Here is a 135,746-nt window from a genome sequence, read left to right as displayed (position 1 = left end):
TGAACATACGTTTAGAGGAGCGCTCGACGCAAGAAGGTACCGCAGCCGATTACGTGTAAATACAAACGTTGGCTGCTTTTAACCGAGCAGTTCGTGTATCTCTGTCGAGCATTCTCTGTCGACACGCTTCCACCGAGAGCGTGCGCTTATCGATCCAGCTCTTGCGCTTCTTCAACGATCGCTGATTCGATCTCGTGGAACTTTCGTCTGTGGAACTGTTTTTTTTTTTTTTTTTTTTTTTTTTTTTTAATAAAAAAATTGCGACAATGTTGTTTCAGAGTTGATTCTACTGTACCGATTCGACTGTACGGCTTCACATTAGAAGAGAATATTTCGACGATAGCAGTATGCATCCGCTCGTCGATTGATGGCTTATTTAACAACGTCGGAATAGAAATTCAATATACCACGGACACGCCGCGAAGCGCATCCAACCAAAATTTAAATATTATCTCATGTCCCACATATATCGGAACGATACATTAGGAACTTTATACACTTGCTTTTTCCCCTCATTTTCTCAGTTTTTATTTTCCATTTCTCGTCAATTTTTTTTTTTTTTTTTTCGCGAGAATTATTCGTATCATGTCGTTCAAAATATTGTAAATTTATCGTCGCAATTATGGCACGTCTCACGCATAGCATTATGATAATCATCCGCGGCATTATCATAATCAATTATCATGAATGGAATATCAAAATTCGTGGAAGCAACAAACATTGTTTATGCAAGTAGTCCTGTTTATTCTCAACGATAACAGAACGATTATATATCATTGATTTTCGTGCCGTATTTCCGGCAAACTTCTGCCTCTAATCCATAAAACAACCTCGAGGAGAGAAAACGTTTTCTCAAACGTTGCGAGCTCTGTATTTTAACCCCTTGCGCTGGCAACTGGTTCGCGGACCGTAACGAGTGACCGAACCGTATACGATAATTTGTCGCTTTTTTTTCCTTTTGAACTCGTGTCCGTTCGACGTCACTGGATAAAAAATTATTAAGAAGTAACAAACTCATCGTCTGTTTTGCCTGGGCTACGTTTGAATATACTTGAAACTGAGAAAACGCTGCAATTCGGGACAAAGAAATTGTCGACGTGCGTGGCACGTTATTCCAGAGGTTGAAAGCAGAGTATCCCTTTAAATATTTCGTATCTTTGGTAATTTTAATTTTCCACAACGGAAAGGGGGAAAAGATAGAAAGAAATATATTGTCGTGGAGATATTTTTAGCCGGCTATCCCAAACAATCGCGAGTATGGTTGTAGTCGTGCCTTCGGCTCCCTCCCCCAACGAAGTCCTTCCTAGCACGGAACGCGGCACGACGTGCTTTCGTCATGCACCGAGACACAAAGTGCAGCTCGCCAACCAGAATTAATTCGCTTGACCCATTTACCCGATGCACTTGGACCACCTTGTACTACCGGTATCGATGTGTGTTAAAAGTGTGGCCACGAGCATGGCGCGACGCGTGCGCGCACGTCTTCTCGTTTACGTTTACGATCCGACCGAACGCTCCCTGTGTTAATGTTACTGTCACAGCAACGTTACGTCGAAAAGCATCGAGAACTTCGTCACGAAATTTATATCTGTACATGAATCGCTGTGAAATTTACACGTGCATAACATTTCCCAATGCAGCACGTACGATTCGTATGATTTTACGACAACGGTAATCGCACATGTAGGAAGATACGTACGCGATCAACGTATTCGTCCGCGCGACGTAATTAACGACAGAGACATTCATTCTATGACTCAATCGCAGGAAAAGTGGAATCACAAAACCTAGCCTGCACCGCGAACAATAAACACCGCGTGCGTTTACGTAACGCACTACGAGCGTTAAATAAACGCTCTTTCCTCCGGATATAAAAAGCAACGACGCGTCTAGAACGTTTTTTTGACTTTGGCGCGCGCGATCCACCGAGAGGAGAACGGATCGATCGATAACAGCGGTCCCTACCCGCCCTCCAATTCGCAGAAACGTGTTCGTGGGCGCGAATAATGTCGAGAAACCGGCGTGTCTGAACGGTGTCTACGTCGAAAGGAGATTACGAGAGGGAATTTGTTCGAAGCTCCTTAGGCTGCGTGCTCGTCCACCCTTTCGCGCCTACGTGTGCGAAACAGTTCAAGTGAATCAACAACGACGGACTGTTTAATGAACGGCGAGCGAGGGACGGGTACATAGAGACGCGTCGAACGAACGAACGAGCGCAGCGCAGCGCATTCCGCCGCATCGTGGAACGTTCGACGGCGATGGCTGGAGGGACAAAGACAGACGTACATTCACGAGAAGAGAATAGAGAAGATGTATATATAGATAGATAGATAGATAGATAGATAGATGGATAGATAGAAGAAGAGAGAGGGGGAGAGAGAGAGAGAGAGAGAATTCTCGCAGCGGCGCGCTCATGCTCCCGCAACAACGTCGCTCTCTCGGTTCTCTCATTGACCTAGTTACCCAGTACACTTGACCGCACTCTCCGCGTCCCTCCCTCGCCACACGCCACATCCCTTCTTCCACACCGCCGCCCTGCCCCTACTCTCTCTACCCTTCGCGCAGTGGCGCGCCGCCTCTGCTCGCGGAGCAACCAAGACCTCTCTTCTCCCCTCTCGCCTAATGCTGTTCGCCACAACTCGTCGCTGCTGCCGCCGTCGTCGTCGTCGTCGTCACCATCGTCACTGACGCCGTCACCACCGCCGCGCGTCGTCGTTATCGTCGCGCTCACCCTTGCCCCCACTCGACACTTGCAGCCGGTCACTTTGCTGCCGCGAGTGTGCTCCCTCTGGATCGCGCTGGATCCTTTCACTCCCATTTCTTTTTTACAACACCCTTCTCACCTCGCTCGCTACACGCACGCATATCATCATGCTTTTTTACCAGCGTAAGTTTTAGTTAGCAAGTTTTTCTACACGAGGCGAATTTTACATTGAAATTTAATGGATTCGAATGGAATTTCTTCCTTCTACCGAAGTTTCGTTGCTCGCTCTTTGGAGACCACAGCGATCGTTCTGACAAGTGAAATATTTGGAAAATGGAGTATATATAGAGTATATTATATTAATGGAGTATATATAGAGTATATTATATTAATGGAGTATGTATAGAGTATATTATATTATATTAATGAAGTATATATAGAGTATTAGTATATATATTAATGGAGTATATATAAAGTATTATTATTATATTAATGGTATATATAAAGTATTATTATTATATTAATGGAGTATATATAAAGTATTAGTATATATATTAATGGAGTATATATAGAGTATTATTATTATATTAATGGAGTATATATGGAGTATATTATATGCTCGTACTTTCCTCTAGGTATTTGAGGAGATGGGCAATTGAAAGCTAGGTAACTGAAAAATTTAAACTTGTATAAAAGTTTGTTCCCCTTCATTAAATATTATAGCGAGTACAATTCTACAATTTACAAAAAAAAAAAAAAAAAAAAAAAAAAAGAAAAATCCATCTACTCATAAAAATCTATACATTTGATATCGTTCTTTATACGTTTCATTCGCCGAGAGTAACCTAACAATGGTTAAGGTGGAGAGTGGTGAAATAATGGAGAGGGCGGTAGTTACATACGTTGGTGGTTGCTCGTCAATAGACGAGTCGGAACAGTTCTATGAAACGTCGATTACAGGCATTCCGAGAAAATTGCCTGCTATAAATATCGGGGCAACGCAACAACCAGTCAGACTCGGGGAGGAAAGCTTGCGGATTGTATATATAGTAACAAATTAATTCTTGATTTCTGGACGGCTCTTCGAAACAATGTAGAAATACAGAGAGGAAAGAAGAAAGTGGCACGGAAACAGCAACGCGGTTCGCGGACCGGTCTCGTTCTCGTTGAAGAGTCGATCGTGTATTACACTTGGGCTGGGAAACATTTTAAAAGCTCGTGGCGAGCAACTGTATGCTTACTAGACTGGAATTCCGCTCGCGCGGGGAACGCGGCCCGTTCTTACCGTCCAATTAATGCACGTCGAATGGTAAGAAGTACGTGCTGCCGTCGCACTTACTTGCACTCCCATGGAAAATACGCGCAAGGAAGGAAGGAAGAAAGAGCGAGAAATAAAATTGAAAAGGGTAAAAGGAGAGACGAGAGAAATTGTAGTAAGAATCGCGACAAATCGATCGGAGATTGCATCAATTTTTATATACGTACGGATCGACAATATATCAGCCATTGACTCGCTGTAAATTCACAGAAATTCATAACGAAACGACTTTGTTGGAGTAGAAGAAGGGATTACAACGTGAACCCCGCGCGTTCAAGGAAAGTTGTCGATTTTCGATCGCATTGGACGTTTTACGTAACCCGGGCGGAACTTGACGAAGGAAGGAATTTACAATAACCAATTGTGTTTCACTGTGATTCATGGAAGAATCGTGGAAGAAGCTCGTAACGAAATGAATTTACATAACTCGTGGACGAGAAAAGGCGATTATCAACGGTGTATCGTTTTCGTGGAAGATGATCGTCGATTTCGAATTCTACACAACTCGTGTAGAATTTAACGAAAGAAGAAATCACAGCGTCTGTTTTGTATCGTTCTCTCGCGAGGCTCCACTTTCAAGGAGCAAACCTAGCGAAGAAAGAAAACATCTCGATTTCCAGTTCGAAATCGCGTCTGAATTTACGTAACTCGAGCGGAACTTAACGACAGGTGGAATTACAATATCCACGGCGTGGAAACTTATGGCTCGCCACGCGAAGGTAACTTGTAATTAAAATCCCCCATCTCCAATTAGAAATCGCGTTTCAATTTCAACGAGGAAAGGAAGTCAACGAGAGGAAGAATCGCAGGGTCTCGTTTTCACGGAGCCGCCTTGCAGCGAAAGTTGCCGAATTTTTCTTTTCTTTTCTTTTCTTTTTCGGCTCGCAACTCCATTTACATAACTCGAGCGGAAATTAAACGAAAGAAGGAATTACAATATCAGCCGCGGGGAGGGGGAAACCTCAAGCAAGCGAGCATTGCTTAAATTTTCGATTTTCAATTTGCGCAACTCGAGCAGAGAGAAAAAAAAAGAAAAGTTACCCAACTACGAAGGGCGTTTGAATTTGCGCGAATCGGAAAGGAATATTCGAATGTTTTACAATTGTAATTGCAATAAATGTTACAACAGTATCTATGATAGTGTATGTAGCAACACAGTAATCGATCGGCAATCACATTTAAATTTACACGAGTTACTTCACCTACGGTGAACGGTACCGTTTAACGACATAAATTAGATACTTGTCGATCCTTCGCACATTTACATAACGCTTAACGATCGACGAGAATCATCGATCGCGCCGCAGACCAATCGTCAATGATTCATTTGTCCGATCGCGTTACAGCCGGAGGGATAAAAAGCTCGTTGAAAATCCTGCAAAATACAAACTGATTCCGCGCGATATATCAGATAAGCCGATAGCCTATTCTCACTGCAAAAGAGTTTTCGTTGCCGTTTCGAGCTTGTTCTTATTAATCAGGCTTCTGGGTTACTCGTAACACTCCGAACTTAATCGTATCGATTCAATTCGGAGAGAGAGAGAGAGAGAGAGAGAGAGAGAGAGAGAGGGAGAGGGAGAGATTGTGTCGTTACGTAACTGAATATGCATAACGACGAATGATAAGATGTCTTTAAAGAAGAAAGATACAACGAGATACGAAAGATTTTCTAGATCGATTTGCGTTTAGCGAAACAAACAGTCGAGCAACACTATGGCAATTTTTATTCGTCTATGCCCCCCTTGTTGCGCTACTTTATATCTCTCAATTTCGATTTGGAACACTTTGTCAGAACTGCGGATTTTTATGCGAATTTCTATGTAGATTTCATTTCTAAAATAATTATTCTCGAAAATTACCATTATCGAACTGACATTGCCAGTAATATTTATATTTACTAGCTTTGTTATTATTATTAGCATAGTTATTTCTTGTTGTTATACGTATACTGTTTAGTATTGATATTTAAACGTATACTGTTTAGTATTGATATTTAAACAGAAACGATTCAGTTCGATCTCTATTTAACGCACGCAATAAATATCAGCACTTTGGTGACGAAGTTTCGATGTTCACAGTACCAAAGTATTAACCTTCAACCTGTTTGCTTCAGATCAGAAGTTCACTCTTTCAGGAGTTGGCCTTTCGATGAGTAGCTTCTATTAAAACAGAGAGAGATAAAAATGAACAGCGGCGAAGTAATTTTAATTAGGTCGGGCATCGTCTCTTTGTCTGTATAAACATGATATAATGAAAGTATATTTTAACACTTCATTGACCGGACAAGCCAATTGATCTAATTAAAACTTGCGTTATCTACCAGGAACGTCAATTGGCGCCCAACATGATACAATCACCGTTGCAACGCGCAAACATCGAAAACGCTTTTGCTTTATCGCGGCGACGTGCAATCTTTTACACGTAGCATCATGTGTATGCAATGTAATCACTGTATCATTTAAGTGATTAACTTCAAACGGTTGATAATTTAAAGATTGTGAAGCGCCGTGTCGATTTGTTGGTCGGAAATGAAACGAATATATACGTACAAATAAAGATTAATTGCTTTGTCAAAATAGGTATGTGTTTTCTATTCACGTAACTCGCAAAGAGATATAAAAAGTTCCTCAATATATCATATTTTTCATTATTAAAAATGAACTTTTCTTTTCCTTTTACTCAACTACCAATCACGCAACCTTTAATTATGCAAATTTATTGAAGTGAAATTGACCAGTGCTCCAAATTTTGGACGCTAGTTTCTTACATGGCAAATGCAACAAAGACGAAACAAGTATTTCACATTCAGTCAATATTGCAACATTATATATCGAGCCTGACAATTAAATATTGAAAAACTGCGCGTATGATTCTTAATAATATCTATTGAATCGTCGTATCTGTTTCGAGGAGAACGAAAACTCTGGAATCAACGAGAGATAAATATCGATTCGACACCCTAAATAAACGAAGTGAATCGTGACGTAGGAAATATCGGAGTTGAAAGGTTAACAGTTTGAGAAGGAGGCTCTCGAAGCAGCCTCTCGGAGAGAATCTCAAAGAGATGCATCTCTCTTCTCGCCGGATACTGGTCGTTCTACGTCAGCGCCTCTCCGCAGCAAGTTCTCTCGGATTCTATCAGATCCGATTGATCGATCACCGATCGAGAGAGCAGGTAGCAAGCGGGAGTGAGCAGCAACAGCAGCGGCCAGTAGTACACCGCGAGTAGTTAGCTGCTCGACGTTGCACCGGTGCAGCCTTGAGCCTATTCCACGCACGAAAGCCCCCGCCGCACGCCTGGCTGCACGCTGCACTTCGCGTACAGACCCCCAGACTGACTAAGCCGACTCGAAAAAACCGCGCCAATCCGCGCGGCACGTTTGTCCGACCGATGGTAAATTTAGTTTTCGCGCGTCCACCTCGATGTCCCGCCGCTAATAAACGCCTCTCGCCTCTTCCTCTTTCTTTCCCTTTCTTCGTCGACGAGATTTAGATTCGGTTCAGATTTATTAGGTTAGGTTATTTATTTTCGTTTCTGTCGGTTGTTTATATATATATATTATATATATTTTTATTATATATACTATTATTATTATTATAGTATAGTATTTTTATTGTATATACTATTATTATTATAGTATAGTATTTTTATTATATATACTATTATTATTATAGTATAGTATTTTCATTATATATACTATTATTATTATAGTATAGTATTTTCATTATATATACTATTATTATTATAGTATAGTATTTTCATTATATATACTATTATTATTATAGTATAGTATTTTCATTATATATACTATTATTATTATAGTATAGTATTTTCATTATATATACTATTATTATTATAGTATAGTATTTTCATTATATATACTATTATTATTATAGCATAGTATTTTTATTATATATATGCTATTATTATTTATACTATATTTTATTGTTATTATTTTTATTATATATACTATTATTATTATATATAGTATTTTTATTATATATTATTATTATTATATATATTACAATATCATTATTATATTATATTATATATAAAATATTATTATATTATATATTTTTATTATATATTATTTTTACTATTATTTTCAGTGGTGGTTTTCAATGGTGATTTGTCGTTCGAGTTGCGCGCGAATTAGATGACATTTTTCGAAGAGGGGTTTTTTCGAAAGCTCGAATGTAACATTGGTCAAAGGTTTGAATGTGTTTTTACTGTATATATTTTGTATTTCGTGTTGACTTAACGTTTCGACGCGTATTAGGGAAATGGGATATTTGTTTCGTATGTTATTTTAGACATTGACATCGAGAATTATTACACTGATTGCTGCTTATGGTATTTAAATATTAATTTATTACTGAATTATTGTTCATTAATGTTAGACCAAACAACTGTTGATGAAACTAGAGACAAATTTTTCATCGCGTGTAATAGTCACTGTTAATCAAATAACTTTCAATCATCTATAATGACTGTTGGTAGCCATTAAACCAAGTTGCGAATTCTCACAGCGTAACTTTTTTAATTTAGGTCACAACCGGTCAGGATTAATCGTAAAACTGATACACCACTGCGCTATTGAAGATAATAACAATTTTAATATGCACTTGCAACTGGCTTCCATCATGAAGGATACACAAGGTGCGAAACTGAAATGAGATGTCGTGGAATTTGATAAAATTTTGCACGAAGATAAATGTTGAAGTATCTTTTTCGCTAAAATGAATCAATCGGCAAACAAATCAAAGAAAAGTGCAATTTATGAAGCAGATGGAAATCTAACTGTCATCGTCACGAAAAATTCACAACAAATTAAACCGAAACGAAATTAACTTGAGCCTAATACCGAAAAAACCCTAGCAAATCGGGGGAAAAATGCCATCTTCTTTGACCCATATTGTTATGCGAAGAGAGATACAGTTTCGCACTATCCGAGTTGATCGACGAAAATCGAAACGATCGTTCCTTCGTTCTCCTCTTCTTGTTCGTTTTTTTCTTTTTCTTTTTTCTTTTTTTTTTTCGGGCGAGGAAACGATTTGGAACGGGGGCGTGCAGGCGTCATTATTGGTGGATGGTCGATAAAGTTAGAGCGAGAGATGGGCAGTGTAAACTTGCTCCCGATTTAGAGCCGAGCCCTTTTTACACGAAGCCAAGTAGGCCATGCGCGAAGGATGATGACGGCGTGTGGAAAAAATATAACATTTTACGAACATGCAAGCGCCGTTGCCGGTATATATCGTCGCTTGCATCGGGTTTTTTGCGTATACAACAACAGTCGGCGGAATCAATACTAGAAAATCGCAGAGTGTGTGGCATCTAAAAGGAGATGGCGATCGTGCGACCGCCGGCGCTTGCGAATCGAGCGAACGCAAATAGCCGACGAGAATAGACTTTTCTCGCGCGGTCCAACTTGGAAATAATTTCGCCACGCTTATTTATTCGTCGTTTAATCGTTAACCTTCGTCCAGCTACCTGCGAACCTCGCTCGGGGTTGACGAACCAACCAGACAATACACACGCACGACATACACCACCGGACACTTGCTTATTCTGATCTGAACACTTACTGGAACACAGATATACTTTCCCGGATTAATTCTATTGCATGTGAACGTATTTTATAATAATACTTGCAAACAAAACTGATATTTTACGTGTAAAATTATTTCAGAAAATATCAAATATATATATATATACATAAAAAAATTCGATCGAAGAATTGTGATAGATATAAGATACATTATATACGATTTGGTAAGATTTTTGGCATATAAACTGTATGACATACACTCCCGACCATAACTATGGACACTTGCTTATTTTGATCTAAATAGTTACTGGAACGCAGATATACTTTCCCGGATTAATTTTATTGTATGTGAACATATTTTATAATAATACTTGCAAACAAAACTGATATTTTACGTGTAAAATTATTTCAGAAAATATCAAATATATATACATAAAAAATTCGATCGAAGAATTGTGATAGATATAAGATACATTATATACGATTTGGTAAGATTTTGGGCATATAAACTGTATGACATACACTCCCGATCATAACTATGGACACTTACTTATTTTGATCTAAATAATTATCTGGAACACAGATACTTTTCCGGATTAATTTTATTGTATGTGAACATATTTTATAATAATACTTGCAAACAAAACTGATATTTTACGTGTAAAATTATTTCAGAAAATATCAAATATATATACATAAAAAATTCGATCGAAGAATTGTGATAGATATAAGATACATTATATACGATTTGGTAAGATTTTGGGCATATAAACTGTATGACATACACTCCTAATCATAACTATGGACACTTGCTTATTTTGATCTAAATAATTATCTGGAACACAGATACTTTTCCGGATTAATTTTATTATACAATCTCGTTATATGTACTCTATTTACTCTATTTTATAATAATACTTGTAAACAAAACTGATATATAACGTATATGGTTTGAACAAATATTTCAAAGTATATCAAAAATATGTTATATATATATTTACATAAAATATGTTATATATATTATAATATGTTATATATATATTTACAAAATCGAATCGATGTATTTTGGGACGAATTGGAGACAGAAGCCTTCAGAAACGTGTTCAAAATCAAAAGAAAGACTTGTGGAAGAAATTAGAAGAAGCGTGGGAAAGAAATTCATTTCGAAATATTGTTAAAATTAAAAGTCATATTCTATGTGTTAAACTATTTATATGTCAAAAATCTTACCAAGTTGTATATAATGTATCTTACATCTTTGTGCAAATATGACGGCCAGAAATAACTGTGGCATACTTGCGTTTAATTTTAACAATATTTCGGAATGAATTTCTTTCGCACGCTTCTTCCAATTTCTTCCACAAGTTTCTTTCTTTTGATTTTGGACACATTTCTAAAGGCTTCTGTCCAATTCGTCCCAAAATGCATCGATTCGACTTTTTAAATATATGTACATATTTTTGATACACTTTGAAATATTTATTCAGGCCATATACGTTAAATATCAGTTTTGTTTTCAAGTGTTATTATAAAATAGAGTAAATAGAGTACATGTAACGAGATTGTATAATAAAATTAATCCGGAAAAGTATATCTGTGCTCCAGTAACTGTTTAGATCAAAAATAAGCAAGTGATCCGGTGACTTGTGGAGCGTCCATAGGTCTCGTCATCTCCCGAGATTCCTTTTTTATCCGATACGCGTGACGTACGAAAAAAATGTGCGAAACTACGCGAAATTTAGAGATTGAAAGCGCCGTTGAATATTAATTTTCCAGATGAGCATAAGCATTCCGTCGTGAAAAAAGAAATTGTCCTTTTTTTCTTCTTGATCTAATCGAGTAAAAGGCTACCGAATTAGTTTCCGAGAATAGAGATCATCGTAAAGATCTATCCGAGTCCCGGATAATTCTGCGTGTTAGACGTAATATCTGGGAAACACCTACGAGACGACGATCGATCACCAGGCAACCTTCGATTTTAGAAATCTTCGAATCAACACAACTGAGCATGATTGGTTCTCATTAGTTCCTCCCGTGTAATCTCCTCGATAACATTCATCAAACGTAATCTTCCCCCTTGGGAAGAAAAGAAGCAAGGAAAAAGAAAACTGTTCATCGAACATTAATCATTAACAACCACGCGTTAATCGTAAATTTCCCTTCGCTGCCAACTCGAAAATATCGTGTACCAAAGATTGTCTGGTAGAACCAACGAGTTCCACGAATCGGAGATTTCTAAAACCTTGACGGATTATTCTCCGTCAGCAGGGTTCAGCGTGGCTGAACGTGCGTTTCACGGGCGTGAAACGATCGAGCGTGGAGAAGCTGGTATAAGTGGAATGATCCAGAGCGCGCAACTCGGTCAGACGCGAGGAGGTGCATGTAACAAAGCCATACAGGCGCACACCACACAGGCCGGTAGCGGACGCGGGGCAGCGACCGATTTCGCAAAAATTAATCGCTGCCATAAATTTATCACGTTCCTATCGTGAGAATCGCGGCGTTCCTCGGGGCGCGTACCTGTGGCTTGCGATGTAAAAGCGGAATCTAGGCCGATATAAATAGGCTGACACACCACGGAATAACAGGTAGCCTTAAACGCCGCATTACCAGCCGTGGATACAGCTGCCTCGCGTGTTTTTTTACAACCGTGGATCCTCTTCTCTGGCCAGGCTAACGAAACGTTCGTTTTAACCCTCACACGGCTTGCGAATTTTCATGCAGAGATACGTCACAACACAGGGTGTGTCCCGTAACAAACGTAAGTAGGAGGGCAAAAAAAATATGAGTCGAAACGAAAGAATAAGATCTTCGTTTTCGAGGAAATCCGAGTCAATCGATAGGATCGATCTGGTTCAATTGTGCCATCAGTTACGGGACACCCTTTATATATGTGAAATATCGATGGTTGTTGTAATGCCTAGCAGAGGAATACATTTTTCTAACTGTGATCGTGAAAAAATATGAAACTGCATAAATGCCTGGTAATCGCTAGATTATAGATTAGCGATCACTAGACTGTGCGGGTAGTCCGAAGCTTCCCAGGTAAAAATCAGCGCATTATGCGGCCATTTTACAGACCACATCATGTGTCCGGTATTTTTACGTACAGCCTTACACGACCGTCACTAGACTGTGCGATTATTTTTATGAGATTTCATATTTTTACGAACAGGGGGAGGGAAAATGAAACAGGGATTTGTTCCATTCGATAAATGTCACAATTGAGCTGTTCACGTTGAATATTTCACATATATCGTGCATAGAATCTAGTCTGAAGGAGCTACCGGATGAAATACAATTTACAAGTCGATGATCGAATAAGCAAAGGAAAATTTGGAAAATTCTTGCTGATTTTGCACGTTGCATCTTTGTCCGATGCTTTTGACGAACATTATCGCGGATTACGTGCAAATCGAAGTGAAATAGCTTCATCTAAATCCTCGAATGAGTCACCTACGATCCAACGAAATGAAACGGTCGCAGGTTTTCTCGTTTTGAGAGACTTGAGAGTTATTCAAAAGTCGAAAAATCAAATACGCGAGTTCTATTGCCAATTCAACACGACTCCTACCATCGAGCGCAAAAATTATACCAAGATGAGGTAAGCTAACCTAAATCCCTACGTGAGTCATCAACGATCTAATCTAACGAAACGGAGCAAGGGTTCATACACACACGTAGAAAACAAAACGCGCTCGCAACGCGCTCTCTAACGAACTCGTGACTCGTCGCGATTTGTATGAAAACGCATCGTAAGAATATGATACAAACTCCGATCTTGCCTTTTCTTTTTTTTTTCCCTACCATTCGCCTTCCCATTCTGTATGCACGCACAACGAGCACACGTACCGAGAGTTTGCCGAAGCAATGCGTCTCGCTTCGTTGCGCGTATCCACGGTAGCGTATACGCGTTGCAAGGCGAAGAAAAAAGAAAAGAGAAAAGAAAAAGAAGCCTGCCGGCATAAAACTCCCGCTGGTTATGGGTCCGCGCTGTCCTAATTCTGCTCGTACGCTCTCAAAGAGCCTCCCTTTTCAACGGAGGAATGAAAAGAAAGGAAGAGAAAATTACGGTACGCTCGCGCGTAAATAGTAGTCGATCACCGGCCGAAACTTCCCGCGCGTGGTTCTTAATTAATTCTGTGGCTTGAACGCGTCGTTGATTGGCGAGACGCGAATCGCGAGCGTTTCCTAACGTTTCTGGGTGGTAGAGAGAGAGAGAGAGAGATTGTTAAGTTTAACAATTGGTAATAGTGATTTTTTGTGCGTGTCACGTATTAGGAAATACGGACGTATCGAGATGGATTCTTAAGAGATGTAAAAATCGATATGGAAGTATCCTAAAACAGTCTGTGTCAAATGAGGCTCCGACTTGAAAGAAAAGGCTCCGTACATCTTGCGCTGGAATGACATCGTTTTTTGTCCCAAAATTGCAATATTTCTTCAGTTTCAAGCGTATTGAAGTATAACCCAGGCAAAACAAATAATAAATTTATTGTTACTGCTCAATAATTTCTATCTAGTGATATCATACCGACACGAGTTCAAAAGAAAAAGAAAGCGAGGAATTATCGTATACGGTTCGATATCGTCACTCGTTATGGTCCGCAAATCAGTTGCCAGCGCAAGTGGTTAATAATGCTCCTGGCTACGGCGAGATTTTTCCTGACGCTGCAGAAAAAAAAGGAATGAAACATCAATGTCCATATCGGGTACTTTGCATTGTATGCAATTACGTTCGAATGAAACAACAAATTAAAATTTTGAAACTGAAAAGAACGAAATAAATTTTTCCACGTGAAGAATTTGAGAAATCGTAGCAACATTAACGACTGAGAAACAAGTGAGCCACTATAGCAACTAATTGTAAGGGGTTAAGGTCAATGGAAAAACCCAACTTTTAACATCAGAGAAGTCATGGAAGTCAAAGAAATAGAGAAACTTTATAATACAATGGAAAATTATTTAAATCGTTTAAAATACGCCGTTTTTTACCTCTATAAGATGTCAAACAAAAATTATAAATTGGTCATTTCGAAAACTTTGGCAGTTCTAGCGTTGATACTATGTACAAACTTTTGACGCACCTCGATCGTAGAAATTTGCAAACCTCCCAAAAGGAAAAGCAAAGTAGAATGAAATAAAACAAGAAAAAAAAAAAAAAAAAGAACGAGTCTTGGATTCCGTGTAAGACAAAAGGAGAGAATCGGTTTGCGAGGATGATGGACGGTTTATCGCACGTGCACGATACTTCTCACTGGGTACCGGAGTCACGGCACACAACGTGGCTGTGAGACAACGCGTTTTGCTTCGGTGCACTTAGCTACCTTTGTGTCCGTTTTTCTCTTCCTCTGTCCCCCGCCGCCGCGTAGGGACAAAAAGGCGGACAGGCATAAAACCCCTAGCACAACGGCGTGGCGGCTTGCCTGCCTATCGGTATATATCGACTCTGTCCCAATTCCACGAGTATTGTGTCACTCGATTTTACTTTACTGCACGACGGTGACGACGACGACGGCGACGACGACGACGTTGGTCGCGTTTGTGTATTTTACGCGAGGCATTAATGCACCGGGAGCCGATGATGCATTCACAAACGACGATGTGTTCGCACACTCCGCCGTACCGCTGTGCATTTTGAGCAAAGTGATTGTTACAATTAACCTCTTGCCACGCACGTCGTGAGAACGTTTTTGCCCCAAACTGCAACGTTCTCTCAGTTTTCAGTATATTGAAATGTAACCCAGGCTAAACAAACGATAAGTTTATTACTTCGTAATCATTCCTGTCCAATGACATCGTGCCGACGAGTTCAAAAAGGAAAAGAAAGCGACGAATTATTGTGTATATCGGTTCGGTCACTCGTTATGGTCCGCGAACCAGCTGCCTGATCTTGCCGCCTAATCCTAACATATTTTGTCCAGCTTGCAGCTGACAAACTAACAACGCGTTAATTTAAAACGAACCGTTTGACAAAGTCGAAAGTCATCGACAGAGTTTACGTACGAAGGGAAACGAACGTCTGATGAAAAATCAATAAGATAAAAAGAACTTTGTAGTTGCGTAGGGCAAAGATCCAACGACCAGATTGTTTAGTTGAAAATCAAGTGGCATAGTGTCTTTGTGATCGCGAATGATTAGTCTAAATCGTAACCACGTTTCAATTTTGTTCGGTGATTTATGGAGCATTGTGGAGCGTACCGGATCTTTATAGTCTCCCTTTGTCGTCGTTAACGTCTCTCTCCGTGCTCGCCAAACCATCAGCGTATAGCTGTCTAGCACTAGATAGGCTAATCTTCTAGCCAGTCTGTTTCACTGTGTGGCTCACCTATCTCAACTGACCCATAACCGATGTAATTCCAGCGCGTGTAACGCATTACATGAACTGTGTAACTGTGCGTTACGCCGTTGCACTCGTGCGTCCTTTAATAACCACTGTGCGTTAGAGGTGAATAACGAGCGCTCGTTAGACGAAAACTTTAAAAGAAATATCGAGAAATCTTCGTCTGAAACGAAGGAGCATGAAATTTCAGAGAATCTAATTAACTCTTAATGAAAGGGTATCCAAAGTTAAATTACGATATTATAAAAATTACAATTATAAAAATTTTTACGCTTTTAACAGCACCAGAGATAATATTTTATAGTAATATCATCATTAATTATACCTGTATTTCAACTGAAAAGTTGACTTTATCTTAATATCTATATAGTTAAATATTATCTTTATAATATTTTATTATTATCTATTAATATAATTTAGTTCCCATAATTAACTCTTTCTACAATTTGCCAAATTGAAAAATTCAGAGAGTTTGATCTTTCTCATAAAGAATTTGAAATATTACTTAATAATTTTCGTCTTTCAACATAGAGAGATTTATACTATAAAAAAAAGATTACGATATAATCCGTTTTTACAATTGATGTCTTGAGCATAACAATGAACAATTATACAGTTTTCATTGGCACTAATATTAAATTTCAAAGTTTGTCCACCGTCACTGTACGAAGGGGAAACGTAATCTACGAACAATTTGTCTCCTCCATGATTTCTTCGACGACGTACCGATGGAGAATGGAAGACACTGAACCACTTGCTCTGGTAACTGATTGCGGACCATAACGAGTGACCAAACCGTATATACAAATCGTCGCTTTCTTTTTGAACTCGTCGGTATGATGACATCACTCGATAGAAATTACTGAGAGGTGATTTTACAACAAATTTATTATTATAACTATACTTAGATCTGAGAAAGTATTGCAATTTTGGAACAAAAAATTCTCGTTCCAGCGCAAGAGGTTAATCACGGTAAACCGTAATTTCGCAAGATCGTCGATTGAGAAAAGGGGGCACGCATCCGATATAGGATACGATATAGACCTGAGAGAGAGACGTGTGGGTGTTGTCGGCCCATATAGCTTATTGATCGTTTAACCGCGCTTATATACGACGAACGAATTATCCAAAAGGTTGGAGAAGCTCGCGGAGGTTCAGTTGGAAGACCGTCCGCGACGGATGGGTAAAAAGCTAGACAGGGCAGAGCCAAACGCGACGAGCAAAACCACTCTCTCTCTCTCTCTCTCCCTGTTGGCCGTCGCTGGCGCGTAATCTCTGCGGTGTATCTCGAGTTTCTCGCGAGGCGTACGTACGTGTACGTACATACGTACGCGGGCGTAGGTCGTTCCGTGTGTAAGCTCCATAAAGGCGTCACGCTCCGTAAGCAGAGCCCTCCTTGATCCAAATTCCAACCTGGGGTTGGAGGTTGAGGCGATTCAATCTGACTTTAATGTGTTCACACTGGACACAAAGCTGCTTGTTCGCCGGGTTGTTTCGCTCTTGGCGCGGTGTGTTGTTCGCTCGGTAAGCGTTGAACTGTGAACCGCTTTCACCCGTTTTATTTTTCTCCATTCCCGAATCGATTAACAAAGGGAATTTTTCACGTGGCCGCTTGGCGGTGCCCGCGAACGAACGTGGGAGAAGTGGTGGGGAGAGGAGGAGACGTGGTGGGGAGAGACGGCGTGTCGCAAGCACCGCTCACGAATCACTCTCCGTGAAATATATTTCACGTAGGTATATAGACACATCGTGGGGCCACGTGTTACCGAAGAAAGCGCCGTCCTGGATCGAATCGATTCGAAAACCGAGGGCTTTCAATCCCGGGGAAAACTTCGTTTCTATTCGGAACCGGTCTAATAACCGAGCTGTGAATTCTCCTACGGTTACGTCACACCCGAAAATAACCGAAAGATTCTCCCCCGTTTCTTACAATCTCGTGTACACACAGCTCGCTCGGCTCGATCGTGACTTCGATCTGTAGAGCTAGAAAGAGGTAGACACGTACAAGTGAGAGAAAAGAGGGGGTGGAAGGGATTGGCGAAAAGGGATGTATATAGTCGGGCGCGAAGTTTGATCACGAGAAAGAAAGAAAGAGAGAGAGAGAGAGAGAGAGGAGGCGTGGAGAAACTGGGGGAGGTAGGCACGGCCAGGTAAAACTCGGCTCTCTCGTTTCGTTTCGGCTCGTCACGGACCGGTGCCCTGCTAGCTCTCTGCCCTTGACACAGTTCCCCTCGCGAGAGAGGAGCGCTCTTGCCGCGTTACAAACTCACGACTCTCTCAGCTCCGTGTGGTGGACGGACGCCTCCTCTGTCTCTCTGCGCCCGACGCGACGACGCCCGTCGTATCACGTATATTAAGCTCGGTTTCCATTAGCCCTCGTGGGACCAATCCCTCCCCCAGCCAGCGAATACACATTTCGTCAATTTCTCTTGGCGAGAAACTAACATTCATCGACAACGTGCAGAGCGTGGCCAGCGATTCTACAAAACGGATCGACGGCAAGTGGAAAATCGCTGGAATTTCGTAAAAATTGTTGCGTAACGATTTTTTGTAAAAGTCTCGCGAAACGCTCGTCGGATATAACTTTCGTAATAACGCCGATGTGGTATGTCGATGTACACTACGTGTACAAGGTGAGGTTGAAAATTGTTTGCTGAATGAAAAAAAAAAAAAAAAAAAAAAGACTCATTCAAACTCATGGCCTGCGTGGTAAATTATTTTGGAGGGCCGAACCTCAAGTATATTAAGAAAATATTTAAAAGCGTTCGAAATACTTTCGCGAGCCACTGTTCAGAGGGCTGAAAGAAGAAATGTTCAGTTTGAACTTAGGATTGAAAAAAAATACATCGAATTTTTCAAACATCATCCCTATGGAAAACTAAATCAGTATTAAAAATCAAACTTTCTTATTTTCTTATATTGTAACACTCGATATTCCAGAGCTTGCACGTTTGCACGCGGAGCGGAATGGATCAACGCTTGATCACTCGACGAGCTCGTGTAAGTTCATGTTCGCGCGTTGCCATGCGCGCGAGAATGAACATCGCTGGACTCCGCGCCGGTATTTCGAAACAAGCGTAACTAAATGTTTACCCGTCTCTCTGCACCCGTTTGCCATCTTACGTCCCTCCGCCCGAGAAACTCTTCGTGGAGTATGATTTCGGACGAACTTTATCCTCGAGAGAAAGAAGCCGATGTTCGTTCGAAGCCCCGAACATTATCCCGATCGCGTCCTGTTCATCATTCAAACGAACTCGCTGGTCAACACTCTTCTTACGAAATTTTCATTGTCCAATCCTTCCGGACTTTCCTTCTTTCTCTCTTTTCGTCGATTACGACGAGTACAATACAGATGGTACGCGTGTGATTTATCGACACGGAGTAATTGTTGGCTGACTGTGAGATTTAATTGCAGAGAACAGAGAAAGAGAAGTAATTCTAAGGTAATCCGAATTTTAGAGTTTCTTTTTTTTGGTGAACTAACTCTCAAGTAGTGTCATTGTAATCATTTCGAGTTAAATTACTTACTTTTTGAATTTAATTTCTATTATGTGCAATTATAATAATATTATAATAATGTTTACAATATTTAGTATTTATCAATCTGTTTGTATTCTTTATTAAAAATTACGTAAACTATAACCTACTAGAATAATCATTATATATTTATTATATAATATTTATTTATATCATAATTATATATTTATTACATAATATTTATTTATATCATAATTTATATCATATATTTATTTATACATTTATTATAATTATAACTTATTGAATTTTCAATTTCATTAAATTTCAGTCGTAGATAAAATATCACAGTTATCGATGATCCAACGATACTACTCGACGATTAAGAACGATCTGGTCTTCTTTGCATCGTTTAGCATGGCTACAGTTTTAGAAACGTTTATATCCGTATCTCTCTATATGTCACGCGGACACGCGTTGCGTGGAATCTTTCTTTCTTTTGTCTCGTTCACGTGATTCGTCTTAAGTTTATACGCATGTCATTTTATTATCCGCTTTAGAATGCGCGTACTTACATTTGGCTCGCAAATAGAAGCCTGTTCGCGAAGCATACACGTTCTGCATGGTTATCTCGGTTTCTTTGATCTACCTACTTTCGTTGACGCAGTACCCCCTGAAGCGGTCGCGTGGACGACGACAGTTGTCAACTATATTTTTAATCATTGTGTATACAATTTCTTTGCAAGAAACAAAAAGAAAAAAATGTGAACTTGTGTGTTTAATTGCAAAGATCATAATGTCCCAGAGAGTTGGACGCGACTCCGCTTTGGGGTAAGAATATAATGTCGGTTAATTAATTTCAAAACAAAATTGAAAGTAAATCAAGATAAATGAAATAATGGACAGAAGTAAATCGAATTAAAGACTGACGAAAAAGAAATATTAACGTTCGTTTGTACATCGGAGAAATAACAATTCAACCAAGCCGAATATAGTATCAGACAATATAAAATATCGCGAAACTTCACGTCACGACAGTAGTCGAATGGTGAACATTCCTTTTTTTAAACTTTTACAGACGACTTTTGCCAAACAAACAACCAAAAGAAAGATATGTTCGACGTATAAAAAAGTACGTGCATATCGTAGAAAACGACAGAAAAGGGGCGCGTTGACGCGCTTCACGCGTGAACACCTGCATGAAGAGACGGATATGCAAGAACGGCATGTGGAAAAAAGGGACGGGGATCCTACAATTACCCACGTTCTTCCTGCTCGTTATTTCACTCTTAATTCCATAATTATTCTACCTTCAATTCACTCGCCACGGAAATTAACCCATAAAGGATCAACGTTGCGTTAACGCAACACTTCATTTGCAATTCTTTTCGATCAATTTATATTTTCAAATTGTATCGTTTTAACACTGAGCGTTTTTGAAATTTTGAAAATTCTTTTATAATATTTCACCAATGCGTTTATATATATATATATATATATATATTATATCATAAAAATATTAAATGAATTATTTAGAACGACCATTAATTCTCAAACGTGACAAATGCAAATAGCTACAGTTTAACTGGGTAAGTGATCAGATACTGGGGTTAATTTTCAAGTGATACGTAATAGCAGAGGGTCAACGGAGGACAAGATTGAAAAGCTGTCGCATAGATCGGACTGCATAGGTCCTAAATTTAATAAACGTCGTTGCGCGGCTGCGGTTTCCACCCCTACGCGAGGAGGGTCGGTTCGTTCCGGTTGGCACGGTATTTGAGCGCGTTTGATACACACGTACGTAAACACGTGAGCATGTTGTATCGCGTGTTGACCGATTATTGACTTAAAACAGTCGATAAAGAACCACCGGCGGGGAAAGCGTGTAACGTTGAAACGGTCTGCTGCACTGCGGCTGACCTTGAATGTACTTATCTACTGATGGGAAATACTGCTCACGACGCAGCCATTACACGTTACTCTACCTGTACTGAATAATTTCGCGACTTGTTGTTCCACACATGTGCCGTCGCCGTCAGTTGCTTCAACTACCTGAATCGTATCGTCCCCCAAGTCCACCGTACACAGTCATAGTTATTTCACTGTTGGAACTCGCAATTAACCAGCGCGGTTACTCGATGCTGGATACCGTATTTCACCCTATTGCAGTTTTTGGGAATTTAATGCAACCGTCGTCAATTTAACACGTTTCTCTTGTAAAATGTTACAGATGCAAGCACACAGACGAGTTCTACTTTCTTTTTTTTTAATCTGAAGCGTATATCCTCGTTTTTTTTTTCTTAATCCGAAGCGTATATCCTCGATGTTTTTGATATTAACCTCTTGCACACAATATTTCCTCAGTTTTACGTACACTGAAGTAGAAACAAAATAGGCAAGACAAACAGTAAATTTATTACTTCTCTAGTAATTTCTATCCCCCAAAAGAAAGCGACGAATTACTGTATATATATATATATATACGGTGTTGGTCGCTCGTTATGGTCCGCAATTCAGTTGCCAACGCAACTGTTGTTCCGCTGGATAACAATCGGGCTCGCATAATAACACTTAACAATTGTTACACACACAATTATGTTTATTCGACCGAATGTGTATCGATTGCGCGTGTTGTTGCGTTAGCAAAAACAAATAATCTCAACGTTAGGCGAAACTAACGTTAGGCGAAACTACTGAACTAAGGTGTGAAAAGAGTAGATTCTGCTCGAATGGACACACGTCGATACAACGGTGACATCGCGCGACGCGGTTTCCATCGGACATTAGACAACTAGAGAACTAGGTGGTTATTCTTCTCCTTGCAACAAAGCCGTTCGAGCGAAAATCTAACATAGTTACGAAACAATGGCGTTGTTACAGTATCACGCTATAACGCTATACGGGATCGCAGTTTTCACAGCGTGCCGAGTCGTATCACGGGGAAGAGAGAAAGGGTCGGCTGCTGTCGTTTCGAGGCGTCGAATCGTTGCGATCCGTCGACTCGCGAAGAGAATGGAGCGCACACGATTTGCTCAATGGCTCGGCGATAAGCCGTCCGATCAACGCTGGGCTATTTACACGTGCTATCGCCCCGCGAATCAACTTATTCATAACGTTCAACGTTGATTCGTTAATTCGCGTTAGACACAATAGTGATTTGTTGTTTTTTTTTTTCGCTGTCGCAGCAGTATCTAAACATGTACTCGGGGGCTTTCATTCTCGCGATACCAAATTTTTGCACTCGTGCGTGCTTAGAGGATTGTCGATAATTCTACTGACCACTGTCATTCTACACTCTGATTTTCTACACCTGCCGAAAGAATGTAAATATCTTGCTAAAGATGGACGCATTCGCAAAGGAAAATAAAAGAAAAAAAAAATTATGAACAGGTATTATAAAAGTACCACCGAATGATACGAAATTTAATATGCTTAAGGTACATATGATAAAATAGTGTAGAAAGTCTAGAGGTTTAGTGTCTAAACATTGTCGGCGTGTTTTATAGATAAAAATAAGACTAAAATGTCGAAAGTATGAGACAAGACAATAATTAATACTCTTTCGATCAGATTTAACGCAGGATAAAACAGGATACGTAATATTCATGATCCGTTTATATGCAATGACAGAAATATCTGTGCGAGAGAAATTGATTCATTTACAAATTAATTTACTAAACTTGTTCTATAATAGATTCAATAGCACATTAGCGTCGCATTGATAAAGACGAAGGACACCACGAAATGCACACACATCAATAACGTGTCTCACATTTTTATTACAAATTTCGAAGCGTTCATCGAGTTTAAGCCTTGCTCTTTACCTGCAGAGAATTGCATTCGGCGAAATTTGAACGCTAAATGCCCTCTCTCTGTAAGTGTCAAATCGTGTTGCAAGTACTTTTTTGTTTTTTTCTTTTTTTCTTTTTTTTTTTTTCTGCAGCCATTGCATATATGTATATGTGCACGAGATGGTGGTGAGGTATTTCAGGAAATTATAGGAAAAACTTGCCGCTGGATAAAAAGTTGAACGATATAAATATATACGTATTATCGAGTTGCACGGTTGCACAGAGATAGAAACACGTGGCAGGCCCGCGGACGACCTATTTTCCGCACGCCAGCTCGTTTTCCACTGACACAAAACGTTGGAAAACGAATCACTGCCGCGATCGAGCATCGATTCATCGCTGTGCTCGCGGACAACGAGGCGTTGTTTCGCGTGCACGAAATTTCATCGACGCCTCTCGTTCCCCGGCCGAGAGATTTACAACGTTTAACCGCGCGGCGTATCTGGGTTTCCGGGACTCGTAACTCACACCGAATTCGCGAACACGGCCGAAATTTCTCGCGTTAACTCATTAAGGTTATTCAAACCGTGCAACGATTCCTCGCCGTGATATCATAAACGCCTTAATTTCGTAAAAATCTCATGAAATTCGGAGGATCCAGAGGTGAGGACGTCGCGATGAAATATTCTTGAAATTTTCATTTTACCGAACGTAATTCAATATTAAGAGATGGAAATTTTATGAAACGAAAGTGTAGGTCTTGGAATTTTATAAAACTAGTAGGATCCAAACGAATCTAATGCAATATTAAAAAAATAGATATTAAAAAATTATAATTTATCATTTAATAGATATTGAAACATAATTTAGATATTTAATAGATGATCCTGATCATAAAGCAAATATTATACATAAAATACCAATATTTTTATGATTTGTAGATATTAATCATTTATTTATATAAATTTTATATATAATTAATATATTATAATATATTTATTAATTTAAAATATTAATAGTTGTTATTACTTAAAATTTAATGTTTAAAAAATTAAAATTTATTAAAAAAATGCTATTTATTTTTATATAAAATTTATATTTATATGCAACATTTTTTTAATTTTGAAGATTAATAGTTTAAAAAATAATTTATAAAAAAAAAAAAAATAAACTTCGAATTTTATAAAACTGTATGAAACAGTCGCGACAATTAAGAAACGAAATGGAAGAAATTACAGCTAACAGTTAACACTTTAATTTTCTACGACTCGTGGTCTGGAATTAGAATCGAATTAGAAACTGAAACGAAAGTTACAGTTCAATTGCAACACTATTGTAAATGGCGAATTCCAATTACTACAATGCTCGTAAAAAAAGTATTTATCGGTACCTCTATTTTTCAAGAAAACGTCTGCCTTCTCACCAGATTCTACATTTCGCCATTCTTTTACACCCGTGGAGAATTTCACTAGAAACAGTAAAAAGAAAAAAACGAATTTCGAGTAATCCTAATTCGATAGCCAGGGGCGCTGTGGTTGCGAGAATCGGCTCGTCTGCAGGTTTAACCGTGTCACGATTTAAAGGTCAGCCTCTTTTCACGTACTACGACAAACGATCGAAGATCTTGTCTCGACTTTTCGACTAATGACAGCCTACGAAAATACTTTTCCTCTAGATTTGCCTGGCCTTTTCTAACAATGCATCATCTCATCATCATCATCATCATCAATGATGAGATTTAATTTTCGTTTTTCGTCGAGGAACTAACTCGACGACAAAAGGTTTGTTTAGTGTCAATCAAAAACGACCGCCTGTTATATTCACACGATCGAAATATTGAGATTTTCAAGACTCCAGATAAAACAAGATGCTCGAAAGTTTTAAGGTATTGAATCGTAAGCGATTCGAACTTTCACAGTACACACTGTGTAATACGACTGGCTACCTTGAAACTCTTGGAAGAACTCTTCTTGATTGATCTCGAGCCTTGGATATTTCGATAGATGGTACGATATCTCCAACTTTTCTGATTTTCTTTAATACGTTATGTATCGCGAATACTGTGCCAGAAGCTACTGAGTAGAATATTGAAAATACTAAATACTGATTCATCGAGACTTCCCTTCAGTCAACACTGACGAAGACCTTCGAGACTTGAAATAATTTTCAAGCATCAAATGGTAGTATTCGCATTAATCGAATCGACATGACGAATTTTTCACAGAATGAAAAAGCTTCTGAAACTATGATACACTTTAAGGGGGTATTCTGGTAATCCGGCTTAAAAGAAATCGATTTTTTTTACATTGTCTCAGAGTATATGCCTTCGAGAATGCCTATGTAAAAGGATTTGTTTGAATTCGTAAAATTAGCAATGTCTAGATGTTTAAGGGAAACGGTGTACTGCTCGCAACGTAAGTATAAATAAGTATAAGTTTGTACAAAAACTTGTTATGTAAATGTGTTCTTCTCAAAAAAATAATTTATTCCATAATGTTATTATTTATTTTTGTATTATTATTACTTTATATTTTATTTTTTGTACTGCTCGATTGATTGTAAGTATGAATATTTTTGTACAACGAGTAACAGAAACTTCAAATGTGTTTTTCTCAAATCCACACTTTTTGAACTGGCTGACGGAATATATCTCACGTTTTAGATTGACTTGAAATTTGGAGGAGATCTTCACCGGATGTACCTTTATCGCATGAACCACGGATTTCAAAAATCTGGTGTTTTTTTCCATTTTTTTTTTTTTTTTTACCACCCAAAAGACAAAAAGCACAAGGAAAATCGATATTTTAAGTTCAAAATGCCACCATATTTTTTTAATTTTCGAAATTTCGCTGTTTCCGTGGTTCATGCGATAGCCATATTCATACTAATGAAGATCCATTTTGGTTTTCTAGTTTCAAATAACCAGGTGGACCGGAGATCACGTCAGCCATTCGAACCGTTTTCAAAACATGCTTTACCTAAGGCTTATAATATCATTTCCACAACTTTCATTAATTTCGTTAAAAAAAAGATTATAAATACTCTTTAAGTACTCTGTGCGCGAAAACTGCATAACCAAAGTGTATCATAGTTTCCTCAGGAAAAAATCCCCAAAAAGTCGATTCTTTTCAAAAAAAAAAATTACTCTTTAAGTACGAATAAATCTGTGCGCGAAAACTGCATACCAAAGTGTATCATAGTTTCCTCAGGAAAAAAATCCACAAAAAGTCGATTCTTTTCAAGCCGGATTACAGGAATGCCACCTTAACCGTCCATCGCTGTCGTGCAAGAGGGTGGAAAAGCACGCGCGGAAGCAAGGAAGAAACGAAGAAACGATGGAATGAGGTCGCGTTAAAAGTGGGCCAGGTTTACTCGGTAACTATGTCACCGCTATTGATCTGTCATCCACCCACAACCTTCTGCCGCACGCCACTTATCGCCGGCGTAGTCTCGCGCGGAGCAAACTGTTGCGATAGTTTATTTTCATTTCCTGTCCATATTTCCTGTATAATCTATTCCCGTCGATCCGTTTCGTCATCTGGCCGCAAACTTGACAAACTCAACTTCGTACTTAACCGCCGGCGCGAGTTGGAATCGCGCGGTCACACAGAAGAGCTTTCCACAGGAGAATTTCACCGTTAGGTCGTTTCGACGACGATCCGCGATCCAGGTGCCCGTGAATCATTGAAATCTCGTTCTATTTGCGTATTACAGGAACGTTGTATTTTATTAGCACACCATTGACCATGACACGTATATACATCTATTCATAGCAACTGTTTTGCTCGTGAATTGCATAGTATTATACGTAAGGATCGCGATGGATGTTCCTTCAACACGTTCCACCGCCACGCGTAAACTCCCATGTTACCTTTGTCTTGTATGGAAGGAAATAATTAATTTCTATAAGACGTTGCATCGCAACGAAAGCACTACGTTTAGTGTATTTTGTAATATTATCTAGTTAGTTCGTCCTATTTCAATTATCTTGAAATGTCTGTAGAAATAGAAACGATTAATGGCCAACTGTCAATGGTATTAATGAGTACGAAGATTTATATTACGAGCAATTGTAATTTCTTTTTTCTTTTCTTTTTTTTTTTTTTTTGAATTGATTAAAAGACTAATGATAAGATTACGATCACTTTTCTTACTACGATGTAAAAGTCTCGTTCTTTTGCCAATTACAATCTTTTTCCTAAATGATGTACAATCTTTTTTTCTATTAAAGAGTGGATGATAATACTAATTTTTTAAGAGGCAAAATGTCTGTCTTTGAAGTAAAATACAAAGATTTGTATAGCTACTAAAGTCTTGTATTATTACTGTTATATCATTACTATATTACTATTATTCTTGTATTATTACTATATTACTATTATTCTTATATTATTACTATATTACTATTATTCTTGTATTATTACTGTTATATTATTACTATATTACTATATTTAGTTATATTCTTGCTATTTTTAAATATAGACGAATAATATTTCACAGATTTAGAGCATCTTTAATAAACCTTTTAATTTATTAAACAGACGAGATGAATTAATTCGTCATTTGAATTGTTAATATTTCAGACTGAATTACTTATTCATAGACAGACTCCTAGGCACTTTGATCGTATGACATTTACATTTGCAAACATGGAAACGAATTATTGATTCGATTTTTTCTTTTTTTTTTTTCTTCTTCCAGCAAACCGCCTCAATTAACGTAAAGTAATAAATAGACTGCAGGTTCATATTTTTCTGAACACGATTGAAAAAAAACTGAACTGATTTGGGAATTTGTGTTTCACCCACTCGTTATCGTAACGTTCTCTGCAAATTTCTATAAGATCCATAAAAATTCACGGTCGATATAGCGCTCGAAATTCGTGAGACGTATGTATTTTATTTTCAAATTTACACGCAATCGTCCAATATGTTGTACAAAGGTGCCCCGTTTAATCTCTTTCAGTTTCGAAATAAATGGAACGGGAGATAGGTATGTGTAAAATGTTGCGATCAAACGTTACGAGATTCCATTGTCGTACGTTCCATCATCTATTGGCCAACGCGTTCGTATTTCCTGCTTACGCAACGGGCTCCGGGGACCCGATTTCACTATTTCGGATTAGGAACGAGCTTGGGACAGCTTCTTTGGTAATACCCCGGCTACTACGAAACTACTCTCTCTCCGCTACTCGACTAGGCCCTGTAACTCTTACCTAGTTTCCTAATTGTACGACTCTCGTGCTTTTTTTGGTCGCTGGTCATTCCGAGACTCCTTCAACCCCCAACCATCTTACGACTTCCATTCTCTTTCTCTCTCGAAAACGGGTTAACGCGATAAAACGCGAGAGCACGTAGATAAGTACGATACTTTGCACGCACACACCATCTGTCGAATTTCAAGCATTTCGAAAACTGAAAATGATATTTTGAACACTTTACGGATCGTTAGTCGACTATTTTTTAACATCAGTACGATACGTTTCCGCAAAGAAAGTGCGAGGAATAGGAAAAAGCCTGTGTAAAAAAAAAAAAAAAATTACGAATTGACCCACTTTGATAGTTCTGGTGTATTACTGGCAGTGTCTCTCTGATTTGGCGACAGTCTTTAACCACCTCAGCGCAATTGATTGGCGGACCGTAACGAGTGACCAAGCCGTATATACAATAAATCGTCTTATTTTTGAACTCGTCGGCATACCACTGGATAGAAATGAAAAAAGTAATCAATTTATTATTTGTTTTGCCTTTGGGTGATACTTGAATCTGAGAGAAAATATCGCAATTTTTGGGACAAAAAATTCTCGACGTGGAGGTTGAGATTGAAATGGAATTCGTAATATAGAAATCTGTATTTAGTGTTACGTGTAACTTTTATAAAAGAGGTTGTGGATAAAAGCTTTTATAGAAAAAAAAAAAAAAATTCACTGAAATTTGATGATCATTGGTACATGACCTACCTTTTTACAACAAAGCAATTGACGAAACTATCGATCGTACTGAATTCGACGAGCTTCGAGCTTTTAATAGACGTTCGATAACGATTATTTAACAGTACTCTTATTCATCATTTCTGATCGATCTTACGGAACGAAAATTATACATTTTCTACGCCTTAATTAATTCATAGTAATTGGCAGTTGTTGACTCCCGACTTGCTTATAAATTTTTTACAGAATCTGTTTAACTTCAGTCAACGAGTCACTATAAATATATAAAACCGTTTATCAAACGTCTAGTCTCTTCAGAGACATTGGAAAATTCTGCAGATATACGTACAGACTTTCGAGTGTATACCTTTATAGTCTTACACACAAGATATTCATTAGCCACTGGCCGACATTACTTTCCTCTCGGTGACGTTTCTCCGAGATCTGTTTTTCCAACGGCGATCAAAGTCCTCGCTGTGTGTGTGTGTGTGTGTGTGTGTGTGTGTGTGTGTGTGTGTGTTAACGTGGCTAAAGATAGCAGAAAACGATAAAACAACTTAAGTTGTATGTGTATTTCGCGCGCGTAGATAACAAGAGCCTCGCAACGAAATGAAACATTCTGTTATCTTTCTTTCTCTCGCTTTTTTCTTTCCTTTTTTTTTTCTTTTTTCTTTCTACAGTGCGATAGGTGTGATTCTCTGAGGCGTGCGTCAGCCAGAAGAACGTCCAGTAAGAACACCGTTTTTCCATGACATAAGTGTTCCAGTTTACACGCCGCGTCCTCAACATCTCGAGGCTCGGCGTCGCGCGCGTGTTTGAGGCAGGTCGGTTATGTTAGCAGGCGGCTCTCCGCGCTGCATGTCGCGCGAGCTGCATTACCTTCGATTCGATCGTCTCGATAAGAGACGGCGGGCAACCGAGAAGAGTCGACGAGCCAGCGGCCTTAATGAAAGGAAAAAGGAGTGGGAGAAAGATAGCGAAAACTGGTTTCCGAGAGTCGAAAAGAAATCGAAAGTCATCCACGCGGCTCACGAGAGGCTTGGTCGAAAAATATCCGAATGTTTCAACGTCTGTCTTCAAACTGAAACTCTTTAATATTTACGCCGATTTCTTTTTATGCGTATCTTCCTTTCACTCGTTACGAAAAAAGTAAAGAGTTAGTACCATATCCAAAAAAAAAAAAAAAAAGAAAAAAGAAAGGAAACACGTTAAAATTGTCCGTCAAGTAGAGGCAACGGGCAACGATACGATCGGGGTGAAAATATCTCGATTTAGCAATGGGTCCAGTCCTCCGCGATCGCCAAGTATTACACGTCTGCGTCGATTGTCTCGTGAAGCGGTCTCGTTAAAACGGCACGGCGTTAAGTGAACGTTATTTTTAGATCAGACGCTCGAGTCAAACGTTCGGGTAATTGAGTGGCAACGGTGATTTCTGTGCCGCGATTTGCATAGCACCGCGGCTCGCGTGTATGCTCCCTACGTCCTACGCCGCGAGAGAAAGAAATTCGCTCGACGAGACTCTCTGGCCTGATTCTTTTTCTTCGGCTCTGCCCTCGCGGCGGGGAAAAAGTGGAGGAAAAAAGGGGGAGGGGGGAAGAAAAACGCAAGAAAAGAGTACGCGATGTAGAGCTGCTTGCGTCAGAGATACATATGCCGCCGCGAAACCCGCGATTTTTGACGTTGTCGACTACTATATACTTTCCATCTGATCGATAACTGGGGAGATCGATGATCGAGAATTTGAACGGTCTTTTAGATCTAAACTCTTATTAAAAGATATATATATATATATATATATGATAACTCCTGATAACTCTTATTAAAAAAATATATATATATATGTGTGTATATATATATATAAAAATATGTCCGAGAACTTTTAAGAATTTCATTTTATTCACGTAGAAGTTGTAAAATATCTATATCTATAATATTTAAACTACATTTAACAAAATAATATAATATTTAAACAAAGCTACATATATATTATAAAAATAGATATACAGTACAGTATATATATATATATATATATATATATAAATATAATAATAAAATATATATATATTATAAATATATATATATATATAGATATAGATATATAGTACAGTATATATATACATAGTATAAATATAATAATAAAATATGTATATATGTATATATATATATTATAAATATAGATATATAGTACAGTATATATATATATTTTACAACTTCTACCGGAATGAAATGAAATTCTTAAAAGTTCTCGGACATTTTTGTGAGCCATATCGTATCACATCGCTGATGACTGATGGTACATCATGTCACTTTCAACGGTTATTGACTATCAAAAAGTGTAGTACAATGAGATTAAATATATATATATATATATATATATATATATATATATATATATGTGTGTATTTGTTACTTCTTATTTCATATAGATTCAGGATTCAATGATCGTCTCGGCAAAAATCGCATTTGGTTAATTCTTGGATAGAACCTTTCTGGTGAAATTAACCGATATACCTGTATCTACTGTTAACCCTTTGCACTAGATTTGTTTTCAACGTTGTTGGATGTAAACTTGTATTTATTTTTAGGGACACGAATTAAAGTAAAGAGAAAAAGAAACTCCGTACACTTGTAACCACAAACTACACCGATAAACTAACAAAACTTGACTATCGCTGAATGGGATATCTCGAATGCCACATAGTGTTTTATTATTTGTTATTCAACGTTACCATCTACCAGCGTGACGTACATACGTGTTTCAGAGTAAGTTAGTATTGTCAGCTCCAACATAGGATTGCAAAGGGTTAATCCCTTAAAATTTCAGAAAATTGCCCAATCCCGTTCGAGAGGAAAAAAAAGGAGCAAAAAAAAAAAAAAAGATTGTTTCTCGGCGTGAAACGGAGTAATACCACGCGTCTTGCCAACGTATGTACGTATAGTGACTACAGCGTGTAGTGTCCCGGAGGCGAAAGCGAGATGGTAGCGTCCGAGAGAGAAGGGGAGGGGCGAGCGAGACGGGAAGAGAAACGGGACCGAGAGAGAAAAGGCAGCCCGGGCACTCCAGCTTTCGTTTTCACTCAGCCTACTTGTTAATCCGGTGAGTCAATAGTTGTATAACACTGGAACTACGTTGCGTAACCAAAGCGTTGGTTTCCCTGGCGACCTACTTGCCTACTAAACTAGACACACATTCTTATCCACTGGTAATCCGTCTCTCCCTGACCGTTTCTAGCCTTCTCCGCTTCGCTACAGACCGCGTCCGACAGACGTTTCCTCTTGTACGTACGCGCCATGCCGCGCCGCGATCCCATCGACGAGCGGAGGACTCGATCGATCGGTTCGATCGATCGGTCGCCTCCTCCGAGGGAGACGCAACGCCGTGTTGTCCACCGTGTTGCGACATGCGACGGACCATTGCCACCTCTCGACCGTAACCGAAAAATCTCTCACAGTTTATAAAAAGTTTCTTTTTTTTTTTTAATACGTTGTTTAAATCCCTCCTCTTGCGTTGGAATGAATGGTGCCACGCAAGTCTCAAAATTGCAATATTTTCTCCGTTTTAAGTACATTTAAGTTGTAACCAGAGAAATCTTTGGGAAATTGGTCTGGAAAATGCTATTTTTCAGCTAGGAAAACTATATTTAAAGGCGAAAGTTCGACGAAAACACGCCGATCTTTGGGGAACAGTTTCGAGAAAATGAGATTCGATTGCTACGAATTTAGTAGCTTTTCAGAATCGGAAAAGAAATTAGGATCGTGGGAGCCTCGGTGTATGGTGGATCCGCAATTTTTCAGGAACGATTTGAAATTTTTCAATTCGAGTCGAACGACTTTGAAAAAAGTCGTTCGATCTCGAGAAACCGATTTACGTAGCGCGCCTGATGCACGCTTGTCTATCTCTCAAGTTCGCATTTAAATGTATAGAGCTGACGGTATGTTCCATAGTCAATCGTCGTCTCCGAATTTGAAAAATCGCAGTGTCACAAAATCGATCGCGGAATAAGGTCATCGAGAACACGCAATCGAATCGGTTGAATTCTTTCGTTTTTCTTCGTTCAATGTTTTTTAAAAATATATCAAGTATCATAATTTGCAATGGAAAGTATGATTTCTCATTAAGAAAGACCATATTTTATTTCCTAGAAAAAAAAATCGGGATAAAAAATTAAACACAGTTGTCAAGACACTTTTAATTTTAATCATTAATTAACATTTAATGCTTAACCTTATGTGTCTGTTTTAATTAAAATATTATTATTTTTTATTAATTTTTTCATTTTCGAGACATTTGGGAATCAGTATATATGTATTTAAAAAGTATCAAAAGTTGATTTGAGAAAGTTGATTTTTTTTTGTCAAATGAATCACCTGGATTCCCAACCCGGCCCCCACTGTAAGACGATAGGAAATTTTATGAAATCGAAATCTAAAATTTTGCGAAACACTGTCGACCAGTCTGGACCACCGACGTCTCCTCCGTCGCAATTTTTAATGGGAAGTGAAATCGTAAATTAAACACCGTCTATTAATGTATAATGTAGTCCATGATTGCATTTCGTTTCAGATTGTAATGAAAATAAACGTAACGTAAATAATGCAAAAGCTAATGAAAATTTAATTGAGATTAAAAAGATCGTGTGATATTAATATACGTATGTGTTATTGTATTGTTTTTAATTATTAAAATAAATTTAAGTAACACTACGAAAAGAAGATTTTCTCATATTTATTTCAATCGATAATTCCTCGCCCAATTCTTATCTGCACTTTAACTGGGAAACTTGTACAAGATTTTAAGAATGTATTAAACACGCGTGTAACATTAATTACATTGCGCACCATATCATACTAAACATACAATTATCTCAATAAAAAAAATTAATCCACACTTATGAAAAATTAATGAAACACGTACTTTCGAGACGAAGGCAAAGAAACAAGTTCTAGCAAAGGTCGCAAAATTTTGGTATAGCAATCTAGAATTTAATACCTTCTAAAATAATAATAAAAAAAAATCACGTATCTCCATCCTCGAAAGGCATGAATTTCGATTCTCAACATACTCTATGACCTCATCGCGTCTTTTTTCCACCGATCATACACCATCTTGATAAGCGAAAAGAACCGGCCGCCGGTGTAATGCAAGTCGTGGCTGAGGTATACAGAGAAAGAAAGAAAGAAAGAAAGAAAGAAAGAAAGAAAGAAAGAAAGAAAGAAAGAACGTAAGAAGAAGAAGAAAGAAACGAAAAAGGACTCACGTGAGTCTGCAACGGCTGACTTATTAACGCCGGTATTGAGATTAAGTTTATTCAGCAACGGGTATGCCATGACACACTAACCAAGTGGTCGAGACCCACTTAAGCTACCGGGTGACCTCCATCGAAATGGAATGGATGGGGTGATAGTGCGTGGTGTATTTTAAGCGTGGTATACGCAACGCTCGCGGAAAGCGTCCTGACGCGAGGCCGTCCACGCGCCGCGTGTCCTTCGATTTTCAAACGGGAAGACCATTAATTGCCTGCTGCACGTCGTGCCACGGCTATCCGCGATTCGCGTCGGACCTTCGAGGAAACGACTTTGTTGTTTACACGGCACGCGAAGCGATCCGAGATGCATCCTTCGGCAAACACCGATCGACTCGGCCGCGGATTTTCATCCGTTTGCAGGGATAATTTTACCTCTTGCGCTAGTAACTTGGGCTCGCGGACCATAACGAGTGACCAAGCCGTATACAATGAATCGTCTTCTTTTTGAATTCATCGGTATATCACTGGATAAAAATTACTAAGAAGTAATAAATTTATTGTTTGTTTTGCCTGGGTTATATTTCACTATACTTAAAACTAAGAAAGTATTGCAATTTTGGGTCAAATATTCTCGAAGTGCGATTAACCTCTTGCGCTAGTAACTTGGTTCGCGGACCATAACGAGTGACCAAGCCGTATACGATAAATCGTTTTCTTTTTGAATTCATCGGTACATCGCTGGATAAAAATTACTAAGAAGTAATAAATTTGTTTGTTTTGCTTGGGTTATATTTCACTATACTTAAAACTGAGAAAGTATTGCAATTTTGGGCCAAATATTCTCGAAGTGCGCTAGTAACTGGGCTCGCGGACCATGAGTGACCAAGCCGTATACAATAAATCGTCTTCTTTTTGAATTCATCGGTATATCGCTGGATAGAAATTACTAAGAAGTAATAAATTTATTGTTTGTTTTGCATGGGTTATATTTCACTATATTTAAAACTAAGAAAATATTGATTATAAATTTTGGGCCAAATATTCTCGACGTGCGTGGCAGGTCATCCCAACGCAAAAGGTTAAGGACGCGAAAACGCACGAAATACGTGGTGATATTTAAGTGCAAAATTAAATATAATTATTCAAATATAGTACTTGATAGCGAAAATTACGTTTCTTCAATTATTTACATGAATAATATTGATATGCGTAGAATATGAATATAATAGAAACATTTTAAAGCTAATATACGTTTTTGTAACTAATAACAAAGAAATATCCCTACGCTGAATCACAAGTTTTACGAAATAATTCTCGCGAATTTCTTAGATTTTTCATTTTGACAATTTACTCGACGTGTTTAGTCACTCTACGTTTAGTACTTTGTTGCATTTTCACGTACTTTGTACTTTGTTTTCTCTCATATTTCACTTTCTGCGCGAGATAAACCTCTTCCACTTAATTTAATCCATATAAATTTTTATTATTAAACTTCTCCATTCATTTCATTTCTAAGAAATAAGAATATTATGATTATTAACGAAATAACATAACGAGGAAACGAATGAAATATTTATTTACTCGAAGAAATCGCCGATTTCTTTTGATATTTTAACATGCCCCAACGAAGAATAAAATTTCTACGAGACCTTTATAAACATATCTGAACCATATATGAACAACCCAAAAGATTGATCTAAAACGTCGTAACTCTTCCTCTGGAAATAACAATCTGTTCCGTTTCACGGATCTCACTGCTGGTAGAGTGAAGAATATGTACGTAAAGAAATTCACGGAATAAAAGAGCAAGAGGGGTCATCAGAAAAAAAAGGAGTACGAGTGTAATTAGAGGACAATACGAGTTTTACGAGCAGAGATTACGGCTCGATGGAGTAGTTTCACTTTCGACCAAAGCGAAATCCATTTAACCCGAAAAATTGGCCACGGCCAGGACAGGACGGTTGCCCCGGGATCTTATGGAACGAGAAAGTCTCGATAGTTCCGCTGTTTGAAAGCCCGAGGATATTACGATGAATTTCTGTGCTTTTACGTAATCCCATAGTCACTGGGAAGTCACGTATTGTCAAATATATATATACCGAGAGGCTGGCACCTTTCGGTCAAACGAAATGGATGGAAGTTACGTTACTCAAGATAATACGTTTCAACGATGTTCAAACGTTTGTGAGGAGGTTTTTAGTAGACTGTAAAAATCAGTCGAGAGAAAACATTTGACGATATTACGACGACGACACGTTGCGACATATAGCAGGACCGCCGTTCCTCGATATTCGATTCAACAAGCGGCGGTTTCACTTATCTGTCATCCATAAAGGACGTGTTTTCACAAATTTATTCATTCTGAAGCTAAATGATGAATTTCACGGTAGATTTTCGAAAATAACATTTATAATTGTAATTTTTTTTTTTTTCTTTTTGTATGCTTCGATTCATAAAGTTGGTTAGCAACGATCCATATATAAAACGTAACATTTTCGATTTAAATCTATCAGCTTCAAAACATATTCGTGCAAGAATAATATCCTTAATAATTAGTTTTTTCCCTCTTTTATTTCATCTTTCGCCAGAAATAACCAGAACAATAAATAAATTATAAATAAACGGTCCCTATAAGAAGATAATAATATATTGTATACCATATATAGAAACACGATTGCACGTAATTTAAAGTTTGGGTTTCCTTTCTATCCCGCTTTCGAAATTTCCACCAAGCCATCGTTTGATAATTCAATAGAGTGTTTCTACTACTGATCGATCGTTTTCAACTCACAAAATTGGAACGAAAAGATTCCATGTCGATTTCCGAGAAGTTTTAATTCCTGACACAGTAATGAATTCACTAACACTAAAATAATCTCGGTCAAAGGATAACAGATCTTCCATTGAACTCTTTTGCCCGAAAATATTTAATTCGCCAGAATGATAAAAATGATAAAACATTTAACTGAAAAATACCAAATAATAAAAAATATATAAAGATATATATAACATATAAATAATAAAAAATATATATAATATATATAATATATAAATTATATAATAAATATATTATCATATAATATATATAACATATAAATAAATATATATATATATATAATATAAATAATAATAATACTACTAAAAATAATAAAAAAGATTTCTTTCAATCTTCTTTCGAAAAAGTAGAAGGAGAAACGCAGAGGGAGGGAAAAAATCGTCTGGAATCTTTGGATATCGTCTCGCGGGGCACATTAGCTAACCGGGTACGCGTACGTTTCTTACGCAAACTAGCGAAAGTAGGCGGGTGAGAGAGCCGCACGGCAACCAAAGAGAGACCAAACCAGCCAGTCGTACGGTCAGCCACACACGTAGAGGCGAAAGAATACGTGAGAGCGCGTGTGTACGTTTTTCGAGCCGGCCGGATTGGGAAAAGGGTTGCGAAAGGTTGCCGAAAGCGCGGCCGCTTCGCGCCGAAAGCGAGAGTGGCGGAGAAGGCCTGGGCCGAAGTCACGAAATCGCCTTGCCGGGGACATATCTGGGGCCCCGTACGTTCCCAACAGGCCTTAATTAACACGTGTTCAGGCTGCGTGAGTTATTTATAGAACTCGCGATCGAAGGGAGCCGTTCTATATAATTGCGACGCGTTCCCCGCGTCTAGGGAATTTTTCAATTGTCCCGCGGATATTGCCACTATTCGGCTACCATTTTCTTCTTTCCATGAATTTCTTTAAGTATAATATAATTATACATATAAATATATTATTATATATTATTAGTATATATATATATATAAATATATATTAGTATAAGTATAGATATATGATACTATATATATATATAGTAATATATATATATATAGTAATATATATATATATATTATAGTAACATAAATAAATACAATAATATATATTAATATAACATATTATTATATATATATTATAGTATACTATAGTAATGTATATATATATATATATAAATTACTATATATTACTATATATTAAAAATAGTTTCAATTTATTATAAAATTTTATAATTATATTTATAAAAAAATATAAAATATTATAACATTTTATATTTTATTATGATATTACATTAAATTAAAATTTAACATTATGTATTATGATAATACATTATAAAATTTCCTTTCAATTATACTACATGCGCAATTAGATTTTTGTTCAATTCTTTTAGCTTTGATTAAATATATTATCTTGATTACAAGTACGAGGAAGTAAAAAAAAAAAGTGCGAATAAATGGATATACAATGAACAACATGTAAATTCAAACTAAATTACAATCTATTTATCGATGATCACCAACAACTGAAATGGCAACATGATGTTGCTGTAACAGGCCATTGCAACTGTTATCGCTTTCATTCTCGTTCAGGTGCAAGGAGAGCAGAATAAAAAATAATTATCTCCTGCTGGTTCTAACAAATTCGTCCTTGCAGAGATTAAATTGATCGCGGTGCAATAAGCCACTAATAAATCATCGAACGACAAGAAACGACGGAAAATTTCTCGATCTCGTGACGTTTCTATATACATTAAATGTACAAAAAACAAAAAAAAAAAAAAAAAAATACGAGAAAGATCGTACGCGAAGGAAGGTTGTTATATACGAGACGCAGGCGAGCGGACTTGTGTCGCAAGTTGTAAGACGAGTCGAGTCCGGGCAGGAAACGTACCGAGGAAATTAACTGGAAGGGAATGAGACTTAATACAACGCTTGTTGAGCGTGGGACGCCGGGAAGACGCTTTTTATCCTCGCCTTTTTTTCCCCCGATTCGTAGGGGGAGAAATGAAAGTTAAAGGTCGGCATTGAAGCAGGCCAAGCAGGGGGAAGACCGACGCTTGGCTGGCTTGGCTAGACTGGAGAGGATGTGTAACGCGGCGGTTTAGATCGTGGACCGTGACCAAGTGATAGTGACTTCAAGAATCAGCTGGCGCGCGGCTCAATGAGGTTACGCCGCATTTAAATTGCGTTCCATTTTACACGGCCGTTGTGCGGAAACGGCACGGAACGCGCCGAGTGAACGCCGAGACCGGCGTTTAGCCAGTCGTTTCACGTAACCGGCGCGATCGTCTTTCATATATATATATATATCGTTAGAAAGTTATTGAAACGCGCGGGGAGCGAAAATTCGCGCACACACGCGCGCTCATTTTGTAACGCGTGTCTGTCTCTCTCGGTTTTTTTCTTTCGGAGGCGAGCGCGCCTCCAGGCGCAAGAGCAGGAGTTGCGCAATGACGAAACGGCGACCGAGTCTGAGAAATCCACAGGTGACAAAAAAGAGAGAGAAAAAAAAAAGAAGAAAAAAAAGATCAAGATATCGAACAATGAGCATATATTTAAGAGTTTCTAACTGCCCCTAGGAACTGTCTAGCAGCCGCGTTCAACTTTTTGCGGGCCGAGGAAACCGACCCGCTCGTTGCCTCACGTTGTTGTTTCTTTCGCTTGTTATAATAATAACCGATTGAAATTTATACAACGATCAACATCTCAAACAGGTATTATCTAACGATATCGGCAATGTCGACGCGACATTTCGCTTCTTCTTTCGGCTTTCTATCCGGTTCGTCAATTAGCACTGATCGATATCTACCTAATACACATATAGTAAAGATCTACGTTCCGTCTTGTCCTGATCACTTTGAACATCGCGTCTAGTCAGACGAGATGGAAAAGGAGAGAAAAAAAAAAAAAAAAAAAAAAAAAGAAAAAGGAAAGACGACATGCGCTTCGAGAAGGACGTTTACACGAACCAGCGTCTTCTTGGTCAGACGATTTTATTCCTGACGGCACCCTGTGTTTGCATGCGCTACATAACGATTCACCACACACCGATATATCTTCCGAGGAGATAAAGAAGCGTCACCGCGTCCTCGTTGGATTCGCGGTACGTGCGACGCTAGAGAGGACGCCTGCGCTGTGCGCGCGGCAGAGGTGCGAGAAGGCGCTGCTGCGTCCACGTACAGGCGACCGAGGGAGTAGGACGCACGGACGTACACAGGGGGAGGGAGGGAGGGATAGGTGGGGAAGGGTGAGCACGGTGGGAGGCAAGGATTCGTGTCATTGTCAGTGGGTAATCAGGTCAGTGGGCCAGTGGGACGACCACTTTCAATTTCAGTCCTTCTAGCTGTGCAACTCGCCGTGCCGCGCGCGTCGCGCGTTATCTCGCGCGCTCTCCCTCTCCCTCTCCCTCTCCCTCTCACGCGGCCTCGATGCATTCGTCTCTTTTCGAATGTTTCTGTTTCTGCTACCGCTAATAAATGTTACTTGAGGGCTACCAGTGCAGAGAAAGGAAAAAAAAAAAAAAAAAGAAAAAAGAAGAAGGAAGGATGTAGTACGAGTCGCGAAAGAAAGAAAGGAGGATGCGGAAGGGAGGGGAAAAAGTCCTGACACGCGCCAATCGCGTCGTGCATCTTCGGTCGCACAAACGCGTACCGAGGCGCTACACACACACATGGTTTAACAGAAAGGAGCGAGAGAGGATAGGGAGAGTGACAGGACGGCGGCATGCGGGACAGAGGGGGAGGAGAGGGGGGCAAGGGGACGGATGATGCACGCGCGATCGCGCCAGCTTGCTCGCTCGGCGGCGCTTACTTGCTCTCTCGCACGGACGCCGGGAAAGATAGCAGAAAGTAGGACGCGTATTAAAAACCACAGACCGTGTCCCGTGGCGTCACTTCTCGTGCCTCGCCGCGGCGCGTCGGTATTACCCAATCGAATTCATCATAACTGGCACGAGAAAACGTACGAGCGAGCAAATGAACGAACAACGGAGCGACCGACGTACGGACACGCACGGACAGGCTGTCGAATTGAAGAACAGAAACGAAGAGGGGGGGGGGGGGGGGAGAGAATTATACGGCACATGAAAGAGAGAAGCAATTTCGATGATAGATGAGATCAGCGCCGTGGCGCGGTGATCAATGGAAACAACGACGCGTAGCATCTTACGATCTACGATAAGACTTTCGATTTCGATGATCGCGGAGGAAGGAGTCGCTTCTCTTTTTTCCTTCTCTCCCCGTGGTTTAGCCAAGGTGAAGAAACAGGCCGTTTCCTGTCATTATCGCATACCGAAACGAAATTTCTTTTTTTTTTTTTTCTTTTTCTTTGACGGCGCGATTTTTCCCAGAGAAATATCACTCGAGTCGCTAAATTTAACGACTGATCGAAGCGAGACCAACGCCGTGGCGCGGCGATCGTGAGAATTACAAAAGGTGCGAGCGTGCGCGCGCCTCTTCCGCTGGAATCGTAGATCCTTAATTACGTTTGAAAATTAAGCTGACGCCGGAGTAGTCGCGCGCAACTAGAGTAAATAAATTTTCCGGAGGAATTAGGTCGTGCCCTTGGAGGGTTAGTCGTGAAAGCTCAAGGAATGCCGGCCTTGACTATACTTGCTTGATCGAATATTCTTTAACCACGTTTAAGTAAATACGATCTGAGCCTTGAGCGTAACCGATCTTCGTAAATTCGTTTCTTTGTCACGAAGAAGAAAAAAAGAGAAAGAAATTAAATCAAGAAATCGTTGTCGAACGATCGTATTTTAGAACACGGTATCGACAGAAGTAAAAAAAGAAGAAAAAGAGAAGAAAAAAACTTGACAAAACTTGTTCCTTTTAAAACAATTACACCAAGACTGCTATTCAACGCGCATGACTGAATAAATCGAACGTTTCCGCAATGCTAAACATTTTAACATTCCGGCCACTTTAAATGCCGCGCGCATGCGCCCCGATACAACGGATAGCAATTCTTATATGCGGTCCTTTGGGCAAGCTTTTAGACGTTGATACCATTGGGAGGGCGCCACAAGTTAGGTGAAGCAATTTGGCAATGCGAGATACACATATGTATGATCTACTTTTCGAAGTCAGGCCGCGTAGACGCGCATCGGCGCGCGCATTCAAATACGTATTCTTTGCAAGTACAAACGCAATTATGCAAACGCGTTATATTGCAATTATACCGTACTCTCAATAAATCGGTAATAACGGTACAATAGCTATTACTAATACGCTGGGAATGCGAGCTAGAATATTTCCAGCGGCACACACATTTAGTATTACAGCGATATTTAATACGAATATTTACGACGCAATTTTGCAGTACAAACTATTTAGGAAAGAAATTATTTATAACACTCGCGTTAAAAAAAATGAGCATCGTGTGTAATTTATTGTCATTTATTGAATGTTTATCCATTTCGTTACGGGAAATCGTTGAATGTGCATTAATGTAATATACGTGGAAATATGCACATGACATGTTAAACATTCTACCCACGTACGAGCACAAAAATTTGACGCTACGAAAATGCAAATCTAATAAAATATAAAAAAATAAAATAATCTAATAAAATATAAAATATAAAAACATAAAGTAATCTAGTAAAATATAAAATATAAAAACATAAAGTAATCTAGTAAAATATAAAATATAAAAACATAAAGTAATCTAATAAAATATAAAATATGAAAACAAAATAATCTAATAAAATATAAAATATAAAAACATAAAATAATCTAATAAAATATAAAATATAAAAACATAAAGTAATCTAGTAAAATATAAAATATAAAAACATAAAATAATCTAGTAAAATATAAAATATGAAAACATAAAATAATCTAGTAAAATATAAAATATAAAATAATATAATATAAAATAAAAAATAAAATAATCTAATAAAACATAACACATAAAAAATGCAAAATCTAATAGAAAAAAAAAAAGGAACACTTCGTTAGAAAATAGGAATATATATATATACCGATACTTTTCGTTAATAGTCACTGTGGGTTCGATTTCTTGAATTTAATTTGCACCAACGTGAAAATTTCAATTTACACAAACATCCACGGCTCGATGATTTTTATCTCGGCGGATTTACGTAACTTAGTCGCGATTAAAAATAGTGGATGCACTTTAGAAAAAGCGAGGAGCGGTGCGGTAAATTTATTTGTAAATCGGTGGCGCCGGAATTGGATTGTAGCGTGATTACAATGCAAGGGAGGGTGAAAGGTGGCGTGAACGCGGGATGAAGGTTCGGGCACCGATAAATTCGCCGCGGTAGTATCTATATACCCGTAGCCCGCTGGGAACGTTGAATAATAATTATTGTTGTTGGCTCGGCTTGGTGTTATTGAGTTATTCCAATGCGAGTTTATCAAAGTGGGTCAAGCGATTCAATAGCGACCGCCGTGGAGGAGAAACGACCCATCGTCTTAACGCGGCGTGGGAGTGTACATACGTGTAGCACTAGAGGACACACAACCGAACACACACCGCTAAACGCTACCGAAATGGTACACGTATAAAAAGTGACGAACAACCAGGTCGCGAAATCAGCGCCTCCATTACGAGGAACAATTACGATCAACGGTTGGAGGGATTAAAGGAAAGAAGACGTTGGTACGAACTTGTTCGCATCTAATATGAAATTAATGGAAAAATTATGTCAACTTGTCTTTTAATAAATAAAGAATATCGATGCAAGATATTTGCAAGATATTTTCTATTTCTAATGGAGGGGAAATATATACTTTGTTCTTGAATAAATGTGATCCTGTAACAATAATCTTATTTTCTTGTTCCTCTTACTTTGATCTTTCATCGTTTTCAAAAATTTTCTAACTCTGTACTTTTCCCGATTTCCATAAAATAATAATCTCTGATGAAAATGTCTTTTTATTTTTCTTCTTCTTCGTCCAACACCGAAGTAGATCGTCATCTGCAGAAAATCGATTTGAAGATTGGCGCGAACGCGAGACGCAAATTATACAGGCCCATACACGTTTCCCCCCTCTCGGTCAACAAATCTCGCTAATGACTCATTCTCTCCACCACACGTGCTTACTATCCATCGCTAATTGTCACAAATCCTGGCGCGATCACGGGAACAGAATGGCGAATGTTAAACGACACCTTTTCGGGCAAACGCGCGGGCACGCTCAGTGATTTCTTCACGGGCGTTTCACGGATGATCGACCAAAGAGTACCAAATTATCCGGCTATGTTCCATTAGCAACAGGTAGAACGACGGACGAGCGCCATAAATTCTCGTGGAGGGAAAGCGAGGAAAGGAAATTTTGTTTCCTGCCCCCCTCGGGTGAGAGTTGGGGAAACAGTGTCGATCGTTGCACAATAGGAACAACGAAGATAAAAGGGAGGCTTGGCGCACAAACAGGCAAAATATTCGACTGCGAAACGTTACGGTGAGAAACGTGGACGACAAGTGAAAAGAACAGCCGAAGTCTAGCCGGGGTCTTGGTTGAAGAAAAGTGAAAAGGGTCGCGTGTTTCTTGCAATTGTTGAAATACGATTGCTTCCTTCGAGTCAACGCTCAAGTGTTCATTGGGGAAAAAAGGAAAGCGAAGAATTATTGGTGGAACTTCGTTCTCTTTCGTGTGTGACGTGCGCGATTTACATGTTATTTAACCTTCTGCGAGCAAACTGGGTCAGTTATGCTCTTGTCTAACACTTTGACTATTCCTGGCTTGAAAAAAATCCTGAAAAATATTCAACGTGATGTTTATCAACGTCTGCATTACGAACGTACAGGACGTACGTTCATTAAGAAATGCGCGTTTGAAGATTTCTGCGACGAATTCGCGCTTGGATATTTGGCTGATTAAATGCAACCCCTCGGCTTACAGGGACTCCTTATGAATTACATTATGTGTGTGTAATGTAATTGGTTATGTTTGAAATGAATCTAAAAATATGTAATTTTTATAAATTTATGTGTGTGTGTGTGTGTGTGTATGTGTGTATATATATATATATATTATGTGTGTAATATAATTGGTTATGTTTGAAAATATGTAATTTTTATAAATTTATATATATATAAATAATAATAATATATATATATATAAATTTATAAAAATTACATATTTTTAAATATGATACATCTAAAATATATATGATGATTTATATATATATATAGCAATGATCATAGAAATGTTTAAACACAGCCATTATACCTGGTGAGAATTTAACTCTTATCATAGAACTCTATATACTACATATGTGTTTATAATAAGAATCACAAAATTTCTGTATACGTCTTCAGATTGATTTCAAATTTTATCAATTAATCATAATTGTTGTCTCTCATTACGATGTTAATGAAATTTCAAAATGTTTTATGTAACACACATAACATATTGCATAAGAATTCTATTCTGTATAAATACTTTCGTTCGTCGCTATATACTAAGAATACCTATAAATGTAATTGTCATTTTGCAAAATGGAAAAGGGTTTTATTAGCCCTTTCATAAAGATATATTTTTGTACAACAGTATATCCCTAAAAAGAGATATTGATTTTTAAAAGGGGTAACTGATGTTGATCATATTGAACAGCAAAAGAATAGGGTACGATATCTATAATACTTTCAGATATGACTATCTTCAACGTAGTTAGAAGTTCCAATATTTTAGCAATCAATTGTATATAACATCTCAAAGAGCATGGGAAAAGATCAATTTTATGAAACGATCTTGTACAAAGAGATATGTTTCTAACTCGAGGCGCTCGCAAAAAGAATAATACCTAAAGAATATGTAAAACAGATTAAACGATGTATCGGAGACACAGCCTTGAATATTCATGAATACTGAACAGTTTTTTTGGAATGGTATCACCATTTAAATTCTATTCGTCCTTTGGTACCCACTCTATTTGCAGCGTGCACTTTGCACTTTGCCTCGTGTGACACGCGCGTTTCTCGTCGCCGTTCAAAATTTTCAAAAATCATTTCCTACTGCGCTTGAGAAGAAGCGATAAATTTTCAAAAATCATTTCCTACGTACAGAAGAAGAAGCGATAAATAAAGAAGAAAAATAATAAGATGCAGCTCGGGCGAATTATTTCTTTTTACCAAAAAAAAAATGGTAAAAATGGTAAAAGAAAAAAATGATAGTAAGTCACAGATAGATCACAAACCACAAAATTCGGTTTCTACGACGAGAACTTTCTTCGACTTATTAATAATAAAAGCAATGACGGCATTCCTTTGAAATTCGATTTTGACATACGCTAACAAGAAAAACTTGCCAATTGGAAAATTCGAAAAAATCTGAAACTCTGCACAATCGTAATTTACATGACGCTAATAACGAAACTATTTCTTTTTTTTTTCCCCTGATGAAAAACCACTTCTTCCTTAAGAAGAGATCTTTATTTTTCATTATTATCGTAAAATACTCATCAAGATACAGAAAGACAGTTATTTACGTAAATTAAATTACCTGTTCATTATGTTTTTATGCTAAGATTTACACTTGTGCCCCGTGTCGGGTTGCCCGACTGCTGCCTGACTGAGCGGATAATCGTGATTTATTGTGTGCAAACAGCAGACCGAACCCCGGGTCCGACAAGTAACAAGTGAATCTCGACGCAGCAGGTAGATGTTGTCATGGCCCATTGTCGAAGAGGGGTGTGTACACACCGCCGAAGGAATCGACCCTCTACTATTCACCATTCCTCGACCAGGGATTGCAACGAATTGGTGCTGGCCACGCGTCGGCACACGCTTACAAAAGTTAGAGAAAGTTGCAATCCTCCTTTTTCCAAGGTGTTTTTCTACTCCTAGTCGGAACAACGTACAATAGAGATAGGAAGTCAAAGGAAGACGGGGCGAATATTCTACCTCTGGCCATTGAGGAAAGGAGAACCATGGTAAATGGTAAATATTTCTCAAAATGAAGTGAGCACTCCGTTTTCAACGAAAATTATCTCTTTCGTTCCTTTTCACGGATGGTCTATGCGTGACCAAAATAAAAAAAAATATATCTTTTACACTAGTGTTCCCCAACGTGTAATTTAATGAAAGAATCGCAAGTGAGAACAAGAATAGGAATGATTACACTTGGGACCTTGATTTTCCTATATAAGAGTACATGAACACCCGCAGTCTATGGATCAAATAAATTCTTCTACAGTTAAAGAAATATATGTAGGTATTTCTTTATACTAATGTTTCCTAACGTGTAATTTAATTAAAGAATCACAAATAAAAATTATACGAATGACTATCGTTGGAGCTTCGAGTTTCCTAAAGATAATAAACATCCACAGTCAAATTCTTCTAAACTTCTATCATATTAAACTTAAAAAAAATATATATATATATCTAGGTATTTTTTTTATACTAATGTTTCTTAACGTGTAATTTAATTAAAGAATCACAAATAAAAATTATACNAATGACTATCTTTGGAGCTTCGAGTTTCCTAAAAATAATAAACATCCACAGTCAAATTCTTCTAAACTTCTATCATACTAAACTTAAAAAAAATAAATATATATATATGTAGGTATTTTTATACTAGTGTTTCTTAACATGTAATTTAATTAAAGAATCACAAATAAAAATTATACGAATGACTATCTTTAGAGCTTCGAGTTTCCCAAAAATAATAAAAATCCACAGTCAAATTCTTCTAAACCTCTATCATACTAAACTTACAAAAAAAAATATATATATATATATATATATGTAGGTATTTTTTTATACTAGTGCTCCTTAACGTGCAATTTAAAGAATCACAAATAAAAATTATACAAATGGCAATCTTCAAAGTCTCGATTTTTCCAGAAATACGTAACATCCATAGACCGATATCCGCAGTCTATCAAACAAATTTTTTTAAACTTCTGTCATACCAAACCATAACTCGAGCAATAATATTCGAAATGAGCAGATCGAGCCAGTCATCTCTTTAATTTTAACACATCATCAATCGAAGCAAAATATCCGATACACTTACAAACAGTTGTACAAGTCATTTTCGTCGGAGGTGAACTCGGTTCATTCAGTTTGCCTGATTCTAGAACTCTCATTTCGAGAGGTGGCGGGAACGAGAGTCTGTTTATAGAGAGATTTTGCACCTCTGAGCTTGTCTCGTTCGCGAGGCGCGTGTATTGTCGGAGCCCGTAGGAAAGTAAAAGTAAAAGTAAAAGTACGGAGGAGAGCGGACGTTGGAGTGTAAGTGCCGTGCACGTGTGTCTCAGGTCGCGTGAAACGCGATCGTCGAGGGAAGACGCGCGTTTTGCCGACCTTTGAAATCGTACAGACGCGATTCTAGAATGGCACTACGACTGTTCGCCGTGTACGAGTGCTTTCACCGGAGTGCTTTCGATGTGTCGCGATGTGGCACTCTGACGTAATCAGTTTCACTGGAACGCGTCTCTCCCATAATACAGACCCACTTTTTTTCTTTTTTTTTTCTTGTTTTTTTTTTTTTTTTCTTTTTAATGATTTACTGATAGTGAGTATAGAGATAGTGAGAGCGAAGTATAATGATATAGTGAACACGTAAAAAATGAAACCAAAGTTTGATAGTTTATATAGATTATTTATAATTATATGATCTAAAAGTTGCTCTCGATAAATTTATAGGATCCGTATATCGTGTTTTAATTTTATTTCTTCATCAATGCAATTGTCAATTGTATCGATAAATTTCCACATTCATGTTCATTCGAGGATTATTTTCAAAATTAATCACCCAAGTGCAAATGTTGAATTGCAGCTTTCGTGAATCATCGTTCCTTTCTTCGGGTTAAAATTCGAATATTTAATCTGGAAATTTATCACGTATCATTGTATATTTTTTCTTTTTTTTTTTCTCTCGTGAGAGCAATAGAAGATTAATAGACGGACAGGTGTATGAATAAAACATTCAGGTATATAGTTATTAGACGCTTAACGTTCCCCTCCGCATCGAGGCTTTAATTGTGCATTGAATTCATCAGTTCCGAGATCTCGTGAGTCACATTTTAACGCTTCGAAGCGGGAAATCGCGGACGGCCAAGGGGACCATTTGAAATTATAATCGTTGCACCCTGGAGAGGAGGAAACCTCACGAGTTATTTCTACCCGAGGAAAAACGAGACGCGCGAAATGAACTGTTTCCATTTCTCCTTTCCAATCCTCCAAGTTTCAGTTTCCTCTAAATCCCCAAACTTCGAAATCGTAAGGTCTCCAATTTTTTTAAATTGGAGAATCGCCAGTGTCGCAACGTGAATCGCTCGAGCTTTCCTCCTCGAATCTTCCAAATTTCAGTTCCTTCGTGACAATCTCCGAAAGTTTAATTTTTTTCTCAATTGGAAATTCAACGTTTCTTAACTTAAACGTTCAAGCCTCGAATTTCCATATTTCGAAGATATTTCTTCTCGAGTCTTCCAAGTTTCGGTTTCTTCGTGAAAATCTCCGAAAGTTTAATTTTTTTCTCAATTGGGAATTCAACGTTTCTTGACTTAAATGTTCAAGCCTCGAATTTCCAAGGTTTCCTACTCGAATTTCCATATTTCAAAGATATTTCAAGTACGAACTTTCAAATAAATTTCCAAGCTCCCGAACTGGAATTTTCAAACCTTCAAATTCCAAATTGAACTACCGATAGATAGCTGAAACACAGAATTTCCATCGGAGACATTAAAGTAAAAAAAAAGAAATAGAAAGTCGTTTCAATACAACAGGACACACAAGCTTTTATTTACATATTTCAAATAAGAATCATTCCCTAAAAAAATACTATAAATTACTATAAAAATCAGTATAAAATAAATTACTATAAAAACTATACATCATAATTTTAAAATAAATTACTATAAAAACTATACAATAATTTTACATCTATAAAATATCTGACAACAATTATCAATTGGTCATTTTGACCATTTCGGTAATTCTGTTGTTCAATTTCCACGATGACACAAACTGGGTATTGTACGAAATTCCCGAAGGCTCGATCGAATATAGAACGAAAAGGCAAGTACGAATGATTTCTCGAAAAATATTCGAAGGTACTTGCCAAATTAGTTGGACGAGAAGGAACGCGAAATTGCGAAATGTAGCAGGGTGACGCGGCCGGTCGTCACGGAAAATGCAAAAATGAACGTGAGACAGTGGTACCTATGGTTGACCAACGGTTACGGCGTCATCATCATCATAATCATCATCGTCAATCCTTCGAGCGCACCGTGCTCGCGCACAGACGCGCGTAATGTATGTCTGTAGGTTAATGCAATTCACTCAGATCTCATTGGGTGAATTGTACCGGCAGAGAATTGATTGATTGGCTGTTTCGTTTCAGCCTCGTACGAGCCGAACCGCGCGCGTTTGCGTCTGTCGCGAAAACCACATCGCTGGTACCGAACGAGATTCGCCGTGAAACGTCCCTGACCGTGACTTGACCGTCGCCATTTTCATCCAACGAAATATATTTATCACATATATTTATGTGATATGAAGCTTCGTTACTTTGTTCCGTGAGAACATTTTCGTTTCATTTTCATTTGATGAGGGAATGGTGGTGAAATGAGTTGTGCAAAGGTGGGATTTTCAATGAGCGAGAATCTCTTTTTCAAACGTTGCATTCGCGTTGCAATCTTCGGAAGAGAAGGAAACAATCTTGAACCAAATATTATTCCTTCGAGCCTGTATAACATCACTGCGGATATTTCTGCATTTTCATATTTCTGTGAGAATAATTAAAGAAACTTTGCTTCGTCCTTTAAATGTAATAAATGTCTTTGCACACGATATACTTCAAGTTTCCAACAAATGCATAAGTTTCCATGAACTATATTCACATAATTTCCATAAATCAAAATACAAAAATAACTACACGGTTAAAATAAAAAAATAAAAATAACTAAACGCTTGAATTTTCAAGGACTGAAGCACGCTTGAAACGTCGGAAATATTTCCTGCATGACGGTATTCGTTTCACTTATCTGGACTACGACGTCGGTTTCTATCGAGATTTTTCTCAACTTTGCTCAGCGATAAAGAGGAAAGAAAGCACGGTGCTTATCTGTTGTGCATAAATTTATCTGGCACAGCTCGTGACTACTCGTCGCGCGTCATAGACGATTTCCCGATAGGGGAGAGTGAGAAAGAGACTCGGTTAAGTTCGTGTCAGGTAAGAAGGCCGTACATAAATATTTGCCGCGATAAAACGCTCGAAATTTCGATAGCGTGTATATACTAAAAACATCACGGCGAGATACGCGGCTGGATAATATTCGTAGCTCTTCGCTAAACCGTTCGAGAGATCTTCAAGATCAATATTTCAGTGAAGGTGAAGTGAAATTGGAGGGGAGAATTGGGGGTGAGCGTTTCATCGAAAATATTTTCCTCGGCACACACATGTTCTCTCTAGTAATCGATTCAATAGAATTACAAACAAAATTTCAATATCGAAATATACAGCAATATAAAATATATTTGTATATGTATATATATAGTGCATGATATTAGAGTATTGTAGATATTTTAAATAATTTAGATTCATCTTTAATTTCGTTAAATTTATTATATTTATTGTACACAAGGCATCGCTGTGTTTGCTATTAACTTTTTCTTAAAAAGAATCTCAAAAAATATAATTGTAAACCCTGTCAGTTGTACCACGTCCACACACGTTACTTTAATATAAGTATATTATTATAATTTTTATATATTTTGATTATACAGTTAATAATTTAAATACAATTATATTATATTACAATATTTCATCATATACGACGTCGAAATATGTAATATTGAAACTTCGAAGTATTATTTTTTTTTTTTTAGATATTCGAAGATTTACAGAAACAAGATGAACGCGTCTTGAAAAATTGTAAAACCTAAAATCTACCTGTCTGCCCCTGTATCTCTGCGCCTAATAAACCCTTTCATTTCTCCCTTTCATTTTCAAAAGCGGCGAGCCAAATTGTCAAAGTTGTTCGGCGAAACGGCAAGAAAATACGACAACCGTAAACTTCCGGAGATTCGTTGGTGAACGATGGCGGCGATCGATATTCCGTCGTCGGTCACGTCCCATTGTTCGACGGTTTTAATTAAAATCGCCAGGATTCCCGCGAACGGGTACGCGCCGCCTCAAGAATTTCTTCATAACCCCATGCAAATGTCGTCGTGTGCAATGGATTCCGAACTGGTGGCTGTTGCGTGTAATTGGGCCCTGCTCCGTGGTCGATTCGTCTCGCGTGTCGATCGTTTGTACAATGAATACTTTCCTCGAGGCAACGAGGGGTTCGCGCGCTCGTGGCGCCCCCCACTTCCGGTACGTTCGCCACCAGCGTCACAAGTTGTTACTTTCCATGGATCGCAATATTCTTCGACGATAAAACGATATATCTCACATATACGATGCGTTTTTTTTTCTTTTTTTCTCGAATTTACAGTTTTCTTTGAATGATCGTGAGTTTTTTTGGGGAATTTTTGAGATAAACTGTCATATTCTCTGTTTTATTTTCTTACGTTAAAATAATCTAGAAATTATATTATATATATCTATTGTAATTTGTGTTTTGTAAGAGAAACTGCATAGGTACATAGGCTGTGCATTTGGAAATTATTGAGATAGGTATAAAATACAATTGGAATGAATCTCTTCAACTTGATCTTGACATAGTATAGTTAATAGATTTTGATAAAAGGAACATATTGTAATAATTATGTAATTGAAAGACTGCGTTCATTGACGAAATTCTCCTTTAAAATTTTCTGTTTTAAATCAAACCGTCCTTAAACAGAATTTATAATTACACATTCGATCACAATATAATTTCAACCTTCTTAAGTAAGCATTGGTTAATATAATTTATTATTAATTTTCAACTTGAAGAATTAAAATTTAATATTCGAATTCAACCTCTATAAAACTCCAAATTCGTACCTCGGGATCGTGACTTCAGAGATTCGTGACATTACAGAGCAGCGTGATTGAAAATGAACACGAAACTTGAAAATTAACGGTAGAAAAATATTTGTCAATCGTAGCTGTCGTAACAAAAACATCAAGCTTCTAATTCTCTATGCATGGTAATCTACATTAATGAAATTTTAAATATTTTTATTGAATTTTAAGTATTTATTATTAAATTAATATTAAATATTTAAATATTTATATTAAATTTTAAATATTTTTAAGAAATCTTGATAGGAAAGATTGAGAGCAAATTCTAAACTGGGAAACATATTTAGAACTTCAAGTAAATTCTTATGTATATCTTGAGTTTAAGTACAGCCCTGTCCAACGACTGGAAACGAACTTAATATTTTCTTCTCCACTTGAAAGCGTCTACACTATTTTCCTTCGCACTTGAGAACCTCACGTGAGACTCACTATATAGGTATCTACTTTGGTACTGAACTCTTTGCTTTACGAGCTTCTTTCCAATTTTTGAGTCGAGCGTTGCTTCTTGTAACTGAAATAATTTCAGATAAAATATTAAAACATATACAATCGTATACATACAATTTTTATTTATCAATGTTCACTTTAAAGGAATTAAATTTGAAATTCCAATTGACGTTTCGTAGATTTACAATTTACTTTTTATTTTTCGAGTCGGTGCCATAATTTGCACCACGAGTACCAGACTTTGTCGATATTACAAGACAAAGGATTGAAGGTAGCAATATTACTGACACTTTCGTCACCTTCACTTTAAAGGAATTAAATTTAAAATTCCAATTGATGTTTCGTAGCTTTACAATTTGCTTTTTATTTTTCTAATCGATACTATAACTTGCACCACGAATACCAGACATTGTCGATGTTATAATACAAAGGACTGAAAGTAACAATATTACTGACACTTTCGTCACCTTCACTTTAAAGGAATTAAATTTAAAATTCCAATTGATGTTTCGTTTACAATTTGCTTTTTATTTTTCTAATCGGTACCATAACTTTCACCACGAGTATCAGATATTGTCGTGATGTTATAAGACAAGGGGTTGAAGGTAGCAACTATTACTAACACTTTCGTCACGGAAACGGAATAATCTCCGCTCTCAAATAAATTTCTATCGCGAAAGAGGGGATAAGTGAATTTTCCTTGCCGGTGGACGTCGTAAAACGTAACGATTCAATAAATTACAGCGCAGTATCCACAAAAGAAATCGATATCAAAAGTGAGAACTTGTACCGAGGGCAGTTACGCGAGCCGAGTCCCCGGCCCGATCAAAATTTACGACATGCACGCTTTTATTCCGATGCTCGTTAAACATCACGCGTGTGCGTGACATGTGCCTGCACCCCTTTGATCAGATGCACGTACACAGCCGGTCAGCCAATACACCGATAGCCCGGAGTGTACAGCCCGGTATAAAATTGCGTTCCGAGGCCGGTAATTACTTTGTCAGTGAAATTTATCTGCCTTCCCGTCGATGATCTTGCCCTTACCTTCCCGGTGACGCGAAATTACAGTACTCGTACTCATTAATACATTAATTACCACTCTATACATTCACCGTGTATTAACATATTAATTAACATAATTATACCGCCGGTTCTCTCTGCCCCCACCCCCTCCTTCTCTTCGATCCATCTTCGCCTCTGATCTACGAGCAGAAACCTCGCAAAAAAGCGACGTAATTAGAGGTCGGGACCAATTCGCATAATACGTGTCGTTTAACGTATATATCGAGTAATTAGGATGGTTGGTGGACACGTGTGTAACATTGTTGAAGGAATTCTAGTAACAGTCATTCGAAGTCGGAGTTTAGGAGTCTTGCAATGGAGGGAAATCACCGAACTTACCAACGACCATAAACAAGTAATAATCACCTGGATCCCGTCACACCAAGGACTAGAAAAGGAAACGAAAAAGCCGACTCCTTAGCCAAAGAGGCAACAACAGACCGAACAAAAGAAGCCAACATCCCAATCCCACACCAAGACCTATTAGCTTCAACGACCAAAGCGGAAAGAGAAGAATGGAACAGAATTTGGACTATGACAAATAGACCCAAAATACACGACATAGCATTTCTACGAAAAAATACCAAACAATAATATAAGCTGAAAAGAAAGGATAGCTATGACTAGACTTCGAATCGGACACTCCAAGATCACACACGAATAAGCAAAACAGAACCACCTTTTTGCAACACCTGCAACCAACAAATCACCACCCAACATCTGCTACATGAATGCAGAAAATACCGAAACATAAGAAGTAAATACGGATTAAACCAAAACACCGCTCTAACCTGCCAGAAACGACAAAAAAACGTTATCAACTAAACCTAAAGGAGAGCCAACTACTAGACCAGATATAAAGAGAAAATTCCAGCACGTCGTTAAAGACCTCGTAGTCGATGCGACTCTAATCCCTAAATATATAAAAAAAAAAAAAAAAAACGAAGTTTGAGGGAATTTTAATTTGAAAAAGCAGTGTGGCTCGGAGAAAGAAGGAGGATTATGAATAGGGAATATGGATATAAATAGAAAATTATGAATAGGGAAATTGGTAGAGGTGAAGATATTGGAAAGAGGTCACCAATAATATCTAATATCATTTTTTCAAGCGAGTAGAGTTAATTAATTTTTGGAGCTATTGGGAACTAAATTTAGAAACGTAATTGAGAACTTCAGTAATCTTCACAAGAATGTGAGATGTTCAAACAGAACAGTCTCAAAGAAAATTAGAGTTGGTAAAAATTCAGTGAACTTCGATTTCAAAATAAAACGACGGTTCTAACGTCCTTCGAATAAATCGAATATTTAACGTCGAAAAATTAACAAAAGATGAACCAGCCGGATGAATCGTATAATCGCGAAAATAAATTATTTATCGTCAGTTCGAGGAACTGACGAGAAACGTTTGGAAATGATCTATCACGAAGGACGATACGAGAGGAATTGGATCGGTCGTTAAAAGCCCAAATCATCTTTCGTCCCGTTTCGCTGCATGGATGGACGTGCACGGTTTATTTCCAGCGCGTGCTCGCGCTGAAACGAGCGTAGGCGCGCAGGTGAATCCTTGTCAAGCGGCGCGACGCCGATAAATTGAAGGATGAAAACGGTTGCGCGAGTTGACGTGACGAACACGACGACGATTGCTCCTTTCGGGCCACGATGCCCGGTAGTAAAACCAGATCCTCCAGAGGAGAGGATCAGACAGGAAGTATCGCTCTCTCGCTGCTTATTGAGGATCAAAGGCGGCTGCTGCTCCATTCTCGACAGATAAGAAAGCGTCGACACGCTCGTATATCGTTCCCCCGAGGGTGTGATTCATTTCGTGAAGCACCGTAGATGAAGTACGAATCGACGTGCTCGTCGTCTTCTCTTCTCTTCTCTCGTTATTACGTTTCTTCTCAAACACTTTTGCATGTTTGCAACGTCCGTGGAAATTTTTCTCTCGTCGTTCACTTTAGTTTGGTTTATAATATTATTTAATATGTAATCAGGCTTGTCTATATTTATAATAATTCATTTTAGTTTGGTTTATAATATTATTTAATATGTAATCAAGCTTGTCTATATTTATAATATTTAATAATTATTATTAATTCATTTTAGTTTGGTTTATAATATTATTTAATATGTAATCAAGCTTGTTTATATCTAATAACCATTATTAATTCATTTTAGTTTGGTTTATAATATTATTTAATATGTAATCAGGCTTATCTATATTTATAATATTTAATAATTATTATTAATTCACTTTAGTTTGGTTTATAATATTATTTAATATGTAATCAGGTTTGTCTATATTTATAATATCTAATAATTATTATTAATTCACTTTTGTTTGATTTATAATATTATTTAATATGTAATGAAGCTTGTCTATATTTATAATATCTAATAATCATTATTAATTCACTTTAGTTTGGTTTATAATATTATTTAATATGTAATCAGGATTGTCTATAATTATATCGAAATTCTCAAGGTTGGCCACTATTACTCTATGCTCTAATTTAAAAAAAAATCTAAATATTTTGCACATACAAAATAAACGCGTTCGTAAAGGAAAATTAAAAAAAAATTTTTTACGTAATATCTCAGTAAATTTCATTTGAAGACAAAAATGGAGAATAAGGACAAGTACTGAAAATTTTGAATAATTGATTTTTACGATGTTCCGATTGATGAAACTTGCTCTTTATTTAAGATAGAATTCGAGATTTACCTTTTTTTTTTTTTCAGAAACATGGAATTGATAAATAAACACGGCTCGTACAATTTCGTTTGCGTGTAATTTGCAATTTGATTCACATAACCATTTTTAAATATTCTCTATTCTCGCGCTTCAACAAAATGTAATCGCCACCACCAAGAAAGCTTCAAAAATATTTTCAAACAATCTACAATTTCAATTCTGTCCAACTTATTGTCCGACATATATATCGTCGCTAAACCAACCTAAACCACTCTAAACAATCCGACCGAGCACTGAAGAAGCACTAGAAGAAACACCAAAGACATTCCTAAACAAACCACCATCAGTTCCAATCCCATCGTCGTCCATCCTCCTCAAACATATCAACCCCCATCAAATCCAGCTCCGACGTTCTCCAACCACTCGATTGATCGAACCATATGGTTCTTCATTCTGGTTTTTGGGCGGCGTTGAATCGGTGCGATCAGATACAATGGGCGGGCACAGCTCGCGCGTAATCATCGTTACTTTTATGAATCTATAACGCGGAGAACGGAAGTGTGACCAGCGTCGACGGCATTCCAACATCTCTCCTCCTCTCTCTTTCTCTCTTTCTCTAACAGTGCCTCTTCATCTCTGTTCCACTCACTGGCAATTCACCGCAACACTATCTCTCTCTCTCTCTTTCTCTCTCTGTCTCGCTCTCTTGAACTCTCTATTTTTCTCTCGTCGCGATCGTCAAACGACGTCAAACGAGGATGAAGCCCAAGCGGAGAAAGAGAGAAAGAGACAGTGAGAGATAAAGAGAGAGAGAGAGAGAGAGAGAGAGAGAGACGAGCATGTAACGCAACGATATAAATTGATTAGGTTGGAGCGAGGATGGCCGGTAGTTTGGTTCGAGCCAACTCGGCTGCGATCGTGGATAGAAAAATCCTGGGAACGAGACCCTCGCCAACAACGGGCCCGAGAGCGAGCCAATGAAAATAAAAAGGATGTCAGATTGCCGCGGCGTCGGAAGTTACGGATTAAGTTAGGAAGTAGACAGTTAATGTCGCCTCACGGAGAGAGACCGAGAGCGACGCGAGAGAAAGAGAGAAAGAGGCACGTCGTTGGATCGTTCAGCGTGTGTCGGGCACGTTGGACCATGCGTGTCTGCTGTTTCTGCGTGTGTGTGTGTGTGTGTATGCACGTTCGTTCATTGGTTCGATTGCTGGCAACGTCGTTGAAAAAATTACGCCTCGCGAACGAGCCAGTGCCCGGACAACGCTTTTTTTTATCACGTTGAACCAGTATCTTTTCCATTCCGTCGATCGCTTTCGATCGATGCAAACAGAGACTGACGGGAGGTTGAGATTTTGGAAAGTAATCGATCGAGAAACAAAAGAAAATTTTCTGTCACGCGTTTTCGATCGTTTGTAGGTTTGCAATGTGTTTGTAGGTGATTTGGAAATATCAGGTGTGCAGTAGTAAACTCGTTCGTCTCTTCGACGATATTAAGATTCATTGGATAATACATATAATGTCGCTTGTGATTGTAAATGGAAAGAAAATCAAATATTTCAAGTATAATTGGGAGATTGAGAATGGAATGTACGATATTTAAAATATTGAAACACTCGTTTGTTATTACAGAAATGATTAATGAAGCTTATTGAAACGTTTTCTGTAGCATTAACATTGGAACGTTAATCATTCCAACACAAGAATGATGTTCTTTACTGATAATAATTATATAATTTTATTATTCAGTGCAACCATGTAATAATATAATATATTATAATATATAATTAATATTAAATATGATATAATATGTATAATAATTACATATTATAATATAATTATATAATTCATTCATCTTTGCCTTCTCTTGGCAATCTTTTTTTTTTCTACCTTGACACTCAATTTTTCTCATTACGATTGAGAATTTTCATATATACATACATTGGACCGAGAAGAAGAGAATCGAGGCGACGACATATCGATCTCGAACGTGACACTTTGCTTCAATAGTCAGCGTCAACCGGACAATGGCCGTGTATTGACCTCTGGAGGGTGGGTGAGATGGCGATATTACGTCTGAGAGATGAAACCTTGACCCTAGAGCGAAGGCTGTTTGGGTGTGCAGGCCCGGCATTGGACATTTCCGCGTTCCATTTCCTACTGTCCTGATCGAAACTCATTAACGTCATCGTCATTTACATGCAAACCATTTCCAATAACAAACATTTGCCTAAAGAGAGAAGGGAAAAAGTGGAGATTTCACAATTTCCACGAAATCTCCACTGCTTCGAACGAGGATCTAACCAAAGTTGAAAGAAGAGAGGCGATTCAAAGTTAAACAGATGCTCGATAATGAAATTTGAAATTTTTCTTTCGAAGGTAAAGAAAGTCAAAAGCTATCAAATTGATTAAATTCAAGTTAAAAAAAAAAAAAAAGAAAAAGAACAGAGGAAGAACGCCCGCTTAAGAAAGTCCTCATAACTCTCTGAAATTAATTAAACTAACTACCATTAACTAACCAAATTAATTAAATTTGAAAGAAATGACGTGAAATCAGAGAGATTAAAAATTTCGAACTACGTCACACGAAGCACGTCTCGACTTTCAACGATTTTTCTCTCTTACCTTTATCAATCTCTCCCTCGAAATCTGTCCTGTTAAAGGAAGAGCAAAACAGAGAAAAGTCGAGAGAGTGAAAAACACCCATGGCCCCCGTCGACTCGAATTTTTATTGGCTCGCTAGTATTTTTCTTTTTTTTTTTTTTTTCTTTTTCTTTTCTTCTTTTTCCACCAAAGGTACCGCTACTCTGACCTGAGACACAGCTGATTTACGACGGCCTAAGGGATCCTTTTCAACGATGTCTCGCATTCTGATCGCCAATCATTGTTCCCCTGAAACAATGTCGACCGTTGGCGTAGCAAAGCACGCCAAAAGCCATAGACTACCAAGTTCCTTGCCGAAGAACCACGTCGAGGCTCTCGATCCTCTTGATTAGAAACGCTTTTTTGCGCACATTGCCGATGAATGGCGATTGTTGCGTATGGTGTTCATTGTCAAGCGATTGCGATCCCGGAGACTGTTGTTGTTCGATTTGATGGGTTTATTGGTTGTTTCGCTATCGCGTTAACGAGCGAATTGTTCGACTCGATTGTTCGATTTCACTTTATATTTTCTTCTTTCTTTCTTTCTTTCTTTCGTTGGGACAAAATCTGCCTGGCGTACAGTGATTTTGATCTTGGAAAAAAAAAAATTGTTCCTCTAGTCGTGGCAAATGTGAGAAAGCCCACTTTGTTTCGTTGCGAATTCTTTACGTGCGTTCTACATTATTCATTGCGCAGGGGATTCTTGTTGTTGCTACAATTAGAGCTGCAAGAAGTATTTCACGCGCTTTAATGAATTCTCTCTTTGTTGCGAAATTTCATTCGGTATCGTTGGTTAATTCAAAACGACGATTCTGATCTATTTTCTTGCGCACGTTGTTCACAATAATAAAAGTTATTCTTAGCAATCTTGACTCGACTTAACTTTCAAATAGTTGAGTTGTGTGTGTGTGTGTGTAGACGACTGTCGTTATTCATGTTGTAAATTTAGATTGATGACAAAATCAGTTTAAATTAAAATCCCTCCTCAAGTAATAATAATTATTCACGTTCAATTGTTGTAACTTATTTTGACTTTCTGACACAATGGAGAATACAAAATAAGAGTGAATTAAATTAAAATTCTTCCCCGAGTACTGTCCCAGTCATCATTCACGTCAGATTACTAAACCTCGATTTTATTTTACGTTCTACACTCTCCGAACGTTGATAATAAAATTCAAGGCTCCAAAATTCAATAATTTCATCTCATATTACTTCCAAATTGCCAATTAAAAATTAAATAAAAAAAAAAAAAAAAAAAAAGGAGAAACGTCGTTCCTCGTTGAAACAATTACATACAAACAACAAAGGAACAAAGTTATCTACGACCAGAAGTAAAATCAATCGAAAAAAAAAAAAGAATATCTATCCATATGTAAGAAACACAAAGAATTCACAGCTCTGAAAATTGATTCGAATCGAACCGAATCGAAAGGGAAGGAAAAGGAGGCGAAGAGTTGAACGGATCAATACACAAGAAGGTACATACAAGAGTGAGAGGGAGAGGAAGAGGGGGAAGGGGAGGAAAATCGAAAGCACCTCTCTCATATTCACCCACCTTGTGCATAGGAGTGCCCCAGAAATCATTGTAAAAAACGTTTTTCAACGGTGTATGAGGCCTCAGGTCGCGATTATCTTTTATCGCTGAAATGTCATCGAAAACGAAGCCGCAATTAAGGCTGTTCAAATAGACGGCGAACGCGCTTATGGCGACAATCGCCGCGAGTGCTCCCCGCGCAGGCACTCCCATCACAAATAAGACATTGATCGGCCGTATTTTTTCTCGCGATCTCCGACTTGGGAAAATCTAAACTCCGGAACGTTCCTCCAATCTCTCCGAACGACTTGGCTTGCCTCCCTCCCTCTGGCTAAACACCTTTTGCCCCGAGTTTCTCTAACTATTTACGCTATCTATCTAACTAGCTACGGCTGTCTGTCGAGCCGAGAGAGGTTTAACCCCGCGATGTCCAGAGGAGACGCAGGAATCTCGTCTCTAGGCACGTGAACGTCGGTACATTCCTCTTCGAACACATTATGGACGCTTTACGTATCCAGTGTTGCAAGATACGAGCGGGCTTCCTCACGGACCGATCCTCGGAGTTCGACGAGAGGCATGTCAATGGCCAAGAAGCGAGCCTCGAACGTTCCCGAACGGGAAGGAAAGGTTAACACCGGAATGGACAGCGATCCCAGCGATAACGGGATCGTGGATTACAGATGCGCGCGTTAAGATCGAACTGTCAAACGAGAGATGTGTGTACGATTTGTACAGGCGATGCACGCTACGTGTCGCGAAACGAGTACAACGCAAGTACGATGTTACGACGGCGACGACGCGGATTTACTTTAGGAGGAGCACGCATGCGCAGTACGCGACAAAGCGCGAACTCACCACCATGCACGACTTTGCCGGTATGCGATTCAAAATATTTTCATTCGATTCTAAATATCCTTTCCTTTCCTTATTAACGGCGATTGCCGTTTTTACTTCTTTTTTTTTTGCAGCAAACGATTGGCATTTAACAAGTCCAGACGTTCTTTCAACTAGCATTTCTCGTCGAATTCTCATCGTAGAAAATCGTATGTTTGGTTAACCTAACATACGTGCCGGCACACGATTCAGATTACCGTGCTATATATAATTAAACAACTCGATGTTCAGGCGTTCAACGAATTACGAGATTTATTACGATATTTAACGATTGAATGTCACTCGCTTAGGTTCCATTTAAAAAATAAATTCGAAAAAAATAACTTGCAAAAAGGAACTTTAATTTTCTAGGGTCTAGACAGAAGCAAAAATACCAATGACAAAAAATAACGAGGAGATTCCTGAAGTTTCGTGTCACAATTGCAGGATAAATTTAAGAGAGTTTAACAACGCAAATTGACTCGGAGGAAATGAAATGTTTCCTTAAGGCGGCGGTAGTGATTCTTCACTAGGTGAATTTCGTTTGTCTGCATTACGTAAGTAATACTTTTGTTTATTTTACAGAAACAAGTAAAGCACTGTTAGATCGTGCAACGATGTTATAACAGTTAGTAAATGGAAAAAAAAGAAGCAGGTAATGCGAGCTGTTTGAAACAAAGCGATCGCGCACAGTTAAAGTCGACCAATCGTAGCGTCGCATCGCGTTAAAATCGCGGTGAGGGGGGAATCGCATCGTGAACGACTCGTAGGACGACAGTCGAGGTAGGCATGCCTTAAGCTTCGTTTGTGGTGATATTTGCTCCATTTAAAACAGTTTCATCGCAAGGTGCCGAAATCAAAATTTAAATATCATCGGACAATCTCGATGAAGTGATCGTTGCCGGTGGGATCAACGCGATCAGCTCGACATTTGACCGGCCAGTTGGCAACATTTCAACACGGGAAAATAGCAACGTTCCCGCAAAATTCGAGTAGCGTCCCTCTCCTGAGAAGAGTGAGTATTTAAAATTTCGTTTCTCTCTGTTATTTGCGACAATGCAAAAATGCAATTCACACGATTCGTACAGTGAGCGATACGTCGAACTGAGTCGTGGATAAAGTCAGCTAAATTCTGTCGATAAAAGAAAAAAAAAAAAGAAACTAAAATTATTTTTGAACAGTAGTTACCGAATCAGAAGTGATGACCGTTGCGGTACAGCAAATAAGTAAACGAGAAAAAGTTCAATAAGAATATAATTACAGCAGGGAGAATCCTTGTGGAAATTTTAGACACATTCCGGAGTAATGATTTATTCAGTTAAAACGGAAAAGGAGCCAGTAATATCATAGGGGAAAGAAGGTAACTGAATCGTATCCACGAAAGAGAAAGTTCAACGTATTTGTTTCGGAACTGCGCGACAGTGGCGATGCATGAAACATAATATAAAGGGGCTGTAGCTAGGGGAGAAGAGGCACAAAGAAAGAAAAAAATCGCTTTACGTTTCGAATGGCGAAATTTATTCAATCGAATTTTATCGCTGTGGACTCACCGACTTACTGCCTTCGCCTGCTGCATTTACATTTTTTTTGGAGCAAAAATTAATTGTACACGTTTTTGTAAGGTTAATTGTTTCTAAACGTGTACGTTGTATTTACGTTATTACTATCTAACAAGAAGAATTATTGTCATTATAGTAAGAGTTGTCTCTTAATTATTATCAAAAATTATAAGTAATAATTGTCGAAAATTTATCTATCACTTGATAGCATTGATCTTATGATACAACTGTGATTCGTGTTATTATTTTTCTACCTCTTACTTTCAGTTAGTATGTTTCTAAATTTTAGTTTCTTTTTTTTTTTAAATTTGACGATTCAAGTTACCTGCCAAATTTTCAAAACACCATTCCATTTTTGTCCAAATTTCAAATTTGTAACTCAAATATTCTATATTGATCGCGGTATGATAATTAAACATTTCGGGCAGAATTCGACGCGTGTAAAAGGTATAAAAGTTTTTGCTATCGGGAAAAGTAGAAGTGAAGTAACTATGTATTGCTAGACTCCTCGAGGCAATAGGCTCGGAAGAGAGCAATGCCATCCGATCGATCGGTTTACGTCTGGGCGTCCCGACGCCAGCTGCAACGCTTATACGTATACAGAGTGTTCAGTCCAACACGGCGCACGATTTTTTCAGTCAATTTCACCGGTTATGATATTACGAAACTGTTATCGATCGAAATTGATCTCGGTCGGGTCCGTGTACAGACAATTTTCTACCGAGGATCGTTGTAATGTTGTAACAATTGCTCTCTTGTATAAAAAAAACAAACGTACGTCACGGAATTGAAATAAGTATCAACCCTTTCGAGAATTATTTCCATTCGATCGTTCACAAATGTTTGAAATATTGCACGATAATTGATACAGTTCGCGACGGTGAGCCGAAAATCCATTTCAATGCCACGAAATTCGGATTTTTCATGGAAATTTTTACAATTCAAATTTATTTACGCAGTTACGTTCTAACATTGAAGAAAGAATGATCAAAGAAGAGAATGAAAGAAAAATTTCGTCGCAGAAGAAACGACACGCAGCTTCAATTGGAATGAACACCCTGTATGCAGGGGCACAAATTGCGGTTTCCCCGTGCGTTTTCCCTTTGATTGCATAAACTGTCATTGGGAATCACATTTTTCTTTTCTTTTTTTCTCTATTTTTCTGTAATCATGATATCTCGCCTTTCTCTTAAAATACTGTTTTTTTTTTTATTCTTTCAAATCTCGTTCATTAAGGATTGAGTCATGAGCCAGGAGGATCAAGAAAAGAGTATGGATAAGAAAGAGATCGCGGAGGAGGAGCGAGAGAAAATGTTGAACGCTGAAAACACAAAACATACGGTGGCATCGACCGCTCCAGACGCGGAATCCGAAGACCAGAAACCTAAAAAGAAAATTCCAATTGGCGGTATTAAGATGCCCGGCTTCTGTCGTACAAAGAGCAAAGAACTTTGCAAAGTAATGACAAGTGAATGTTTCTTTTTCTTTTTCAATTCCTCTTTGAAAATGCTGCTTCTCGTATTTGTCCCATTGTTTAATTGTACAGATTATTTGTTGTAATACTGCAAACTAGCACAAAACTGTATTATTCCTTAAATAGCTTCTTCTCTCAAGACACACACGTACATAGAGAATTTGATGAGATCCAGCATGCTACGAGCCTTATCACCCTATTCCTCATTCCGTATCAGCATCGTGTCTCCTCAAGAAATGTAAAATTGATAGCCAGACTGCGGACGTTTGTGAAAATTCAGATTCCTTACTCACGGCAAGAGATCTAAAGTCTGACAGTAAATCAGAGATTTCAACGAACACTTTACGCTTTGGATATTTTATATATCTCTGCGCGTTGCGTGCATCACTGTATAATAGTTTTACGCATTTAGATTTTGCACAAACGCATACACGCATTCTTAGTCTACCGATGAATACTTTTATGTTTTTCCTCATCCTGTAGAGAACAAATTTCATTTCTCGTCGCAAAAGTTCATTAACTTTAATATTTCATTCAGTCTCTTAATAATTAAAATTGTTGTGAAAAATTTTGTACCGGTGTGAGTTTCTCTATATTCTATTTTATATATTCGAGTATGCTCTGCACGTGTTGATAGTCACGCAATTTTACCGCGACCATTTGAACAATAAATTGTTTACTATTAGCCCAGTGAGGCGACGCGTGTATAACGTAGTTAATCATAAATCGCGTCAAAAGTTTTGATTCAAAACGAATTATAATCAGCAAGTAACAACACTATGAATATAAATTTTTTTTTTTTTTCTTTGCTCGATTAACATCTGTTTACGACGAAACGACGTCATTAAAAAGAGCACAAGTTCCTGGAGCACCATAGCATGTTCACGAGGGGTGCTCACAGCCCCGTAACGATTTCTTTTCCAACATTAAACCAATGGATGACGTCAGACGCACAGCACACCTGGCATTATTGATCATACCTTTTAAATAACAAATATCGCCGCGAGAAATGATCATGATGATCTTTGAATTAAATATCCGACGCGTATATACGTGCGCGCACAGAGAGAAACGTACTCCAAATGATTTCTATTATTAGGAAGACGATGGTAAACCCGCCGAAGCTGGAGAAGGCGATGCTGCAACGGAGAAGCCTGTTAAAGAAAGTGATCAATGCGCTTCGTCGGAGAAAACAAGCACGCCGAATAAAGACGCGAAGGAAAAAGAAGGCCGCAAGGGGATCCTCGGCGCCATAAAGTTGCCCTTAGTTTCTGTTTTCCCTAGAAAAAAGAACAAGGTAGTTGAACAGCTGACACTTGGCCTTTTCTCCTTTTCATCTTTGTGAGATCTCTGTATTGAAATATCTTCAGAAAAAAAAAAAAAAAAAAAAAAAAAAAAAAAAAAAAAAAAATAGAAGATAAGAACGAAGTTTACCGAGCAAAACCCTATAGAGCGAGGGTATATTCTTGAGAAGATGTAATTCAGTTTGCTCAAGCATGTACTACTGCCTTGTGTCGATGGCATATACTTCATCGTTGACACTTCATTTTTTTTTCTTTTTTTTTCTTTTTAGACAATAATATTTTAACGTACGCGGATATTGTAGATATAGATTCGTAAATAAGTAAGCAGAAATCACCTGCTCATATTTTGCAACTGTATTTTGTAAATTATTCTAGGAAGGCGAAGTGGAATTGGGGACTACCGGAGCTGCTGGACTGGCGAGCGTCGAAACGCTCGACGACGTTGAGAAAAATCCGATTGGCAACGAAGACGGTATGGAAACCGTGCGACTCGACGGAGATGCCCCAGACGGGATCGAATCTCCTAAGCAGCATTTTCTTGTAGCTTGTATATCCGCCGCCAGAAGAAATTTATTCGTGCTAGGTAGAAAACCATCATTTCCCTTCTTTCACTTTAAGTTTCAGATGTTGAACAATTGCAAGAGTTTAACATTGTAATACAAATAATCCAATATATACAATAATTTGTGTGTTAACAACAGTGACAACACTATGTGTCTTGGTGTCAGTCGTGATCATCGTCTGCATCGCTTGCATCGGCCCGAGAAAGAATATCTCGCAACCGGTAAAGGATGGCAGCTTCGTGAAGGCAGTAACTTCCTGCGGGCCGGTACAAGGTGTCTCGGAAGATGGTGCGTTCGCGTTCCGTGGGATCCCGTATGCGGTTCCGCCGTTAGAAAATCGTCGTTGGCAGCCTGCGGAACCGCTGAGGAAGATTGAGTACTGTTGGACGGATACGTATCAGGCACACAACTCTTCGAAAGTCTGCTGGCAACGAGAAGCCTCCGGAAGAATTATCGGAAGCGAGGACTGCTTGTATCTAGACGTATTCACGCCCGAGGTCAGATATGACTTGCCTTTACCGGTTGTCGTGATGATCGGTGCTGAAACACTTAATGGTGGTTCTCCAGGCGTGATGCAGCCTTCTGCAAAACTCGCACGTGTTCGTGACATGGTATTTGTTAGACCCAACTTTCGGTTAGTATCAGTTCAATTTTAACAATGTTGTGATCTCTTCTGTTAAGAAAGTATTCTACGATGATAAATTCTGTTACAATTCAGGCTAGGAATTTTCGGTTTCTTGGCTGCGGAGCCGCTGTCAAGAGCGTCGCATCCTCTTACGTCTGGAAACTACGGACTGTCCGACATTATAGCAGCGCTTCAGTGGGTACATCTTAACATTGAGAACTTCGGCGGGAATAAATCGGCCGTAGTCCTTTGGGGACATCGGGCAGGAGGGACTCTCGTAACGACTTTAGTCGGCATCCGGCGAACGAAAGATCTCTTCCAAAGAGTATGGATCTCTAGCGGCAGTGCGATATTCCCTGGAAGAGAGTTGGAAGTTTCCGAGACGCTCAGCGAGCTGTTTCTGAATTCCACGAGATGCAACGACGCCGCCTGTTTACGAAGCAAGAGCGCCGAGGAGGTGATGGACTCGGTTCCTGAGACCTGGCATTTGGGAAATGTCGGCCTGCCCGAGACCAGGGAAGCAACAACAAGAGATAGAAGGCACGAGTGGTTAGTGCTCGACCGTGCCATTCTTCAGGAGCCTGTCGGCCAAATTTGGGCAAGGGATGAATTTCAGGTGAAAATCGTGATGGGCACGACTGCCCATGCAGGAGCGCCTCTCAAGTATCTTACCTCTAACGCTACCCTCAACTCTACGCAAGTGGAGAAAATCGTGAAAGAGTCCTTATTAGGTACGTCGGGTTTGGCAGACGAAGCACTCAGGTGAGAATTTTTTCTTTTATATTTCATCGTTAACTGAGATTGCAATGGGACATTAGAGAACGTAAGAAATTCTAATTTTTTTCAGACGTTATAACACAACGTTGAAAGGTTTGCTGAGCATGATCTCGGACATTCGCGTGATATGCCCATTATTGACAGTGGCCAGAATGAAGACCAATATTCCATTTTACGTAGCAACGCAACCACGCGGTCAGTTCGCAGATCCTGATTGCGATGCCTCAGCGATACTTGGATCGTATGCTGCTCGTACGCCTGCCGAGAAGAGACACGTATCTGCAATGCAACAACTTTTCAATCATTATGTCTGGCACGACCAGGTAGCTCAGGCAGATCCTCATGGCGTGAAACGAGTATTAATCGTTGGACAAGACACGCTTCCTGACCGTGATTATCCCAACTGCGACTTTTGGATAAGAGAAGATATAGTCCCGTCTTACGGTCGAGTCGATTGAATCTTTCTTCTTTCTTTCTTTTTTTTTATCTGTTTTCGATAGCCATTCAAGATTTCCATCATACTCGGGATATATTATACTTCAAAATAATTCTGCTTTGCAAACGATACATCACCGATTGATTTTGAAAGCAGAAACAATTAAATTTTTAAGTTAATATTTTGTTTTATTAATCTATTTTTCGTACTCTAATTTTCTTTATAATAAGAGGCGTCGCTATATGTTGCGAAAAATTGAACGAAAGATTATCATCAAGATATTTCGTTGCAATTTACTGGTATAATGTTTAAAATACTTACCCAATGCATACCCATATCATAATTTTAACATAAAGTAATGATAGAAACGCAAACGAAATGCACGTTACTTATTTTTGTTAAACTGTAGGAGCAAAGAATGAAGAACGATAGTTATCCAGAAGTCTGTATTCAAGTCAGAAAGCGTTAAGAATTATTCTTCTACAGTTTTACCTTTTCTTTTCTTTTTAGCTTTGAATAGCTTTCAATTTATGAACTTGTACTTAACCGATACAAAATACGAAACGATAATTATTTATTATTACGATTTCACAATTTTTCTATATCAAAATTGTAGATATCGGTCTTTTGAGAATATCTTTCTTTTTGCAGAATGCGAAACTCAGTCATGTCTAAGCTTTTATCAGAGATTTTTTAAGCATTTTATTACAAGGCACCTTGCGTTGGTTTATCCAAATGTTTTCTTAGCACATCGAGAACATGTACCACTGTTTTTTTTTTTTTCAACAAACTGCCAGATATTTATACATATAAAAAATTCACGAATTTCTACAAAAGGTATTCAGTAGTTTCTTCTCTGTACATATATTGCTGTTGCTGTTTTCACTTTTTATTTCAGTTTATATACTCACGAAATATTTCTACCCGCGTAACGAATATAGGAAACTATATAACATGTATATACATATATATAAATATATATATATTATATATATCTAAAATTTGATTTTTAAACTGTAAGACTGATTTTACAAATTGGCATTTCATTTCCGTATGAATGTCCCTTTATGTTAGTTTTTAACGAAAGATAATTTCATAGTGTAAAAGGTCTCTGTTCTTCAGGCAGAATTCTTATATTACAAGTGAATGAGCGATGGATTTTCTTTAAATAATGTCGGCGTTCGTGTATGTGTATTTATGTAATTCACGTTTTTTCGCATTATGAAATTGCACCGCGGCACATGCTTGTCCCCTTAAAATTTGTGTAGAGATTTAGGAATATGTATTTGTTTCGATAACAGTTCAAATTGAAGTATTATATTTTTTACCGATTCAGAAGTAAACAAGACGATTATAAAAGTTGAAAAATATTCCTAAGTCTGTCGCAGCTTTAACATTTGATTAATGTCATTTTTTGGATTGCGTCCGGATGTTTGTGTGATATTTGGGACGAAATAAAATGTAATTCGTTTTTCAACTTTTATATAGTTGAATAACATTGAATACGTAATAAGAATTATTTATTGATAGAGGTCTCACGATTATCGTAATAATTTGATCGTCATCTTTCTTACTTCATTAACCGTAAGTTTAATTCAATTAAGAATTAGGAAGTGCGAATTAATTTAATGTCATTGTTATTAATTTACGCGATAGTGGATATTTGACCAAACTTGACAAGTTTCAATGACCTTAGGAAAAGTGGCCTTTTTTAGAGAGGATAATTTTGTAAAAATTTGTGCAACGTGTACGTTGAAAAATACGAAATGTAACGGGAGGAGAATCCTTTTTAATTCGCATATTTCCGATCAATCTTCAAACCGCTGAAACGATCTATTTATATAAAGGTCTACGATCCCTTGAATAAATAATTATAAATCTTCGAAGTTACGAAAATAGTCACATTCCCTAATAAGTACTTAAAAAAAAAAAAAGAAAAAAAAATGAAAATAAACACGTATTTATGAAAAATTAATGTTCATGTTTTTAAGTATGTGTGCATGCGTAACATTTCATTCGAAAGCATTCGATTTTGCATGAATTTGCCAAAATTGCAAATGCGTCATTTCTTTCTTTTCCTTTTTTTTCTTAAATATACAGAAAAAGGACAATAAAGATATGAGAACCTCTGGCGAAGAATGCGAGAAATTGATTGAATTATTTTTATAAACGGCTGCCGGTGAGAACCACTGCTTGGAATTCTTGGGACTACCTGGTCGGCAATCTTGCGTTTTAGAGTTAGTGGAGCAACGATAAGTGCGGTCTGTTGCTGTAGGTGTATTCTGCAGTCGCCACTTCGCGAATCAACAGGTCGACGGAGATCAGCGTCGTTTAAAAAGCTGAGCGGTCCGGTTTTCTTCGAACGCGAGTTGCTAGAAAATGTACCGGTACGATCGAGGGGCAACCCGGAACACGGACAGCCGGTGAGAGAGAGAGAGTTTTATCTTCGAGAGCGTCTGCGAGGTGTACGAATAAATTCCTCGCATTCCAACGCTGGCCCAAACTCCCGCGGGGCCAGCATCTAGATGAGAATGTTACTTTTGTGATTACTCATTCGGTGACATCCGAGGAATGCGGTAAGGAAAATTTTCTTTCTCCTACGCTTCGTAATTTCGTTTCTTTCTTTTTTCTTCGCTCTCCTCTCTTCCAGATTGATACGATACAACAATATCAGCCATTGAGATCGTTACTTTCTGCTAGGCGACCCAAGTCCCTGAAAAGTCAATTTTTCAATCTCAACTTTTTTTTTTAACGTTACCCGCTGCTACATTTTGTCGCGCGTTTTATTTTAACTTTGTATTTGTAGTTCCTCAGTGCTGTCACATATGAATGGTCAACAGTGTGATCTGCAATAATAACATTTAGTGTGATAGCCATAATAAAAATTTATTCGTTTAAGCTGACTGTTAAACTACAAAAATTGTTCTCATAAAAAAAAATATATGTATATATGTACAAAGTAATTTTTTTATTTTTGAGTAAAAATTAGAAAAATATATTTAGTAATTAATGTAGGATATATTAATTATATTGAACATATATAGTTATGTTCAATATAATTACCCTTGAACATTAATTAAATATTCAATTTATTAAGATAACGTATATTTCAGCTAGAATAAGATCTTGCATCGCACGAGACGACTCCTACATTGTGGAATGTGTGGTATAGGTTGACAGAAAGAAAAGGTGCTGGATAATCCAAATGGATAACAAAAGCCCATTATGGCCCAGCATCTGCAGACACAGCATCAACACGAATTTTTACCACTGTGCGATGTATTGTTCAACATAATCTCTCTTGCATCGTATTTCTGCGACGTTGTCTTCGACTTTGCGATGGTATATGCTCTTGCTCAACATTCCGTAGCACCTCCAGTTCTATTTCCTCTAAGCATTGTTCTTATAGCAACTTCATTGATCATTTCTCAGGTCAGTATCAATATGAAATATTCAGGAATCTTGATTTTTCATAACCAATATGTCGTTCAATTAATTGCAGATTATTAGCGTAAGATGGTATTTATGGGGAGCCAGGGGCAAACTAACGGGTAACTCTATAACAGATTGCAATATTAATGGAAAGAAAGAAAACGGAAATTGGACAATATGGTGTGTTTTGTTGCTTCATTCGACTCAAGTTGGAGTATTGTGGAGATACTTCAAATTATTTATCCCGGTTAATTTAACCTATGTTAAACATGAGGTGAGAAGCAAGAAAGAAAAGATTTGTTTGTACGTTTATTTGATATAATTTATACGTTAAACTTGTGATTTCTTTTCATCAGGTGAGAGAACTTTGCGTGCTACGCCTTATTCATGCATTCTGTGAAGCTGCACCAATGTTACTTCTACAGTTGTATCTATTGTCGATTGGAGTCAATAATGATTCAAATACTGACGTTGGAAAAACGAAGGAAACCGACAGTAGAGACGGTGATAAGTTAGCAAAATTAACTGCAGTGTCTGCTGGTCTATCTTTGTGGAGCGTGTGTTGGGCGGTCGCTAGTTTTAGCAAAGGTGCAGCACGTCTTCGTAATTTAGAACGTTTGGTATTGACATGGCTAGGTGTGCTGGCACAACTAGCATGGCGTTTAGGAACTGTAAGCGCTAGAGTAGGAGTATTGGTAGCTTATGCTTCACTCTACGGTGGACAGTGGTTATTAATTGTCATGGCTCTCCATTGGTTGTCAATGTTGATGTGGCTATTACTTACTCCGGATGGTCTTTTTCATGGTGGAGAGCATTTACCTATTTTAAGAAAAACGTCCTTAGCTTCTCTCCTTGCGTTTGTTTACATATTTGCATACGTAAATTTACACGAAACGAATCATCGTCAAAAGATGGTGAGTTGTTGATATATATTATTCCTTTAATCCTGATGTCTAAAATAAATGAAATCCATAGTGTACTCGATATATTTATATTGGCTGTCTTTTTTCCAGGTAATTTTTTACACGGTAATGTTTTTAGAAAATAGTCTGCTCATTGGTGTTTGGATAGTTGGTGTCAACAGAACAGATCTTCTCCCGCACCAGCCTCATCCAAACCCTGTAACTTTAGTACTTACATTATTAGCTTTATTTTTCGGTGGTATGTTTTTCATGGGACTTTATTATAGGTAATTATAAGTTTAATTCTGCCATTTTGCAAATATATATTATTTTAGTAATTATATTAGTGATTTGTCTTTATCGACTTTGCATGGAATCTTAGGTTTTTTCATGTACGGAGATTAAGGTACGAATCTGGCGGCAGAATGACAGCCTCAAATCTCACGGCGTTATCAAATCAGGTATCGTAGTAAATTAAAGTCAAATATTTAAAAGAAATATAACGAATGTTTCTTATAAAGGAATCATGTCTGCAGGACAATCTAGAAGAAAAGCAAATAGAATATACGGAAGATAAGAAGTTAAATATGAACATAGGAATGAGAAGAGTCAAATTGAGTAATGGCGGAATACCGGGAGTATTTAATTGCCGTTTTGCCAATCCAGCTGTAGTAAATCCGAATCGCAAGAAGAAAAAACCGACAACGTTCGTACCTCCGCCGCCACCGCAGTCTCAAACTGGAACTGTTACAACCTCAATGAATACAGTGACCGAGTCGAAACAGTGGCTTGGTGTAAATAGCAATTCACGTCAATTAATACCGTTTTGGAAGAAATCTGTAAATTCTGGCATACTACAGAATGATCATTCAAATGAAGAAAAAACTAGAACAGACGCTGCGACTGCTGGCTCTCTGAATGTGAATTTAATAAGAGAGAAACTCCAAGAAAAAAAACAACAGCAATTAAGAGAATTAAGAGCAATTCAGGAAGAGATAAAAGAAGGGAAATTATTTCCCCCGCCGTCAGCTTCAGCGTCCTCGTTTTCATCGTCGCCTGCGTCGAATCAACAACCACCACCTAATACAAAGTTGCACACTTCTCCTAGTTCTCCTTTATTCACGTCTGAACCATCGATGGGCGATCAGAGTGGAGGAGTAACCTTATCTTCGTGGCCACCAGTGAAAATGCACTGTCTTTTACCTCCTCCACCATCGTCCTCGTATTATCCAAACGTTCATCCTTCAAATTCATGGAGGACAACGCAAAGAGAAAGAGCGGATACTCCAGAAATTTTGCTTGCACCACGTTGTCTTCCTCATCATTATTCTCACTGGACGCCGTCTACTCATGTCAATCATCGGTAATTAAAAAACGAAACAGATTTCCCAAAAATTTTGTTCGTCAAAGTCAATGAATAAATTAAAAAATGTATTGATTGTTAAATACATTATAGCACGTTTTGTGTTTTAGTCAAAACGGTGGAGAGGAAAGTTCTAAAGGTGAGGGAGACGTAGAAGGTGAACTTAGCGATATGGAAGGTAGTCAGGTATCACTGCCTCGAAGCTATACTCTACCACGTGAATTTAAGTATCATCATCCAAATAGCACTGCCAGAGAGCGGGAACGACGTGTAGGAAATAATAAAGTTCCAGCTTCACGTTTTTATTTACCTTCTACTAATAGTTCTGATGGTATGTCCTGCTTAAATTTGTTGGAGTTAAATCTTATGAAATGCACATACATACACACATACTTATTTAACATCTTTCCAGGAGATGTAGATAGTGCGGACAATGAAGAAGAAACAGATTCTGAGGTACATTATCGTATGAAGAATAATCATGGGTGCAACAATCACAGCGAAACGCAGCAACAGCAGCAGCAACGGTTTGCATTTGAAGATAATAACAAAAACGAATTTTTAAATTCAGATTCTGCAGCGACTGTTATCATGTCTGGAAATTATTTAAATAATTCTCAAGGACTACTTCGACCAAGTCAATTATTTCGAAACAGGGTTAAACACGAAACGAAGCTTTGAAGCTTCTGTCATTATCGATGTAGTATTTTAGAAATTGTATAATAGCTAATTGAGGGTTTAAAACAAAAAGACTGTACATGAGATCTATTTTTATAAAATTACTCATTTCTTACACGCAAATTTTCTAACATTTTTTATAATGTTTAGGATTAACATTCCTAAGAGTTAAATACTAACCATAATATTTGTACATAAAATAGGGATGATGTAGACTTATTTTGATAATACTATTGCATTTGTTCCTTGTAAATAATGATTATTTTTACAATCCAGCTATATACGACTTAAAAAATTTTAATATTTTTTACGCAACATACAAATTCTTTTCTAATAAATTATTAATTCTCTTATTTGTATTTTGAATGAAAATACATATGTAATTTAAAATCCATATAGTATTAATTATTTTACATATACATTATTTTGGAGGGATAAATTATGTAAACAAATAAAATATTTGAACCTATTATATTTATTTTATATTAAAAAAATATATATTTAAATTTTACAATTATAAAATAGTGATTAAATTATTTCAGCCTCTTTTCTTGGTAAATAACGAATTAACAAATGATACTCTTCACTAATTATTATTAACTTATTAATGCTTGAGACACTGAATTTACAAATAATTACAGAAATATATAAATATCGAAAAATGATGTTTTTTGTACTATACATGGTATAAACAATTGTCTGTAACAAAATCATCAGAAAATACTTATATTCATATAAATACCTTGAACATATATATTGTGCATTAGTGTCAGTTTCTCAGAATCATTACATAAATTGATAATTTTAAATGTACAATAAAAATTAACGAAGAATTGTATACATACAATTAGTTAACAAATTAGTTAACAAAAATATATTATTTCAAATATTTTACGTTGCATTGTACGGTTTAAAGAATGATTTCGTTCTTAAAGTTCCTAGTTAGTTCTTTGTGCGGCAATACAATCGAATTTAATACGATTTTTTCTGCTGCCAAACGTACGCTGGTGCCTAAAATACAAATAATAAAAATACATATTCCTTTTTTTCTGTTTAAATAACTATTATAAATGAACTATTTACCAAGGATTGTTATAGAGGGATTCAATTTGCCGTTAGTGTTAAACAAAGGTAAATTTTCCATTTTAGCAAATGGTTTGTCAGGATTGGGATCACACGGTGTTCCTTCTATTCTTGCCCATTCTCCCACGTAACTACTTTTCCCAACTATACTGTGTAATACAATAGAATGAGCTTGAATATGAGCATTGGCTAATATAATTGATTCCCTTATTCTAACACCACGGGCAATGACAGCATTTGGACCTATGCTGACATTCGGACCTAGCTGCAAGTCAAGTATTGTTTTAAATTTGTGTTTAAATAATGTTTCTCTAAGAACAAAACAAATGTTTCTTCACCACTGCTGTTTCATGAACTGTAGCAGAAGGATGAATATAAATATCACCAATGATTTGACAAGGTCCATTAACTGCAGAAGCAAGACGGTCTGGATGTTTTGCTTTGTATAAATTCAAATAGTGACGATTGGCATATATAGCAGAACCTGCAGTCTTAACTTGTGACCACCACTTTAGAACAGGTAAAGCAAATAAACGACCAGTTCCAGCTAAACGCATTAATATATCTTGTTCCAATGATATATGAGCTGGATTTTTACTGTTACCATTGAATTGCCTACAAAGTAATGTTTAATTAAGGTTCTTGTATACGCATAACCATTCTAAGAAAACTTCTGGAACATCTTACATAAAGTTCTCCTGACTTTGACCTGCATAAAAGGCATCAGCCATAGTTTGAAAAATATCTAAAGAAGCAAGATAGATGCCACAATTAATTAAAGTTGAAACAAACGTCGATGGCTTCTCTACGTAGTGAGCAACTTTTCCTTCTTTATCAAGAACCATGCATCCAAAATTCAAAGATTGTTGTCTGGTTGCCTCTGTGGCCATGATAGTAAGCAATGCTTGCTTCTCTTTATGATACTCCACTATTTCTTGCAAAGAGAAATCAGCGCATACATCACCGTTCATCACAAAAAAATATGTAGGTCCACCAGAACGTATTTGATCACGAAAATGATACAAGCCACCAGCTGTTCCCAATGGAGTGAATTCTTGAAGATACCTAATGGTTATTTTATATATGCTTATCATTTCCTGTATAAATTGAGACAAATCGCTTGCAAGGTATGATCCAATTATTAATATTTCACTAAGATTGTCCACTTTAGAACATGCTTCAATATGGTGTTGTATTACTGGTAATCCAGCAACTGGGAACAATGGTTTTGGTATATCTAATGAAAGAGGCCTAAACCTAGTACCTAAAAAATATATTAGAAATACATTTAATTTACATGTTGTGATAGTCTATATTATTAGAGATATATAAAATTACATTTAAGGTTATATTTCTATGCTGCTTGTAACAAACATGTTGGAAACATTTATTTTATGCAAAATACAAACCTTTTGATGGACCTCCAATTAATATAACAGATTTTAATATCATCCTTAAAAATAATACAAAATTTCACTACAACTTAAATTTAAAACAATTCCCTTGCTACAGTGATAAAAAGTTGATGTGCTAATAGGTTTAGGAACCCTTCAAAATTTCCAGTTTATAAATTCCACTTCAATGAGTAGGATAAGATAAGAGTTAGAACTTCCTGACAATTAATACAGACTTGAGCAAACATCAAAATTTATATGATCATTAAATAAGCTTAAGTGATCATTTCAGTCTTGTTGAAAAATGAGAAACCAAATGTGTATTAAAAATTTTTGAGATATTTATGAAATGAAATTACATGAAAATATAATATATTTGCAAGATATAAGTAAATAAAGAAAGAAGTCATGATAGAAAGTAATGCTTCAAATCTGTTTTTTATTTACATTTATAAAAAATATATTATAAATTACAAAATAGAAATTCAACAATATAAAAAAAGATTATTACATTGTATACAAACTATAAAAACAACTGTATATATGACGTGCTTAAAGAACTACTTATACAACACCATCACTGACAAAAATAAAGTGGGATAATAGTTCGTTGAAAATTCATTATAAAACCACCAACATGAGTGCTATTATACAAAAATATATGACTATATATCACTTGTATCTTTAATTAAGATAGGATACTTTATGGATATACTATCGATTCAACATGTAACTGGTGGTTATCTGCAGATCTCTTATAAAACTTTGCATTACATATTAGGCAATACCCAATTCAAGAACTTTATAGCAACTTCAAATCCAAGAAAGCATGCTGCGTTTGCTGGAAACGCGCGAAGCATCACCGGTACACATCCTTTATACAATGCCCTTGGCCCCTCTTCTTTCATCAGGATTACAAAGACATCGCGAATCCCGTTTTTGAATGTGCCATCTGGAGCTAAATAAAATAAATAAAATTTTAATATTCGATATTTGCTTCGATAATAACTTCTTAAGTCAACGAGATATTACTCGTGAACATTACTTGATATTTAATAATAAATTATAATAACACGTACCACTTTGTAAACGACTTTTCAATACATCAGGTGGCATTCCAACAATCCAGTTTGCTATACCAGCGAAACCACCAGCAATAATTGTTTGTAATATTCCTACTTTGTTACCTTCGGGGGTCATCCACTTTTTTAAGCATTCATACGTCATAAAATACATCCCACTAGCAGGAACATCTAAATATCAGATACAAAAAATGATTAACAAGATGTAGAAATATATCTGTGAGAATTTAAAAATTCAAACGGTATTTGTATGGACGTATGTAAAAGCTGAAAAATGATCAAGTTTCTACCTGAATGTAACATAATTGAAACATTGGAAACGTTATTTATTTACAACATGTGGAAACGTTATTTATAATTGTAAGGCAAGAATAGTGTGTGTAGGTTGCTAGATAGGAAACATCCTGTCTGATAGAGCGCATCAAGGCAGATAGATAACAATTAACAAAATTCAGTTTCCTTCAAACCAGCGTACCATCATTGGTTTTAAGATCTGCTTTTCTTCAATACCAATTATAATGATTATTCTAATACTTGTTTTCACTCTGCTGGTACATAATTATTCTCTTTCTTTATTTAAAACGAGGAAGTTTAAGAGAAAAGGATTATTCCTTTCGTAATATTCTCTTTGAGTTTGATAATTTCTCGCTCTGTGACACAGAGATTCTTCAAAAGACACTGATTTACCGTGTAAATTCGACCAAACGATAAATTAATAAACAAACGTATGTTTAGAACGAGTGCTTGGGGCAAATAGTTGATATCGGCTACGTTTGGGAAGTAAAATGTCCACCAGGCTGTTCGTGCGAAGTACAGAAATTGGCTGATCTACCTTTACATCGATGGATCAAAACAAGCCAAGATCAGGTATGAGAATCAACTGTCCTTCTTTTTTAAAATTCAATAAAATTCTTCTCTCGACAGAACTTGACTAACGACGCCAATTACGAACTTGGATTGAACACAGATCACTCTATAATACCCGAGTTTTTGAACGTAGCAATTTGCGTTATCGCTGAAGATTATGAAGAACTTTTGGACAAACTTCCGTCGGACATTCAGGTTGATGTTACAAAATACTGAATGGCACGATTCTTCGCTCTGCTCGAAAATAATATATGCATCCTTGTGTCTTAGGTGTTTACAATCCTTGAATCTGGCATTGGAGACTATGAGATTCTCCTGCAATCTACAACATTCCAACGTTTTACAGATTTAATATCTTTAGACATTCAGGGCATCGATTACGAATCTGTGAAGAGAAACTCGGACATTGCACAAAGAAAACAAGGTGGAATCATTTTATCTGTCGATTCGTTGTATCCATTAGGATTAAACCTCCTCTATTTAAACCTGGAACGAGTCAGATTAACGAGCCTGAGTCCAACGAGAAAGAACAAAGCCAATCTTGTGATTAAACCGATGAACACGGTTGCTGATGACGGGAACAGTAATAAACAACTATTAAATAACATCACTCAGAGTACAGGGCATAGATTGATATTTCTCAGTCAACAAAATAATGGACAAAGCGACGACAAAGAAATACTTCCTTACGACGTGTACAAACAAGAAATGGAAGGTTATAGAGAAACTGTTGGACTTTTCACTGGTCTAGGAGCTTTAACTCACTTAAGAGTTTATGACTGTGATTTGAAAGACATATCGTGGCACATGTTCGATGGCTTGAATAATCTTATTCAGCTTTCATTAGAGAAGAATAGTTTGAAATTCATTCCAGAATTTTGCTTTTACGGCACTCCAAATCTAAAAGTACTGTCACTGGCAAGTAACCAGTTGTTAACACTCAAGAGTGTAGATCTAGCTGGCTTGCTGATGCTAGAAGATCTTGATTTGAGGGGGAACAATCTAACTTTTTTGTCGGAATTATCTTTCCCCCCATTCCCAATGCTGAAGACTGCGGATTTTCAGGAAAATCCTTTGGATTCCATATTCCCAAGGTACTGTAATACATGTATACATATTTCTAGCATATATAACAGTTATAATAAGATGTGAAATTAACATGAATATTTTCTGATTTTCAGTACCTTTGAAATCATGAATACAACATTAAAACTTTACTTGGGAGGCGAAGGCTCAAAATTATATTTACAAAAGAATTCTTTTCTGGGACTGTGTCGACTTCAAACCTTGCATTTGTATAATTTAGAAATACCAGTGTTGGAACGTTTTGTATTTCAAGGAATGCCTGAACTATTAAAGTTAAGAGCACGTGGAAATATTTCGAGCATCGACTTCGATGCGTTTGTAGACTTAATCAAACTGGTAGATCTTGATTTAAGTTACTGTCACATTCGTAAAATATCCATGGACGCATTCTATGGTCTGGAAAATGTTAAACGCATAGATTTATCAAACAACGAGTTAGAATTCATTCCACCTGGCTTGTTTGGGGTGCAACAACAGACACAACTTAAAGAAATTATCCTTTCAAAGAACAAGCTGACATCACTACCTACAGATTTTTTCAAAATGCTTCGGATTCCAAATAAACTATCAAAATTTTCAATCGTAAGACTAGATAGCAATCCATGGGATTGTACTTGTTCAATGATTACATGGAATCCTCATTTGGTAAGTACGAAGAAGCCATCGTTTGAAGCTATTTTTAAATAATAAAAAATAATTGTAATATAATTGGAAAAAACAGGTAAACAGATTAAGAGAAACAGCACCACGATGCACAACTCCCAAGAAACTAAGGAACTGGGGAGTTTTTCACGCATTGCGCAAAGGTTTGCAGTGTAAAACCTTAAAGAGAAAGTACTTGAACAAGTCTACAATGGAAAGAAACAATTATGAAGAGAATATCATCAGTTAGCCAACACATGTTCTTAATTTACAATTAATGCACGTGTATAGAAACAAGAAACAAAATTAGACAGTTTAATTTTCAATTTCTGTAAGGTAACTTTGACTTTCAAATGTATCATTTTGAATTGTATGATAAATAGTAGAATAGCAGTTGATAATTCTACAGTGTCTATGTTCGAATTATAAAAAATAAAATAAAACAGCGAATAATATCACATACCTCTCAGAAGAGTAGCACAGGTACCTTTATAAATATTTCTAATTCCTCCGTTCTTATAAAGTTGCTTCGCACAGTCGATAGGGCCTTTATATTTGGGCTTTGCATCGCCCTGTTGTATTTGCAAAAGACACTTTATTCTTTCACCAGGTGTCATTATAATAGTTGTAAAGATGCCACTAAATGCACCAGCATAAAATAGTTGCAAAGGAGATAATTCCTCATTGTCAGACGTTCTTACTAACTGCTTGCCAAGTCCAAATCCATAAAAGCTTATGGCAAATACTGGAGCTACGCCGCATAAAGGGGCACCCATACCTATAAAAAAAAAAAGTGGAAATATTATATATGATCTATGAAATGATGTTTTAACAAGAAAAAAGAATCTACAAGAGATATTTATGGATATTTAAAGTACGTACTATCTACCAACCCTTATATAATCCACGCACTCCTTCCTTTGTGATTGTTTTCCTAGCACAATCAATTGTTCCATTATATAACACTGTTCCATTCGGACCTGGTACAGGCATGGTTTGAAGACGGACCTATTAAAGATAATGCGTTCTTCAAACATTTGTTTTAGCACAAGGTATTATGAAAAATTTAAAAAAAAGGAAAGATAAGTTAACAAAAATTTCTGATAAATGGAAAGAAAGTACAGAAACTTCATTGATTACTTATTCTTGCTACAACATATTTGAACTGTATATGTCATTTTTACTTTAATTATTTATCATTGCAATAAAAAAAAAATTATAATTCAATATTTTTGTCAGTACTCACAGTAAATGTAAGAATACTCTATGTAATAAACACAATGAATCATAAGCAATGATGAAAAAATTTCAAAGAACAAAAATGCAAGAGATGAAAGAGGACAACAAAAAACATAAGCTTTCCAACAAAAAATTATGGACAAAATCTAATCTGCGCGCACAGTGCAACATTGTTTCTTTTACCTAACATTGTCCATTAATAGGGCCAGTCCTCTTCACAGAGAAAAACAGCAGGACTTCATAATCCTACTTATAATTAGATAAGGTACAGCTGAAAAATTGGGGGATTATCTTTTACACACATTCAGTTGTACAGAAGCATTTATTCTACCCCTGATTTTTTCTTTTCTTTTCTCTTATTGCATGAAGAACTTCTACATTTTATCACCTTTTTAAAAAAAAAAACATTAGCAAATCAAGAAAAACCACCTAGTTGAAAGTTTAATCTATCAAATCGTGAAACTGCTGCACTTCAACAAATGGAAAATAGACTTCTGTCGATAAATGCTAGAATCTTACTTGTAAATGTACTCAGTACATGCACTGTTCATCTTCATTACTCCATGAAGACTCACGACAAGAACCATGATGCATTAATCGTATCCAATTATCAAAACATGTCTTTTAGTGAATTTTAGATCTCATCAATTAATAAAATATGTCATTCCACGTTAATTTTTCTATCAATCGGTGTAACCTTACTTTTATTGTGTCTAGGGGGTGACCCACCACGATGGTGCATATCCCTCCAAATCCTCCGCTCAGGAAGTATTTGACAAGGCTTATTTCCTTCTCAGACATTTCAGTAACAAGCTTTAATCAAGCGTGGAGGTCAGTCTTCTAAAACGACCTAAAAACTATCAGGTTCGATCACAAACCTTGTTCAGTGTAAAGTCAGAACGTTATCACACGCTGGCCATGAAAATTCGTCAATTACCACTGAACGAGCAACGATTATGTTTATAGCAATGGCTATACTCATTAAAGTGACTATTGACTTTTATTTTCGACCAAATGGCGAACTTCTTTTTCTACATAATTACTAACTTTTACATAATTAAACAACAATTTCAGAAATAATATAGTTCAGTTTGTACGTGTGTTTAATAAATTTTATATATGCCGCCAGTGGTAAGTACAATGTGAGATATTTCAACCATCTGAAATTCCAATTTTTCTATGAATTAAATACATGTGCAGTGTAAAATTTTCCATTAGTTTTCCGATCTTTGGATTTTGTGACAAATGGTTCAGCATGGTCTGTTAAATGCCCATGTAGTGGTATCTTTGAAGTAATAAGTGTCAGAGCCATATGTAAATAATATCAGGTGATTGAGACTCAGAATCAGAATTCGTCTGGTTTATTACATTTACGATTTTTTTTCTTTTTTTTTATAATTATTTCACGTACCATGTTGATGCCTCTCAATTTTATAATTACTTTATTCTATTGACATTTTGGTGATGGTGATTCAATTTTATGCATTCCATTTTGACCTTGCATCAAATGTTAAAAAGTCTCTTGAATTTGTGTATAATTTGAATAAGTATCAGTAAAATACTTTAACTTCATTAATTCTGTACAAATTAAGGTATCGTTGAGAAGTTCTTGTCTTTGTAAGAATTTACATCTAGTCTAATTCGATTGTCACATCTACTTTGTTCTTGATCAATAATATTTATTGTGTATTGTAGAACAATTATGTCTGAGAAAACTTCATCAAATCAACCACAGCCAATTGTTAAAATTGGTCACTATACACTAGGACAAACATTAGGTGTCGGTACATTTGGTAAAGTAAAAAGTATGTAAATCTTCTTTGAATAAGCCTTCATTACTTTTTTATATAAAGTCATACTGTGACATATTTGTTATATATATAATTGTTTTATATAAATTTTCATAGTTGGAGAACATGTTTTAACAAAACATAAGGTTGCTGTGAAAATTTTGAATCGTCAAAAGATTAAAAGTTTGGACGTTGTTGGGAAGATTAGAAGGGAGATACAAAATCTGAAACTTTTCAGACATCCTCACATTATTAAATTGTAAGTAATAGCAATGTACTTTATGAAATATTGGTTAATAAAGAGTGTAAATTTTTTTGTTAATATTTTCTAAATTATTGCTTTGATTCAGATATCAGGTTATAAGTTCGCCCACTGATATATTTATGATAATGGAATATGTATCTGGTGGAGAATTGTTTGACTATATTGTGAAGCATGGCAAACTAAAAGAATACGAGGCGCGAAGATTCTTCCAACAGATTATTTCTGGCGTTGATTATTGTCACAGGCATATGATAGTTCATCGCGACTTAAAACCAGAAAATCTATTGTTAGATCATAATCTACATGTAAAAATAGCAGATTTTGGTATTTGGATATAGTTAGAATTTTATTGACAAAAATAAAATATCTGTTGTCTGATTCATTAAGTTATTGAAATAATTTGATAATTTACTAATTATAGGCTTGTCGAACATGATGATGGATGGAGAATTTTTACGTACTTCTTGCGGTTCCCCTAATTACGCAGCGCCAGAAGTAATTTCTGGTAAATTATATGCTGGCCCTGAAGTTGATATCTGGTCTTGTGGGATAATACTGTATGCTTTACTTTGTGGTACTTTACCATTTGATGATGAACATGTACCAACACTTTTTCGTAAAATTAAGTGTAAGTAATAACAACCTATGTCTTTTGACTTTAATAGTAAAAACTTTTAAATATTTGTTTTAGCTGGAGTTTTCCCCATTCCAGAATACCTGAATAAAACTGTTGTAAGTCTTTTATGTCACATGTTGCAAGTGGATCCTATGAAAAGGACAACGATTGAAGATATTAAGTACATTCATTTCTTTTTATTATACGCACTTTATTTTATGCACAATTTACTCTCAAAATTACTCTCAGATGTTCAAACGTTGGAAATAGATGAAAAAATGTTTGATTTAGGAAACACGAATGGTTCCAAAAGGATTTACCTTCGTACTTGTTCCCATCACCTGTTGAGCAAGACGCCTCTGTAATTGATATAGACGCAGTAAACGAAGTTTGCGAAAAATTCAATGTAAAAGAAGCAGAAGTTCATTCAGCGCTGTTGGGTGGAGATCCTCACGATCAGCTGGCAATTGCTTATCACTTGATTATAGACAATAAGAGAATAGCAGACGAGGCTGCTAAGGCAGAATTAAAAGATTTCTATGTGGCTTCTAGTCCACCTCCTGTTGCTTTTAGTCCTAACGATACCAGTAGCAGCCCTTTAAGACCACATCCAGAAAGAATAGCACGTAAGAAGATGAACCAGCACTTTATCTTTAGAACTTAAAAAAAATAACTCTTTACATCGTCGTATGAAATTTACGAAAACGATATTTAATACATACTTTGTTCGTTTCAGCATTACGAGAAAGACAAAGTTCTCAAGGAAGCACGTCATCCTCGATACAAGGACCTCGTGGCACGCCAGTAAAACGGGCTAAGTGGCATCTAGGTATTCGTTCGCAATCCAAACCGAACGACATTATGAACGAAGTCTATCGAGCTATGAAAGCTCTCAATTTCGTAAGATCTTTCTCTAAATTAACTACGTGTAAAATAAGAAATTTAATGTTTAAAAACAGTTGTATCTTTAGGAATGGAAAATCATAAACGCTTACAGCGTTAGAGTGCGTCAAAAGAACAAGCTGACAGACAGATACAGCAAGATGTCGTTACAACTTTACCAAGTTGATTACAAAAGTTATCTGTTAGATTTCAAATCCTTATCAAACGAGGAAGAAGACATTGGGCGAGGTAAACAACCTACCGTCGCTGTTGATGATTATCGATCAATAATGTAAGCGTTATTTTAGATCCCACACTCCCGCCACCTCAGGCAACAGGTCATCACACTATGGAATTCTTTGAAATGTGCGCAGCATTGATTACGCAGTTGGCTCGATAGATTGCTAGAATGTCAGAATATCCGAGTTTAACTACGTTTAACAATGCGTTTTATTCTCCTTCCGTTGTGTACCAATGCAAATTCATAGGATAAAGGGAACTTTCTTAGAAGGAAAGTAACATCAGTTTTGCAAAAAGATTGAGTGCACGGAAGGGAAGAGTACAATAAATCCGTAGAAAATCAAGTAATCCTTCTTTAAACCTAGCCTATTTTAAATATTTTATCAAAAGGAAATCAAAGAAATGTATCAGTATCTGTACATATGTTGATAAATTGAAAGAACTAAAATATACACACATATATATATATTTTAAATGGTAGATTTTTAGTTCCTCCACCGAGACGACAGGCAGCGCTAGAAACGAGTTTCCTAAGATTCTCGAAAGTTTCCTCTCTGTCCGTTGTACGCATGCAAAATCCAAGAAACTTGGATTAATCATTATCGCCTCTGTTTTTATGTCATAGATTTAAGTGGAGTAATGCTATCGGCCGCATTAACGAGAGTGAAAATTCGACCAAATATTTAAGCGAGTTAGAGATATCGTTGAAAGGGGGGGTCTTGCAAGCATTCGCGCAGTCTCTGTAGAACAAATCGGGCGAAAAAGTGCCACGATATTCGACGTGAGGTGAAGCCTAAGAGCACGAGAACAGAAGAAGCAAAGACAGTTTTTACTTCAAACATGCTTGCAGTTGTCGAAATAGATACGCAGCTTCGCACGAGACTCTTTGACGAGTGATTTCTCCATTTCTCAGAGTCGATCGACGGTGATCGAGAACGAAAGGTTCTTAAACGATATTACTATGATATATTGTGTATACGTTATATACGTATTGGAAGGATGATCTAAAAAGAATGTTTCTTTCGATATAAAGAACCTATGTTGTTTGTACATTAATTAAGCGGACGATGTTCGAAACACACTGAGAACGGTGATCTTATATCGCAGGATTCTCGGAGTGAGGGTGAGAGGGAGGACTTGGGAACTTGTACTCCGGGAGACTTGTACTCCGAGGGGCCTCCGTCTCGGACAAGGGCGCTCCTCGCTGCGCCATCGAGCCCCTGTTGCTGGAATTAATTCCGATCACTCTTGCTAAAACAATGGCTGCTACTTTCGATCAATATGACAAGTCCAGGTAAATGGGCAAGCAATTTTAGTCGTGTTATGTCCGACATCACGGAACCAATTATCGTTGTCCGATAAAGTAACAAACATAATGATATCCCTTTGGAGTTTTGTCTCGCTGACGCTGAAGAGACTCGCGTTAACCTCTAGAATTTACGTTGCAACTGTGTTTGAAAGTAACAGCAAAATATAAAAAAATAATAGTAAGAGTAATATTCTTATCCTTGTAAATTTGATACGTACGGAGTCTTAAGCTTGAATTTCTTTCTTTTTTTTTTTTTTTGGATTAGTTATCTTACTGTTGTGTTTTTCCCCCTTAGTTGGTATTTTGGTGCAATGTCACGACAAGATGCCTCGGATTTACTCATGGGTGAGAAAGAAGGCGGTGTGTTCTTAGTACGTGACAGCACATCAATACATGGGGATTTTGTTCTATGCGTGCGAGAGGACAGCAAGGTTAGCCATTATATTATAAATAAAATTCAGCAGGGTGATCAAATACGTTATCGGATTGGAGATCAAACGTTTCCTGATATTCCCAACCTTTTGGCTTTTTACAAATTACATTATTTGGACACAACGCCACTGATCAGGCCTGCACCTAAAAAGACACAGAGGGTAATAGCAAAATATGATTTTGAAGGCAATGACCCTGATGACTTACCTTTCAGGAAAGGTTCGTACAGTTTGATTCTTTATTTCAAATTTGAGCAACAGTGTCTCTCATATTTTAGTTACTGACTGCAATTAATAATTTAATCACGCTCTGCAGTGTTTAAGTTTTGCAAGTTTTTATATTTTGTACAAAATTTGTGATGTTTTCAGGAGAAATTCTTACAATTATATCAAAAGATGAAGAACAATGGTGGACTGCTAGAAACAGCCTTGGTCAGACTGGTTCAGTTCCAGTTCCATACGTTCAGAAGTACGAAGAAGACAGTCACTCTGTGATTGAAAATAACTCACGATTGGAAAGCGGAGGAAGTTCAACTACAAATTCTAATTCGATTTCTGCTTCCCAAATGTCCTATCCAGAAAGTGGACAGGGGACTACCCGCAGATCAAACATCCAGCGAACATTGCCCGCGTTTGCGAAAGTGAAACAAGCAAGGGTACCAAATGCATATGATAAAACTGCTTTGAAATTGGAGGTTGGAGATGTGATAAAAGTAACAAAGACTAATATAAATGGTCAGTGGGAAGGTGAATTGCACGGCAAAGTTGGGCACTTTCCATTCACGCATGTTGAGTTTGTAGATAACGAGACCGGAGAAGACAATCAGGAGATTTAATATTTTATAAGTCTTCCAGATGTGATGAGTAAAAAGTTGATTTAAAATGTTTTATGTTGGCAATTTAAGTTTATATCAGCAGCTATGTCTGTGTACTGGTACCTTGAAATCAGCCTATTTTAAAATTTTGCATACATTCTTTAACTTAGAATGTCAGACGTTTTTATTAATTGTTAATCATACAATAATGCAAAATTCATATGAATATTTTTTTACAAATCGTTTAACTTTTCTAGTCACAAGGTAAGAAATAATCATGCATGCATAGTCATATGTGTATGATGAGAGTTACAAAAAGACTCATTTCTGTTTTAAGCTTTGTACCAGTACATATTATGCTGCTTAGCCATAAGTTGTGCCACAGATGGAGCAACATTTTCTACTAGAATATTCTATTTAATGATGGAGCTGTTAACCATATTACAATTGTAATTATACATAAATTACACTAATTATATATTACTATGTAATTATATAAGTTCCGATTGCTAAGTAACTCTTTTTAAGAGAGCAGAAACTGTGAATTTATGTTTATAAGTGAATGGTATTATATTGTCATGATTGTAAGTTACGCAGTTTACTTGTTAATATGTAATTATACAAATTGCAAGGACATTTAATTTTGTAAAAATTAGCAACTTTGAAGTTCCGCTCTGTGCTATACATATTAATTTTATTGTAACTACAGTCATGCATGAGTTATTGTAAATTATATATTATCAATATATATATATATATATATATATATATATATATATATTAATTTCAATTGAAATATTTCGTGAATTTTTTTAAGAATAATAATTTGGAAGATTTTTTCTGTTCGACTTTAGAAACTAGCGTAGAAATATAGTTACGTATGTATAAATATATTTTAATATATATTACACAATTATATTTGTAAAAATTGTAATTTTATCGTAAATTTCAAACAATCATTTTCTAATATTTTTATATGAGAAAAAAAACTGGCAACTTTGGAGTTCTGCTCACTATGAATGCGTATTAATCATGTTTCGATATAATTATGTGTAAGCTGTATGTACGTTATGTATAGTTGTGTGAGAACAGAATTGTAATTTTCTGCATTTCTGGAGAGACAGTTGTAATTGTTTCTTTTCTATGATTCCAAAAAGGTACTTCCATCTTGAATCTTTAATAATGAAGATCATAAGATATTACATAAATTGTATAATTTGTACACAACTTTATCTTTATGATTACGTCGTATTTTCTAAAAAAAAAAAGAGAAAAAGAAAAAAGAAAATAACTCTAAAACCGAGTTACATACAAAAGAAATTTTATTTACATACAAAATGCTTGATATTAATAGTTAAATTCAATTATCTTTGTAAAACATTTTTAGAAAATCGATTGCGATTGTACATGAATTGTGCAAGTGATTTCTACAGTATATATTTACAAAATTAGTTCCAGAGTTTGAAGTGTGATCAATTTATCAGTTCCTAAATAATTATAGTTAACTTTCAAATTGGTCCTACTTTTGTTTCTTGTACAATTCATTAAAATTCACATAAACGATATTATTTCAAATTGTCAGTAATGTACTGTAAAAGGGAAGAGTACATTTCAACTAACATTATCGACAGATTTGAACAACAAAGCGGAATTAAAGTTGCAAAAGCAAACTTGTTCATATAATTGCGTGCATATTAATAAAGTATTAAGACAGTGCAAATTTTTATATATAAATTTGTAACACTTTTATATAATTTATATCTTAATTTTTAAAACATGTAGAAACTAAGAGTACAATAAATGAAAAATTAAGGTAAATGTTTTTATAAACATAATAAATATATATATATATATATACATAGACGATTTAATTTAGTTAATTTATTTTTATAATTCTACTATAAATAATCGACAGTTATTTATATATATACCTTTTCAATTTAATATTATTTAAAGTTAAGAACTTACAAAATAAAATTTAAATAGAAATAATGATCATTTTTTTTTTAATTTAACGATAGATTTTGGAACGGTGAACTTCTTGATTGGTTCATTTATCGATCTTTGTAGCTGGAAATTACCAATGAAAATGCATCTAGGTACGCATATACAGAGTGTCTTAGATATCAACAAATTTTGGCAGCACGTCTGGCAGATTATTTTAACCCAAAAATGTTACATGTCACCCTATAGCAGCTCGATGTGTCCTCGTCTTCGAAATGTGAAAAGAAATGTAGCATAAGCCATAAGTAATTAGATATACTGAAACTACTTAATTTTCGACGATTATCATTTATTTTAAATTACTTTTTTTTTACAGTGATTGATATTGGTTTCTACAAATTACTCAAAATGGTCACCTTCCACCTCACACGCAAGTAAATATGCTCTCATGCATCTACTGCATATTAGCAAAGTCGTTATTAATGGTACCAGCAACCTCTGATTTCCTCGACAATCGTGAAAAGTTAAGTGACTACTTCTAACTTATATCACTTTTTTCATGAGAAAGTAGACGTCAAGAGCCATGGTGTACACGTATGTAACGATTTTCCCACCCAAACGTACGTTGACAAATTTTGACGGTTAAGATCCGGGACACCCTATATAATTTGCTACGAGTACCATCTGTCCTTCCGCCATGTATATATATATCCATGAACTGTTCCCGCCAAATTTCTCAGTTCAGTAACTGCCAAAGAATGAGTGATAGTCGCTGCTAATGTGATTTACTTGCACTTTTGTTAAGACAGATAACACAGATAAATTGCATTTCTTAATTGCACATTCGTTGATCGACGCAAGAAACAGACGCAAGTACAACTTTACATAGTACGACTTTTTCTTTGGAAGTTTTTAACTCAACAAACATACCAAAATGTACGTTAAAGTAAGAACAATGGATGGCAAACGGGAGATGTTGTTAACCGTTTCAAGAACAATGGAAGTGGAAGATTTCAAGGTAAAACGAACGAAAAATGCTATTTTCAAATAGAGAAGCAATTTCTCAGTATTTTTCTTTTCTTATGAAATTTATAATTTCATACCTAATGTCTCTCTACTGCATTTTATGGCAGAGCTTTCAGAGCAGAAGTTCGTTGAATTTATTAAATACTCCATGTTTGTTAAAGATGTTCGTTTAAATGTTGCTACAATGCTTATTAAATTGCTATATTTTTGTCTGCTTAAAGGAACCTCCTCTGAGATAAAACATTTGCATTGGATTATATTTATATAAATGTAAATATAACAATATTTCATAAAAACTCTAATTCACAAAAATATTGTTTTACAGCGTATGATTGAAGAGAAGATGGATGTAAAAGTGGATCTACAACGATTATTCTATCGTGGAAAACAATTAGAAAATGATTATACATTACATGACTATAATATCAATATAAATGACGTGATTCAATTAATGATAAAGATACAAATTAGCGGATTAGAACCTACCTCCAGTAGCAGTGTTACTACTATTCCTAGTTTAAATTCTGAAAAAGAAATTGTAGATGATAATGGAGAGAAATTACTTGAAACACTTACTGAAAGCTTGTATTATAAAACTGGTGATGTAGTAGATTGCCTTAATCAAGTTTATGGAGCTTGGTTTGAGGCAATAATATCAAAGATTTTTAAAAAAGATGATAAAATTATTTATAATATGCAGTGGGAATTTGATGATAAAGCTCCACCTTTCAATGTATCTGAGTCATTAATAAGACCACGTGCAAGACATTTGTTACAACTTGACAGTTTAGAAGTAGGTCAAAAAGTGATGATTAATCATAATGTTGATAATCCTAAAGAAATTGGTTTTTGGTACGATTTTACAATATCGAATATAATTAAAAACAGGAAAATACAACTGATTGGGATATTACATATTGGACTGTAAGTATTATGCAGATACTTCGTTCAAGTTAGCACATTATACAGTTGAAATGTGTAATATGTAATTTGACAGAGATCAATCAATCAACAATTTGAAAGTGATACCTGGGGATGATATTTTTGCCATAGAAGAACCAAAATTTCTTAAAGACAGAACTGAAGATGAACAATACATGGTCAGTAAACGAAGACGTGTACAAGCTAATTGTGATGCATGTTTCGACAATCCTAACAAGAAATGCAGAGAATGTGGTTGTAGAATTTGTGCTGGGAAAGAAGATGAACATAAGCTTCTTTTATGTGATGAGTGTGACTCTGCATATCATATAGGCTGTTTGAATCCCCCGTTAACATCCATACCTGAAGAAGATTACTGGTATTGTTCGGAATGTAAAAATGATGAAAATGAAATTGTGAAGGTTAATTATCATATAATAAAATTTTATTTCGTAACATTTATAAAATTTATAAATTATAATTTTTTAAAGGCAGGTGATAAACTTAAAAAAACGAAAAAGAAAACATATGAAAATAGTAATCGTAGAAAAAGAAATTGGGATAGAGGAATGGCATGTGTAGGAATATCAAAACACTGCACTATAGTTTCAATCTATCATGTCGGACCTATTCCAGGAGTAGAAGTTGGAACGAGCTGGTTATATAGAATACAGGTAATTGAAATTCTTAAATAATCATCAATTATACTAACTTTGCATGTTTGTAAAAATTAAATTGATATTTGGAAAAATTAAATTGTATATGGTAGGTATCTGAAGCTGGAGTACATAGACCACCCATAGCTGGAATTCATGGAAAATCAACACAGTGTGCATTTTCTATTGTATTGGCTGGAGGGTACGAGGATGACATTGACAACGGCGATGAATTTATTTATAGTGGCTCCGGAGGCAGAGATCTATCAGGTACAATATTTGAGTACACAGAAATTTATATCTGAATTAATACGTCCTATTTATAAAGGAAACAAAAGAACAGGACGACAAACTTGTGATCAGACATTAACTAATATGAACAAAGCATTGGCTTTAAATTGCAATGCAAAATTCAATCCGAGAGTCGGCGCCACAGCGGAATATTGGAAAGATGGTATACCTGTAAGAGTTGTGAGAACCCACAGGCTTGCTAAATTCAGCAAATATGCACCAGAACAAGGCAACAGGTATTAATAATATTTTTTACTTTTATACTTACTAGTACATAGTTTTGATAAAAAATTTTTTTATTTTAGATATGACGGTATATACAAGGTGGTAAAGTATTATCCAGAAATAGGTAAAAGCGGATTCCGTGTATGGAAATTTTTATTAAGAAGAGATGATCCAGTACCTGCACCATGGACTAAAGCGGGTAAAGCACGAATAAAAGCACTCGGTTTGAAATTCATATATCCAGATGGATATTTAGAAGCAAAGGCAAAAAATGAAGCAAATGAAAATGAAATAAATGAAATAAGTAAAAAACGAAAATTACATATGAAAGAATCTGTTACTTCAAATGAAGAGAAACAACAGAAGAAGAGACAAAAATTCGAGGGTTATAAATTAGAAAGTGAAATAGCAGAATATATCGAGCAAGATCGGGCAAATGTAAAATTATGGGATGAATGTCGTAAAGCCTTACAAGATGGTAAACCTGCATTTTTGCAATATGTTTTAGAAAGGTACGTTATGACTTATCAAATTAATAGATATTAGTGGATTTTCAAATTTTAATAAATTTTCAATTACAGATTCACATGTCCCTGTTGTTTGGAACTCGTTTACAAACCTGTCACGACTCCATGCGCACATAATATTTGTCTTAATTGTTTGAAACGTAGTTTTTTAACGGGTAGGCGATGTTGCCTGTCATGTCGTTATTTCTTTAATGAAAATTATAAAATGATAGTTAATACATTTTTATCATCTGCTTTATCATTACTTTATCCAGGTTATAAAGGTGGCAGATAACTTCAATTTTGACAAAATAATACTTACATTTCTGAAATAAATTCTCACATGCCAATTCAAATTGCATTAAATAATAAATCTGGTTACAATTTGTGCTTCAGTAATGAAGTAATGTTTGGTATAATACATAGTTATAAGACGAGCAACATATCGTGCTCATTTTTATTTATATAAAAAATTTGTTAGTATCATTTTACAATAATAATTTTATTATAATATATTTGCAGTCATAAAATGACTAGTAATAATTAAATAACAATAATTATTATTGTAATAGTTATTATTATGTTAAGTTTTGATTTATGTAATTTCAAATTTTATATCTACAGGGTGGACCATTTAAATGGGATTATTTTTTTTTATTGTTATTTTTAGGGACGTAAATAAACTTTGTTAATAAAAATCATTCAGTACTGAGGGGACTATGGCAGTAATGACTTTTTGTAGAGGTTTCGAAGGCCTTTCTCGTTTTTCATATAGATCAAAATCTTACAAAATCACTACTGCCGTTATTATTATGGTGCCTTTAATATTGAATAACTTTTATTTTTTTATAGTTTATTCATGTTTTTAAAAACAACGGAGTTAAGTAGTCCCATTTTAAATTACTTAGATAGACCTCATTTAAGTGGTCCACCTTGTATATGTAATGCAAGGTTTATATATTGACTACAAACTATATATGTTTGCTCATTTATTTGTGTATGTGTGATGTGCTTCAATTTAAACCAATTGTACGTGGTTCTAATTTGCATTTTAATCAATCTGTACTGCTCTTTTTTAGTTAGCATAACATAATTTTCCACAATAAATGATATGAATCATGTTATTTTACAACGAGGTAAATAAATGTTTTTTATTACAATTGATATGATCTTATTAATTACACACTGAAAAGAAAGTTATTTTATTGATCTCTTTGATCGATAGATGGAACTATTTCACTTATCCATTGGAGATATTTGTCACTTCCATTTTGAATCTAAAATAAAATATTGTTCAACTTCCACCATACATTAAACTGGAATATACAATACTCTGTACATTAAAATATAATTGAATAATGCTTACAGGTAATGAGATCACCTCACAGACTTCGTATGGATGATTCTCCCTGTTCAAAATCAGTGCAATTAATTTTGAACATATACGTATAATTTAAAAACATCAGAATATGTATGTACTTACATTACGTATTTTGTTAATGTGTCCACAGTATCAGTTCTAGTTTTTATCATCTAAAAAATAAATAATACATATCAATAATTTAAACTTACTACCATTATATTTTACATATTACATCTTACCAATAGAAGTTCGCTATCTTCATTGATTTCATTTTTCCACTCGTACCTGTAATAATGTGCAAATAATGTTATCCCACTTTGAGGTATATACTCTATAGCGTGTATATGTATATATTATTATACTTACACTGACGTAAGCCCCGGTATAATATTAACGCAAGCAGCTAATTTATTTTTCACCAAGCCACTATAAATTAAATGAAACAATCTGTAATTATTTTTTCAGGGAGTTAATTTCCAATAGATTACAATCCTTACTGAGCCAATTTTTTAGCAACTTCCTGCGTCGGAACCGTTACGTATGCAACGGAATGAACTCCCGTGAGGCTACTCATGTTTCTGTAAGTAGCAGCAGTAATACCTCTGGATAAACAAAAGAACGTAACAATTCCTAAAATCGGCTTGCAGAACATAAGTGACATTTGTCCTGTTCAATGTTTTGAAACCGGTTTGGAACCCTTCCTTACCGACTTGAACGTTGCTTCAGAAGCAGCAACTTCATGTATACGCACTTTAAAATATCGATTAGTCGAAGGCAAATATCTAAGTAAAGTAGAATTATTTTGAAAAATAAGCAAATGGCGGTCTTTTAACGGAAGAATTTACTTCTTTGCTCCGAGAGAGATCAACTTTGAAGGTTCACGCAAATTGACGAAACTAAAATATTTAAAAAGTCATACGCCATTTTATACTAGGTAACATTAAAAATAAATAATGTGTAAAGAGACGTGTGATTTAATGGATGTACGTATGTAAGTTTATTTAGCTTGAGGTGCTACCATTTTCGACGCAATGATTTCGTTAATCGTATGAATTTGACGAGTTCAAAAAGTACGTAATATTACACTTATTAAAAGTACATAATATTGGTTGAATATTACAGAGAATTAAAAGAAAGCATCTAAAATTTATTAACTATAAATATAATTATATATATATATATAAACTATACTAAATATATAAATATATATTAAAAATTATTAACTCTAAAATTTATTAACTATAAATATATTAAAAATTTATTAATATATATTCTTTTTTCAGCAAAATCCATGGAACTTTGAATTTAACTTTTGTTATTTCTTCCAATTTTCTCGACAGTCCAACATATATATGAAACATGAAAGATATGCAAAGCTTTTTACGCAAGCACATTCTCAGTTTCTTTTAAACCGATAAAATGATGTGTTAGTACACGTTGATGTACTGATAAAAAATACACACGATAATGTTTGTACATCTTATATTTAAATATATTGATAATACATAGTAAGCAGATTTACATAAATTATGGAAGACACGGATTTTTATCTTACTTCGTAGAATCACATAAACATTAAGCGTTAGTCAATGTTTTCTTTTTCTTTTTTCAAGAGAGAGTTCTTAATTACGCTTACTGTAATTCACTTAATACTCGTAACTGTAACACTTACATATATATATCGTGTGTAAATGCGTTAATGTTACTTAATTTCAAACACATATGACATTACGTTCTTAAACGTATTTTGCACTCGATAGTTTTACTCATACGGATGATGTATTGTATCGACGATTCACTTATCGATAAACTTAAAATATTTGTTGGCAATTTTTAGAAGTATTCAGATACGAGTAAGTTACTCGAATTATTTACATAATTAATCTCCTTCCGGAATCCAATATACATGGATAAAAAGGAAAATCAATGGATCTTTGAACTTTGTGCCCGTGTTTAATTAAAAATCTTTTTTTATAACTCACTGTTTTGTCAGAGTAGAAAAATTAAACGACAGTCTATTCCAGTGTTTTCCTTTTTTTTTTTTTTTTTGCATTATTAGCCTTTTTGAAACACATTCTGTAAATTAAAGTATCAAAAAAAGAAAAGTGCTTGGATGAGTAAAGATCATTTTTTTAAAGTCGCCATCATATTGTTTCCTTGCTAATGTGTAAGATTTTTAACTCAATATTTTCCAGATATCCATTGGGATGGATGAAATTCAACATTTTAACCAGCTGTTCAGCATGTTTTCTTTCTACATGTATATCAGAAGTTATGGTAATTTCATATCTAAAAATAGTGGAACACTGAAGTTATAGAGTAGAAAATCGACGCTTGACCAAACTTTCCCGTTTCTCATTTTCATGCGAGTATTTCCAATTTTTCTTTCTTCTTTTTTCTTTTTCTATGTTTAATTGGGCAAGTAGTATTCCCTCGGAATGTATTCTGGCTTTGGACTACTCGGTTCGATTCCGAGCAACTCTCCCATGAACGCAATGTAAGTGATGGCCAAACGCAACGTTTCGATCCTTGAAAGTCGTTTCTCGTAAGCAAAAGTTGGTACCTAAGAAGTAAAGATTGCCCGATAAACTTGAAGAATATCAATGCAATCAGTGGACTTCAAATATTCATGCATTGCACGAGAAATTCAAAAGCGCCAAGGTACTCGTATTTCTTTAGCTTAATGTTTATAAAAATATATACATTTACAATTGAATAATTATAGGGATGAAGGTTAATAAAGCGTAACAATTAATAACAAAAGATAATCTTACTCACACGAAATTAACAATATAATCACAGGGGCCACGATCGCAATAACAATCAACGCGTTATTTTTGCAACTCACTTTTCTGCGTAACTTGTCAAAAGCTTCGTTCAGATTGAACATTCTACGCCTCTCGCGGATATTCGCTGCTCTCCTTTGTGAAACAGTCGCCACACGACGCCTTGGTTTCTTCGTGGTGGACGATGGGAGATTCGGAGATCTACCATTGGGTGTATAACGACTGAAATTATTTTTCGTCAATAGGTAACCGTAACGAAATATCTAGTCTAGATATTTCTCGTTTCACTCATTCATTCGTACTTGTTTCATTCAGGATTAGTAAACTTCAACGTCCGAAATCATCGCTACGATTTGTCGCTGCGCGAATTAAAATTACGACCCGAAAGGAAATATTTATTGCGATGAAGAGATACGTTTAGGGGAACTGGTACTTACCTTTGATGCAATAACGCACAGGGTTGTCTGTATAATCCGTGTTCGTTCATATGAGAGTGCGAAGGAGGTGGTGCTTGGTATAATACGGAACTGTCCCACATCGGGTAGCTTCCGAGCTCGCCGCTGACGTATTGCGACATATCCGCTGTAATCACCTATTTCATTTACTTACGTTTACTTTTATTCGCTGTTTCTTATTAATATGAAAGAAACACTATGTCACAATCGTGATATTCCAGTTTTTGTCATTAATTAAACATACAAACAGAATTGGAGAATTAAATATTAATTCAAATTTACACAGTATCAAACGCTGAGAAAAATACAAGGTATTTAATTAACATTTCCTTCTTTATGTTATAATTCAGTAAATGACATTGTAGTAAAGTATGCTTACATTCATCACAAGAATGTTACATCAATCCAAAGTTAAGCTTATTTACACGCTATATAACGTTACAATTGCAAGATTTTGATTTCCTTGTAATTACTATATACTCACTGGTGCTTGATTTCCATTGATCTCCCACAGCGGTTCGGTGTAACTCATATCCCGGGTTCTGTCCAGCGGTGAACGAACTCAGGAGGATCACTTGGTGTTTCCGTTTAAAAAAAAAAAATAATGAAAAAGAATACGTCGACGCACAGGTCAAGTAAAACGTTTGTTACCGGGACGAGTGTCACCTTCAATCTGAGGATGCTGAAGATATCCTCATCCAGGGGATGGAACTGTAGTGCTTGGTAAATCTCTAGCCCGCCCCCTTTTCAAAGCAACCCTCTGGAACCAGTGTCGTTCACCATTCTCGAACGCTTGCGTAATGGTCTCTGTTCCCATTGGAGACCCTCACCCTTAACCAGGTTGAGTGAAACACGATCGTTGGACAGGTGGTTGCGAAGGGGTGGAGCTTACAAACAACCCTCATGGTTTGCCTTGTTTCGCAGGGATTGAGAGTTGAACAGTATCGGAATTATCGACCGTTAAAGATGGACCAACTATTTGTTAGAAATTTTTCTTTTTTCTTTTTTAATGCCTCTCAGCTCTTTTGTCTCTTTCAATTTACTTTCTTTCTTTTTTTTTTGTTCATAGATGCAAAAGGTTCGTTTGTATTTGACACCCTGCAAATATAATGAAACGAATATGTAAGAATTGATTATCATTCGAATGTTCTTGAATTGAAAATCAGTCATCTGCTGGATGAATGGATTATTTTTACAATGAACTTTTTATCTATATTACAATGAACTCATCGGCCACGTTCTGTTGTAGTAAGCAAATTTACTTATTAACTTTCTGAGCGAATAAAATTGTACATGTTAGAGTTAATAGATTCTTTTATTTCCTTTCAGGAGTCACACTATGGCACGTGTGCTAAATGAAGTGCAATCACCTGGCAAAATTCTATTATCAACGTATTAAATGTAGCCAATGTGTGAAGATTGGTACTAAAATTTTTATGCTATTATATACTGTCGAGGAATATATATAATGTTCTTTAGGAACAGTATAAAAATACTTCACTTCTCATCAGATGTGAGTAAAGATATTTCATTACATACGTAACAACAAATGTAAAGATACAGATCATCCTACGATGACGATTTATTTACTTTAAAATCACGAAAGATACAATTTTCTGCAAGTTAGGATTACGATTTCTCTGTGTCCATTTCGAGACAAATTGCTTCATAAATTGAGCCCGTAATAGGATCACTCAAAAGACCATGACAAAGTCTCCTCAGAAGGGTAACATATTGTCAAACCGAGGGTGTGTTCCCCCCCGAATTAATTAAATAGATATTAGCCGATTCACTTGACGCTTAAGTTCTCCCTTTTCGGACACGTATAAACATCCAGCATGCTATCTGCGTGTCAAATCGCATTGTGTTCGCTTCAAGAGTTCAAAGGGTGCATAAAGTTATTAATATTCGGCCGCGAGCAAGCAGCTCTCTTATTAAGATCAATTTCTCTGTTCTTTTCGTTCTCTCGCTATTATAATAGAATTATTTTGTTATTGTTACATGTAAGGAATATCCCTTGTAATCTATTTTGTTTCGTTTTGAAGGATAATTCAGTCCCATTTTTTATTCTCTTGCGTTTCTCGAGAATTCAAAAATCGTTGTCAAGCATATTTATTAACTTTCTAGTCCCTTTTTAAACAAATCGAAGAATTATAAGACACGAAAAATATCTCTTGAAAGTAACGACAGTGGTGAGTATAAAAGAAATTGTTTCAAAAGAAATTGTTTATAAAAATTACTGAGCAATATACTAAATATCCATTTCTTAATTTTATTTCATACTTATACGTGCACCAAGTACCTGAAAAATGTCTCTTAATAAATGCGATAAAATACATGGACGAGAAATTAAATTAATTTATCTAACATATGACATATATCTTGTAGATTTGTATCCATTAACCGTGTCGGTGGATCTTTAATTCGAGTCTGGTAATATGCACTATATCCATAACTGCAAGCTGACGCTTTGGATCGATGCTCTGAGCGTCGGCGCTGAAATGCTTCATGGCTAAATTTCGAAGCTTTTCTAGAATGAAGGATATTCGATATAATGCCAAATCGACGAGCAATTCTTCTCACCGTTGAACCAACGCCGAGATAAAATCAGTTAGGTCAGTAAATTCCATTAAATAACGCCAGACACATACATTCTTGAATCCATACGTGTAAATGTAATAATAATATTTCTGAAATATTCTTAATTAATTGAAGAATAATTAATATTGTTAAAGGAGTTGCAATAAATTAAAAACTTCTTATGTTTTTCAATAATCTGCAACGTTTTTGTATTATGATTTATAGTATGAAAGCAGTATAATAATATGATATCATTTCAAATTTTCCTCATGTGCCGATCTGATCAAAAATAACTGACAAATATGTAGGATGACGTAAAGAGTGTCAAAAATCAGATTTGGGTTCATCCCCCTGCGGTGCACGTGTTCCTCTGTGATCTAATTCTGATGCGATTCTAACAATGGATACGCCTTCCGCAACAGGGTCACACCATTGACAGCAATTACGCAATTTCGTTACGGGGATACCCACCTTCTTCAATAGAACGTTGCACATAATACGGATTTATCACAGGGTTTTCGCAAGAATAGGGGAAAATTCGAGCAAAATCTCTCTCCTCCTGACATATCATGGTTCAGATTTCTAATGAACATACACACATATTTACGAAAAAATAACGATCAATGTGGATATAAATAAACAGATTATATATATATATATATACAAAATTATAAATAAATTCGAGTTATTGATTTGAAGAAACGATCAGATAAATAGATATATAAGTAATTTAACATAGAAAACATCTCAAAATTTGTGAAGCAAGTTAGAATAAAAGTTTAAGATAAATAGGGATAAACTATTTATTACAAAAACGTGTCGTTTTTTTACAGATAAAACTTCACACTAAATTATGTTATTCAGTTATATTATTCAGTTTGGTTGAAATATAGAATGTAAATATAAAATGTAAATAGGCGCCATTTTTTTGAATTCTTGTAAATATGCGTAGCACACGTGACCTCTTCTCGGACCAATCGCAGCCTCTGATTGATTTTGCTAACGATCATCTTTGAATTTTTCTTCAGTTTCCTCCGGTTGTGACTGAGTGACACTGCAATCACGAAAATATCGCTATTCGGCTATTTTTTATATATTATAGAACAAGTGCTATCATTCGGCTATTTTTTATATATTATAGAACAAGTGCGAAAAAAGTGTATATAAATAAAAAAAAAAAATAAATCTATTTCTTGTGCTGTCTAACTAAAATTCGTCAGTCCTTCGAGAAAAGACGTAAGTTGATTTGAAACCCAGCCAATCGTGTTCAATCTTGTATTTCATCGACTTCAGATTTTTCTCCTGTTTGTATGCTTTTAATTTGAAAACTTCTATACTTCTTTCTGTCTGTTTTTAAGTAAGTTGTTAACAACTATATAAACAACAAATTATATTCATTATATTTTTTTACAGAAACAATTTAAGTATTATCGATTTAAACAAGAATGCATTCTTCCTGGTCACATGGAGTTTCGAAAATTCACGGTTCTGTCTTAACATAGTACGGTAAGAAAACCCATTAAATTCTGATAAAAGTTTGCTAGTGAATTTACTACCAACTTGTAGGAATTTAGTTTTTTAGCGTTTGCATCGTGAAATTTTCAAACGTGGAATGAGACGAGTAATCCCCTTCTAATTCGATGTATACGATGGAACAATTTGTTATTGCAACTGTAAGTAATTATAAATAATACGGTATGGTGTCGACATATTTATTGATTGAGAGATAATGTCAGATAACATTGTAAATAAGATTAGATAAATTTAATTTTTAACCTTTCTTTATTGTACAGATATTTTATACATACATGTGCATTTGCCTTACACAGTTTTTTTTTTTTTTTTTTTTTTAACTTTTACGATGTCAGCGAATCCTAACAATTGCATTATCACACTGATATTAGCGACGGAGAATCACGTTGAGATTGACTTTCACTAGCAAATGCTTTATTTTAAAACAAAGTCACATACGTCGGAATGGAAATCGGCGTATGCCAAGCGGGAAAACATTTCAAACATTCTAAAACGCGGCGATTTCTTTGCGACATCTTACAAAATCTCTGCAAATTATTCAACATTCAACGCTATCATCTAATTGCTCGATACATAGAAAATTCGCCAGTTTTTTCGCTAAAATACATTTTACAAAATATTGCTTCCGAGACAACATTTAGGACAGCGCACAGTACAAGCTATTTAACTTTATTACGGCAAATAAAATTATTGTAAGCACATGTGCACGATATATACGTGATATTAGACGAAAATAATAATTAAACGTGACCTCATACATTCTTCTTCTCATGGAATATCAATTTTTTTTTTTTTTTTTTAATTGGCGTTAATCAGCAGATTTTCGAATTAATTGACGAAAATATTGCTTTTCTTTCAAGGCAGAAAAGATTGATGAAGAATAAGTCCCTAATCTTTTTCGGTACGTAATAAAGTTAAACGAGCGCGGTGATGATTTTACTGCGATACAATTACAAAGTTAATCAGAAGCATGATAAGTTTAATTAAAAGCAGCACCTTGCACGTTTGAGGCTAATATAAAACCACAGTTATCTATATAATTTTCAACTTGAATAGTTTCTTCAACGAGAGACACTCTAAAATTCATAAGAAAAATAGCGTATATATGTATATATCATCTGTTTTAACAGATTATTCTGCAAGGTATTTACATACGTAATAGGAAACGAATGTACTTTGTTACAGAACAGTTATTATTTAATCATTATAATTGGAGTTAATGTTTCATAATTCATAGCATTTATATTTGTATTTTTCTTTTTTTTTTTGGAGATAATAATGTTACATCACATCCTTGTAAAACAAAACAAAAATTAACATTAAAATTTAATAGCAGTACTTTTGAATGAATCTATAAAATGCTTTCATAAGTTAAAAAAATAATTTCGTGAGAAGTATATGTCGTTAGTATTAATAAAACTATGTTTATAAAATTAAAAAACAACAATACCATTTTAATATGAAAGGAACTTTTAAACTTCTTTGCTCTCGCGCATTTAGTTTTGCAAATGAGGTATATTTGGGTACTTGTTGAGTCGACTGCCGTGAGAGATTCATGTTTCATATATATGATTAATGAAAATCTTGTAATATATATCAAACTTTTTTGAGGTAGGTCTTTAACACATCTCTCTTCTTGACTCAAACACATTTTGCCTTAGCTCTAACATATTATTAACATTGCACATATATTATCTACAAAAATACTATTACACCATTACATACAAGCGTCAATTAAAAAATAATTTAATGTACATCACAATCTGATAAGTACACTATTGAACATGAAGGAATGTTATTAACGTTGCTCTGACTCTAATAATACTTCTATTTTGATAAACTGTTCATAACATGCATAATTCGTGTGTTCATATGTTCACGTTGAAAAAAATTTTTGTTACGCTATATGCGCTTTAAGTATTGCTAACGATCTCAACGAATGTGAAAAAGCAGACTACTAAATAATGTATGTGACATTGCGTTGAAAACTAAAAGGTAAAAAATTTTCATCTCGTGAAGTTTCATCAATCTTGTGAATATCTAACACAAATAACATGAACCTTGATTTATTCGTAATGTTAAACGGTTCAATGATTTTATATGAAATATCTTATTTGTTGTATTAAGGAGATGGATTTAACAAATAAACTCGGGTAATATTTTAAAAACGAATACTCTCAGAAATCGGGTTTCTCTTCCTTCTCGTCCTGAACGTTAAAACCTATTGTAACGCTGGAGTTACCTGTCATACTGCTTGCTACAGTCAAGATTGGCTCTTTCGATTTCATTTCTGAGCAAGAATCTTTTGATTCCATCATGCTCTGCTTCCAATTTTCCAAGTCTTCGTCCGACATATTTGAAAGTGAGCTTAACTTTGACGTACACTTGTAACTGTAATTTGTTTCAAGCTTTTGCGTTGAGGTTTTTGGCATAGAAACACTCTGAGATCGAGAGAAATTCTTCCTTTTACAACTGCTGAAGGAATGAAGCTTTTTCTGTTCCTGCGCAATCTCAGTACCGTCCTTGTTCTTCTGCATTCTTTCTGCATTGAAAGATTCAGTTTTCTGGAGGGTAGATGATCTTGTCTTGTCCACGTTATCTGTTTCTTTAATCCTCACATCTTCGTCTGTTATTTCCATGCTTTCGACAAGGAATCTAGAAGAGAATGCAAAATAAAATGATCAATCACATTTTGAAAACCTCGGGGCATAATTAATCTTTTTAACAAAGATTCACCTTCCAATTTTTTTGTAACTGCTGTTATTAGATTTTGTGCTTGGGTTTTCCTTCTGCTCAAATATTTGTTTCACATCCTGCTTCTTCTGCTCTTCAGTCTGTTTTAAAGTTATAGTATGATCTTCGTCATCATCCATATTATCAGCAGGAAGATCATCATTGGTACGCATTATCTTCTGTATATTGGAATTAAAACCAGCCCCGAAACCACAATTTCGTATTTGACCATCTTCGTTGCTATAGTAATCTGTATAGGATACGCTGCCGCGACCCTCTCTGTGCTCTTGATCTATATTTATGCAGAACTCGTTGAAGTCCACATCCAAACAGGGTGTTGTAGGAAACTTGGGACCCACGTTAAAGGCTTGTGCTCTGTAAAGAGTAAAAAAAAAAAAATGTACCTTTTAAATACGGTATAATCTCTTTTTTGGATCAGTCATTAGACGTTATACATTACCCATCATTGCTGATTAGGCTTATAGACATGCTGCATTCTCCTGTTGAAGTTGGTGCAGGGGATGAGGGTTCAGAAGAAAGAAATGATTGCGGTTCACTGCTCCACCCAGTACCTAATACATTGATACATTAATAATATATATATATATATATATATATACATATATATATATTTGTCGTTAATGCATGTAATTCCATTAATACCAAAATTCAAGTAACAATACGACTAAACAACACTCACTATTAGGACTAGTCGGTGACAGCTGATTCCTTATATCACAAGGCTCTCCGTCATTCGAAGGTTTATATTGTATGGGGGTTGGTGTGATGTACCTAAGAAGAAGGGGGCATCACTTTACGTATCTCCATCGGGAAGTGCAATCGTTAGAAAAATGCAGTTCAAAAGAAACAAGAAATAAGAAATAAAGTTAATGCTCTTGGCGAAAACGCTGGTAAATGAGAAAAAGGAAAGAAGAGAAGAGAAAACAAAAGAACCAAAAAAAAAAAAAGAAGAAGAAGAAAAGAAAAGAACTTAATACTCACAAGGGTGGTTTACTTAATTTCTTACGGTACCTGACAGCTTCCAAGTCGGAAGAGTGGTACTCGCGACTGATTCCTCCGATACTGAGATTTTGGTTAACCGATTCGTGAGTTGATCCAGCGGGGGAAGGGTATTTCGGTGGCGAGGAGGCGGGCGTTCGGAACAGAGGGGCGCTGGTCATCATTTCCAAGAATGAATCCAACTGACGTAACGACAACGCGTTGTGAAGTGTTTCCAACGGCCTTATCGGCGGCACACCACCAAAACCTTCTATCGCTAATGAGCAATGAAATTAAATTAGTTTCAGTTGCGTGTCCTAACGCCGAAAGAGAAAGACCAAGACCATTGTATTCTACTGAATACGAGCGAAGAAGGAAAGCAAAAGAAGAGACTCACCAGCAACAGCAGAGGCGTGCGGAGGTACCATGTCCTTGAGATTTGGCGCGCTGGAAGATCCGCTGATAACAGCCGTGCTGAACAAACTATTCGCTGAACCGGTCAGCTTCTTGTTGATACTGTAGCCCAACAGCTTGAAATAACTCATCTGTCCGGAGATACTGTGACGGTGGCGCCTTGCTGTGCAGGTAGGGTCAGGTTGAATGATCGAAGGTCGTGTGTCTGGAGATGAGAAGGATCGTTGAGGCTGGAGTCGGGACAACGGTTCACGTGGACTCTTGGAACGATGGTAACACTTGCGGGGGGTATCGTGATCATCGTGAACATCATTATCGTGCGCAGGGAGCATATGAGAAAGCGTACTACTACAATCTGGTGCGTATGGTACCAGGCTACCACCGTGCCACTGGAGATTCACATTGGGACAAGACCATCGTCCGTACATCGCTGAACAATCGACAGCTACGTCGTTCTCGTTTGGACAAACGGGATCGACGCGAGAGAAGATGTCGGGCCTCACGTTCGGACAGGATAAGCTTCTGAACGGTACACGTGTATCCCCAATTATATCACCGCTACTGGAATTTTCTCTCGCCACACTCTTATCGAACCTCCGCCACTTCTCTTTCTCCTTGCGATCGTGATCTCTCGGCTGTTGTATAATGATACAACGATCGAACCTCGATCCTAAACAAGGAGCAACGACACTCTGCCTCTCAGGAAACGTGGGGAATCTACTCTTTGGGCATACAAAGAATGAACCAGACTGATCTAATCCGGCGATTCCTCCGTGACTCCCACAGTTATTGTTAAAGGAGCGACAACAAACACGAGTGAGTCTGTCCGGTTGCAGGCTCGAGTAACAGGAACAATTGACGAACTTATGGGAGAGCGAGCGTGCGAAGTAGATGTCGAAGTTGAAACGCTCGACAGGCGGTAACTCCCTGCTCGTCAGGATCAACTCCGACACGTTACAATTATAACAAAGGCATTTGGGCACGTAAGGTGGCGACGAACGAGAACGTTCTCTCAGCTCGGTCTGTTCTACGAGTGTCATTACCTCTGGAGTTCTTTCGCACAGGGTTAATGAGAAGGGGGATCGATTCGGCCACGGCAGTATCGAGGAATCGGTCAACTCACCGCTCCGCTCGATTCCAGGGAGTATCATCTCCGAACGAGAACGTCCGTATTTCTTACTCTGAGAAATCAGCGGATCGAAATCATCGTCAGGCACGTCGGGCTCGTGATCTACATTAAAGAACGAAGAACAAATTATGGGGACCACGACGCTCGTCGCGTTCGACGTCGTCCGGTTGTTCGGCGAGATCAGGGGAGACGTGTGCAAGGTCACCAAAGGTGTCGAACACGAGACGGATGTTTCTAGCGAAGGAACCGGGAACTCCGGCGAACTGAAAGAGTGTGGCAGACCCAACTTTCCCGTAGGCACGTTCAGCGAAACCTGGCCAGATCTCTCTAAGTAGCGTTGCTCTGTACATGCGCGCGCGCGCGCGTGTGTGTGTGTGTGTGGGGGGGGGGGGGGAATTATACGTCGTTTGCATGCGAGTCATTTCGATAGACAAAGAGAAAAAGAGAGAAAAAAGAGGTGCAGTTAAAATGAACGTGTGGATAAACGATGTAACGTTGGGAGATTCAGAGGGTGCAGAGGAGGGAAAGAAAAGAAAAGAAACAGACGATTAAACGAACCCATCACCGAAAAGAAATTAAAAAGAACATTGGCAAGAACCTTTGGTCACGTCGTCGACGCTTGAGAAAATTAAAACTCGTTGAGAAGTCGTCTTATTGTCACTATTGTACATATAGTAATGTGATCTCATTGAAACTTATGCATAAAATTTGCAAAAATAAACGAGTGTGCCAATGACAAACATTTTTAAAAATGTCAATGAAATTACAAGAAACTTTTAGATTACTTCTTACTGTAACACAGTCGATGGACTTGTATTACAGTCTGTACTACAAAACAGAAATGCTAATATGTAGTTGGAGTTGAAGACGACGTTTTAAAGGAAAGATTCATTACCAATGGAGGAATAAAGTAACTGAAATACACTGGAAAAAAAGAATGACATATAGTTCAATTTACTTTATGCGTTTAGAAGACACAATTTTGGTTAATGTTATACACACCCATGGCACACGATAGCCATGCAACCAGTAAGCCAACCAAACAACAACAATGAACTTTGTTGACATTTGTCTAATGTGATTATGAGCTTATGCAACAATGACAATCGAAGATTGTAGCAAGTTAGTTGCTATGTTTCATACGTGAAATTGGCAGTATGCAACGAGTGATTATGAAATTTTTGATTGCCACATCAGAAGTTAATTTGTTCAAGTAGGAATATGAAAATTGAATTTCGTCTGTGCTTAGAATTTCTAACATCACTGAGGCGATAAAATAATATTTTAAAATTACGATAAAGAAGAAAGAAGAAGAAGAAAGGATAATAAAAATTTTATTATTTTTAGAGGAACAAAGAATTAAAATCAAATCAGAGATATTTTCCTTTAAAAAGAACTTCTACAGTTATATGAGAGAGAAAGTACATGTTCCACATTCATTCATATAGAAATAATAACTCTACAATAGAATATGTAATGTAATACGAACAGCAAACGAAATATAAAAGTGGATAATAGAAAATTAAAATGTTATGCAATTGCATATTGACAGGTATGTACATGTAAAAAAAAATTGCAACATGATTTTAGAAAATAACTAAGCACTAATTGATTGCGACTCTTAATGAAACAATGATACAGGAATGAAGGAATTAGGATGACGGCTGAATAAGTTACACTATTTGTCAATGTGTAACTCAAACAGTCGTTCGTAAATATTAGTTGGCTTCCACGCGCACAACTATCGCTGAGCAAAGAGTTATTTCAACTGAATTTCCCTATTCCCATTTAACATCATGTTCTTTTGTTAAATTCCATTAGTTTCAAGCTTCCACTTGTACATACAATATGATTTTAATTGTATATCTATCCAACGTCTAACATCTGTCCATCAAGTTGTCAAGATTTCTTTAGCAGGAACTTTACAGTTTTATATAATACTTGTAACAAAAACTGAACTTCGCTTGTACCATCTATTACACGTAGAACTGAATATAATACAAAAGAAAATACACAGAAAATAATGCGACATTAAGGATTAGGCATGATACTGACTGAAGACTATCTACAGAAAATTATATACGTGTACGTTCACTATTAATAGTAATAGTACGAGATAATGCTCCTTATAAAAAAAAAGTATCGCAGTACCAATAAATATAAGGGATGCTATGTATTTCATAGAAGAATTAAAAGATGCAAATCACAGTGATCAGCAGCTACGAAAATTACCATCTCAAAAGCGAAGAATAAATTAAACAGTCAACTGAATAGCCAATTTTCCTATGAAAATGGAATGTAACTAAATAAAAAGAAGAAAAGAAAAAATATTATAAATATCTTTGTATGATGCTACGGTATATCGAAACTTTAAATGCTTTAAAAATCCTGCAACAATCATCTATGATCAGACAATGCATTATAACCTGCTGAAGTTATTACAGCGACTGACATACCTTCTTTGTTGACCGCGTCCAAGCTCTGATACTGCAGCTTGTCCGCAGCTATAAAAAAAAGACACGAAAAACACCAGATTTTCTGGTTAAATCTGAATGTTAGCTGTACAAGTTACCCAAGAAGAAAAATTTCATTAATGAAATATTAAGTGTATGCTATTCTTACAATACACTACTGGATCTTTAGCAACGTATTGCTAAGTTTACCCAAATCACTATTTACAAATGTTTTTCGTAATTGTTTTTGTTAGAATTCACTTACATGCACAATTACAGACTATAACTGCGAACTTATTGTTATATATATCTACATCAATGTTAACTATATTATACTCATATTAACTCACCTTTCTCGGACTTGTCCTGTCTCTGATAATCATAGCTGCGTGCACGTGGTTCAACAATTGTACTTCTCTCGGCGTCACGTCGTTGGCGTTGACTCGCAGCTAACTGACTACCTAATCTCGCCGCTTCGTGACCAGCCACAGTTCTAGCACTAAATTTTGCGTCATATCTTATATAGAAGACTACTGATTAATTTAATCCGTAAAAAAGGGGACTCATTGAAAACTCAAAACTATGTACCTTATTGGAATGGGCGCGGAGCTTTGCAAAAATCCACTATCAAACGGTTCGTCCATCATGTTAGGATGTAGATCCATCATATCAACTGCTCTACTGGTTGTTGGACTATCCATTGCATCTACAGTATCTGACTCTATCGTTGGCGGAGGTGTTTCCTGAATGTTAAATAAAAAATGCTAATTTATCTGCACTCCCTTTTGAGTATAAAACATTTATACATACAGATTGTAATGGAGGATTCATGAAATCATCTTCCAGAATACCCAACTCTACATCCTCTTCTTCTATTCGAGTGCTGCATTGTGAAATGGTATCTTGAGCAGAACCACCACTTTCACCCTGAAAATATAAAACACGTATATCCCTAAATAACTCTATTACGGATAAAAGAACTAGCCACAGGATTTACTTACTACGTTGTGACTACTCTCGTTGCGTGAATGGGGTCTAAAACCTGGCCCTGGCGGCAAATTCTTTTGCACGCAACAGTTTACACCAGGACTAAAATGTAATTCAACGTGAAAACGTTCTTCGCTGCTAGGATCTTTCGTTGGATCTTCGTATAACATAACTACAATTTGAGACATGTAATTTAATTCAGAGACCATACTAACGTATTCCATAGCCCGACGCCATTGCTCATCTTTTACTACCTGTAGTATAATTAATACATTAGAATTCATTACACATTACATAAAACACATACATGTAAGATGCATACATCAAGTAAACCACCATAACGTAAAACAGTTAGCAAAGAATGCACATGGCTTTCACTTGTAAAATAAAGTCTTGTGCGTACGTGTCGACCAGGACTAGACACTCCATGGGAATATCTGAAATTTTTTTATAATATTAACAATCGTACAATGCATTTACATCATACATATATATACATAATAATTATAATATATAATAATTATATATATACACAAAATATTTACCTCGGATTGAGTCTATTAACTGTTTCTTCTCCAGATTCTTCAATATTTCTTTGCAAATCTGCTCTTATCTTTTTCAAAAGAGGAGTACAAATACCTTGGCCTATGGTGAGCTTCTCCTGCACCGTTAATCCGTACTCCTACAAATATACAAAATTAAATTCTCTTCCTAAAAAGATAAAATCTATTCACTTGTGGCATTATCTCACCTGCGGTATCACTATATCTGCCAGGTACTTGGAATAAATGTACAATTCTTCCGCGTGTTCGAATTGCAACGTGTGGTTATTATGTTGCAAATCATACTTTATACAATCATAAATATCCGGAATTTTTGATATGTCGAATCTTTTGTTTTTAGTACAGAAGTCTTTTTCTATCTTTCCCCATCGTCGACCCATTAATTCCCACGTTTCACCGTGATAAAGAATTGCATCTAAATATATTAGATAAATAAGCATAATTTCACAATATGGTTATATATATGAAATCATACCTTTGGTTTTGGGATCATCTTTTTTAATACGGACAATGTCCATTAATTTCTGAATCAAAGTATGAACATGTTGACAGCAACGAACAGGGTTTTTAACGAAATCCATTGCTGCGTTGATGCTCAATGCGTTTCCAGGATTTATCTGTTCTCTATCTTCACGTGTAAACTCTCGGTCTTGTTGTAATAATTCATGTAGTCGTGTTTTTACCCTGTAAAAGTATATCGTCAAAATGCACTTGAAATGTACAACAATGATACTTGCATAAATTGCCTTACATGTTTTGGTATTTACTGCTATCACAATCGTTGTCCAATAGACCATTAGTATTAGCACTTTTCACCATCTGAACCAATATAGGCGTTAATTCACCTTCCAATGCGAGTAAACCTTTTGCAAAAGCTGCAGCGGTCATTTGAACCCTTCCTTCGTCACTTGCATAAATCTTTAAGTCATGTCGAAATGTTGAATGAAGTCTAAGTAGCCCTAAACCTTGTGCACCAGCATAGTCACCTATATATACACAAAAATACTTTAGAAAAATGTAAATACAAAGCGTATCTTCCATTTTTAATAGACATAAAATAAGTATATATGAGATTTCACTGGATGATCTATGTTCTGATAAAAAAATAATCATAAAAGATTACTATAAAAATTCATCGTATGTCAATTTAATTATCTAATACGTATCAATATCTAAACAAATCTAATCAGATGTATATACATTAAGCATATTTAAGACATTTATGTTCATTTCCTTATTAATAATCTGAACAATACCGTAGAAATTATTTTATTTATTTTCGACTTTCTTAAGATGAAAATGCTTATGACAGACTGTTTATGACAAAAAATAGAACGATATATATAAATTTACAATACATGTGTGTGTACAGGTGTATGTATATGTCCTTTAGGCATGATATTACATGAATGACGAGATATATGAAACCTACTGAAAAAAGAAGATAAAACATATATAAACATTTAAGGCCACAAAATAGATAAAGAGCAACTACCATTGAACTATCATTGCAATAAAGTGGAATACATTGAATTAGCATAGAAATAGCATTTTCTTTTACGTTTTAACAGCTTTTGAGCCGTTCTAACAGATTAATCTATAAGTATCTGTATGATGATTTTCTAACAAAGACTTGATTATCACTTTCTTACTATTTCTATGCATATATAGCACAATCTACGTATAACTACAAAAAAGCGTTGATTCAGAATAAAAAGTTACCGTGGTTTGGTAACATCTCTGAGTCTTCCTCTGAAATAATATTTGAAATTATCTATGAATCAAAGATCCTTGTAACAATTGAAAGATTTTCGTAAAATTTTTGATATTTATCTACTCTTTAATCAAATATTAAACGATCATCAATAGTCTAATTAAAAGCCTGAAATTTACCATCCATTTGCCTTCACATTTTTATTTTTAAATAAAAAGTGAATTAACATATCCAATGCCTAATACATACACGAGTTTTACTTCGGTTAAATTATATTGTGCAAGATAAATAGCAAAATGTATTTATGCATACGCTCAATTGAGCAGTCCAGACAAATAATAAGTCCAGCCGGAGTTCAGCCAACATATGAAACTCATTAAATAAATAATGATCATTAATAATCATTATATAAATTAACTTAGGAATGAGCATGATAAGCGTATGAACATAAGATACGAACCACTAAGGTGTCTACCTTGACCACCGGGATACATGCAGCGAAATATTCTTCCCAATTCCTCTGCCTGAATACGGCCGGCTGGTGTTAATTCTCCACCCCATTTCAATATCAAAACAAGGGAAGGCTCTCCAAGTCGATCTGATAAAAATATATTATTTATAAATAACATATATCTATATTTCATGAATATATTATTCTATGCTTTATACCATCATCTGATGAGCTTCCTCTGGGTCGTCCCCTTGGTTGATACTTCATTTGCACCTTGCGATTTATCCCTGAAAAATGGCCATACCTGCAAAATATAACGTGATCGAAGTTAGATTGGTTAAAATGAAAATTATATATTAAATGAAGATTATGTATATTAAAAATTCACATTTCTAAGACGCTTTTCAATTGTTCTAATTTTCCCTGTTTCTCTTCCAATTCAGGCCCAGCAGCGCGATGTTGTATTTCAGCTAATAAACTACGTGCAGTATCCAATATTTCTTGCAATTGCTTAGGCCTTTTCAATTTAATGTGACCGTGTTTATAACCGTCGTATTTTGCAAATATCTCGAAGAATCTATATGGAATAAGATGAATAAAATATTATTTTTCGATAGCATAATATATCTACTTAAAAAAGATATACCTACTTCGGATGACGGACTTCCACTTTCATTTTCTGTTTTGGTGTTCGATCTCCGTGTCTTATAACAGCAACTACGCATCGTAATTCCATCCTGAGATAAATAAATAAATAGTCATGGGATCAAAAGATAGTATTAAAAATATTAACATAAAAGTAAACTCTATTTACATTTTCCCAAATGTAGTAGGCACAATAGGTGGATCGTCTAATTGAAAAGGAACGCTCCATGGTATATGCAAAGTAGGTGCCAACTCTCTTAAAATCATATTTCCCAAAATCTTCGCACAGTCATCATAATATTTGTTAGAATTCTTTACAAAGCTAAAACCATTTACATCGCACACAAATGACTGGCCATTTGCTCTAAAATATTACGATAGATCAGTATAATAAAAAATAGATTATTACTTCCTTCAAATTTCAAGTTTGATTTCAAGTAAAACAATACCTAAGTAAATCAAAACCGCAAACTGTTTGTTTGAAGGCTAAGCAGACTTTTCTACTAATTAACTTCTCAGCGTTACTTAGTATAACCGGATAGCGAATTTCTTTTCCCTCCGAGTCTCTTTCAACTTTACCGTCCAATGCAGGACTTTTTCTTGCTTCTGCGTGAGCATAATCTGGACCTACAGTATAAACCTTAACATCTGTACCATCTGTTGGCATAAAATCTTCGTAGATGTAAGAACCAGTCTTACGAACTCGAGATTCTGGTGAATATACGCTACTACGACTTCCAATCTGTAATATTACAAATAGAAATTTAACTATTTAGAATGAAAAAGATTCAATTTCAAAGTTGAATTTATCGCGTACCTTCCTAAATAATCTTTGGCTGCCTCCGCCTGCAGATGTAGGGTAATAAATATAAATATTATGATCCTCTGCAGATACAGGTTTCTCCACGAATGGTTTATTAAATGTAACACCATTGACTTCTACATGATCTTCTGATTCCACCAATTCGTGATCTGAAATGAATTTTTTGTTATAAATCTCCAACAACATAAAATTGAATTAATATAAATAATGAATGTTATGTACGTTTTGGGTCAGATGAATCTCTATCTAGGACAGCATATCTTGGGATTTCAATACCTTCACTCTCTAAGATAGCATATACTCTTCTACGATCCTATCAAACATATTGATGTTATATAAAAAAAATAATATTTGATAAAACATTTGTTATAAATTACATACCTGAATATCATATTGCATTGGTAGGTTATTGATGATGAAAGGATTTCTAAGATTAGCATAATTTATAGCTTTATCAAGGGGAAAACCTTTACTATGGAAACTTATTAAACAATCAACAACTGGCCAATCTTCTACAGACTCCTGTAAATATATATGCCTTCATACTTAGAACTAAAAAATTTTCTATCTTGTAGTAATATTACCTTCAAAATAACTTCTTCAGGAAACACTACAATCTTAATGTATTCAAATTCTTCTAATCTTGTTAAAATCTCTTTCATTGGTTTACTCTGTGACTTTTTTGCCATCGCACAGATTCCAACCAAAACTTGCTTCCCTTCTCCTTCCAAATCACTTCCACCCATGCATCCATCATCATTGCTACACCCGTCCGACAGTTCGGCCTAAACGAAAATTCAATTATAAAGAGTCTGTGATATATTGTCATTTTATATACTCACCTTATATCATATGAAAAAAAGTTAGTAATAGTAAGAAAAATAAAATTCTAAAAGTGTGTGAAATTTTCACTTGTGTGCAAGAAATTAATAAAATGTTTATTAATAATTGTGTTAAATGTTGCTCACCCAGTACATTTTTAAGGAGGATAAAAAGCCAAGTCTATCAAGAGATTGTTTAGAATAGTGCTCATACAATCTCGATCTATTATTCATTCCTAGATGATTACAATTAAATGTAAAAAAAAAAAACCACATGCATTATTTGTTTACATAAACAAGAAAATATAAATTCAATACTAAATACATGATTTTTACAAATATATTGTATGTCTGGGTGACAAAAAAAAATTTTTTTTGTCATGTTATATTTGTCATATTGTTTGTCATTCTATATTTTACAACAATAAAAAGTTATATTCAATAACATATTTATAGAATTGCCAACAGCTTTAAATGTGTTAAAAAAAGTACATATTACATACAAAACAATCATCACAGTAGCACTCCATATCCAGATTTATGTCTTCAATATTAAAAACAAATAGAAAATTACTTTTACTATATTATAGTACCATTTTTCTAGAAGCCAGTAATCTTTCAATTATGTCCCTTTTACACAACAGTAGTTTCCTCACTTTGGAAATATACACTCACAATACTATTATTTAAATAATAAATTTAATTTCTATTATACTTTTTAAAATAATTTTAAATTTATATACCCCATATTTTAAATGTAAAATAAGCAAGTAATTAATTAAAATGTATTTTAACAATAAAATACAAAATATTTATATTTCACTTATTAAAAATATCATGAACATTATGAATAGAAACATCTACTAGCTTCTAACTACTTAGAACAATTGTGTACTGAACTGAAATTAAATAAAAGCAGACTAATAGAGTACTCTTTGTTTGAAGATAAGAAAGAACTATATCTCTAAAAAAATATGACTTATATAGTTTATCTTGAAACAAGGAAGCTTTTCCTGTATAAAAAGTAAGTGCTATAATGATTGTATATATATTTAAATAAATAGAAATGTTATGCAAATAATTTTTTAATCTTTTGCGTTAAATGTTATGAATCTACTAATAGGCTACAATTAAAAAATTAATAGTAAGAAACTCTACCATCATTTGCCAATATGGTTCTGCTTCATTATCACAATCAAAGATATAAACATCAGGAATTACGGTAGATGATAAAGAATTTGCATTTTCCATTATGGATTTAATTTCAAAATACCATAAAAAACTAATTGCATAATTACATACAATGACAGCCTTAATATTAATGGTTTGATATCATTAATATTAATATTTGTTAAAATAATTTTAATCACTTCAACAATTGATCTTTTCACGATATGTCTAATTCAGATTTATAATCATTAAATATTAATTCATCAATTCATGAAACTGATATACTGATTATTAACACATAACATGAAATTTATATGTTACATATGCAACTACACAGTCAAGTACAAAATGCATTTAACAAGTTTCATAGCTATTTATTTTTAGACTACTACAGTATTAAAGTCTTCATGAGTCATCAAGTTATTTAAAAGTAGTTTGTAGCACTGATACTTAAATAATGAATTCATTAATTTACACTTAGTGAAATATATTATTAGAAATAAACAAAATCATTGAAAATTACAACTGTCATTTCAAGTATGTGTCACAAAAAAAAGAAATATACATATATGACAAATACAGGTACTGTATAGTATTGTATAGAACAATAATTTTGTTAAATAAAGCAGTTTCCTAACCTTTGTCATATAATGTTTACTAATTTAAAATAGGCTAAAATTAGTACATACACATACAATGTACTTTTTTCATCACAATACTCTTTTCATTCATCTCCATATCTTATTTTTTTCATTTTCTAACTTAATCATATCATTTGCAGCAATTAATTCAATTTTAAAAAATCTTGAGAGCATATAATCAAATTAAGATACAAAATGAAAATTAAAATATAAATTTGTATTTTATGTTATTGATAAACTTACGATTTACTAGTAAAAGTACTTTTTCGTTACATATTATGGGAAGAACAAAACTTACTCTTTTTGATGAACGATATATAGAAGAAGCAACAGGACCCACGAGGGTTGGTTGTACAGAACTTAAGTCTCCTACATAGAAAATTGGTCGACTGGCACTCCGTAGACCCTATTGATTAATTATTATCAAACTAAAGTTCATGTTCTTTTTTCTTGATTAATATAGAAACTTACTTTAACTTAAAAACGTACTTAGATTCTTTAACAAGATTATTGTATTATTATGCAAAGTAACTTGAGAATTAAATAAATTTTAAAGTTAATAAAATAAAAGAAAACTTATATTAAATTTCTTCTGTGAAAAATCTATTTTAGAATTAGCAAAGAACCAATGGCTACAAAATTATTCAAAGTAACATTAGGTGTTTCACAGAAATAAAGAATATCTCTGTTTACCTGATAACCATGTTCCAATTCAGTGTAAGACATGACAGAATGGGTTTCATTGAGGAAACAAGAACAGTTTCAACTTGAATTCAGAGAGTTCGCCGTGCCCTGAAATGATTGTTGCCAAGTGTAAACAAAACATTTAAACAGTAATCATTGCTCAAAAATTTGAATTGAATTATTCTCATAACAAAGAACCTTTCGATAGACAATGATAATTGCATAATTACATTTTGAGTAATTCTCGAATTCAAGAGTGATAAACGTTATCATATACTATCAGTCGATTCGTTTAAATTTATACATATTCATTACTTACATTCAATGAAAATATAGCCAAAAGCGTAAGATAACCTCGACGATGATATTTCCGTGTCTTTTACAGTAATTCGAATCTAATCAATCCGCTAATAAAATTATATCGGCACAATCATCGTTTAAAATAAACAACGCTAAGTGAAATGAATTTTAGACGATGCTGCGAATATGTTGTGACTTGTTTCGCTTCCTCCTCTTGTCGATGTAACGTCGACAACTTTAATTAAACTCACCAATCCCAGCCTCGAATTAGCTTAAGGACTCGATGCTAAGGACGACAGTGCATAACCGACATAACAATATCGTATTTCTAGTTAATTAAATATCCTTCGCTTTAATATCTTTCAATTTTCAGACATCTTGTCAAACTTGAATCTCGATCTCTCGTATCGTTCGAAAATCGCGTTCTAAAACACGCGCAAATCGATATTGCATCATTGAACGTAAACAGAAAAAAAAAAAAAAAACAATGTATTGCAGAAGATCGTAGCTCGAAGTTGTTAAAAAGAGGGATATATAAAAAACACAGGGATATTCCATACCGTGCATCAATTTTATTTAAAGTTCAATTATAAAATGTTATTGCGTATTTACATCGTAATAGGTCCGCATTGATCAAAGAATTACAAATCTTTACTCAGTTTTTCAATACCAAATTTTGAATTTTTTTTTCTTTTTCTTTTGCAATGTAACCGTTGTAACGACATTCAATCATTGAGCAACATAATGATCATGTAATTCTAATATTTTCTTTTTTTCTCATATATATATATGTATGTATATATATATATATGCACGCGCGCGCGCGCGCGTGTGTGTGTATCACGTATAAAACAAAATAAACATACATATCATGTACAAGCGTAATTTATCTTTTTTTTTCTTTCTAGAAACTACTTCGGTTATACAGTGAAGACCATAACTGTATTAACGACAATGAAAAATTGTTGATAATTTAAGTTGATATAACTTTGGGAGGGAAAAAAAAAGATCGCTGTATGATCATTTTTTATAAAGTTGTATCAGTTTAAATTATCAGCAATTGTCGTTTACACAGTTACCTTCTTCGCTATAAATGAACATTTGAAATGATTACTGTTTAAAGCTTTTGATTTCACGCAATTTAATTTAAATATTAACCTTTCAATCCAACTGCTTGCTAATTACTTATGTCTTTTCATTTGCAATTTCTTTTAACGCCGGGATAAATATATACATTATGTACTTAAATATACTGCAGTAAAAAAGGAACTGTATACAATACTCAGAACCATAAAAATTATACAAAAGTAAGGAAAAGCAGTATCTGAATATACACTGTAAAATTGAATAATAAAACAGGAGTCATAATATTAACAATGTAACAACCTTGAATAAATGCAAGATACAATAATCCTCGAGCTAAAAGCGTTCAATTCGCCTTTTTTCTAGAAATAAAATATAATCTACTTCACTGTAATTAGTGATGGAGCTACATATTTTACAACATTATTGCACTAGATTTATCTTTCATTCAAATTAAATACAGCTTGATTAGCAAAAGCCAAAATAACAATACGTTTTTACAGAACAGGACACAAATGTAAAAATTTGTAATAATGTCCTTTATCAAATACGTATTATAAATGTAATACGCATATAATAATAATACGTATTATAAATAATTTACGAGAAACTAAGTTGAAACTAAATTGAAAAATCGCACCCGTCCTATATATAGTATGAATATGAAAATTTATATGCAAAATTTGTACTAACACCTTATATACTTAAACATTTTCACTGAAAAAATTCAACGCTATTGATTGTTGATGGTTAGTCCTTCAAGCCAAATGAATCTTTAATTTTCGTTAATTCGTTTGGTCGAAATTGTTCATTTGATGTTTATGGTTTTCTTCAATATTTATATTCTATTTACTGTCAGCCCATTGGCCTGACATTAGGCGTCATTGCGATTTCATTGACACTAACTTTCTTGAACGTGCTCGCGCCTCTGTACGAATATTTGTATATTCAAACCAGAGGATATTTGGAATTAATGTCGTATCACGTAATAATAGATATTCTGATATCCGCCTGAAAATAACATTCGAAGGTAATACAATTTTCTATAAGGCCAAAAAGCTTTTTTAATGATAACTTACCATGACACAATTATAGGAAAAATTGGTGTAAGAACTACGTGTGTAATTGCAAACCATACTGCTCCTAATATAAGACCTATGAATGTACCCCACAGAACCTGAGAGTTAGTATGATATAATAAATAAACTCTACTGTATGTCATTAAAATAGCAACAATTATACAAGCAGCTATGACAGTAATCCTCCAAAATTTTTCTGAGATGCTGCTATTATTAGCGTGATGTAACCTACAAATGTACACACATATTTATAAATATATATAAAACATGTAACAAATACTTTCGGAAGATTGGATTACCTAATGCATATGAAAAGCGTAGTGTACATGGCAAAAAACCAAATGAATTGTGCATGCATTGATGGCATACCATATTCAACATAAACAGCATTGCGTTTCATTGGTCTTGCTTCACAGATTGTATGTTTTAATATAAAATTTATACACTCGTTAAATATAACACCACTAAAAAAACTAATCTGAAAAAAAATTATCTTACATATTGAAATTACAAGCATATTAAATTAATTAAGAACTTACACTTACTGTGTGCAAATCTCTTCTAAATAGGATCAATGTTATAAAACCAGCTATAATAACAAATGGTATCAAACTTATCAGGGCTAAAAATTTTCCAAATAAATCACCTGCAAATTAAAGGGAATTTAAATAAATAACTTTAAATAACTTTCAGAGAAACTAGATTTTAATACGGATACGTAATGTCTAAAAGCATCAAGTCTTAAAACGTTGTTCTTGAATAAAATGTGTTGTTGGGGGTGTTCTTGATAAACATATGTATGCAAAAGATTGAAGTAAACAAAAATTACTCAATAGACGGGAAAAATGAATCAATCGGAAACAAAATTTTGATTAAAAAGTATATGCGACGTTTGACTAATTTACTTTAAAGGTACAGTACTTTCTAAAAAAAAAAAAAAGGAAAAAAACATTAAGTGTACAAAAAATTTTTATATAATGCGAGGAAAAGACAATGAAATTATCCTTTGAAAAATCCTTTGAAATATTTACCTTGAGGATATTCGACTAAAGTAAGAGACAAAGGGATCCATTCGGATTTTTTGACAGTGTCAGCAAAGCGTGATTTAATTTCATAAAACGAGTCGTCATCTAACGATGCCATGTTATCGAAATATTTGAAGTGACCATAACTCGGACAACTCACCGCGCAGCAACAATCATGGAATCTAAAGAATAATGGTAGAGACCTGAGTAGAATAATTTCAACGTGCACACAGTTTAACAGATATCCGAAAAAATAAAAAAAAATGATTTTCTTTATATCTTCTAATATACAATCATACATAATCCTGCATTATTACATCTTTGTTATAAATTTAGATTATTACGTATTTAATTTAATACCACGTATAAATATTGATAAAAACAAATAAAAAAAAAAAGTTTTAAGTACCCGCAAATAATAATTCGTGAGAATCAAAATAATTGAAAAATACGGTCTCTGCTATGTAATATTACGTTACTATTTAATCTCGAATCGTATTACGTGCAATAAGCGTGCAAATTTTTAATTATATCAACAGTAAGAACGCGTACGTACGTATATAAATGTAATTTTTTCTAACGGTTTCGCATTCTTGTTGTATAATATTTCGTAGCATTCGAACGCCAGACAAATGTCTACAAAATATGAAATTGAATTATGCAGCCTCAACTAGTGACTTGAAAACGCGAAGTTACTATCCCGGGTTTGGGAAATGCATTGTACACTGCGTAAGAAGCGGGAGAGGTAGCGAATTGGATAGTTGTTTGCTGCTTTGATCGATGTTTGCTTCCTGTTTGTGGTATTAATTTCACTCGAGAATCGTGCACAATGTGTATATTGTTTGTGACATTGATTTGCCGATCATTTTGCAATTCTTCTAGAACTTTTTAAGAAATTTCGTTCATCTTACGTTTGACTACGATCTGTACGCCTGTACAGTCGACAGAAATTTTTTAAACTATGTGATGAATTAATGTTTTAGGTAACGTACGACTCTTCGTATATTGTATCATTATTGTTATTATCGGCTGTGATATTGTGAATATTATTTATACCATTTGATGATGATAATATTAATCCATTACTAACGACGCAAAGTGTAACAATAACATTTGCAAATTTCGTATTGATATTTTATTTACATCTTCGTTTATCTTTCATTGCGAATCTTCACTTTTCTGCATATCGCGTATAATTACATATTAATGGAATATTTGTTTCATTCCTTTCTATTAAGAATATCTGTTTATCATATATATTGTTTTGATCATAGCTTTTGTATTGGAATGTTATATGACATTCTTTGAACCACATGGCATACCAAGATACTGCAAATTACTTAGCACTCTGTGCGAATAACCAACATGTGATAGAAGGTTTAAACGAGAGGCTGATAGGAAGTAGCATATCTCAATCATTATATGACCTAAACAATAGCAATAATAGTGTTACAGTTGAAAATGCAGCATCTGTTTCTCCGCTATTAAGTCACTATAAATATCATTGTTTCTCGCATTATGATAGTCCAGTCAATTTCTCGTCTTTACCAACGTATCTTCCACCCATTGGTGTATTTTGGGATATAGAAAATTGCCATGTTAGTATTAAATCTATTATAATTATATATCAGTGAAATGTATTATATAATATTGTCATATTTGAACGTAACACTTCTCATTATTTTATTTGCAGGTACCAAAAGGAAAGTCTGCCATAGCTGTAACACAGATAATTAGAGAAAAATTTTTTAGTGGTTATAGAGAAGCAGAATTTATTGTAGTTTGTGATGTCCTAAGAGAAAATAGTCGCGTTATGAAAGAATTGAATAACGCTCAGGTAAGCTAATCAACATGTTTTTTTTGAAGTTATTAATTTCAATGCTATAATATTGTGTTTATAAATTTTGTGTCTCAGGTTAATTTAATACATGTTGCTAGAGAAAGTAAAAACGCTGCTGATGAAAAACTCAAACAATCCATTAGAAGGTTTGCTGATATTCATGGAAGTCCAGCAGCTGTAATTTTAATATCTGGTGATATTAATTTTGCTCCTGACCTCAGTGATTTACGTTATAGGAAGAAAATTCATGTGATACTTATACATATGAGAAATGTAGCTGAAGCATTAATATTATGTGCCAATGAGCATTATGATTTCTCAGAACTTATGGAATCACTACCACGTAAAACTGCACAGGTAAATACTTGTTAATTTTCAAATTCGATAATTTTTTAGACTTTTCTTTAATAAAAGTGAAACACTCAGCTGATTTCTAATTTTGTAACTATAACTTTATACAATAAACTGTTTCAATATAATTGCTTTTTTATTTTTATATTTATTATAAATTTGTGTGTACTAAAAAAAGTTATGTGCATATGTATGTAAAGTAGATTAAAATATTAATATATTAATTATCTCTGTATGTATATATATACATATTTTAGTATCTTGTAAAGTTATAAATTTTTCAGACTACTACACATGATCTCATAGTTACTAACCTTCCTGAATATCAGGATGGGTCCATTAAATACAATTTGAAACAAATGTTCGAAAGTTATGGCGGTCAAGTGGTAGAAATTCAGTCAAGTACTGCAATTGTACGTTTTACTTCAAAAGCTTTCGCAGAAAGGTATATATTTATTATATTCTCATTTTTGTTTAATTTTGTACATATTTATGTTTAACTGCGTGGATAAAGTAATAACAATATGCTAAAATATTGCATTTATAATCACAATAGAAATAAACATAATATCAGAGATATTTTTATGTTTGAATAACCCGCCTATTAAGTAACCAATGAATTGTTCTTGTTTACAAACATTCTATTGGTCTGTTTAATGTTAACAAAAAAGATCAGCATTTGAAATAGTAGGGGTAAATACATAAATAAGATAGAATTTAAACAGCATGTAGCAATGTAACGAATTTAGTGGCACTGTAAGAAGATCATAATTTTGATTTGTATAACATATTTAATTCATTTATGTATGTAATAATAATTAGTGTTAAAAAATTGTTATTTCTTTGATATATTGTTATTATTTATCATTTTATTTATCTATATTACAATGTTGACGCGAACTGATAATTTTATTTATACATAAGGTAAGCTAATAACACAATTGCTAGTAGAAAAGAAATTATTACTCTGAAATGAGTGGAACCATTTAGCAGCGTGTATATATTAATTAAAATGCATTGAATTTCTTTGAATAATTAATCGGCATTATAAGTTCGTATTATAAATGTGTTTATTAAAATCTTCAAGGTCATTTATAGATACGATTGATTATCTTGTGTGTTGGCACTTTGTAATTACGGTTAACTGACTTTGCTTAATAACAATGTGACTCTTTTTTTTTATAGGGCTCTGAAACGTATAGATGGGAAGATTGTCTTTGGTTCGAAAATTTCTGTAAAATTTCAAAAAGAGAAAGCAAATCACTTTCAGAAAATTCGAGGTAATCTTCTTATTTATATAATAAAATATATGTGTATGTATCATTTATTAATAATGTGTTCTTATACTTTTAGCAAATTTTATAAATAGAAACGGTACCGTAAGTGAGTCAGAAATTATTACTAGTTCTCCAAAACAAATGTATAGTGCAAGTGCTGCGTTATCGGGTGGAAGACCCTTTCAGTTTTCACACTATCAGCCATCGTCGCCTGTTATTGGAACGTATTCTGGATGGAATGCTCAATGTACTTCTGCCTCAGCACCAGTAGGGTAATTGTAAACTACAGCTTTTAATTACAACTGTATTGATAGCCACAAAAATGATGAAAGTCCGAGAAAGAGTCTTGTAATCGCAAGTAGATAGTGTCCTCGTTTGATTTAGATTTTCGAGTCGCGAGTAGACATTATCCTTGCTCGATTTGGACGATGAAGTTATAAAAGCTTTGATCTTATCTGATAGAGTATCTAGCGAAATAATGAGAATTGCTGTAAATATTTAAAGAGTTAAAATCATTATATTTGTTTCTTTACAGGCTAGTTCAACCATCATCCGTTTTTGTTGGGAGATCGTATTCAAATAATAATAACAACAATAACAGCAATGTAACTTTTAATAGAACTTATAACGAACTTGCAAGGGCCCAATCTCCATTATTTTGGCAAATCTCTGGTTCCCAACAATTCGGTCATGTATGGGAAGAACAATATAAGGTATACTTTCATTGAAATTTTAGCTTTACGAACTGTTATAGTTGTAATTATATGTAATTTTTATTTGTTACTTATATTAATTTAAGGTGGAAAAAACGAAAGTACTTAGTAGAAGAATTCATATTCCGCAGGCTCGGGATAATGTAAATAATAATGTAGCTTCTCGAAACTCTGAAGGTTTAAGACGTATGAGAGGTACACATACTTCACTCGTTCAACCAGAATGGACTGGTACAAGGCAACAACATCCTCCATTGAATGTTTCTGCAAATATGAATGGAATTAGTATGTCAATCACTTCCTCTTTTTTCTCTAAAAAAATCTTCAATAATAGTTGACAAATTTTTAATACATATGGCAATCTTTAATACATAGCACAATCAAATTTTAAACGTCGAAGTTCATCTCCTATGTACGACTTGCAATCTCGAGAACGAAATCAGTGGAATGGACAGGTACAAATTAATTTAAGATCAAAATTAACAAAATTGAAATAGATGTTTAATAGCTGTCTTTCTGGAAATCGGCAGAATACGTCTGTACGTAGTACTAGAACACCGTCGCCTTACGAAAATACAGTACAAATGATAGGCCAACAAAGTAATCATACTTCACCTTATCATCCAAGTGATACGGAAAATGAAGAAGTTGAGGTACTTTTATTTTTTTCGTATTCTTTGTTCGCTCTTCTTATCCTCTTTTAACCGATTCTTTTAACTAATAATTTGTTTTTTTCTCATACATGTTAGAAATTTTTCAATCCAATAAATAATCATAATGGAACATCAACGAATAGTGAAATGCCTATAGAACTGCAAGTAACTAACTTAGACCAAAGTATTAATCCAAAAAAGATGAGACATATGCTTGTCTCTATTTTTATGGAACACGTGATGGTAAATATTTAGTATTAGAATTAGTATTATCGTAACATTAAATTTCTTTGCTTATTGTTTAATGTATGTTTTAGGTGTTAAATGTTTCTATTTTTACACAGTCTGATGGTAACTTTGCGGCAAGTGTCAAAGTACCTTCTTTATCAGACGCACAATATGCAATTTCTCAGTTACATCGTCGTAAAGTAGGATATAAACGTATTTTGATATCGTACGCTCATAGTGGTAGAGCAAGTCCCCAGGTTGTACGAGCACAAATTGTGATGCTGTTGCAAGAAGTACCTGGTCATAAACTTCCTCTTTTTAAGTTTCGAGAAATGTACGAGAGCCGTTTCATGATTTCTATCAGCGTTTCCGAATTATATAAAATGAAGGATGTTTGTATCGTTACGGAGGATCCTGGTGGTAGAATGGTTTCTCTTAATCCGGATCACAGAAACACGCCATCGCCTTGTTTTAATAATACAACACAGGTACTTTAAACTTTATTTGATATACTGTCATATACGATTCTAATTCTAGGTTCACGATGATGTATATCAAGCCGAGTTTAAGCTTTTCCGATAAGAGTGGAGTAATGTTATTCCTCTTATCGTTGAGAGGTGATGACGATAATCTAAAAGCGTTGAAAATTATTCTGAAATATCATAAATAATATTTAACATGTAAATGTGTAAATTATACACGGAGCATAAATGTTTATATATAATTTTCTAGGAGGATCAAGTAGAATTGCCATATTGTACTGTCCATACGTTAAAACCATGGTCTGATAAAGGATGGGCAGAACAAAAAGTAGCATCACTTCCTAATGTGAGAATTTCTTTAAAAGTTCTCGATCCACGTATACATCAATTACTAACAACGCATAATGGAAGTTTGCCATTGCCTAGGTACGTTATTGCATTGTAATTTTTAAACAGGACTTAATTACTCTTGTTTTCGTTAAATAATTTTCTTCATAATAAATTAATTTTAGTTTGCCAAATTGTTACGAGGCTGAATTTAAAGAAAAATTACAAGTAGTTATCAACGGAGTACCCTTAGAACATCTAGTATCTTGTCTATCCTGTGTTGAATTGAAACAAGGTATTGGTAGTGTAAAGTATCTTATATGGACAGGAAATAAAACTCATGAAAATAATCATGAAGGTAAGATCTTCGGTGATGGTTAAATTAATCAATGATTGATTAACATTGGTGTAACGTACCGTTTTTTTTTTTTTTTAGAGAATAAATGTGTGAGTTCTCCGCTTGCAAATCAATTAGCACTTTTCAGTCGTGAATTAGTCGATCTTCTGAAAACTGCTCCACACTGCCAGTTACCATTTAACCGATTTATACCCGCATATCATCATCATTTTGGAAGACAATGTAGGGTTGCTGATTACGGATTCACCAAATTAATTGATTTGTTAGAAGCGCTCACTCATACCGTACAAGTACGTAAAAGAATTAAATTCATTTGAGGTAAACTATTTAACTGGGTCTTTAAGGTCTTAATTATTTTAATTTAGGTGATGGGTGAAGGAAATAATCGTGTGGTTACTTTATCTCATCGTGCTCAAGTACGTCGTTTCACGTCTGATCTTCTGAGAGTTTTAAAATCTAAAGCTAGCAAACAAGTAGCACTTTCAGAATTTCCAAACGTTTATGCTAGAGTAATAGGTAAAGATTTTCAGCGGTATTAAACAATTACAACACAATGGACAAATATATAAAAGAAAAATATTTTTTTCTTTTTTTTTTAGCCAAACCATGGGATATTGTAGATTATGGAGTATGTGAAATCGAGGATATTCTCAATGAGGTATCAGAAAATACTGTGGTCGTTACTACGACCAATGGAGGAGACAAAATGATAGCTATTCCTAAGCGAGAACAAACTGCAGAAGAGATAGAACGAACAAAACAATTTGCTACAGAAGTACGTGATGTAAACGAAATTAAAAATATAAAAATATAATTATGTATTTATATTGAAAGTATTTATATTCTATTTAGGTTATTGAGTTGTTACGACACGCACCTCAATGCAGAATGCAATTTAACAAGTTCGTGCCATCGTATCACCATCATTTTGGTCATCAGTGTCGAGTGTCAGATTATGGCTTTACAAAATTAATTGAACTGTTTGAAGCGATACCGGAAATAGTTAAAATAGAAGATGACAGTTCTGGAGAAAGGCAAATTTCTTTGACAGAGAAGGAAGGTATCCGTGTACTTTCCGAGCAAATATCCAAATTAATTACCCGATCGAGAGGTTGTCTTAGTATTTCTAATATTGCACAAAATTTTTTACATCTATTTGGTTATGCATTAAAACCGGAATTATTCGGTTGTGCCTCTATGTTGCAACTTATGCAAAAACTTGGAGATACTGTGAAGGTATTTAAGACAAAACATTAAAATTATTATCACACATGTTCAATGTTTAAATTTATTAATTTTCCAGATTGTGTATTTGCCAAGTAGACCTGTAGTTATGATGATAGATAAATCTCACGTAGAACAATTAACTTTACAATCCCGTCGATTGTTAATGGATAAACCTCAGCATAAAATGCCGCTTCGTGAATTCCAACATTTATACGCTCAATATTATTTGAAATCGTGTAATATAGATGAACTAAAGCAAAATTTATCTAACGTAGTTCAAGTAAGTTCTTGTTTAATTTTAAGTAAATTTAGCCTTGTAAGAAGTTTGCATAACTGTAGATATAATTTTAGTTTACAATGGTGAACGACGAAGAGTTTATAGAACTTACACCGTTACATTCTTTTGCTTGTAATTTATATCGTGTAATGATGAACTATGGTGGAGTATTGAAACTTTCGCAGTTCGAGGCAGCATATCTGTCCACTATAGGTTCTGTTTGTAAACCTACAGACTACGGTTTTCCAACAATTTCTATACTTTTACAAGCATTACCTTGCACGGTAACAATAAACTTGTCACGGCGTAAGAAAAACATCATATATTTAAATAAAAAAGTTACTGGTATGTGTGAAAATTGTTGTTTTTACAATTTGTTTCAAAATATTCATAATGAAAATTTCATGTCTCTATATACTTTTATAAGCAGCTGTAGGTATGGCATTACCGCCAACATATACATCAGCATCGTCGTACCGCGATACAGATTCTAGTAACGAGTCGTTTGAAAGTGATTCGTCCTGTCACGTTAATGTTTCAAACAATTCAACTACGCTAGAACAAACAAATTGGTCAGAGCAAGTTACTGAAAATCAGGATTCTTGGAAACAGACAAATAAAGATAATCTGTGGTCGGAAGAATTTAATAAATCTTGGAGGATTTCGAATTCGGAAGATAGATTGATCAATTGGTCGTTGCAAGAAAACGGGAGTGAAAGTTTTCTGAAAAGCCTAATGCAAACACCAATTATACCTCGTGGTTTTCCACCTGCACCTCCTAAACCAGATTCTCCACCTGAGGTACTTCCTTAATAAACGTGCTTTTTATTTAATAACCTACGTGATAATAATAAGATTCTATTTTTTTAAATTACAGGAAGATGTAGATAAAAATCAGTGGGAATCATCAGTTTGGATAACACCAACGAAATTTACATATCCACAAGATGAACATACTACGAATGTACAGGTAAATATCACATATATACGAATAAATTCAATTATTTTTTTTTTATAGTTATTGATATATTTTCTTTGTGTTAGGTTCCTCCATTAATTTTACCTCCTTCTTGGAATCAAATAACATCCAACGATAGTAGCTTACTATCACCAACGAAAAATTTATTACCTGCTGCAGCTAATCCTTTAAATCCACGTACTTCGCCATTTTTCTCTTCCAAGCGTAGCTTGGTCATTGCCCCTCATCCTTCTGAATTGCCTCTTCCATCGTTATCACTAACTCCCAAAAAGATTGTCACTTCAGAGGATACTGATGTAACTGTTGAAAGTGTTAAGCAGGAAAAGATCTATAACAATTCCATAGACACTGTAAATCTTAAAAGTAACGGAAATGATAGTAGCAACATGGAAGACAGTGGTAGTAAAGAAAAACATAATGTTTCTGTAAAACAATGTAAGTAATTTTCTTCTTTTAATAATTGATCATTATTTAAATTTTAGAGTACTATATATTGAATAATAATGTTTCTTTTTTTTCTTTCCCCCAAGTATTTCCGAGCAAACGTCGTTTAGCTGCTCAATTTAATCGACCTATTGAGTCATGAATTCAGTGTGGGAACTAAGTATTTATGTACACTGCGGGAGCAAAAATGCAGATATCTAAGCACATTTCGCCATACGATGTGTGAACGGAGTTAATAAAAAAAGGGAATGTATTAGTATCTCGGTAGGCTGTCACACAGTGGGTTCAAATACCTATACGCCATTTTTTAAATGATGGTAGGTACCCTCCCCCCATTTATATATATAAAATTACGCTAATAATATATCGATTTGATACATATGGGATAGAAAACAGAATTTATTTTCAAGAGGTATGAAACACGTACGTAAAATACCTATATACTAAGTACCTATAATTTTTGATTTAAAAATTGTGAATAAGTGTGCAGCGTTTATACCGAATGATCTATACTGGTTGTATTGCGTGTCAAATTTATGTAATATTTTTCATACTGTGATATAGAATAGAAAAAAAAGAAAACTAATGCAAATGATAATGCATAAGGATGAATAGAATGTGAGCAATAATTGTACAAATTTTATAGGATTGGGCCAAAAATCTTATATTAAAAGTTACTATTTTTTGTCGTAATAATAAAGTTATATCTAAGTAAAATTTTGTAAAATGAGAAAATTAAAATCGAATTTTTTGTTCATTCATATTGTAAATGCCAAGTATACTTTTTTTTTGGCTGCATTAAATGAACGGATTTTCCGTCATCGAGATTGGCTCAACCCTATTGTTGTAGATTATTCTCATAAAAAATGAATTGTACTAGGAAGATCAACGTATAAACCGTCAAATTGTTGTTGCTTAACAATAATCGTACTATCAATCATGAAGTCCAAAACAATTCATTTTTATAACTTAACGTTAACTTTAACTTCTATTCGTACAATTGTTTTTTTCATTCGTGTCAAAGGATTCCTTTTCTTATTGTCTGTTCATTTTTTTTTTTTTTTTTTTTTTTTTTTTTTTTTTTTTTTTTTTTTTTTTTTTTTTATTGCGTACACGATACTTTGTAATTCTATTACGAATGAATGCTTTTTGAGAATTCCAATAATGATTGAAGTGCAATGTATGATATTTTGAACTGTCATACTACTTCCTTTTGTATAAATGAGAAGTTTTTAATTCAAGGAATCATTTAAGTTTAATATTAATATTAGTAAATCACTATTCAGTCAAACTCATGAAAATGGATAAAAACAGAAGCATAATATACAAAATGAAATTTTACGAATTCTATTTAAATTTTTCGAAGGGAATGTTGAATATAGTGATAGGCAATAAATATTTTATCGAAACGAAGACAAAAGCACCTTCGTATCCGTCAAAGTTTCAATATTTAATGTTACTTTTAGTAATGACAATATTATTCTAAGATATTTTGTTTTCAGTGTCAAGTGAAAACAGAGGGAGAAAAAAGATATTGATCATAACATTCATTGCAAGAAGTATATGATTAATACATTTAATATATGATACGAATGAATGGCAAGACAATTGCTCTCTTTCAAACATGTATAAATGATCTTGTTGATCTCATATTTTACTTTATCATTAAGAGGTATTTTATATTAAAAATAAAGTACATATACAATTTCGTGAACAAAGGGGAGCCAGATCAAAAATATTATTGCGAATTGTTAAATGTATTAGTTGCCACTGAAAAGATTGCACAGAAATTCGCTACATTGTTTGAGATATTATTAAATGAAAGAATCACAAATCAATTTAATCGTATTAAAATTTATGATTTGTTATAGGACAGTCATATGTATTAATATTTTTATCATGTTTTGCAAATCTAATTTGTATTAATTTATTCAGATCAAATGAAATAGCTTTGTTATATGTTGTATATTTATTATGTAGGAATGTGGGTTCTATTGTATTTTATATTTATGTGAAAAGAGTGATATAATTTTTACTTTATTTTTTAAATTGTACGAATTCGTCAATTTTGATTTTCTATTAGTCACAATAAGATTCCTTTTTATATTTTAAAAAGTTTTTATTTGTGAATTTAAAATATTTAATATTAAGCATATATATTTTTCGTAAATTATTTAAAACATTATTTATAATAAATTTTATTTTATTTATTATCTTAATAATGTTCTGACTAATAGAAAATTTAATTGGCCTTTATGCAAAAAAAAAAATGTCAAAAATGCGTAAGATACTGTAATAATTGCATAAGAAAGTTTTATTGTAATAACAAATACAAAAAAAAAAAATTACGAAGTATAAATAATCAATGGAATCTTCTGAACAAGTATTGAATAAAATAATTTGTTATACAATAAATCAACAAATTTTTGGTGTATATTGTTGTTATAAGTGGCAGAGTGAAAGTATAAAACTTAAAAATCAAATTTCTGAGAGCAAATTTTAAGTATTAGTTATACAATCGTCATAAAAATGAAAAATAGTACAGTCTATAGTACAATACATTAATTTATTTTACCTTTTTTTTTTTTTTTTACAGAGTATCTATCTACACAACGATGCAAACTCAGCATTGTCTCAAACCGAGATGTAACATGTACATTAATTTAATAATTTATATATCATATTTTTTATTACTTATGCCACTACCAACTGGACCATGACGTCGTTCCCAAATCATACGATGTTTCTGTTTCATATACGCATCAAGTACGCTATGTGGTACACCAATGTCTCCATCTGTATTTCATCGAAACGTAAAGATTACAATTAAAGTTTTTACACAAAGAGAATTTTATATATGTGTATATATATATATGTATATATATTCATACATTTTGTAAACCAAGCACCAGCTGCGTCTTGATAAGCTGTGTATAAGTCAGCACAAAATTTGTCTCTGTCTTCTATTCCGTAGTACCAACTACAATCTTCATACCGTTGCCTCAGTATAGCAAGAATCTCGTCATCGACTAGCCTAATTTCAACCCAATATTCAGCATTAAGCATTTAATTAACAACTCGGTAAAAGTACGGTTTCATACAGATATTTAACAAGAGATGTACTTATCACGTTCAAATTGGTGTTGTGCCTCCACACGACAGACCATGTCTTGCTCACGACACTCATCGATCGTTGGAACCCGGCGAAATTTCTGATGATACCATGGATAGCTCTTCTGATTCGGCACGACAATATTTTCTGTTAAAATAAATTACATACGTACTGTCATCGACCTTTTTGATAATATAACCAAACGACATGATTAGGTAATACCTCGGAAATACACGACTGGTGTGTCGATTAGATAAATTATTTTATTCATTATT

General features: G+C 35.3%; 14 protein-coding genes and 1 long non-coding RNA gene across 58 annotated transcripts; 8 read left to right on the top strand and 7 right to left on the bottom strand.

The window, feature by feature from the left end:
• The first annotated feature begins 62,681 nt into the window (after window positions 1-62,681).
• On the top strand, window positions 62,682-70,572 carry LOC122534519 (neurotactin). Of its 4 annotated transcripts, XM_043665227.1 has the most exons (9): window positions 62,682-62,864; window positions 62,935-63,004; window positions 63,185-63,364; window positions 65,145-65,366; window positions 66,482-66,679; window positions 67,062-67,269; window positions 67,388-67,883; window positions 67,968-68,636; window positions 68,722-70,572. In XM_043665227.1, the coding sequence occupies exons 4-9, from the start codon at window positions 65,154-65,156 to the stop codon at window positions 69,107-69,109; spliced, it is 2,172 nt and encodes a 723-aa protein (XP_043521162.1). In that variant the 5' UTR covers window positions 62,682-62,864; window positions 62,935-63,004; window positions 63,185-63,364; window positions 65,145-65,153; the 3' UTR covers window positions 69,110-70,572. The 4 variants fall into 4 exon arrangements, with proteins under 4 accessions (XP_043521162.1, XP_043521163.1, XP_043521164.1 ...); XM_043665228.1 differs by lacking the exons at window positions 62,682-62,864; window positions 62,935-63,004 and adding an exon at window positions 62,889-62,906; XM_043665229.1 differs by lacking the exons at window positions 62,682-62,864; window positions 62,935-63,004 and adding an exon at window positions 63,011-63,132.
• A 703-nt stretch (window positions 70,573-71,275) lies between these two features.
• LOC122534517 lies at window positions 71,276-75,774 on the top strand. 2 transcript variants are annotated; one of them, XM_043665226.1, is made up of 9 exons: window positions 71,276-71,663; window positions 72,205-72,519; window positions 72,590-72,793; window positions 72,876-73,433; window positions 73,533-73,708; window positions 73,804-73,882; window positions 73,958-74,784; window positions 74,895-75,115; window positions 75,197-75,774. In XM_043665226.1, the coding sequence occupies exons 2-9, from the start codon at window positions 72,313-72,315 to the stop codon at window positions 75,463-75,465; spliced, it is 2,541 nt and encodes an 846-aa protein (XP_043521161.1). In that variant the 5' UTR covers window positions 71,276-71,663; window positions 72,205-72,312; the 3' UTR covers window positions 75,466-75,774. The 2 variants fall into 2 exon arrangements, with proteins under 2 accessions (XP_043521161.1, XP_043521160.1); XM_043665225.1 differs by having other exon boundaries at window positions 72,201-72,519.
• A 145-nt stretch (window positions 75,775-75,919) lies between these two features.
• Window positions 75,920-78,194, bottom strand: LOC122534520 (mannose-1-phosphate guanyltransferase alpha-A). The gene is made up of 5 exons (XM_043665232.1): window positions 77,955-78,194; window positions 77,233-77,809; window positions 76,884-77,160; window positions 76,546-76,810; window positions 75,920-76,473 (listed from the first exon to the last, which is right to left on the bottom strand). The coding sequence occupies exons 1-5, from the start codon at window positions 77,995-77,997 to the stop codon at window positions 76,373-76,375; spliced, it is 1,263 nt and encodes a 420-aa protein (XP_043521167.1). The 5' UTR covers window positions 77,998-78,194; the 3' UTR covers window positions 75,920-76,372.
• A 256-nt stretch (window positions 78,195-78,450) lies between these two features.
• LOC122534515 (mitochondrial carnitine/acylcarnitine carrier protein) lies at window positions 78,451-83,914 on the bottom strand. Of its 3 annotated transcripts, XM_043665221.1 has the most exons (6): window positions 83,558-83,914; window positions 83,039-83,126; window positions 82,510-82,624; window positions 82,080-82,394; window positions 79,019-79,192; window positions 78,451-78,897 (listed from the first exon to the last, which is right to left on the bottom strand). In XM_043665221.1, the coding sequence occupies exons 3-6, from the start codon at window positions 82,607-82,609 to the stop codon at window positions 78,710-78,712; spliced, it is 777 nt and encodes a 258-aa protein (XP_043521156.1). In that variant the 5' UTR covers window positions 82,610-82,624; window positions 83,039-83,126; window positions 83,558-83,914; the 3' UTR covers window positions 78,451-78,709. The 3 variants fall into 3 exon arrangements, with proteins under 3 accessions (XP_043521156.1, XP_043521155.1, XP_043521157.1); XM_043665220.1 differs by lacking the exon at window positions 83,039-83,126 and having other exon boundaries at window positions 83,558-83,913; XM_043665222.1 differs by lacking the exons at window positions 83,039-83,126; window positions 83,558-83,914 and adding an exon at window positions 83,375-83,511.
• LOC122534512 (leucine-rich repeat-containing protein 15-like) lies at window positions 79,344-82,073 on the top strand. Its single transcript, XM_043665211.1, has 6 exons — window positions 79,344-79,572; window positions 79,757-79,888; window positions 79,946-80,083; window positions 80,159-80,982; window positions 81,070-81,619; window positions 81,696-82,073. Exons 1-6 carry the CDS (start codon window positions 79,540-79,542, stop codon window positions 81,864-81,866), a joined length of 1,848 nt encoding a protein of 615 aa, XP_043521146.1. The 5' UTR covers window positions 79,344-79,539; the 3' UTR covers window positions 81,867-82,073.
• A 135-nt stretch (window positions 83,915-84,049) lies between the features above and the next one.
• On the top strand, window positions 84,050-86,992 carry LOC122534513 (5'-AMP-activated protein kinase catalytic subunit alpha-2). 7 transcript variants are annotated; one of them, XM_043665215.1, is made up of 11 exons: window positions 84,100-84,183; window positions 84,361-84,364; window positions 84,551-84,660; window positions 84,763-84,904; window positions 84,996-85,234; window positions 85,332-85,538; window positions 85,602-85,707; window positions 85,818-86,152; window positions 86,263-86,426; window positions 86,498-86,657; window positions 86,717-86,992. In XM_043665215.1, exons 3-11 carry the CDS (start codon window positions 84,558-84,560, stop codon window positions 86,806-86,808), a joined length of 1,548 nt encoding a protein of 515 aa, XP_043521150.1. In that variant the 5' UTR covers window positions 84,100-84,183; window positions 84,361-84,364; window positions 84,551-84,557; the 3' UTR covers window positions 86,809-86,992. The 7 variants fall into 7 exon arrangements, with proteins under 7 accessions (XP_043521148.1, XP_043521147.1, XP_043521150.1 ...); XM_043665213.1 differs by lacking the exon at window positions 84,361-84,364 and having other exon boundaries at window positions 84,050-84,202; XM_043665212.1 differs by lacking the exon at window positions 84,361-84,364 and having other exon boundaries at window positions 84,058-84,183.
• Window positions 86,993-87,170: 178 nt separating this feature from the next.
• LOC122534516 (adapter molecule Crk) lies at window positions 87,171-90,923 on the top strand. Of its 2 annotated transcripts, XM_043665223.1 has the most exons (4): window positions 87,171-87,590; window positions 87,756-87,942; window positions 88,253-88,608; window positions 88,758-90,923. In XM_043665223.1, the coding sequence occupies exons 2-4, from the start codon at window positions 87,908-87,910 to the stop codon at window positions 89,222-89,224; spliced, it is 858 nt and encodes a 285-aa protein (XP_043521158.1). In that variant the 5' UTR covers window positions 87,171-87,590; window positions 87,756-87,907; the 3' UTR covers window positions 89,225-90,923. The 2 variants fall into 2 exon arrangements, with proteins under 2 accessions (XP_043521158.1, XP_043521159.1); XM_043665224.1 differs by lacking the exons at window positions 87,171-87,590; window positions 87,756-87,942 and adding an exon at window positions 87,968-88,135.
• A 1,075-nt stretch (window positions 90,924-91,998) lies between these two features.
• LOC122534521 (E3 ubiquitin-protein ligase UHRF1-like) lies at window positions 91,999-95,932 on the top strand. The gene is made up of 8 exons (XM_043665233.1): window positions 91,999-92,165; window positions 92,499-93,097; window positions 93,171-93,516; window positions 93,586-93,768; window positions 93,864-94,020; window positions 94,079-94,277; window positions 94,347-94,778; window positions 94,848-95,932. The coding sequence occupies exons 1-8, from the start codon at window positions 92,082-92,084 to the stop codon at window positions 95,065-95,067; spliced, it is 2,220 nt and encodes a 739-aa protein (XP_043521168.1). The 5' UTR covers window positions 91,999-92,081; the 3' UTR covers window positions 95,068-95,932.
• On the bottom strand, window positions 95,749-96,869 carry LOC122534522 (protein CutA homolog). Its single transcript, XM_043665234.1, has 6 exons — window positions 96,633-96,869; window positions 96,502-96,561; window positions 96,375-96,420; window positions 96,256-96,305; window positions 96,139-96,181; window positions 95,749-96,049 (listed from the first exon to the last, which is right to left on the bottom strand). Exons 1-6 carry the CDS (start codon window positions 96,794-96,796, stop codon window positions 95,975-95,977), a joined length of 438 nt encoding a protein of 145 aa, XP_043521169.1. The 5' UTR covers window positions 96,797-96,869; the 3' UTR covers window positions 95,749-95,974.
• Window positions 96,870-98,492: 1,623 nt separating this feature from the next.
• LOC122534527 (protein Fer3) lies at window positions 98,493-99,937 on the bottom strand. Of its 3 annotated transcripts, none has more exons than XM_043665270.1 (4): window positions 99,861-99,937; window positions 99,359-99,513; window positions 98,914-99,143; window positions 98,493-98,698 (listed from the first exon to the last, which is right to left on the bottom strand). In XM_043665270.1, the coding sequence occupies exons 1-4, from the start codon at window positions 99,906-99,908 to the stop codon at window positions 98,592-98,594; spliced, it is 540 nt and encodes a 179-aa protein (XP_043521205.1). In that variant the 5' UTR covers window positions 99,909-99,937; the 3' UTR covers window positions 98,493-98,591. The 3 variants fall into 3 exon arrangements, with proteins under 3 accessions (XP_043521205.1, XP_043521207.1, XP_043521206.1); XM_043665272.1 differs by having other exon boundaries at window positions 98,984-99,143; XM_043665271.1 differs by having other exon boundaries at window positions 98,914-99,122.
• Window positions 99,938-100,091: 154 nt separating this feature from the next.
• On the top strand, window positions 100,092-103,662 carry LOC122534529. Its single transcript, XR_006307919.1, has 6 exons — window positions 100,092-100,357; window positions 100,446-100,624; window positions 100,706-100,786; window positions 100,856-100,889; window positions 101,765-101,991; window positions 103,370-103,662. It is a non-coding gene; the product is annotated as an uncharacterized LOC122534529 (long non-coding RNA).
• Window positions 102,681-120,435, bottom strand: LOC122534523 (inositol hexakisphosphate and diphosphoinositol-pentakisphosphate kinase 2). Of its 26 annotated transcripts, XM_043665253.1 has the most exons (32): window positions 120,036-120,435; window positions 119,726-119,824; window positions 119,331-119,438; window positions 116,985-117,185; window positions 116,782-116,922; window positions 116,623-116,713; window positions 116,395-116,549; window positions 116,027-116,319; window positions 115,747-115,941; window positions 115,583-115,669; window positions 115,321-115,509; window positions 115,151-115,236; window positions 114,942-115,079; window positions 114,490-114,519; window positions 113,519-113,753; window positions 113,243-113,451; window positions 112,956-113,182; window positions 112,750-112,886; window positions 112,527-112,641; window positions 112,219-112,458; window positions 112,028-112,144; window positions 111,806-111,960; window positions 111,568-111,734; window positions 111,221-111,268; window positions 108,759-109,106; window positions 107,619-107,798; window positions 107,225-107,498; window positions 106,923-107,014; window positions 106,683-106,794; window positions 106,226-106,597; window positions 105,732-106,144; window positions 102,811-103,010 (listed from the first exon to the last, which is right to left on the bottom strand). In XM_043665253.1, the coding sequence occupies exons 2-32, from the start codon at window positions 119,756-119,758 to the stop codon at window positions 102,826-102,828; spliced, it is 5,373 nt and encodes a 1,790-aa protein (XP_043521188.1). In that variant the 5' UTR covers window positions 119,759-119,824; window positions 120,036-120,435; the 3' UTR covers window positions 102,811-102,825. The 26 variants fall into 26 exon arrangements, with proteins under 26 accessions (XP_043521180.1, XP_043521181.1, XP_043521179.1 ...); XM_043665235.1 differs by having other exon boundaries at window positions 102,682-103,010; window positions 107,619-109,106; XM_043665236.1 differs by having other exon boundaries at window positions 102,682-103,010; window positions 107,619-109,106; window positions 120,268-120,435.
• Window positions 120,436-120,570: 135 nt separating this feature from the next.
• Window positions 120,571-123,842, bottom strand: LOC122534526 (dolichyldiphosphatase 1-like). Of its 2 annotated transcripts, XM_043665269.1 has the most exons (7): window positions 123,760-123,842; window positions 123,210-123,385; window positions 122,718-122,824; window positions 122,478-122,656; window positions 122,179-122,406; window positions 120,832-122,110; window positions 120,571-120,792 (listed from the first exon to the last, which is right to left on the bottom strand). In XM_043665269.1, the coding sequence occupies exons 2-6, from the start codon at window positions 123,319-123,321 to the stop codon at window positions 121,981-121,983; spliced, it is 756 nt and encodes a 251-aa protein (XP_043521204.1). In that variant the 5' UTR covers window positions 123,322-123,385; window positions 123,760-123,842; the 3' UTR covers window positions 120,571-120,792; window positions 120,832-121,980. The 2 variants fall into 2 exon arrangements, with proteins under 2 accessions (XP_043521204.1, XP_043521202.1); XM_043665267.1 differs by lacking the exon at window positions 123,760-123,842 and having other exon boundaries at window positions 122,724-122,824; window positions 123,210-123,450.
• A 91-nt stretch (window positions 123,843-123,933) lies between these two features.
• On the top strand, window positions 123,934-132,818 carry LOC122534525 (meiosis regulator and mRNA stability factor 1). 3 transcript variants are annotated; one of them, XM_043665264.1, is made up of 25 exons: window positions 123,934-124,186; window positions 124,478-124,801; window positions 124,897-125,040; window positions 125,119-125,400; window positions 125,679-125,839; window positions 126,580-126,674; window positions 126,748-126,943; window positions 127,207-127,384; window positions 127,471-127,669; window positions 127,760-127,839; window positions 127,912-128,037; window positions 128,134-128,280; window positions 128,355-128,753; window positions 128,998-129,173; window positions 129,260-129,432; window positions 129,511-129,722; window positions 129,798-129,948; window positions 130,032-130,207; window positions 130,285-130,668; window positions 130,736-130,939; window positions 131,011-131,281; window positions 131,367-131,737; window positions 131,814-131,906; window positions 131,981-132,350; window positions 132,446-132,818. In XM_043665264.1, the coding sequence occupies exons 2-25, from the start codon at window positions 124,517-124,519 to the stop codon at window positions 132,499-132,501; spliced, it is 4,929 nt and encodes a 1,642-aa protein (XP_043521199.1). In that variant the 5' UTR covers window positions 123,934-124,186; window positions 124,478-124,516; the 3' UTR covers window positions 132,502-132,818. The 3 variants fall into 3 exon arrangements, with proteins under 3 accessions (XP_043521199.1, XP_043521200.1, XP_043521201.1); XM_043665265.1 differs by having other exon boundaries at window positions 123,935-124,186; window positions 127,915-128,037; XM_043665266.1 differs by lacking the exons at window positions 123,934-124,186; window positions 124,478-124,801; window positions 124,897-125,040; window positions 125,679-125,839 and having other exon boundaries at window positions 125,206-125,400.
• Window positions 132,819-134,906: 2,088 nt separating this feature from the next.
• LOC122534528 (NADH dehydrogenase [ubiquinone] 1 beta subcomplex subunit 10) lies at window positions 134,907-135,742 on the bottom strand. Its single transcript, XM_043665273.1, has 4 exons — window positions 135,694-135,742; window positions 135,483-135,618; window positions 135,251-135,393; window positions 134,907-135,155 (listed from the first exon to the last, which is right to left on the bottom strand). Exons 1-4 carry the CDS (start codon window positions 135,740-135,742, stop codon window positions 135,031-135,033), a joined length of 453 nt encoding a protein of 150 aa, XP_043521208.1. The 3' UTR covers window positions 134,907-135,030.
• Between the last annotated feature and the right edge of the window lie 4 nt (window positions 135,743-135,746).

This window comes from Frieseomelitta varia, unplaced genomic scaffold (genome assembly GCF_011392965.1).
Source record: "Frieseomelitta varia isolate USP_RPSP 00005682 unplaced genomic scaffold, Fvar_1.2 scaffold_608, whole genome shotgun sequence".
In the NCBI taxonomy this organism is placed as follows: Eukaryota; Metazoa; Arthropoda; class Insecta; order Hymenoptera; family Apidae; genus Frieseomelitta; species Frieseomelitta varia.
The sequence above is the reverse complement of the archived record's forward strand: the minus strand, read 5'-3'. Positions and strand labels throughout refer to the sequence as shown.

Coding starts and splice junctions, on each gene's coding strand:
- LOC122534512 (XM_043665211.1), top strand. CDS start 79,540: ATGATTATTCTAATACTTGTTTTCACTCTGCTG. Junction 79,573..79,756: donor TACTTGTTTTCACTCTGCTG/GTACATAATTAT, acceptor ACGTATGTTTAG/AACGAGTGCTTGGGGCAAAT. Junction 80,983..81,069: donor TTGGATTCCATATTCCCAAG/GTACTGTAATAC, acceptor TCTGATTTTCAG/TACCTTTGAAATCATGAATA.
- LOC122534521 (XM_043665233.1), top strand. CDS start 92,082: ATGTACGTTAAAGTAAGAACAATGGATGGCAAACGGGAGATGTTGTTA. Junction 93,098..93,170: donor GGGATATTACATATTGGACT/GTAAGTATTATG, acceptor GTAATTTGACAG/AGATCAATCAATCAACAATT. Junction 94,278..94,346: donor GCACCAGAACAAGGCAACAG/GTATTAATAATA, acceptor TTTTTATTTTAG/ATATGACGGTATATACAAGG.
- LOC122534513 (XM_043665213.1), top strand. CDS start 84,558: ATGTCTGAGAAAACTTCATCAAATCAACCACAGCCAATTGTTAAAATT. Junction 85,235..85,331: donor TGTAAAAATAGCAGATTTTG/GTATTTGGATAT, acceptor TACTAATTATAG/GCTTGTCGAACATGATGATG. Junction 85,539..85,601: donor ACTTTTTCGTAAAATTAAGT/GTAAGTAATAAC, acceptor TATTTGTTTTAG/CTGGAGTTTTCCCCATTCCA.
- LOC122534522 (XM_043665234.1), bottom strand. CDS start 96,796: ATGTCACTTATGTTCTGCAAGCCGATTTTAGGAATTGTTACGTTCTTT. Junction 96,421..96,501: donor ATACCGGGGCTTACGTCAGT/GTAAGTATAATA, acceptor ACATTATTACAG/GTACGAGTGGAAAAATGAAA. Junction 96,306..96,374: donor AAGATAGCGAACTTCTATTG/GTAAGATGTAAT, acceptor TTTATTTTTTAG/ATGATAAAAACTAGAACTGA.
- LOC122534528 (XM_043665273.1), bottom strand. CDS start 135,742: ATGAATAAAATAATTTATCTAATCGACACACCAGTCGTGTATTTCCGA. Junction 135,619..135,693: donor ACCAGTCGTGTATTTCCGAG/GTATTACCTAAT, acceptor TTATTTTAACAG/AAAATATTGTCGTGCCGAAT. Junction 135,156..135,250: donor TGGTGCTTGGTTTACAAAAT/GTATGAATATAT, acceptor GATGAAATACAG/ATGGAGACATTGGTGTACCA.
- LOC122534520 (XM_043665232.1), bottom strand. CDS start 77,997: ATGATATTAAAATCTGTTATATTAATTGGAGGTCCATCAAAAG. Junction 77,810..77,954: donor AATTGGAGGTCCATCAAAAG/GTTTGTATTTTG, acceptor TATATTTTTTAG/GTACTAGGTTTAGGCCTCTT. Junction 77,161..77,232: donor CAAAGTCAGGAGAACTTTAT/GTAAGATGTTCC, acceptor ATTACTTTGTAG/GCAATTCAATGGTAACAGTA.
- LOC122534527 (XM_043665270.1), bottom strand. CDS start 99,908: ATGAGTTACACCGAACCGCTGTGGGAGATCAATGGAAATCAAGCACCA. Junction 99,514..99,860: donor TCAATGGAAATCAAGCACCA/GTGAGTATATAG, acceptor TAAATGAAATAG/GTGATTACAGCGGATATGTC. Junction 99,144..99,358: donor TGTGCGTTATTGCATCAAAG/GTAAGTACCAGT, acceptor AAATAATTTCAG/TCGTTATACACCCAATGGTA.
- LOC122534515 (XM_043665220.1), bottom strand. CDS start 83,656: ATGTCTGAGAAGGAAATAAGCCTTGTCAAATACTTCCTGAGCGGAGGA. Junction 82,395..82,509: donor AGTGCGTGGATTATATAAGG/GTTGGTAGATAG, acceptor TTTTTTTTATAG/GTATGGGTGCCCCTTTATGC. Junction 79,193..82,079: donor CTGTGCTACTCTTCTGAGAG/GTATGTGATATT, acceptor TCTGATATTTAG/ATGTTCCTGCTAGTGGGATG.
- LOC122534525 (XM_043665264.1), top strand. CDS start 124,517: ATGGCATACCAAGATACTGCAAATTACTTAGCACTCTGTGCGAATAAC. Junction 130,208..130,284: donor CAAAACAATTTGCTACAGAA/GTACGTGATGTA, acceptor TATTCTATTTAG/GTTATTGAGTTGTTACGACA. Junction 131,907..131,980: donor AACATACTACGAATGTACAG/GTAAATATCACA, acceptor TCTTTGTGTTAG/GTTCCTCCATTAATTTTACC.
- LOC122534523 (XM_043665235.1), bottom strand. CDS start 119,758: ATGTCTTACACTGAATTGGAACATGGTTATCAG. Junction 113,754..114,489: donor AGAGATGTTACCAAACCACG/GTAACTTTTTAT, acceptor GTGTATATATAG/GTGACTATGCTGGTGCACAA. Junction 112,887..112,955: donor CAGATATAGTGATACCGCAG/GTGAGATAATGC, acceptor GTATATTTGTAG/GAGTACGGATTAACGGTGCA.
- LOC122534519 (XM_043665227.1), top strand. CDS start 65,154: ATGAGCCAGGAGGATCAAGAAAAGAGTATGGATAAGAAAGAGATCGCG. Junction 66,680..67,061: donor TCCCTAGAAAAAAGAACAAG/GTAGTTGAACAG, acceptor AAATTATTCTAG/GAAGGCGAAGTGGAATTGGG. Junction 67,270..67,387: donor AAGAAATTTATTCGTGCTAG/GTAGAAAACCAT, acceptor TGTTAACAACAG/TGACAACACTATGTGTCTTG.
- LOC122534516 (XM_043665223.1), top strand. CDS start 87,908: ATGGCTGCTACTTTCGATCAATATGACAAGTCCAG. Junction 87,943..88,252: donor GATCAATATGACAAGTCCAG/GTAAATGGGCAA, acceptor TTTCCCCCTTAG/TTGGTATTTTGGTGCAATGT. Junction 88,609..88,757: donor TGACTTACCTTTCAGGAAAG/GTTCGTACAGTT, acceptor TGATGTTTTCAG/GAGAAATTCTTACAATTATA.
- LOC122534517 (XM_043665226.1), top strand. CDS start 72,313: ATGGCCCAGCATCTGCAGACACAGCATCAACACGAATTTTTACCACTG. Junction 73,883..73,957: donor TCACGGCGTTATCAAATCAG/GTATCGTAGTAA, acceptor TCATGTCTGCAG/GACAATCTAGAAGAAAAGCA. Junction 74,785..74,894: donor TCTACTCATGTCAATCATCG/GTAATTAAAAAA, acceptor TTTGTGTTTTAG/TCAAAACGGTGGAGAGGAAA.
- LOC122534526 (XM_043665269.1), bottom strand. CDS start 123,321: ATGGCATCGTTAGATGACGACTCGTTTTATGAAATTAAATCACGCTTT. Junction 122,657..122,717: donor GAGATTTGCACACAGTAAGT/GTAAGTTCTTAA, acceptor ATTTTTTTTCAG/ATTAGTTTTTTTAGTGGTGT. Junction 122,407..122,477: donor ACGCTTTTCATATGCATTAG/GTAATCCAATCT, acceptor GTACATTTGTAG/GTTACATCACGCTAATAATA.